The sequence below is a fragment of the Metopolophium dirhodum genome, chromosome 5 (genome assembly GCF_019925205.1).
Source record: "Metopolophium dirhodum isolate CAU chromosome 5, ASM1992520v1, whole genome shotgun sequence".
NCBI lineage: Eukaryota > Metazoa > Arthropoda > Insecta > Hemiptera > Aphididae > Metopolophium > Metopolophium dirhodum.
In genome coordinates, this window is record NC_083564.1 from 7,013,656 (window position 1) to 7,157,834 (window position 144,179).

The 144,179-nt window shown below is 32.3% G+C and overlaps 4 protein-coding genes across 4 annotated transcripts in view; 3 read left to right on the plus strand and 1 right to left on the minus strand.

The window, feature by feature from the left end:
- The first annotated feature begins 7,539 nt into the window (after positions 1 to 7,539).
- On the plus strand, positions 7,540 to 72,066 carry LOC132945934 (sushi, von Willebrand factor type A, EGF and pentraxin domain-containing protein 1). The gene is made up of 20 exons (XM_061015770.1): positions 7,540 to 7,996; positions 59,659 to 59,758; positions 60,362 to 60,420; positions 63,630 to 63,839; positions 66,808 to 66,903; positions 66,999 to 67,121; positions 67,271 to 67,561; positions 67,672 to 67,821; positions 67,932 to 68,111; positions 68,222 to 68,407; positions 68,725 to 68,846; positions 68,934 to 69,174; positions 69,267 to 69,440; positions 69,760 to 69,939; positions 70,048 to 70,284; positions 70,358 to 70,537; positions 70,622 to 70,795; positions 70,864 to 71,043; positions 71,113 to 71,221; positions 71,290 to 72,066. Exons 1-20 carry the CDS (start codon positions 7,897 to 7,899, stop codon positions 71,528 to 71,530), a joined length of 3,333 nt encoding a protein of 1,110 aa, XP_060871753.1. The 5' UTR covers positions 7,540 to 7,896; the 3' UTR covers positions 71,531 to 72,066.
- LOC132945936 (mitochondrial import receptor subunit TOM20 homolog) lies at positions 64,262 to 75,975 on the minus strand. The gene is made up of 2 exons (XM_061015773.1): positions 75,646 to 75,975; positions 64,262 to 65,754 (listed from the first exon to the last, which is right to left on the minus strand). The coding sequence occupies exons 1-2, from the start codon at positions 75,652 to 75,654 to the stop codon at positions 65,245 to 65,247; spliced, it is 519 nt and encodes a 172-aa protein (XP_060871756.1). The 5' UTR covers positions 75,655 to 75,975; the 3' UTR covers positions 64,262 to 65,244.
- Positions 75,976 to 76,086: 111 nt separating this feature from the next.
- On the plus strand, positions 76,087 to 79,548 carry LOC132945935 (myosin regulatory light chain sqh). The gene is made up of 4 exons (XM_061015772.1): positions 76,087 to 76,383; positions 77,872 to 78,070; positions 78,144 to 78,373; positions 79,208 to 79,548. Exons 1-4 carry the CDS (start codon positions 76,102 to 76,104, stop codon positions 79,310 to 79,312), a joined length of 816 nt encoding a protein of 271 aa, XP_060871755.1. The 5' UTR covers positions 76,087 to 76,101; the 3' UTR covers positions 79,313 to 79,548.
- A 47,245-nt stretch (positions 79,549 to 126,793) lies between these two features.
- The window catches only part of LOC132944425 (titin), a 17,762-nt gene continuing 376 nt past the window's right edge, over positions 126,794 to 144,179 (plus strand). The window contains exons 1-2 of the mRNA XM_061013745.1: positions 126,794 to 127,028; positions 138,919 to 144,179. The exon at positions 138,919 to 144,179 is cut by the window's right edge and continues 376 nt beyond it. Coding sequence (XP_060869728.1) covers positions 138,932 to 143,704 — 4,773 coding nt within the window. The 5' untranslated portion in view covers positions 126,794 to 127,028; positions 138,919 to 138,931 and the 3' untranslated portion in view covers positions 143,705 to 144,179. The remainder of the gene's footprint in view (positions 127,029 to 138,918) is intronic.

Consider the following 144,179-nt stretch of genomic DNA (forward strand, 5'->3'; position numbering starts at 1 on the left):
CAATATTCAAAACAGCTTTGTATATTTTACGGTTATCGTGATTTCCAAATAGTTGTATTTTTTTTTTTTAACTTTTTTATGCATATAAGAATATTTGGGTACCTACTGAAGCCTGAAATATAGGGCGTAAATAGGGTATAAATATACTCTATTCACAATAAGAAACTCAAACGGCGGCCAACTTGTGCGCAGGGGCGGGGCAATACTACACGGCAGGTATATAGATTGATGAATCTGTGGGGGTAACAAACGGGTGTTACCTGACTGCCACCGACGAAAACTGGCCGCCACCGTTTGCATTTCTTATTGTGAGTATAGTATATAGCTGATACAGTTATTTTTCGTAATTTAACGGAAAATAATGAGTATTTGTTAATTTATTCATTACGTATATTTTATTGTGTTATGGTGTTATAGTGTGTATTATTATTATTAGTGTCCTATAGGTACTTTTCCTATCCGAGGTCTTAAACATATGTAATCATTATTATTAAACATTATAATTAATTACTAATTAGTATGTTTAACTACCTATTATTATAAAACACACTTATTATAAAGTTAGAACTATTGAAAAGATTAAAATAATATTTAACACAGTCCCCAATGAAATCCTTAGATAAGTTTATGTTAGGTACTATACTTAGTACCGTTATTATAATTTATATCAGACATTTTTAAATATACCTAGCCACCTATAGGTCTAGGGGGCTGGTAGCTATATAAACTGTAGATAACTGTATCAATTTCTTCATAGATACCTACATATTGTCATATTGAGCAATATATGCACGGTCAAAAAACGTATGTATTTATTTTTCATAATCATTTGCAATTCTCTTCATAAATATTTTTAAAATTTACAGTTTCATTATAGAAGTTACGTCATTAATAAATTATATCCGCGATAAATTATCTATCAAGTCATTGGATCAGATTCTAATCGGGCCATATAAGTGAGTTTAAAATGTTAAGACTATTTTAGTACAAAGAATCGTGAAAGCATGCATGCGAATCAAAATATATTTATTACTTTTATTTACAATATGTATATGTAACGCAATTACGGCAGTAAATAATATTTGTCGAATAAAGTAAAGCACGTATTACGATTTTGCGTGTCATTCTTATTACGATTTATCCTCTAGGTTTATATATTATATTATATTTGTACTATTATATTATTGCTATTTTCCTTTTCGATATAAGTATATAACTATATGCAGTCAAAACGAAATATTCTAATATACTGTCACTGCAGTAACCATGGTCGATGGTTAATGGTTATGTACAATCGAATAAATCGCACTAAGATTTGATTTTTTGATAATATTTTAATATGATTGACACATTTATTTTGATGACGCATTAAATATGTCCAAGTACCTCAGAGTTCAAGGAAAATAATGTAAAGCGTGCCTATAAGCACCATTTAAATTTTTTCAACGGGGGAGCGAAGCGAACCTCGAAATTTGGATTTTTATTAAATAATAACATTACCAATTCGTAGAAAGTAGTTATATATACAAAGTATATAAAGTATTCAATTGGTTGGTAGCGCCGTATGCCTAACAATAAATATTTCATTCTCATAACAAATATACATTTTCAAAACAAACTCTTTAATCTATGGCTCTCGAGATTTTTAACTTTACATCGAGAAATGAAAATGAATCGTTTTCGCGAGAACTCATATAGAAACCAACGTATAACAACTTTAGGATATAACAAAATTGGAATTTGGACGTACTACGTAACTACTTACCTATGGAAAATAAATTATCGCATAAATACCCGACAACAGCGCTTCTCAACCTGTGGTGCGCGAACCACTAGTGGTTGATACGTGGAAAGCTCATAGGTGGTACGCGCAGAAAATCTCGTATGGCCTACAACCCAACATAGTATGGCCAAGGGTAGAGAAGAGAGGTGATAAGCCATTATACAACGAGCAATGGTGTAAATACTTGGGAGGGGGTGTCCAACCCCTCGGTTCCCTTTTCACTATATAAAAACGAGAAAATGTTTTTTATAACATACATATATATTATATTATATATGTATTAATATAACCCCCCCCCCCCTTACCCCAGGAAATGTCTGTGTTTCACTAAATTTGGAATAGGTACACAATAATTTATAAATGGGCTTAAAAATGACAAATTCTAAGTATAGAAGTTACTTCAGAGTATCAGACTATTTGTAGTGAAATCGACTATGGAAATATAAAATAACACGTTGAGGTTATTGAAAGTACGCTTTTATTCGATTCAGTTCATTAAATTAAATAAGTGCGTTTATAAAAACTATTCAAGTTTTTTTACGTTTTTATTTAATAATTGGAAACCTATTTCAAAAGAATTTAGGTTGTGCGTGTAAATAATGACTTGTGTTTTATATAACATTGGAGCATAGTTTAGTTGATAAAATCATTATAAAATACCTATATATGGCTATATAGCTGTATATGCATATATTATTTATATAATATTGTAGATCAATTACTAAAATGTCTGTAATAATTATTGTACATACTACATACTACCATATTAATTGTAATCTTGGAAGTATACAGGGTGTATCTTAATAAATAATATGTCATTGTACGCGGGTTTTTTTAACGATTATGGATCGATGAAATAGAATTTCGTTAAAACGAAAAAAGACGTGTTTCTTTATTTTTAACTGTCGATTTTTTTATCAAAATTTCAAAATTTCGAAACACGTAGGTGTACCAATAGCAAAATCAACTTTATTTTTGCAAATGGTAACTACTATATTTTTTAATGAATTCCGATAAAGTTTTTTTTTCTGAAAGTTTTTATGGTCAAATTATCAATTTTGGTTCGCTAGTTTATTAACTATAGTCCTCTAAAGTTTAGTAAAATATGCATTAATACTTTTAATTGAAATAATTGGTATAGGTTTAATTTATAAAAGCTAAATAATTTTTTCTTAAAACTAACTTTTATAACTTGAAATTTGAACCATAAGTTTCCTATATTGGTAGGTATCGCATGCAAGTAGTTTAATTGGTAATCTAATGAGTAATGACACTCTCTCTCTCAAAAAAAAAAAAAACATAAACAAAATTGTTGGCAAACATAGTTCATTATTTTAATTTTAACATACAATCATCAAAATCAGTATTATTATTTTAATTTGTTTTTATAGGTATTCGTGATTAATTATTTCACAGTTACTTTTCTTACAATATCATAAATTTGGATTCTTTATTAGGTGGCTAAAGTAGTAATGGTAAATTGGTAAATGGTATTCGATTGTTGACATTAATGTCTTAGGTATGGGTTAAAAAAAATTGTGTAATGAAAAAAGTGCAATGTTTTGTGGTGCTCTTCTCATAGTGGGACAAACTTGAAATTTGAACCATATAGATTCCCTATATTGGTAGATATCACATACAAACTGCAAAGTATAAATTTAGGAGTTGAAATTCATAAACCTTCATATTTTTTAGTTTTGTACATTTACATTATATTTTGTAGGTACTTTTCCTATCATAAATTCCTATCATACTTTTCTTACAATAGCATTAATTTGGATTCTTTATTAGGTGGCTTAGGATACCTACCTAATGGTATTTGATTCTTGTTATCTATATAATAAAATTGGAAATCTGTAATTAACTCAGATTAAAAGTATGCCTAAGTTAGGTATAAACCTATATTGAGATTGACTATTTACCTAAATATCTTGCAAATAGTTTATTTTAAATCACGATTATTAAATAATTCTTTAAGAATTTCAACTGCTAAATTCATACTTTGCATGCGATACCTACCAATATAGGAAACTTATGGTTCAAATTTCAAGTTATAAAAGTTAGTTTTAAGAAAAAATTATTTAGCTCTTGTAAATTAAACCTATATCAATTATTTCAATTAAAAGTATTAATTCATATTTTACTAAACTTTAGAGGACCATAGTTAATAAACTAGTGAACCAAAATTGATGATTTGACAGTCAACATTTTCAGAAAAAAAAGCTTTACCGGAATCCATTAAAAATTATAGCAATTAGTCCAATGTTGCCAGGTTGGCGATCTGTCACCGATTGGGCTACTTTATCAATAGAATCCAGGTGATTTGGGCGATAGCATAGATATGGATCATTATTAAAACTTAAAACTGTACATTGTACAAGTGATATTTAACTATAATAATGTTATACCATTACTATAATTTATTTGTACTTATTATGTATTGCATTAACTTAAGAAACAGATTATTATATTTTTTCATTAAAAAAAATTAAAAATCTTTTATACTTATGGTTTTTGGTTTCGATTCTATTTGTATTTCAATAGAATCTTTTGTTATTTTCGGTTTGGCTCCAGTGTTAAATCCTTGATTTAAATACCTATTCATATCATTTTTGAATGTTTCATTAGTATTTTAAAGAAAGTTTACTGAGCTATTTAAACACAAAATGTAATAATTAATTTAATTGAGTAGCCAATGTTACGTTGAATGTTGTGTATCTGCAAAATAGTGTTTACTGTGTGGACTTTACTACTTTAGACAGAATTCTATTTTCGAAGACATGGCAACATTAATTTTTATGACAGCGGTTTGTGGCGTTTGGGCTACTTTTTAAACCACTAGATGGCGGCGATTTGGGCGATTTAGATATACGATATTTGCAATATTAAGTAATGAAAACTTGGCAACACCGGTTACCATTTGAAAAAATAAAGTTGATTTTTCTGTTGGTACACCTGCGTGTTTCAAAATTTTAAAATTGTTATAAAAAAATTGCCTGTTAAAAATAAAGAAACACGTCTTTATTCGTTTTAACGAAATTCTATGTCATCGATCCATAATCGTTAAGAAACCCCGCGTACAATGACATAAGATACACCATGTATAATCAACCATGTATAGTGTATAGTCAAGGGAAATGAAATACGTTTTAAGTTCTAATTTATTTTCTATTCCAACACATTTATTTTTATTTGAAAATCATTATTCTTAAGCTTGAATAATATATATATCGTATATGAGTGCATTATCGGTAATTATTAATTATTACTAATTAGCCATTACAAAATCTGTATATTGTATAGGTACCTACATTTAAAATTGTACACATTATAATATGCAGGTCTATTGTACATGGATAGTAGGCAGTATAGACGTTAGACGTATAGTATTAACTTAATGTTTTCACTAGTCTTAACATTCTTCAACATTTCAAGAACTGCGCTATATATCATAGTATATATCATAGTATATAGTACATATCTATACATTTATTATTGGTAATAGTAAATTATTTGATGGGTATAGGGTCATAGAGGTGCCATCTCATGTCCCATTATATTTTTAGAAAGAATAGGTAAAAATTATTTATTATATTTTGTCTCACAAAAATGTACTCCTAAGTCCTAGTTACACCATTGCATACTAAAATACTGCACAGTGTACACTGCAATACAATAATTCTTAAAACATCTTATAGGTACTTAATGTTTTTAAAATCAACATTTTAATAACTTTTATAGGTACCTAATATAAAATATTTAAAGCCTTTAGAATTTTGGTTATTAGAATATATTAATATTTATCAGTTTAGCATTACAGGTACTCGTTGATCAACCATCACTGACTTCACATACGTGTAATTAATAACTATCATATTTATATCCATTCTATTTTAGTTTACAAATCACTGAAATCAGTAATCACATATATTCGTATTTGCAAGTGGAATAGTGCTTACCTTATTATATTAGGTACGTATATTACTATGCAGTCATATAATACTAATGTAGGTTCCTAGTTCCTACTACGAGTACTACTATATACTAATGTCGGAATCGATGGGTTGTGTTTAAAATTAATTGTACTGTGTGACTTATCGATGGGCCCCGACCCCCGTCCCTCTCAGAGTCTCAGTCATTAGGTTATATACGCATCCGATTGTAGATCAGTCAAATCTGACCGTCCGTGAGTGTGCACCAATGTTGGAATGTGACTAGGTCATGTTTAATTCCTATGAGCAAAGCGTCGGGTTTTGTCTATTGTAACAGAAAGACCTGAGACCTGACATGTAAAATAACTTTTTTCTAATCAATATATGTACCTAGTACTAGTATATAACAATCAACACTGTAACGTTCGTTTGTAAGCTTGTAAAATCGGGGTAAAACCTTGGCAATAAAAATATAGCTGTGGTATTTACAATACAGTTTTTATTATGAGTTATAACGCGTGTCACACGCTACATCTAACTTCTGACTCGTCGAGGATACTATAATATATTATAGTGTAATATATATTTAATATTATTATATGCGACGAGCACGAACACCGGAAAGCATGTCCCACACCAGCGGAAAATCTTAAGTTATATCATACACTATACGCATTCCAGTGATGATTGCGACAAAACTATATTATATTTAACTATTAGCGCAAGGTTGGACCACAGTCATGCATGGCGTGTACGCAGTAGTCGTAAATCGTAGTAATTGTAAGGGCTCTATACGTTTTCGTGCAAACACCGGACATTCGTTACCTAATCATTGATCTAATGCGAATCAGGCTGCAGACCGGCAGAGATAGTATAATCGCCGACCGTGAATTAATTGAATTAAGTATCAAGCTACACACTATTACAAACACCGAGTTGTCCGAACGGTGTATCTATAAAAATAAAGCGTTTTTACAACCTAGCTACTATAGCTACAGTAGTACGGATATAATATTGTAATCATATAATAGCTGATGAATGTTCTTTTACAAGAACACGTTAGGTATATTATTATTTTAATACTGATTTTTTTTTTTTGCGTGTATATACACATTTTTGAGATTAAATCTTACTTGACAGTTCGCAGTTATTGCATGGTTCATTTAAATGAAATAGGTTAAGTAACTTAAGTATACCTATTATTTTAAACGGCGGAAATTTGTCCAAAATATGAATATAAACATTTACATTTTACTCTACAAATAAATAATATTTTCTGCAAGTAAGTACATATTAGGCTAGAAAATATACCTAAATGATATGCTCAATTTTCAAACACTCCAATTTATTACGAGTCAACTAACTTAAAATTCAACGTGTGTGACGATTTTCTCTATAAATCACGATGGCATTTTTTTGTTTGCAATATCTATAACTCAGTTTGGGTACACAGTCTATATTTTTAGATGCACCTCTCCCCGTTCGAAACTCATAATATAGTATATACTTTGCCAGCACGAGTATCATACGACAATCCGCGAAGTTCTTTCACGCGGTTCCGTTTTCGACGAATCAATCGGATAATATAATAATTATATCAAAGAATATCGTTGCGATAAATAAATTTGTCCTATGTAAATTTGGTAATTTTTTTCCAATCGTTATGGGACGAAACCCTACGGCTAGCGTGTACGGCGGTCGTCGTCGTCGTCCGCGCGGGCCTCCGTCGAAGACCGGTCACGAGCCAGAGGTGGCGGTGGCGGAGGCGGTGGTGGCTGCGTGGAGGCCGGGCCGACCGCGCCGCGACGACGACCACGGTTCTGTCCGTCGTCAGTTGTGGTTTGCACGCCGTCGCGCGCAGTGAACGTGGTCGAATCGGTCGTGAAACGAACGCCATGCGATCGTGTACGTGTGACCGCGTAAGCGTTCGATAATAATAATAATATTATCGCGTCCCAAACAACGTATCCGAAAATAATAAATATTATCTCAGTCACAGATCGCGTGATATAATTATTCCGCGTCGTATCGGTAATATTTAAAGTAAACAACGCGCTCGTCGTTCGGCTCGCGTACACCCGTTTCGATAATAATAATAAACAAGTACTCTTTGCCGGACGCTGCGGTGCCGGCAGCAGCGGCGGGCGACGGATAACCCGCGAAAGTGCGACGAAATCGAAAATGTCCCGCGAGCCGGACAGGCGGCGAAGTCCCGGGCTAGCGGTGTCCGCGGTCTTGGCGGCCGTCGTTTTGGCGCTCGCCGCGGACGGTCAAAACGCAGGTACGTCTCGTCGGTCCTGGTCCGCATCTATAATCATATTATTATAGGATGTCGTGAGCTGGCTCGGCGCTTTTTTTCTCACCACTATTAAACCACTAACACTGCAGCAGATTAAACGCACACGACCGTGTGCATCCGCGAGAGTATCACCGCGATAATCATATCATAATATGCATTCAAATCGGTACAACCGTGCCGATAGCCGGCCGAGGTCGGGTCCCCCCAATACTTATAAGAATTACGTGAAAATATTTATCACACAATTATATTATAATGCCCGCATAATTATAACCTAGGTGTGTGCGAGTTGTATATTATTAGTTATTAATATAATAATGATTATAGTGAATGTTCTGAGTAAACATAATGACTATAATATTGTAACCAAATGGATATTATAATTTTTAATTAAAATAATAAAGCAAACCTAAACGGATATTTTATTAAAAAAATGGTTGTTGCTTGTAAAATAGTTATAACATACATTTCATATTTTATTCACGATTTTGCCCGGCTTTTAACTGGGAATAGTTCCAAAAATTACTTATTTAAATTTTAAAGCTGTTTCGTCCACGTCCGATTTCTATACAAATCACAAAGGATTATATTTTATTATAACTAGGTATGTATTGGTATTTAGAACACTTCTAATTCCAATCCCAGATCTATATCTGAAAATGTGAACATAATATAAATATTAAGAAAAAAAACGTTATTATCATAATTTGAACAACCATTAACTAAAATAAAATAAAATGCACACAAAATTGGTGTTATTATTTGGTAAATAGGTACCATTTATATGATAAACTAATTTTTCTGTCAATGTAATGAAAGATTTTAAAATAAAATACGATATTATATGTTTAAGCAGAATTGTGCTATAAACAGGGCTTAAAATCCATCCGATTTCAGGGGACACACTTATTAATTTAATTGTTACCTTTGGGTTTTGACAGATTTGTATAGAAAAAAAACCCGTGGGGGTTGTAACACCCAAAATCCCCCCCTCTTTTATATACCACTTTTCTTACACATTAATATTTGACACACATTTGTCATTCAGTGGACACATTTTGATTTTCAAAGGACACAGTAATTTTAGCCCCTGGCTATAAATATTGTAATAGAGTATTGTAGACTGTAGTACAACTATAAGACAATATTTTATATTTAGTAATATATTATAGTGTTATTAATAATATTGCACGTCATCTATCAGCATGATCAGATTGAATCATTTTGCAAAATGCATTCTTTCAGTACGATTATGCTGACCTTGGATACATATTCTGATATACATAATAATCTTGCCCACATGATTTGATATATTATAAGTTATTATAGATTTAACTGATTTAAGCATAGCATAATATTAAATGGTATACTGCTGATACAGTATACAATATAAACTAATGGCAGGATGGTAGGTATATACTGATATGTTGTACTAAATATTTATCATAATATTTAAAAAGTGTGTATTGATTAAAACAAAAATACTATTAATTCTTACATGGGTAGTAGGAACTAGGAACGCAAAAATTTGTAAAATGTTATACATATTTTCGTTAATATTAGTACAGCAAAAAAAATCTAAAATATGGCCAAATGTATGTTATAAATCTTGTCAAGCCTCACTAGCTGTTTACTGCTGTTGACATCAATGTTAATCCATTCGTGATCGAGCATTGGATATTCGAAAAATTTTTAATAATTTTTAGTAGGCTAACATCTGCATCAATTGTTTTCATTAAATCATGGTTTGCACAGGAAACTGATTTCCTGAATTGTTTACGATCCGTATTATTTAGGTACAATTTCTCGAAATTCAAATCGTTCCTACTATCGTAGTCCGTATAGGTTATATTTCATGGACCCAAAACAATAGGTATTATACCACATCCTTTTTTTTACATTTAAAAATTGGTTCCACTTGTTGCGTCAAGCTATATAGATTTTAATCTGTCGAGCACGCAGTAATGGTTTAAATACCAAATGTGTATGGGAGTATACGTTAATTAGTGTTATTGACGGGTTAAATTAATCATTTTTTTTATAAGAGATAATGAATAAAAGAAAATAAAGTTTTCGATTTTTAAATTGTTTACGTATATATGTTTATTTAATCATAGGTATACCTAATGTTATGAATGGTAGAAGTACCGGAAACGTAGATTTATTTACTTAGTATTTATGGACTATATTACAGCAGTAGGGCTTCTTTATAGTTAGTACTTAGTTACCTACTTCAAAGTTTATTAAATGTATTTTATCAGACAAAATTAAAAAAATAATATAATAAGAATAAGAAATTAAAATTAAATTTTTTTATTATTAGACGAAATGGTCAATACGTGTGATAGTTTTGTAAATGAAAAAAATATATGCAATGATGTACAATCTATATGTATAATATTTTTACAACTTAGTATATATACGAGTATTATTTTTATATATATTATATTATGAATAGAGATATACTTAGAGCTATGATATATTACATACTATAATTGCATGAAAATATGTAATATTGTTGTTGTGTCGAAAAATAACAATCCAGTACTTAACTATCTATATATATAAAATAAATCTATAACTTATTTATTTACGATTATATGAATATAATATACTATACTATATAGGTACTGCTTTCAGGATATTTGTTTTTTGTATTAAAATAATACTGTACTTCGTAGTTTTAATTTTAAATTTCCCATGTTATTATGTTATTATATAATATATTATAGTATACTATCTGCTATATTATATTATAAACGGTTTAATATCTTTATTTTATTAGCTTTTCAATTTATCTACATAGTTCAACTCATACTTTATATAGGTACCGTGTGAAGTTGTTTTATGTTTTTTCGCGTAAATAAAAACAATGGAATAAACCGTTTAACGACAAAACTGGTAAAAACCACTATAATATCGTATATGTTGTCCATTACAGCTAAGCGAAACTTTCACATTCGCCGAACCGTTATAATAGTTTTGTCGGATTGAAATTCGTTCGTTTTGGAATATAATTAAATGTATAATACAATAATATGTAAATATAATCGTAATTGGGAAATAATAATATATTACGATAAATAAGTTTGTCTATTTAAAATTTTGAATAATGTGTAGTATACCTACAAATAACAATTGATTCTGTGCTATGCTCTTCAGTACTATTTATAGATAGTGCGTTAAAGTCTTTGGAAAATTAATACGATTATTAATTGTCATCTTTTTGTGGTTTTGTCTGTTCATTTCACTGTACAAGTCACAGCATTTTACATTTGTCAAATTGATTAGCAAATTCAAACTGTGTACCATGGTAAGTATAATGATTTATGATTTTCTATTACTTCAAACAAAATCATCTTGCTAACATAAATAGGTATATAACACGAGAGTAATCAACCACAAAGAAAATCTCATTTTTGCTGCAGTCCAAAGGAAAAGTATTATTGTACAATTGTTGAATGCGACGTATAGACGAAAGTAAATTTTAATCCAATAGTCAATAGACACACGTATGAGTGTGTGCTATTCAACGAGGATTTCAAATTGTGTCCTGCGTGCGTCATTATTTGTATATAAGGTCAAGAAACCGTCCAATCTTCTGCAAATACACAAAATCATTTTTGACAGCTAATTTCGAACTCGGCTCGTTAGACAAGTTTTAAACTATAATATTGTAAAAATATAAGTACTCGCTGCACATGGTGGCCAATGCCCTACACGTGTTCTTGTTGGATCGCGAGAAAGAGCAAAACGAAAGTGCGCTAGAATCGATTTTGCTCTTTATTAATCTATAATAATTACACATCATATTATTTCTATAAAATACAAATCGTAAATGTTTAATATTTTTGGGTACTTATGTACGTTATCGTATTTGTTATATTATTTTTCCTCGTCGAGATTCGATAGATTGTTCGGCGTTTGTGCTCGTCATTATTTATAATTCCACCTGCAGACAATAAATTAACAATGCATCAGAAAAATAGTGCACGCGGATGTCAAGGAAAATTACACAATCGGAGAAATTTTGCAGTGGTAAATCGTGGTTATCGATTTAGTTTTGTATATATAAATATAATATACAATAGTGGTCGGTTTTGGAAGTGAATCTAACAAAAAAATAAATATATATAAATATTGTCTTTATACAGACTTTTCTAACAAAGTTTTTTTTTCTAAGACGTCTGTCTATATTATAATCAACAAACAAGAATGTATTTTTTTTAAAAGACAAAATAATGACGCCGTCAGACTATAAATACATATCTATAATATTATTATAAAATATATATTGTTAAAATAAATAATAATACAATAATACAACAATGTTAGTACATTAATATGTTGAATGTGTATGCTATATATAATACACTAAAGTACAAAACCTTTCAAAACTCTACATTATATTTAAATATACCTACCTTTATTATATTTATGTATATTTTTAATTTATTATTTGCATATTATTGTTCGTTATAGTACAATACACAAATTCATATAATTATGTATGCTCATTTCTCACACAATCAATTCGTTATTTTTGTTGATGATTAAAAATCAAACATTTAAATTTTTTACGCTATAATAAAATTAATGTAAAATATTACCACGTTCTTGCCAACTAGTATTTCTTAATCATGAAGAAAAAAGTCAGAACTTAAAAATGTAATAAAATGCTTTCGGCGAAACGACGCGACGAGTCGCACGCTTATAGGTTCTTATTTAACTTATTATATAATATATAATTTACGATCGTTTCAAAAAATGGACATTTTTATTACATTCAATAAATTATAATAATATCCAAGTATAATACAACTTGCAGCACAGACTATTGTACTCATATAGAATTATGGAATTATTTCGAAAATTAACCAAATTATTGTAATTTATTTATTATAATGCATACGCCACGCATGTAATATACATAACATATTGATTCGAGTTAACGTTATATTAATAAATATTTCGCAAAATTAAAGCCTGTGGACAAGAAGTGACAAGTGTCTCCCTGGATAATTAACAATGGGCTGCACTATACGACACGGAGAAAACAATGCATATGTTGTCAAATGTTTGACCGATAAAAAAGGAGACCGTATCGAGGACAATATATTATAGCTGGTATCTAGGTACAGTAGGTACCACGTATGTAGGTAGGCCTTCAATTATCCTTAGATAATGATAATAGTATGTACTTATATATGTATATATAATAAATAATATAATAGCACAGATTTACATGCACCGGGTCGTTGTCGTGTGTTTTCTTGGCCTATATATTATCTACTATAATACCGGCGTTAATATCGTGATTAAACATTTAAAAGAAGTGTTGGGAATCGATCCCTGATAGACGTGAAAATAAACTATAACATCATCGTTTTAATCACGTCCCGTATGCCTTTTCGGTAATTCAAATATTATACAGATAGGTACGTACTCCTTAATGTACTCTGTGTTTTTTTTTCTAATCGAAGAGAGAAAATAATTGCAGTTCATCATCACTCATCACTCATCAGCGTGAACTGCTTAGATTGGTCAATATATGATAATGACATGCCATAATTTCAAGTTATTATATTATAGGTACTCTCGTGAACCAACGTTCGTACAATATATTAATATTTTCCTCATTATTATATCATTATAATTTGATGCGTTTTAAGATAATTTTACTATAATAATTGGTTTTGCTATAAAGTTGTGTAATTCAAATTTAATAACAATTGTTATAATTATAAACAACTAATAAATACATATTATAATAGTAATATAATAATACAAAATCATAGACTCAAAACTGTAGAAGTGCTTATACCTATACTGTGAATGTACCATGTACATATACTGTATACAGTGCAGTACCTATATATATAATGATACCGGTAATATATTATAATTTATAATATATAGTGTATTATCTTATACAATATAAGACATGAAGAGAAAGAAAAAATATCGCAAACAAAGTAACGTTTATGAAATTCAATGCGATAATGAATTAGTAGATACATTTGAGACTGAAAGCTAAATGAGCGTATTAACATATTATATATACATACAGTGGGTGAAAACCGAAAGAAACTCGTGTAAAGCGAAGTCAAATAAGAGAAAAGCTGTCGCGTCACCGGCAGTTATTATATTAGCAAATGTACTATGTACCTACGAATGTAAAAGAAACATTTGGCTATTTATAGAGAATATATTAAAAACATGGAAGTGTTATTGTACCTAATACCTATACTCGTAAAATTCGAAAATATAATCGGGTAGGCATACAAAATCAAAAACAAACGACGCGCGACGTCGCTTGTTAGAAGTATGATAGTGTGTTTGCGATGGATTCTATAAAGTAAAGACCGTATACTTGTATACGTACATGTTATACAATAGGTATTTAGTAAAAAGTCCATAGTTAGACGGCAATTAAGGAGATCTATAATACATTGACAAAACTGTTTCACTACTACTACAAAAAAAGTGAAAGATATAATAATAATATTGAAATACTATATATTATACGTTTCAATAGAATCGTACGCTATACGATTTTTTTTATAATTTTTGTCATTCAAGCTACTGGAAATGTTTATTTTGTACCGTCATATAATAGATAATGAACAATATGCTATTATGTATTATGTTCATTAATATTGTACAAATAGAATGTTTTATATTAGTGGCATACGTTAAAACAATAAAATAATCGTCGTCTTGATCGTAATTATACATTTATTTTTACGTTTTTAAAATGATTAGAAATTAGAACGCGCGGACGTTTTTTGTGATTTTTTTCGAACAAACATATAATAACATAGATACACAATCGGAATATAAGAAAACGTTCAGAGAAAGAACAAAACTGTTACGTTTAGGAACGAAAACATTTGCAGATTTCGACAGTCATTGACTACAAAATAGTAATAATTGACGTAAATCACGTCTTTCATAGTGAAGCACGGAAATGCTGAATCGATTGTTTAAAAATCGCTCGTACTTTTTCTTATATTCGCGCGTCTATTATCATTTAAATGTGCGGCGTCGTTGTGGCTGTGAGATGTATACAAACGCATTATTACGTATAATATAGTATACACATAATATCACAATAATGAAGTGTATGCAATACAATATTATAGTAACGACAGACAGTTTAGAGAAGAGTAAAAAAACGAGTATCGAGCATCGTAGGACTTTGGCGCAGACTGTTGGAAAAATAAACAAACACGACGTGCATTTTGCGTGCGCAATATACGAGAAGTTCACACGATCCTCGTGGCGTCGGTTTTCATTTTTTTCGTGACATATTTGCACTGCGATAAATATACATAGGTAATAATATGCAACGATAATGCACCTAATGCATATTATAGAGATCCATTAGCCGCAAGCAACGCGTGGTGTATTACCGGTTACCACTATAATATTACCTGTCCTATATGTATTAAGCCCGCGTATAGGAAAACGAAAAAGTTATGACCAGCAATGATAATGGCAGCATCGGGAACGGTGACTGCCTCTATATTAAGACGTATCTATATTATGTATCTACCTACATAATATATTATAATTGTTCGACGATGACGAGTAGTATCGAAGAAGAAGCTTTTCAGCCGCGGTAATTGTGACGTGGTGCTCACGAAAGGACTACATTCCGCGTCGCACTCGAATCCGTAGTATGTATAATAATATGATAATGTTGAAAGCAATTATTTTTTTCCCCTACATCATAGACGTTCGGCGCGGACCTTAAACACGCACACTCAGCACATAACCATCGGCCAGCAGCGACGATGATGGGAATTGTTTCAAGTGTATAATATTATAATATTTATGTTCGTGTGCGCATTCTCTCCGCGTATTACGCATTGTCACGTGTTGTGAGAAACAAAATTCATCTACCGGTGAAAAAAAAACAAGCCAAAAACAAATCGACGAAAACAGACCGCGTCGGCGAACGTTTCCTTCGCGCGTTTGTCCTCTGCGCGTAATTAAAACCACTTACGTGTTATCATCATGTATTCCTATCCTCGTATATACAGGGCGAAACTATCATCGTGACTGTGGCGAACACCACTTATTATGTTGTAAATCTATAACGGCAGTATTGTGCATGTTTGATTTTATAGAAGAATATTTTGTTGAATATACATTTCCGATATGTTTAAACGCCGAATTTTAAAATTCTGCAATAGATATGTCAAAAACAAATATTGAACTATTTTTGAATATGGAACAAAGAGTTTCGTTTTGATTTATGTCTTATGATCGTTTAAAGTTTGATATATTTTTCCAAATAAATGGTGTTCGCCGCACTGCCATTAGAATCACTCTGTATACTATACTAAGTACGCAGGTCTACACGGGTATATATATTTTATTATAAAATGGGCATAGACGCACTTATACAGTTATACAACACACACACACTTCAAGTGTTAAGTTTCGCATTCACGTGCTACACGGTGAAACACTTGGGCGGTTTTTATTTCTTTTCTAAAAAATCATGCTTGGCAGTATAGATATTACTGTATATTATGTCCCGAGAAAGTTTTCGCCATTTGACGGAGACGCGTTTATACACTATAGTGCATACGTACATACTTAGGATACATTATTGCTGGTTTATAATTAATATGATCCCAACTCGTGGCATACATAGGTAGGTAATAGGTATATCAATGTGCTTGCGCGGGGATATAGGTAGTTAGGTATATAGGTACTTGCAGCTGTGTGTCGTCGTTGAAGATCTTATCGATTATGTTCTAGGAAACGCGGTCCATCGTCTAGGAAGACTTTCTTTTCGCTTCATCGGTTGAACATATTTCACACGAAAATAATATATTTGCATGACTTGACTATATTTATCAAAACAGGGGTTTTTTTTTATTTTAATAGAACGTCTATGAACCGAAATATTATGTACATATTAATAAAGTACCTATTCAATTTTTTTACGTTTGTTGAAAAAAAAATCACCGTTTTACAAAGTATATGATAGGCACAACATTCTATGCTAAAAAAATGATGTACATTTTTTTAACTGTCGATATAATACATGAATTTGTATTTTGTAGTACATCATAGCTGCAGGTAGCATGGTGCACTGTATACCATTAGGTACTTCGTGTACGGAGTGATAAATAAAAAAAAAAAAACATACATACACACTTACACATAACACTTTATACATAATTTAATGAATGGACTGACTGCCATTTCAAGGAGCTGTATGCGAGTATACAGGTACCTGCAGGTACCTTTTTACTTTAGTGGTTATAGGTGTATAAAAACATGACCTTATAATGTGTTGGTTTAAAATATAATATACCATATCATGAATATTATGTTCGTCTGCACGTTCACACCAGATATGAAAAAAAAGTAGAAATGTATTAACTTTCACGTATAAATAGTCAATAGTATTATTATTTGTGGTATGAATACAAATGCTCCGTCGATATAATATTGTATGAGTATACAACGTATAGTGAAAAGTCGTGCGGTTATAATGATTAATTTACATTTTTTCTTCTTCTCAATCGAGTTAGTATTATATACCCTGGGTCGCATTTCTATATTAGCACTATATTATTATAGGATGTTTGACCTACCTAATACATCGATTTAAGGACACTAAATTATGCATAATGATGCGCTCTTAGAGTTGATAAAAAAAAATGATGCAGCACTATTAAACATAATTGAATATCAGATATTAATAATATGTATAATATGTTTGTATGTATATGAAATGAAATCGTATATTGGATTTAACTGATTATTTTTTATTATATCTACTATTAACTCACGTCTGGCGTATGAATTTCTATAGTATGTGATTATTCGGGTTTATCATGTTAAATGTATTGAAACTCTTTATAGCGCGTGCTAAAAAATCGCCTAGATTATACGTCATTTATGCGCTATCACTACCAATTTATTCACACAAAATTTGACATATCCTGCAGGTTAGTCATGAAGTGCTCTTTTGGCTTTTTTCATGTCTACCATACTAAAAATATATATTTGGCTCTACGAGCAAAGTGAAGTATGTACAACAGTGGGTCGGACTGCAGCTGCACCTTTTCCAGAGACAGTGCACCTAATCATATTATATATATCAGTCGAACTTCAACGAGTGTGAACGATATTGTTTGACGAGTTAATGTTTTAGGTGAAACCTGCAGAGGGTTAAGTCTCAACAATAGTGAAAGCCCGTAGTTTTTCTCGGCTTCGGTAACCATTTGATGGGTTTTCGGTTTCGTTGTACTTGTAGGTATACCTATGTATATAAATAAATTCAAAGAAAATATCTGTTGTAATTAAAATATATGCATAAAAATACACACTTTAATAGAAGTATAAACATGCAAATAAAAATAATTTAAAATATGTAACATTTATTTTATTTTGTGGAAACTTCGTCCGAAATTATTTAAATATCAAACATATACTGTATTGTTTTATACTATACTTTTGTTATAGTGATAACTGATGAATATGCCATTAAATTTGCTCATGTACAATAACAATTAAAGTCTATTGCATCAAGCGATACACGATACCTGAACGAGACAGAGAAAACATATAACTGTTAGTAACTGTACAAGAATGAAACAAATATAAAATCATTAAGTGACTACCTATGTATATTGTATAAACTTAATTTGTTTATTATTATCATTTTTTTTTTCATAAATATTTTACAATTTATACTCAATGATAATATTTATGTATATACATGAATATGACTAATGACTATATATACCAGTATGATTCCAATGAGTATAATGACTATTGCAAGATCGAATTGAACATTTTTACTCTTTAGTGTGTATAATACAAATATTACAATCATGAACTAGCTGCAAATAATAATTATGATTTCGAGTAAAAGATGGGAATATGTACGAATGTAAAATGATTAACGTGATGAGAATAAAATAGATGTCTGTAGGCTGAGGTCATTGTCGTAAAACAAAAATCAAATTTGCTATATTGAAATTAATATTAGCTCATCCCGTTACGTACGTATTAGTAGACGAGATTAAAAACAAAAGTAATTATCGTTCAAGTACGAAATACGTACGTCATATGGGCGAGCCGAAGAGCTCTTTGCAAGACGTACAACGATAAAGCACGTGTATGGCAATATGTATTATAACAGGGATCGGCAACTGGCGGACCGCGGTCCGGATCCGGACCGCGGAAGGCAAGACTATGGACCCTGTCAAAACATTGTACTTCATTATGTTATTTTCTGTAATAGTATTATTCTTATATCTGCTATTTTTAATATATAAAGATTTGAAAAAGATTTTTTTCACTGGACCTCATTGATTTATTATTTTAATCTTTAGGACTCCAATAGAAATTACTTGCCGACCCCTGTATTATAACTATTATAATAATATTATTATGTCTTACGAAAGCCCGCGCAAGAAAATGAGAAAAAATTACACGAAATTGGCCGACGTCGAAATGGAATCCGTGTGACTATAAGTATTTCTTCTGCTCGGCTTCTGCGCAGCCGTGTCGTCTAAAATTGATCTCGTCATTCGTGGCCATTCGTCTGGTCATTCGTGGAGAAGGTCTTATAATATGGCTCTTATGGCTCTCTTATGGCTCTTATGCCGTAATATAATGTCACATCCTTTTCCCGTGTCATCGTGATTAACATTATTATTGGTCGTTTAGTAAAAAAAAAATGTGAAGTACTTCGAAAACTACACGTCGTATCACAATACAGACATATATAGATGATAGTAAAAATCTGTTTTGATTTAAAGCAAATACCAATATATATATGACGTATATTCTGAACGACAATACCGTGATGCGTAAAATAAATGATTGAGGTAAACTCTGATTAGTGACAACGCTTTTGAATTTACAAAGCACCAATTCGCAATAAATTGTAGTGCTGTAACATTCCAGAAAAATACTTGTTGCAGGTTTTCCAGTAAATTTTTAACGTGGAACCACTATTATATAAGACGCAATGCACTAAGGAATAAATGTCACGCTGGGTACCTACTGAAAAACGTGAAACTCTGCACAGCACAGCACACCGCCAGTTATTATTATATTTTATGAGTTTATGACAAAATAGGTTTGCTTTTTATTTTCTTCATACTTAATTCAAAATGTATAATCATCCTTGACATTTTCACCAATTATTTACGACATGATATAGTATATTATTATAATATACCTATATGTACGACGCGCCTACTGCAGCGGACGTGTTATGATTTTCGTCTATACGAAGGTACTATATACAATATGTATATGTTTACCATATCCATAAGAATTTCGAAAAATTGCGATTTTTGTGAAGATAATTGTCTTTATATAATTATTTCGGAGACCTGAACATATTTCATATGCGTTATCCTAATTGTATAATACTATGATGTCGTTATTATTAAAATGTATGATATTAAGTAGGAACTGTATGGTAGTGGTCCTTAACAGGTGTGGGGTCGCGTATTGCCGTGATGTGTGTCGCCGAAAAAATTGTTTAATTATATTGTACATGTTCAAAATATAAATACATGATGACATTATTATGGCGTTACTAAAACACTACTGCTTAAAGCACTACTGTAGCGAATACAATATTATATTAAAATTAACAATACACTTTTTTACGGGTTCACTGTAATTAATTGGATTACCCTAGCATTAGCGCTAAATGTGATGTCGACGATATTCGACTACGAATCGTATCTCGCATTTAGATGGAAAAAACGATATTCCAACACGTTTTCACCATACGACGTGATGTAGTCCATGTGCGAGGGACCGATTTTTAAGTCGTCCACGATCGACTGTCTTGCCCCGCCGATGATTTAAAATCGATTCATGATGATGATAATATTATTATAATCGTGCATACACCTATATTATAAAGGTATATCGATAGGAAAAAAATACTAACCGTTTCGGTAGGTATACAATGCGGCCCGTTTTATAGCTATTGTCTTACACCGCGAATTCGATATCATAACATTGTTATATACTTTCACCACTGAATTATTCATCAAGGATGTCGCCGGCTATTTCGGTGTAGTAATTTTGCGTGCGTACAACGCAAGTCCGTTATTAATAATATAATAGGTATGTACAAGATGGTTTGAAGTTATTTTATTATCGAACCTAATTAATTTGTCGATGCACGCGCGTTCTTTTTTTTTTTTTTTTTTTTTTTTTTTTTTTTTTTTATTGAGTAACCCGCGGCAACATAGGCCATTGGGTGTGGGGAGGGTACTGTAGGTTTTATATTGGGTAGGTTTGGTAGGTTTTATATTGGGTAGGTTGGTACACGTGTGTGTTGTGTTTGGCAGAATTTCTAATGGGGCACCCGTAGGTTTCTGCCGTGCCCCGGGGTGGGGGGATGGCGGCACTTGTTCTCCGGACACCGTGACTTGCACGGAGAAAAATGCCGCCCAGTGGTCGAGTATCGAACTCGGACCGGCTGTGCCGAATCCGTCGCGTTATACCGCTCGGCCACCTCGTCCCCCGCACGCGCGTTCTATATTATAGCTGTAGGTTCGGTCAGCCATGTATATATTATATATTATCACATGCACACCATGGGTATAATATTATGTATTTAAATATTTTTACGATCGAGTCTTTGCGTCAATATATTCACGTCATATATGCTCCCGAATAATAGATGTATATTATTATATAAGTATTAAATATAATATAGTTGTTTTATCATATGCAACAAATGACATGATATGTTTGTACGTGGAAACTTCCTCCTATAGGATAACGTAGAACAAACTTGGCGAGTCATAGAATACATTCGTGGTCGTATTTGGTAGTGGGCCACTATTATTATTATATTTATATTGTATACATTAAGATTATATATTATTATTATTATTATGAGTAGTATTACTCATGTATAAAACCGTGTAAATAGTCCAATCAGTTAAAATTTAAATTTTATACCTACCAATAGTATTTTCCGTTCCTCTTTCTTTCTGCATGCATGCACTATTGTATAAAGTTTATTATATTTAAATATTTTATGAAAATATTATTATAATTCGATCTATTAACGAATGTTGCAGTGACGATGTAAAAGGATAATGTTCATTATTTAATTTTACGCTTTTTAACCATTATTGATTTACAATTTTGAGTTAATAATTTAAAGACTCTTGGTGTAGACTATATAAAATATAGATATTTAAAATAATATAGTGTGATGTGTTTTATATGTACTTATCATGTGCTTAATTTGAATAGTATATACTTATAACTTATGTTTTTTTTGTGTATAGTTTTCAATATTCTTGTGAAAATACTCATATAATTGTGTCTATGTAAATATATTTCGAAACCGTGAATAATGAATACAATCGATATACACATATACAGCTATGATTAATATAATATATATATACAGTTTAAAATTTTCCGTAAAATTGTATAAGTACTACATTCAATTGTAAATGCAAATATTTAAAACCGTAAATCCGGATTGAAGTGCCATGATATTTTTACGGGGCTGAAATGGTTTCATGATTATTCACATTACAATAGTGTAGAAACTCTCATAATAATATAGCGATGATGGTCTATGTTCCTTGTTCTGTCGGCCCGGTCTGCAGTGAAACACGTATTCGTCGTTATAAGATTTTTAAGATATTACTCCACTATTATAATATAGGTATACTTGTGGTAGAACCTCAAACTGTCAAAAGGTTGTTTAAAAACCAAAAAATACGTGTCTTACTCGTATGTTCATATACGTTGAACACTCAAAGTTCAAAACGATTTATATGACCTTGTTTTTACGATATAAGGATAGATATACGACGACACGCGGCAGCCGTGATAATAAAACTGCTCGTTCTAAAACGATCATGAAAATATGAAATAATATAGCACACGCATTGTAGTCATTATTGTATGTATGAACAGTTATAAATTTGTTGTACAATGTTTAAAGTAGGTATACTGTATACCTATACAACAAAGCAAAAACCCTATAAAGGTTTCAATATTCGAGGTCTCTCGCCTCTTAAGCCGGGTTTTCATTGGTTCGACTGCTCACGAGCTGTTTGTAAAACTGCAGACAAATATTGTACTAAACACAACCCAAGCCAAAATACGATTTGTACAACAACACAACAAACTTAGAACTGTAGTTTATATGTCAAGCCGAATTTCAATTTTTGAAAAAAAAATGTATTGTTTCATTTATTATGTTTATTGTTATTGCTCTATCTCATTACCTTATACTTATGCTATTTTATTCTAACTTTATAATCTTGTTTACGAAATAACTATCTGTAAAGTTGGATATGTGTAAGATCCACTTAGGTCCAATAACATCTTTGTAAATTTTATTGGGCTCTAGGCCCGTAAATAAATTAAATAAATAAGATGACGTGACTGTGGGTTACGCGTATATAGATCGAATGGGCCATAATCGGTTTTTGTTCCTCGAAATATTATAAGCATATAATATATTATAGGTACCTATAGCATGTAGCCACGTAGGTCGAATTCGTTGTTAAATGTTTTTCAGTGTTGGTTTGGGGAGGAGAGGGGCTTGATTATCTCGTGTATTTAAAATGTTAATGCTGTGTAAATTTGTTTTTTTAATTTGTTGGAGTACACTGCTGTACATAACTAACTTATAAATTATGGAAATTAATTTCGAACGTAATAAACCTACATAAAAGTTTGTCACGATTTGTGATACAATATAGGTAGCTGTATAAGACGTGTACGATATTATCTATGACGAATTCGGTTATTATTTTCACGAGCTCATGATTTGTATGTTTAAGTTTACAAATCTCGTTGCGGTTCATAAATTTGGACCTTGCAAAGATAATAAGTAAAACTATAAAAATCCATAGGATTTTTAAATTGACGTTTTTCTGATGTATAATGTTTGATAATTAACAAGTATAATAACTAAATAAATAAATAAAATATATAATTCGTGAATCAGTCAATACTGTGAGTGTTATCTAATATGTAACAGTAGCTGGTACCATGTTGCGTCTACATTTTGGACAAAGAAATGGTTCGTATGGTGTCCTCAACTCGTTTGCGCACATTTTCCTTCTCACTATAAGCTTAGGTTAGGACTATCTGGCTGACCGTTTCGAACGGGTGTGATTAAAAATGAGCGTGTGCGAGACGTGTAGTATCTGCATGTGGTACTCACTACTGCCACCTACTGGCGCAATGTTATAATAACTGCACGGTATCATATTATGACACTATGGATTACAGACCTCGATAATTAATATGGGTACGACGATTATTCGAATGAAAAATATTTTATAACGCGTGAATATAGAAACCCTATGTATTATTATGTTTGTATAAGAAACTCGGTGGTAGGTACTGCTGCAGTTTATAACACCGCGAGGTGATTATTTTTTTCTAGGACAAATTAATTTTAGGCACTATCAGCACTACATGGTTTCGTATTTCGCGTGAACGTCTGCCGCGTGTAACAATCGTATGCATAGTATATATTATACCTATCTATATAAATTTATACACAAAATACGCGATGTCCAGTCTTCGGTGTGCGTTTGTCCGTTGTTTGATCTCGTTCCAACTTGCGCGACACACATAACGGCGGTATAGTGGTTAGGTCATGCTGCCAGTAAGTAGGTAGGTATAATACTTGAATAATATGTGTGTGCGTGCGCGTACCTTACCGGAATACAAAACACGTTTCTGTCATGTCCGCTCGTATAGCCTATATTATTATCTGCACGTGCAGGAGAGGCGCATAATGAACCCGATAGGTATATACTACATACACGGCTAGTATTGTACAGGGTGTCTCAACAAGCATTTTGTCTCAACGCTCGTTTTTTTTTTTTTTTTTTTGAGATTCGACGATTCCAGTTGTGGTCCGATTGAAACCCTAATACCAATTATTTTACTTATTTGGTCGTTCTATTAAAAATCAGAGAAGATGAACCGAGCGGTCGCCTTCGGCCCGAAAATTGTGCGCACGGAAACGGGTGCAGGACGCTGATTAACTTTCTAGTTCCTTGGTGCATTTGACGCGTGTGGGTAGCCGGCCAATATGTAGACGATTATTATACGCCGCGGTCGGATTTCGGATGCGTGTTTGTCGATCCAAAATTTAATTGCGTTCGCAGTCTTGACGTGTAAAGACGAAAAACAAAAAAAAACACTAACCATAGTAACCACTCGACGTCGCTTTCTACATCGCATGTATAGTTGAGAGAGACGGTGACGGATGCCGCGCACGTAAGTTATTTCGCGGTTTTAATATTATTGGGTGCTATATCGCGTTATTCGTTTCCAGCAGCTGCAAGACGCGTGTGTGGCTGTGGCTGCGGCTGACTGTATATTGTTGCTCCACGAAATGAATTCAATTGCGGTCGCTCTACTACAATAATATAATATAAAAATAAAATAATATTAATATTGTATACCTTACACAAAGAGTGCTGTGTATAGTTTTGTATACATTTACTGTATATACCTCTCCCGTTTGTACGAGTCACTGGAGGAATTCAAGGTTGCGGGATCGGAGCGTCTATAGATAGTAAGATAAATACTGTCGTAATAATTATTAAAACCCGTGATTTAACCATATTAACCGACGTGTCCTGAATTACTATATATATAATATATATATGTCATCTGACAGTATATGGAGATCGACAAACCGCGGTTAAGTGATTTGTGACGGCGTGTAGGTACTGACGAGGATTTTGCGTATTTGCGTGCTCGTTTAGGCTATAATATAGGTATAGAACCGCTCATCGCACTTTTAGTGGTTAGGTTCAGTGAGTAGGCACTCGCGGGTGGTCAGCAGTTTTCGCAATAAGTTTCTCGATTTGATCGGTTTGGCTACTACCAGAGATAAGTTGGAGATTCTGAAGATAGATTTATTGAGTTCGTAAAACTTATAGATGTAGGTGGTACTCGATGACAACGATAATCAAAACGTTTTTATCACAATCCTTAATACGTTATACTGTTATAAGTTAGAATATGCAGATCGGCCGTGATACGTCGGTGACAAAGTGAATACGACTGTAGAATGACTGAAAAACGGAAACAGGAAATCGTCCTTTTTCCTGTCCCATATTTAGAATAATAATATAACGATAGCGCGCATAAGTGAGAGACTGCAGAGAGCAGCGCGGCGTGCGCAGAATGGCTATAAAAAATAAGATATTAGCAGACTTGAGACTATTACGATCTTCAGTGCGTACGTGCTCAATTATATAAGTCACGCATATATGGGTCATATGGGCAATTATTTTTCTTATCATGTGTATATTACAGTTGATAATAGTTTTTATAGTGCAGCAGTATAACATAGTGCATTGTTTTACTATTTGTCTTGTACCTATAAATTATAATATTTTTTTTAAAAAAGTACTAAATATTAGTAATTTTGATAGTAATATCATATATATATAACGGATAAATACCTTTTTTCGGGATGATATTTTATTGATGCCATTGATTATAATATACAGACTGCACGATATATCATTATTATATTTCCTCATCAACTCGTTCGTAATATTGCTTATTTAAAAGCTTCATAACAATTCAATCAGTTCAGCGGAAAATGCTGTGGTAGGTATTTAGGTATTAGGTAGGTACCTATATTGAAATAAATTATTGTTTTCGACATAAACGGAGTATCAGCTCGTCGTTTTCTTCTTGTGCATTTCGCAAGAGTCAGATTAAATACAAGTATACGGACAGGTATTATTTAATATTAAATATATATATATATATATACCATCTATATTTTTTCAATCGGAGTTATGGAATTTAAATATCCGTTGTACGTACCACGACCGACGTTTTGTAAACCGAAATATAATTGCATATTTACAGCGGTGCATAATAATTGTACGTTTTTGTACATTATACGAACAAAATATATTACAGCGACGTTCGTTTTCTATATTCGTGTTTATATTATGAGTATTAACTCATAAGTGAAAGGGTCGATTATACAAACGAGTTCCTTTGCTATAAAAGCGCATATTATGGCACATTATTACTATCTGCTTGACCAGAATCTAATACAGTTACCAAAATAATAAATATTATGTCCTCCGACGAGGACCATTCTGCCGAAAGAAGACTCGCGTGTAGTGATCCATATGATTATCGGGTTTGAATAAATAACATACATAATAATTAATAATATAAAGGTATAATTTTATAATATAAATCACGGTCATAATATATAAACCTATATAATATTATGACTGTACAGTGAAATTATCATCATAAAATAATATACAGGACGGTGAATGTAACATTCGGAGTAGAACCTAAACCGATTTATTATGTACGTACGACAGGCGTCTATAATATATTTTCTTATTTTCTTATTTTGGCATTAGGTTAATTGAAATATGTTCGTATTAATATATTTAAAATAGTTATAAAAAATCGTTTTTGTTAACAATTAATCGAAATGAAAATTATAAAAAATATTTTAACTGGGACAAACTCGGTGAGATAAACCCCCGCGTAGTGGTACACCGTATATTATACAGAATGATTGGCATTTTGTGTTAAATTAATCACCCTGTTCTTAATAACAGTATGTCCATAACAGTCAACAATAATAATATATTAATCTTGTTACGATATTAGTTATCCAGAGAAGTGTTGAATTAGGTATCAACATTTTAACATGAAGATTTTCAAAAAAACTTTCGACTAAACAATTTGCAGTAAAAAAGAGGGTCCTCCATATATGAAAATCAGAAGTTTGTATCGGCACAGAACACTCCTTAAGCAGTAAAAAAAAAATGTCAAGAAATAAAAAATGTGGTCTTTAAGAGTTGAAAATGGTGGTCTTTAAGTACCTCCAAATTTAAAAATACCAAAAATCAGAATTTGAATAAATTATTCGTTATAATAAATGAAAAAATGGAGGTGAGCGTGCTTGGTGAATCACTCTGTATATTATTTATATATTATTTGTATCGAGAAACCATCGAGCACATAATTTCCTTTTATTCGGCGTGTCGTTCGGCTGATCGTCCCACGCGGTTTGGGTCATAAACAGACTATCGTAGGTATATAGGTATGGTATATTTGTGTGTCATTGACCACGAATAAAGCGAAATGTAATTACACTTATATTCGACACACGCAATCGGTTGTACACTTATTTCATACGTGTAGAACTGTAGAAGACTTGTAGGTACTATATGGAGGTGTGTCGTACGAGCATTATGTAAAGAATGCATTTCACTACAGCTACGTCAGCTGGTATTATATGTATTTAGAATGAATTTTTTTCAAACAAAACACTCGTTATAAGTCGTTAATTTCTTGTATTTTTTTTTTTTTTTTAATCGAGGTTTTGAAGTGTTGACATTTTTGTAAATACTTTCTATTTTTTATAACATTAATTCTCATCTCAACAACTCAACTTTGAATCCTTAGGTATAACTAATAAAACACTATTACATCAAAACGTATATAGGTACCTATAGGTTAAAAAATATAAAATGTTCATATTGACATGTGTTGCTTCAAAACAAGAAATTACAACCAGGATGGGTCATCAAAAAAAAATTTTAAATATCTAAAAAATCACAATGATAAAAATAGTATTACAAATTATTGCCACAAGTATTGAAGTATATTATATACTAATAATACTATAAACATTATGTGTATAACTTTTTTTCAACACAACAGTCAACAACAATCGAACAATTTTCTGAGATGTCGACATATTTCAAGTGTTTGGTATTAAAGTTGTATCACCCTGTACGCGCGACATCGCATGATGATTCGTCAGAACTCTTTCGGAATATATGGACGTCATATAATGTGGTAACGCTAATGTTCTATGGCTAAACATTTTCGACGATAAAACGAATTCTAATATATTATATTATTTTTATTTTAGCGATAAAGTGAATTTTATAGAAACGTATTTTTTATATGGGCAGTAAATTCCGTTTCATTTAAGCGAAAAATAAAAAATAATAAGTGCAGTGTGTTATGTATAGTCCTTTATTTCGCCATCATAGCGTTCATAGCGTAACTTTATAATATATTTATAACTGTATATTTGTTGAACTTTTTTCCGCACGTATATAAATTCCAAAACACCTACTCCGTATTTGAAAACCCACTTACTATACATTATAATATATTTTTTTTCTTACGTATTTGGCGTTACTGATCTTATGTTAATTCGTGAACGCTGATAGAATCGCAGACACAAACTGTACACGAATGTGCACAATGAACTTGAAATCATAAAAATTTTTCCCCGCAAACGTTTGAGAATATATTTTAAAGCATAACCATAAAATTGAATATCTTCGATCTCGGAATATTTAAAACTAAAATATTATATTATCGACGCTTAATTATAATTATAATTATAATGTTCACTAGATAGGTACATATCATGCAATGTACCTACGATATAATTTTTATAAAAATATAAAACATACAGTTGTACATATAAAAAAATAATTACAAATTTTTTTTGTTAAGACTGTAACTCTACACTGCGTTATTGCACGCTAATAAATAATAATGTATATAATATATTACTTACATAATTAAAACTAAATACTTGTAAAAAAAAGTTTCGAGTATACTAACTCGAGTGTATTATTATGAGCGGTATAATAGTTTACTTCAAACAGTACCTATAATATAATACCTATATATTATATTATAGTGGCTATAATATGTAAGGTCGTAGTTGTGTTAGATTTATATATTTCCTATATACGTTGATGAAAACATCTAGGTAGTTGAACATATATTATGAAAAAAAAAATTGAACGTCGTGACTCGTGATATACGAGATTAATGATGTCATCGACGATTATATTGCTGAGGATGAGGATATGTTTTTCGTAGTGGATTTCATTGAATGTACTCGTATATACATGACATGGGCGTATATGAATTTTAAAGGTCGAAGACCTTTATAAGAACAATAATAGTTGGACAATTTTAAATGTTAATTATGGTTAAACCGTAATCGTACATTTTTAGTTATTTATTATTTTTGTAGGTAACTATAATGTCCATTGATGTATGTTTAAACAATATAATAACATCTACATCTGAGTAAAAAAGACTTGAAATACATTTCAAGATATCCGTTTTTGTACAATATATACGTAGAGCATAACAATATGCGGTCGACAACAAATTTTAGTTTTTAAATTGGAATTTTAACAATATCGTATTATAATTCTACAAGTTGCAAGTTAAATACCTACGAGAACTTTGGCTTGGACGCGAGGCTCTGGCCACTTTTCTGTGCTTAAACTTCAGAGATTTTTCTTAAAAATACCATGAAAATTTAGAACATGTTATCCGTATTAATGAAAAATTAATTAATTAATTTTTCACCGATAAGTTATTACTCTAATTAATCTCCTCGTTGTGTAATCGAAATCTTACGGAGTCTAAGTATTACTTGTCGAACCACCGAAGCGAAACGTTTTCTTTTGTCTTTTGTACGCATATCCATATATATGTAGGTACCTACGTGATTCGGATAAAATTCCTTTCCCCTCGTATATTACGTTATAATAATAATATATGTATGCTATAAAATATATAGTACCTATAGTTCTGGTAGTAACCAGTAGATAATATGTATAATGTGTTATATATTATATTATCGTATCGTATAGCCTTATAGACAGGTACCCTACGGATATTATATTTTAAACTTTTTGTAATATAATAGTATTATATACGACTATAAAGTATACGATTTACAATTGTGATTATTATATTAACACAAACAATGGAGGATTTATTTTCTTCCACTCCGCCGCATTTAGAATTGTGACCATCAAATAAATAGAATATGTATTTTTGAATAAATTATTGGTTGGCTTGCCGGGAACGATATAACGGAAATAAAAAATCGAGTAGACTTGTCTTTGGTTCCAAAAACGTAACACAATCAAACATTCCTGATTTCGTAGCCTATTCTATTCAAACAATACGCCAGGCCAGTATTTTAAATTTTTCTTTGCCAAAATCAAAATTTGTTAAATTATTGGTTGGAAACTCTGAACTCGGAGAACCCGGACTCTGTTTGCTCGTATTACGGCCATGCTGCAGCTCTATTATTACCGTAACCTAACCACACCACTTACCTGACCTTCAACCTCTCGGTAAACGGTTTACATGTATTATATTACTATTATATTACTATTATATGTGAACATTGTTATACTCTGAAACCCATTGTGTCTCAAACAGGAGTCGGATGTTTGAGCGTGTTTACTGTTCAGATAAAATCGTAATTCATAGATCATGTGTGCGCGATATCAATGGCCAATTTGAGCGTGCCATAACAGGTAGATGTCTTAAAGGTATATAAGTTCCACAGACCTAATGAGCTCGATAAAAAAAATTAAATTTCCAGTACGTTTGCGGTTTATAGTTTATCATAGTGTAGTTCGTTAGTAACAGCGGGGAAAAGCGTTCAATTTATGACGGATAAAAGTATATATCACACAATTAGGTCTATCAAATAAATAAATAATACCTTTTATTGAAAAATTAAAGAAATAACAATTTTGTTTATAATTTACACACACAATGATTGAAGCGACTTATATTTTTATTTTTTCCTTTGAAAAACGATCCTCGTCTTATACGCGAATCACTAAACAATTAAAATCCTCACTCAAATGCAATTCCTATGACCTATTGCAATTCTAAGGTGCCCACTATACCCGGGCTCAAATGGGTTAAACAAGAGAGCTCAAACGGCCTTTAATCCATGTGGTAATTTTAGGATGTTAAAAGGCACCCATGCGACGCTCTATTACACAATACGTATAGCCGTATAGGTACTAGCCCATGCAAGTTGAATATTCTTTTATTTAAAATTTCAAGAAATTCATAAATTTTTATAAAGTCGTATAACGGCGTATTATAGGTATAACACCTGTTACATTTCGTCGGTATTAGACCATACTATAATATTAAAATATCTAATACGTTGTTCCTATATTATATTATATGCATGTCATTTCGCCACGATTTCCTGCGCAGACGTCGTCGTCGGCGGCTGGCCAGCTGTCGATAAAATGTTAGTTATTGGTTCAAACGTATAATATTATAAAAAGTGTGTAATATAATATAACATAATATTATTATTATATTATATGTACCGCGTGCACGCTGCGGTGCGTTAACAATAATATAATATGAATTCGATATATTTTTTTTTCCACCGAGTTTAGTCGGCGCGCGTGCGTATTATATATTATAATACGAACGGTGAAACGATGTTATAATAATGATAATAATAACACTATATAATGTTGTTGTACTATATACATACACGTTACAGTCTGCGAAAATTCGCGGTCGGGCGATTGCGGGTGGAGTCTTGTGTACGGACACGAACCGGCTGTTACACGATTTATCGTATCATATTATATAGGTACGGATGAAAATAATATGATATTATATCCACTGCAGTCATGAACCACCATTATTATTTTCATAATGTGTATACAATGTTGTACGTAATACGCGCGTACAATTCGAACATAATATAATAGACACGTTTGATACATTATGAATATAATGTATGCGTATAGAGTTGTATTCTTTTTCTTAATCGTAGGTAGGTACTATCGTTGATTAAAAAAAAAATTAAAATCAATGGTACTACGGTCGTTCAGACGAGAAAAAAAAATTAACGAATGACATATCATAGGTAATATAATAGTATGACTTATCCGGATTGTCATCGCGCTTATATAAAATCATTAAAATATCCAAACAAAACTATGATAGAGCAGTCGATAACTTACTGCTGTCCGCTGTACCTACCCTTGTAGTAAAGATAGAAGCGTGTCAACGTCGGATCAGTTCTTCAGACATACGTCACACATTGTTCGACTCAAAGTCAAATTCTGCTACTATACCTATAACCTGCTAACCGGTCACCCCACTCGCTGCGGGCGGAACACACTATCGTATATAAAGTATCCACAGTTTACGAATCCACACGGGAAATAAAGATCTCTCCGAGCTTCAGTCATGTTTAGCCGCATTTTGGGTGCGCCATCTTAATAAATAATAACTATTTTTTAATTTGTTATTCAACCCCTCTCCCTTCCAGAGTTTATAAAAATCGACACCGGATCATGACATCAGTCACGTTGATAATAATAAACGCCACGCTGTATTATGAAATGGCCATGCCTATAGTGCAAACTCCTTCCCCCTTCCCCGGGTGCTGCGACGGTCACTCGAGTTGGACAAAAAGATAAATCACCATCGCGCGCGTTAATGTCTCCACTCGAGTCTTTTGCTGCAAGTCCGCAACAATCGAAGGTCTCTTGCATAAATACCATGTACAGCCGTGCCGCGTAATTCGTAATCGTCTCTCCTTGGATCCTATATTGTTCTATACACATTTTGAATGTATATACAAAGACAATAAACCGTACAATTATTATTATTTTTGTATCCGGAAAGACGGACGAAACGAAACACACTATCGCGTCACGAACTTCCGGAAATATTTATAAGGCGTGGGTGGATGAGGTACACTCGATATCATCATATTTATTTAATATATAGCTGGTATAGGAACCCGTAGGGTCGTTTCGATTTAGCGAATCCTTGACGGCGACTGGCGAAAGATCTGTGACTTGCTGATTTATACATGCACGACTTATCTAAATGAATAACAATAGTAATAATATAGGTATATATACTAATAATAGTAAGAAAACAACAATAATAAATACCTAATAACAGTGTTACGTTTTGCGTACTTGATGATATTTTTATTCAACGCAAGCCATTATTATTTATCTGTTCATATTTCACTATTTCGAGAAAAAAAAATGATTGGAGGCAATATTTGTGACATTACTATATTATTATACACATTTTTAAATTTTATTAATAGAAGTATTAATCAAGTATTGCGCTAAAAATTTCGTGTGGGACCGATATTGTCGTTCAATTTTTCTTAAAGCATATTTATTATACGCTCAGTGTTCAAAGAAAATTTAAAAAAACCGAATTGACATGATGAAATCGTGGCGTTACGACTATTATGACAATATGACATGTATATCCGTCTGTAGTATGTAAAAAAACACACAGCAATTGACACATACATTTAAACAATGACGATGAGAATTTTTGAAAAATCACGCGTCCCGTATAATAGTGTGTTTGTAAGTAAGACAGTGTTTCCCAAAGGGCTGCAGTGTCGTGAAATTTTAAAAGTTTGCCGTGATATCTGCGCGTATTCACGTCGTGTGCAGTGTTTTCCGTTCCAAAAGTGCAGTATTGTTGACGAATAGACAAATGTTCCAAAGTGTGCCGTGACTTATGAGAAGTTATAACAACCAAAAATAATGTGCCGCGACGGAAAAAGTTTGTGAACCACTGATGGATGTAAGCTATTACATTAGCTATTTTGTTTCGCATGTTATTGTAGGTTATTTAGGCTGGTATAATAAAGTCGTATATTATAAAGTCTACTAAAGTCGTGCTACGAACGCTTGTCACGGAAATCCTCGTTATGTTACAGCAGTTGGTCGGGGTGGTTCTATTTTTTCTGTTAAACACACAATATTCATATAGTACGCACGCCATTACTCATAGGACTCTGGTATACATACTATTATAATAATGAGTATGATCACGGTGTTTACGATAAAGTCGTAGGTATACGCAAATATCGCCGGAGGACTCGGCTAGAAATATTTAATGCCATTACGTTTCGCTGGCACATTATTTTGACGTTTTCGTATTTAATAATATAACATGCTGTTGTACGCACAATACAACGAACCTACCTGGGTAATATACTAGCATACACCACGGTATAGTGTTATTATTATTTATTATAATTTATAACAATATTATGGTCGTTGCGCGGGTAACACGCGCGATGGCCGGCGATGGCGACGACGCGATAACAATATTATGAAAGTCCACGAGGCGGCGCTCATATTATAATAAGAACTATATGCTGTTCGGGTGATGCGAATAATATTATAAAACTTGTGTGAGCGAGTGTATACAGAGTGATCGATATCGAATGGTCGGCCGTACGTGTAAAAGTACATGACATATTATAGGTAGCTGTTTTTTCGCTGCTGTCGTTTGCCGTATTCCAAGACGAATAATTGCCACTCCTCCACACTGAATCATAATAATAATACGTGCGAGTTAGCCGCAGTGTATATGGGAACTTTTACACGCCTTACACAATCAATATTACACGTCGTGTTATAATAATATCTAAACTATATAACTAAACGATTACGATGCGATATCTTACGTAAAATATATTTATTATTATTATTATTATTCGTTTGATATTCTCATTAGGTTATTAGGAGGTATATTCACTATAATATAATAATAATATGCAAAATTTAAAATATATTGCTTCAGCTAGGTATATATCTGTATATTTTTTTTTTATTTAAAAGAAAAAGCTTCAACTTCAAGGGTTACATGGGTAACAGCCTACAGTTAAACCACAAAGATAAAAACCGGTTAAAAAAAACAAGACTGAAATATTTACAATTGCTTACAATTTTTTTGTTAAATTTATGGTGTGGAAAATTGTTTAGATTGTTTCGGTGTTTTCTTTGTCGCAAGCTAGTCGGAGAAATGTTGGGTTGTTAAACATTTTCCGTGCTTCATTGTATTTTGGACATCTAGTAACGATGTGGTCGATCGAGAGGTTTTCCTTGAATGCGTCACATACTGGGATAGGTTCTTTGGAGATGAGGAAGGAGTTGGGAAGATGTGGCCTATTCTGACTCGAGTTATAATCACTTCATCTCTTCTTTGTAGGTTTATAGGGGGAATACCCATTTTTTGATGGAAGGCTTAATATTTCTTAATTTATTTGTAAGAGGAACATCGCTCCAGTTTTTCTGTCATGTTTCCAGGATTTTAAGGTTAATGGTGACTATATATAGTGCCTTTGGGGAAGTAGTTAGATTTAGTCTTAGGGTATTGTGAGGAAGTATAGCTTATATGTCCATATTAAAATATAGTAATTAGTGTTATATATTATATGAGTGTATAAAGTATATTACGACATATTTTGAAATGCAACAAGTGTTCAACATATTTTTACGATGAATTAAAAAAGAAAACATGCCATTGCCCATTAGATGAAAAAAAATTAATCTCAGTGATACACGCGATTGAAAACGACGTGAACGGAAAGCTTTGGTGGATTTAAGGAGGGGGGGAATAAAAATCGCGAGATCTCGAGTATCATCACAAACTGTCGCTGACCAATGACGAAACAATCACTCTGTATTATTTATCATGCACGCGCGAGTGTGAGCGTATATTATACACACAAAATATAATAATAATATAATGTGTGTGTGTGTGTGTGTGTGTGTGTGTGTGTGTGTGTGTACGAGCTATATAGACGCACAGGTGAATGGTGAAAACACAACGCAGTCCGCTGCCGTCCATGACGAGTCGTTCGCCTTGGGAGTTAAATCGACTTAAACGCAACCGGCCCGCACGTTCTTCGTATATTCGTACACCTCTTGTGGTACATATTATTATTATTAAATATTATTGTTGTATAGATTTTTTTTTTTTTTACCATTTATTATTGTTATTACATATGTAAAACGTCGTCGTTTATTGCTTTATATAATATTATATAAACGCTGCAGTTGCGCTCGGTGTTTGGCGCCCGTCTTTTTTTTTCATTTTCATTCTTCGACTTTCCCGGAGAGACGGCCCGAAGGGTCAACGATAAATGTATTTATAAATAATTATAATAATATATACTCGAATTAGAGCTATTATAGTTATTTATATTACACGGTGCGTTATAAGTTATAACATGTACATTTGATATCCCTCATCGTTATTAGAGGTACAATGATTATGATATATTACCTACAGTCCTTGAGAGTCTCACGAAATTAAAAATTTCAACACGAACGTGTAATATAATATACATAAATAAATTAATAGAACCAAGAAAGGTTCATTTTTTACCGTAAATTATATTGTAATAGCGAGCTAAAATCATTGAAAGCACGCCGTTTGGGCGTAAATGACGAATATTATTATTAATAAATTGTTCGTTTATTTTGCAGTGGTCAGTGTATTCCTCTGAAAAAATATATGTATATATCATCTATGGGGGCTATATAGGACTAGAAAATTATAAGGACATTTAAAATTATAATTTCGGATAAAGTGTAAAAAATGAAAGTAAACACCATGAGGGGGCTACAAGAGTTTCTGTGGGGGCTGTAGCCCCCATAACAACCATGCATACCACGCACATGTATATACACTAGCTGCAGTTTAACCCGACTTGGCCCGAGAAAAAATAAACAAAACTGTTGAGTTAAATGTTATTATAGAAATATTTTACTTAGCCTAGTTTTTGATTAAAATAATGTTTATGTGTTGCAAGTTGCAAGTTGCAACTACAGACACTTAGTAGCAAATCTGTACACTGAATTATTTTTTGACATTTATAATTTTTATATATATATATATATTATACACTATTGTGCCTTTAACTAATAAAACAAAAATAAAATACGTCGCTAATTACGTTATCATAAAAAGCCTATTATATGCTGATACATTATTCTTACCTTTAAATTTGATAATAAATCAATTCATTAAAATATTAAACCAACAGATGAAAAGGGACTCTTATGAACGAAAAATTTGCCGCGTTATGCTCAGTATTCCTTTTAATTTATCTTACACATTTTAAAGCTTGATTATTAAAATCACAGTCCACAATTTAAACGTGTTCATATTAATCAATTACTTATAACTTATAAGTAATACTAATTCTAATTACAAATTAGAATATTATTATAAACTCGATTTTATTGCTAGCACACCGTAAACCAGTTACCAGTACCTTATAAGTTATAAGTGATAACTAAATTTAGTTACGCTCGCTATTAAGTCATCCAATCAATGGAATAAAAACATATTTACGTGTTAAAAATAATGATACACCAATTTTTCGTTGATTTAAAAACTCGACTAGAACAGTCATTAGAAATGACAGTGATAAATTATTATAATAATTATTTTATATTACTAATATGGCGAAGGAACAGAGTAACTTTCGTTAGTCTCTTATTATAGTCTTATTCTCTTATACATAATATTATATTCACTTGAATATTTTCTATTTGAAATATTCGCTAAAAAGATAAAAAAAAAATTATGGAACTCAAACATTCAATTATTTGTTTGAAAACATAATACATATAGTATATAAATGTATATTCTCTAGGCCCTATGGTGCACAATTATTAACGATTTGTATAAATAGTCGATGCAGCTTTACATACTATATATAAGTATAGTTGGTGTATATTGCCGAAGGGAGTGAATAAAAATTCTCACAGACAAAAATCACCGCAGGCATTACTATAATGTAACTAGTTCTGATCGATTTTTTTTTTATACTTTTATCCGAAATTAATATTACTATCCAAACGAAAACTGTTAATGCGTATAATACCATAATATAGTTTATATTATATTATAGTATACACTGGGTATATAAATAAAGGCGTAAATTGTAGGAGGATGAGGAGGAGCTTAAGGGGGCTTAGCCCTTAGCCCCAATATTTTCTAACTTCACCTCGTAAATATAATAAATTATGTTAATACGCGTTATTTGATATTTTCAGCCCCCAGATTTTTAATCGTGTTTACGCCAATGTATACATACTACAAATATTATGTAGGTACTTATTAAAATGTACAATTATAGTGATTACCTATAGTAGTAAATATATATCAAAAATGTCGAAAACTTTAGAACTTTTCATTTACATTATCGTTTATATAACGATTTTTATAATTATTAATTATATTACAATATTTAATGTTTCAAATTATTGTCCATGATTATATACCATATTGAGATAAACTCTTTCTCTTAATTTTTATAAATATATTATGTTAATAAAGTATACGTACCGATATGCAATTTTTTTTTATTAATAACTTTCGTTTTTAATTCGTTAATAAGGTTGGGAGCACGCAATCAAATCAGACTTTAATAGTTTGATCGTAAAGACGCAGTGCACTGCTTTAAAAAGAAGACATTAAAATATTTGTGACTTTGGTTGGGCATTTGAGGTCGTTATATATCGATAGCATAGGTGCCCACCAGCAGCCATGTCATAACGTGATAAACGAGTCTATATAGTTTTAGTAATAATAATATTTTTATTATTAATATATTGTTAAACGTTGTTCAATTCGAAAACCGCTTAGGTATGTATAAAATATACGTGCAGGCATTGGAAATAAATATTTGTCGGCTGTAAATAATTTTTAAAGTGGTGTGAAAACTCGTTTTGCGCTACTCGCGCGTGTGGCATTTATTTACCGCATTTGCTCTGTAATTAGTCTGTGCATTATGCGAGTACAAGAAATTAGCATAAGGTATAGGATTTTGAAATTTTACAACTGCACTATGCAAGGACGCAACGATATTATTTATAGCCAGCATGTACAATTTAATCTAATATCGCAATATTGGTACAACTACATTTTCTTGGCCCAGAAAATCGCACACTATTGGATTTATTTATTTTTAAAAAGTACGTCTGGCAGACAAGTATAGTTACAACTACGAATATCATTGACAGATTTTATTTTTATTTTGTGTTTATTCTCAAGTAAGAAATATTAATAAAAACAAAAATGGAAAAAATTCAATATAGTTGGTACACGTATAGTGTTAACTGTTAAGAATAAGAGAAAGATGGTTTTGATTTGCCAATACGCATTATTTGTATTCCTTGTAAGGTGGCGATCAGCAGCATAGTTTGTACTTTGTAGAGCACATCCGAACAAAAATAATAACGAAAAAGGAGGTATAGCCACTTTAAAATGAATGCAACGAAGGAAACGTGGAGTGTATTTTAACTGCAAGGAAAATCTACTAAGAAAACCTAAATTTGCTCGAACTCTTCGGTATAGCGAGCGAGGACAATAATTTCAGAGACGCAAGAACGTGGATAGGAGTGATCATGTGGCATGTGATCTATTTTATATAATATATAGGTACACTCAGTAAATGATAAGAATTTACGTTGTACACGGTCTAAAACATAACTACCTATATAGTTAATGGTATGTGGGTATGTGGATGCACCCACAGTGCAGATTCATATATTCCAAAACAAAACGTTCTAGGGCACAGACGCACAGTAAAAAAGAGACTTAATCGGTGCTATATTAGTTTATACTGGACACAGGCACGCCTAAAAAAATAACGAATTTTTATTGCCCTACACAACAAGGTGCTCCTGTATTATGTGAATGGAATGTTAATTTTTTACAAAAAAAACTGTGCTTATAGGTCACTGATCGCGTTTCCTGCGCTTTTAAACTTAGATGCACTGCAGATGATATGATACCTGATAAATAATATATAATATTATATCATTATTATGTGTTTATATCGTACATGTATTTGAGTTTATACTAAATTATACTTAATAGGTGTCTTTACACTCCACCGTGTCGTGCTTGATTTTGTTGTGTTGTTTATTTGATCACGTTATCTTGGTAGGCATATTTAAAACCAGGCCAGAGGTTAGCCATGAAGTCAAACCTTTGATATTTTCAACATTTTATCAGTAAGTATAATGACAATTGGCAACCGTTTGAACGCGACCGTATCGAGACTGGACGTCGACGAGATAAATATTTTTAAAATCAACACTGTAACTGCATCGTGCAGGTATCGTCCTCCTAAAAAAGATAGAGCAACACCATTTGGTGACACAATATTAATTATATCATGTCTCGTACGAATCACAATAAAACACGGGCGCAATAAAACCTGTGGTATCTATACAATTATAGTAAGCTTACCTACCTGAAGCTACATAATACTTATATAGGGGGACGGAGTGGCCGACCCGAGTTCGATACCCCGGCCGCGGGCGGCATTTTTCTTCGGGCAAGTCACGGCGTCCGGAGAACAAGTGCCGCCATCCCCCGCCCGGGGCATGGCAGAAACCTATACTGGTGCCCCATTAGAAATTCTGCCGAAAACAACCCACACACGTGTACCATCCTTCCCAACCTAAGAACCCTACAGTTCCCACCCCACACCCAATGGCCTAAGTTTCCGCGGGTTATCTAATAATAAAAAAAAAAAAATACCTACATAATAATATTTGAATATTTCGCGTTTCCACCGACGCGGTCCGCAGACGAGATCGTGTCTTATCGCGCGTCTCCCGCCGCGTTGCGCAACGATATATTATTATAATAATATTATACAGATAGGTCGTAAAACAACTACAACTGCAGCTGCAGCGCTCGGTTAGCTTCAATTTGTGTTTCACTTTCATTCGGATTCGCAAGCGCTACATAATACTTTGCTGTTATTGTTGTTATATATATATATGTCACACTGCCACCTACCTGTATAGCAGTGTAAAAACGTAAAGTACTCGTATCGCAACTACTGTACTAAATCATTATCGTATCGTAGGCGTATATCTACGGTCATCGGTCGGTAAGTATATATTATACATTCGTGAATCGTGATATTTTCAGCGTACATAATAATCTATATTTATATATAATATATATATATATATATATATATCTATACTGATGAAACCGGGCGCTAGGTTTTACTTTTCTGTAAACGGCAGTACCTACCCATATTATAATAGTCTTTAAAATTACATTCTCCGCAGAGTAGACAGTGTTCTGATAGACATTTCGTAATTGTTATTGTATTTATTTTAAATTTTTTATCGGTAGGTTGCATACATCAGCGGGCACGCCTAAATATCGAACATCGAACTTATAAATTACTGTTATTATTGAGAGGCCGCTTTTGATATAATGGAAATTATTATTATAACGGCATTCTTATAATATGATCAAACTTAAATTTGAAAACCACGAGCTTCCTCGCTCCGCTCAGAATCTAAAATTGTAATATTATATATTTATATACTAATTAAAAACAACTTACAAGTGGTCGCACGCCAATTAATCTAGTGTAGATACCTGCAGTATTATACTGGTTATTGCATAATTATGAAATTATACGAAAAAACAGTTTCACGCTGAAATAAAAACGAAACCGTGTAGATACGCGAAAAAATAGATTTTAGCACAAAAATGCTCGCAGGTACTTGTGATATCGTAAAAACGGCGAAGACGGCGTTGCACAATAAAATTCTCTTCTTGTTATTAGAAAAATGAAACACTTTTCGAGATTATGAATGTAAGCCGTGTCAAAAGAATTACACCGTACCTGCGCGTGTGCACCTAATATATATTATTATAATTTACTTCCGCACGATTTATCCGATAGCCGATAGGTAATATTAGATTAATTATTAAATTTCTGGGTAGGAACATTTGTATATAAGTAGGTTTTAGCGCGTGTACGACGCATAATTTACAATCCGAATTCGCCGCCACAATTAAATAGATTTATTTGTAATATATTTTTTATGACGGTCTGATTAGCGATTATTATGTCATATTATGTATAGATTTAGAAAAATAATAACAATTATCGTTGCTATCCGTGCGTTAAGTCGTTATAAAAGTATCGTGCGTTAGAATAATGGATACCTAATAATTTAGTCGCCAGTTTTGTGTATAAAATTATAAACCGTGTATAATATATTATATAAGTAAATAAATAAGTGGCCTGAGGTACACATCTTATATTATAATAAATTTATATTTACCCAACTGTGTATGGTATTATATAGGTTAACGGTTTGCATTATCTAATAGCCTGCAACTTTAACTAAATAGTATCTAGGAAAATACTGTAATGAATTGCCATATAGTAGTACAGTACATATTATACAACCGTCTATAGTATCGAGGAGTTGCAATGGCGTTATTGTTGACGTTTGGTTTATTCCCGATTATATTGGCAGTGATTTTTTGTTACATATTTTGATAAGCGCTACTATCGTCAATCGCGGATCCCTCGACAGTCAACACGACCAACCGATCACCAATAAACAACAATAATAATATATGTATTGCTTCTAAAATGGCTCTTCCAGCCTGCAGTCGATCGGACGATCTCACATATCCGATTGCACGAGAAATGTACCGAAGCGTAGATAGGACGTCCGATGTATACCTATACCCACCTACTGACCTACCTGTTGATGTAGTTGGTATAAAAAATGTGCCAGAGCTTCCCGAAATTTTTTTAGTTGCGCACCTCGTGTTATTTTATACCGTGGATGAGTCGCGCGTACCATACGCCTACCTAATGTAAACGACAAAACTGTTCAAAATAATAAATCGGTAAAATATTGTGACATATGATCTTCAATGAATCTGTATTTTAAATTAATTCCTGTTCTTCCGGGTACCACAGTATGACTATAGGTAGTATGAGAACCTCAAAACTCTGATACCATTGATTTCGGATAGCTAGGTGGTGGGGGGGAGGGGCAAACGCCCTGGGTGGTGCTTATTTCTATACATACATTATAATGTGGACGTGTATAACTGCGTTTATTACAATATTATAATTATTAGTTTATGAAATATATTAATATAATAGAATATAATTTTAATTATTATTAATTTAAATTAATAATTATTATTTTATCATCATGATGATCCGAGGTTATTTTCCAATCATACGAAATTATAATATAATTATTATACTATTAAAATATGTTTTACCTACTTAATTATTATTTATTTCAATGTTTTATTAGTATTCATATGCGGCATTGATGCTATTACAGTGTAGCTATTGTAGGTCTATAGGCAATAACTTGTTTTTCCTTTTTCGTTAGAAGACGTTAAATTTTTATTTTTTAATGTTTAACATTCACAAAAATTGACGTATTGAATGAGAGGTGGCGACAAAAAACCACACTGAGGCGTGAAAATGTTTCATTATTCGACTCTGATATAATAGAGATACGAAGCTCATACATTTCGCGTGAACCTGCATTTTCCACGTTTGTATTTTTTATAAGCGCATATATACATCTAAAATATAATATATAACAACTCTTTCGCGTAATTTACCACTTTCAACATATAGATACTTGCACTGTACCCACGTTAAATTATAGCTGCGATAGTCAAGTCGATAGTTATATTGTAATATTTATCGGTTTTGTTTATCGCACACGTCTTATATTATACTCGTAAAATATCGTGTATTATTGACTTATTGTATTATATAATTGCTGTATACGAAACCACACCGTGGCGCACATGTCGCGGATCATTATATACGAATATAAGAATAATATTATGTTACATTGCAAATATGGATAATAATGGGGGGGGGGGGAGGTTTTTTTTTTAAATTTATGCGTAGCTGCCTACACTATCTTTTTATCAGTCAAAACCATAGGTTTATGTCGATTCGCCTGTATAGACGCGTAATATATTTGAAGTATTTTACGCTTGTTTGTTTGTGCTGATTCAAGTTGCTTTGTTGTTGTGTTTATTAATTATTTCTTATTCTGAGCATGATGCGCGTTGATATAATTATATATAGGTATTTACTACTTACGATAGAAGTGCTGCAGGAGAAATTGTGTGCACAATATACGATACCTACCACTACGTCATAAGCCATTATCATAATTAAATATTCCGTTTAATCGTTTTAATTTTTCGTTAAAAAAATCCAAAAACTATACATACCTACAATATTGTTTTTTTTTTTTTTATCGAAAACATATTATTATTATGTAAAAAAAGCATATAATTATCTATACTGTTTAAATGGGTGTCTGGTGAAAAGCCGATAATAGGGTAAGGACAACGGGCGGAAATTTATTATTATACTGTATAGGTAACGATCATCGAATTACGCATGCAAACCGGACGGGCAACGAAAAGAGAAAACCGAACCACCATCGCGATATCGTTTAATTTATAATTTTTTTTTCATACACACACCACGACGTGTCTATATAGGTACACCAGGTTGCAAGACACCGAGTCGACTTTATCAGCTGGCTTTTATATAGTCGTGTGCATGTTATGATGGCGTTCGAGTAATATTTGCAGCTATTTTAATTGTGCGGGGAGTGAAAATAACAGACTATATACGCGCCATTATTGTGCATATAATAATAAAGATATTACCACGTATATAATATATCATAAATATAGCCACTTTAAGTTTTTCTTACCCAGCTGCAGGTGTATTGTATAGTACATGCCACACTATAGGTAAGTCTACTTTCACGTTTGTCGGTAATTTAATTATTATTGTTTAGTTTATTAGGTACCGCCTATATATCATATATAGTATAGGTATTTAGTTATAGTTGATATTATTATGTATATGAACAAATATCAAAATTTTAACGGTTTTATACTTTTATCGAACACCCGCTTGTGGTAACTGCTGCCTACTATATAGGTATAAAAATTAAAAAGTATAGATATATCGCTTAATCGCATATTATATAGTTGTCACACTGCAGTCTTTATGGAATTCTGAAAAACACATTTTTATACACCGCAATTTTAAGTATTTATAAGTCTATAACACTATATTTTTATATGAAAACATTAAAATTGTATTAGGTATCTATACTATAATACTAGTATACTACGCTATATATTAATATTATTAATTACAGTGGTTTTTAGTTTGATACTTATATAGCAATTTTTTCTTTAATGTCATATAATTGGAAGCAGAAAGTTCCTAAATGATTGTACTTTTTATTACTATTATAATAAGTATTTTAGGTTTAGTGTGAAATTATACCCATTCGTCTGTATAGAATATAGATGCATATGTGTCCTGAATATTGATAGGCCATTTTTGCAAAAACATTTAGTGAACGCGGTCTAATATAATATAATTCCGAGATTGATGTTATATTATAGGTACATTATCTAATAATATTATTGTTGTTTGTGAGGTGTACGTGAGACTTATAGTCTACATACACATTACGACAGAAAGAGATAGTAAAAAAACATGCTATATGCGCTCATAAGAAAGATCTTGAGAAATACTACCCTATAAAGAAACGTCCAAAAGAAAAAAAAATCATAATAAATGAAATAAAGATCTAAATATATGTATATACGCGTGTGTTGTATGCGAAAAACTACCAATATCTCTGCCTATATATAATAAGAACCAAAAACTGGAATGGTTCGAGTTTGTACATGTGGAGAGCCGAGTATGATATATTCAAAGGGGTGGTATAACTGGGTGAATAAATAAAAAAAGATCCCAGTTGGGTTATAGACCGTGGACAAGGCGAGAAGATGTAGTATAGATAAAGATAACAGCATGATAGCTGATATAGTATAGAAACGCAACGGTTGAACTAGCATTGGACATGGGAACGTTGGAGAGGATGGCTTGTGGTACCTCAGGTCCTGTACAAGGACCGTTATACCGAGAAGAAAAAAGAAAATGATTTTAACGTTAGGTATTGAGTTTGCAGTTTGGATATATTATAGTGTTAATATACTTACGACTAATGATTTATTTTTGCAATCGTTAAAACAATATTATGGTACCTATATAATACCTATAACGTCGTGACATATAATTAAACGCGTATGTATATAGCGAGGCAATTGACGATTTGTCTCTAAGTCAATAATGTGCAATGTAATATATTATAATATACTGTTGCATATATTATTATTATATACGTTGTTAACATTGTTCTCAGTCGGCCACCGTGAGAATACGCCACGGTTTGATGAACGAAAAACTTTGCATGTACTATTGTACCAGCTGCGTCGCGTATAATGTAATTTTTTTTTTACTATCGAAGAATGTGTATATGGTACAGTGAAATAGTAACTACAATATGAGCAGTATACAAAAACGCGTCCTTGTATATATAAATTAATAAAATATATAATTAATATACAATTAGCGGTTTGCCGGTTTTACAAAATATATTGCAGTATACCGCGCGGCCATAAATAAAAATAACAATAAATCTCGTATAACCTTACATTGTTCGACGGCGCTGAAGCAGTGGCGACAGTGGCATAATGTGATGTATATAGTAGCTGCAGACATATATCTATATAATATATTAGGCGCGTAGGTACCTACCTACCTACCTACCCGTAAGTGATTTAATTTTCTCTTAGATGTGTGCTGCTAACGAGCATATAGTGCAATATAACGACCCGCTACATAGTATATAATATATTTTGCGTCTACGTTGATTCGTTTTTAAAATTGGAGTTGTTTAATTTCTGAAAATTATTAACGATTTCAGTGTCACGCGTATATATTATGGTGACATCTTGCACTTTTTTTTTTCGTTAAAATAAAATACGGCGTACGGTAATAATAGTGTATAGGGAAAATGAATGAAAAAATGAAGTGCGGCTGCTTAGTGAAATAACCGGTTGGGTTGTTGGGTTTCGAATAATAATAAGAAAAAAACAGCACGTAGGAAGTGCGGTTACGCACCGCCAATCCTGCTGTAGGTTATAGGTATATTATAGTATATATATATATAATATGTACACTACGTCACTGCAGCAGGACACAGTTTATATACCTATACATGCAGGTTACAGCGATGATGCCATTTTATAAAATACAAACATATTTTACAGGCAAAAACAACAAACTTGGAAATGAAAATATTTAATCATCTTGAAGCTATGAAAATTAATAATAAAAATGATCGTATAATTATGTTGTAACCTTATGTAACCTACACCCGCGCTGCAGTAAGAGTACTATATATTGTATTCGACATTATCGGTGTATTCAGAGGTAGGTAGGTACTAGGTATTATAGGTAGGTACTATATTATGAGGTTTTAAACCAGTCATTTTTTTTTTAGAGAATACCTACCTACGTAAATTTAACAAATTTTTAAACATGCCTATAATTAAATGCATTTTCAATTGGTGGTCGCATAGGTTTATACTTAACCTATAAGTATATCATCGTCGGATTGTTATCAATATATAACCATATGGCATATACTATATTTACATATAGTTATTAGTTATGAATTATATGAATAAGAAATGAATAATGATAACTCAATTCGACAATTGTATAATTGTTCGGAAAAACCTATAATATTATACGCCTATACGAATTCGTGGTTATAACAATATCGATTTGACGATATAATGATCACAAAATCGCGACGCATAATCATTACACTATACAAAATAATAGTAATAACTAATCACAGTCTGGTTAGTAAATATAGAATATAATATGATCTAGTATTGAACGATATAACAGTAATAAACCATGTATGTACGATATCAACAACAACAAATAATAAATAAATAATGATAATAATGTCACTAGATATAACCGCGGTTTTATAATATGGTAATCACATAACTGTTTATGTTCCATTGAAGATTTACAATACCACAACTAGTGTATTGTACTGAATGGTTCACTATATATATATATATAGGTAAGCCAAGTATTATAACGATCTTTGTATTTTAATAGGATTATTAGGATTTGATATTGAAAATTTGTCGTGCGAAAAACTAGTTTCCGGGCGTTAAAGTCTTTTTGATCGGCGAATCACGACACAGCTGCGTGTCGCTGCGGTTTAATATGGCGGTACCTATAACATGTGTAATACAATACGCATATAATATAATATATATATTATGATCATTAAATGTAGGTAAGTTATTTTTCTATCTAAATGATTACTTAACAGTTAATTCACGCATAAACGTATATTATATAGTTATAATATTAGTGTAAATTATTTCAAAATCGTTAATATATAATATAGGTACTGCACTGCAGGGTGTATCTGGAAAATTTGACAATTTTATATAACGTTTTAAATGAGAGTATATATCATTAAATCTTCCAGATACTCCTCTATAATATTTTATTATATTATACATTAAACCGTTATAATTCACTGGAATTTATTAGACCTTCGAACCGATTGTTTACATTGTATATCGTGCGTATATATAATATATATTGTATAAATAGTTGGTGAATTTAAAAATCATTTTATTTAAAACTGTAGTAGGTTCCTATAATAATATAATATGGCAACGAGGTCACGGTCGTCTGTCCAAGGCGTCGCGCCGATCCTGTTTAACAATATTTGCTTTCTCGGTTTTTTCTTCTACTCTCGGCGAAGTCCTCTATTGTCCGGTTTGTCGCGTTTTCGTAGATGGCAGTAATATATGACGCTTAACGACCTATAACATTTGGCTGCGGACAGACAAAACCAAATAATGCAGCCATATTGAACAATATATAACAAGTATATATGGACCGATTTTAAGTGCGAACGTCGAATATTATGACCGCACGTTTACGGCGATGATAATAACAATATACACTATACAGGTATAATACATGCGGCAGTATCTGCAGCCGTCGTCGTGAGCTTATGTGTGCCTATATACATAAAAAGGATTTAGAACGGTTTAGAGAGGTAGAACGGTTTTTTTGGGGGAAGGCGGGGGGACAGAGCCCGCGCGTCCTTGCACTAACCGTTGTGTTCGAATGAGGGGTATAATAAAATAAGAATTATCATTGAGTATATTATAAACGATGTCGTGATGCATAACAACATTGAAACGAAAACAATATATTATGACATTAAAAAGTATAAGGGGAAGAAATGGACACGTTTATCAGACATTTTAGTTGGAGTTACCGATATGATAATATAATATATTACAATAGGTAGGTACTTCATAGTATGTGTGGTGTAGTTTTTAAAGGGAGTGTTCGGTGGGTGAAATAGGTATATTATGTATGTGAACGAAAAATTAGAGAGATGCTCCACACAGAGTGAAATGTATAAAATGTGTGTGTGTATTATATTATGTATGGTGGCCCGACACGTCAAACTTTCCAAGCACATAATATTATATTGTTATATGTTATATATTTTTAATGTTTATAGGTCGTAGACTATATAATAAGGTCGTTGAAACTTATAACGAACACTGAAATCATCCGTTTTAATTATTACAAGAAAAAAAAAACACCGTTTGATGTTCAATGCCGCATATTTTATTACATATATGGTTGTTATTACTTGTTGTCTTGTTCACAATACGGCAGATTGTGGATTTTTGGAACAGGCGCGCATAAAAAATAATGTGCCTACCTGTTGTATATTGGAACCAGAACACATACATTCATAGGAATATAATATATACGTGTAGTGAGAGAACAATAGAAATAATGTATTACATATTTTTGTGTATATAAGGTAACAACTAACAATCTGTGGCAGTTCGCATGAAGCATTGTTGTGAAACACGCGCCGTCTCTATATATACATATCGTAGCAGTATCAAACGCGTACCTATGTTTGTTTAATTGCACAAATACGACGATATAATGTTTGAGGAATTGTATAATTTATACATCCATCTGATGAAAAACTTGAGTACTTAAAGAAATTATGTCCGACTACATTTTGTATACATAGGCAATATAGGTTAGGATAACACTTGGACGGTAGAAATCGTGTGACGAAATATTAACTTAATTAATGTGCAATTTGAATAACCAGCCAAGCAGCGGATTATTTTGGCATAAATTAATAATTATAACTAGGGCCCGGATTTCAATGCAAAGTGAATTTTTTGTTTTTTTTGGTGATCATAGACAATGCTTTCCGAGTACATATAATTTGTTTCATGAAACAGATACTTCAACGGAGAAACGTGTATTTCTTGTAATATTTGGATGTTTTATAATTTTTTGAGCATTTTTCAGCAGTTTTCGGTCATTTTGTTAGTTTGCATATTTGTATATCTTACGACTTCAGTAGCGGATTTGGTTCATCTTCTATATGGGGGGGAGAGGGAAATATCATTTTAATCCAGCTACAGGCCTATACAGAGGGAAAAACATATATCCCATAGTAAAATTGGTAGGCCGTGATTATAATTTATAAACACTTTGAACTACTAATCAAATTTTCATCAAATTTCAGTTTTTTTTTTATAAATGCTTGATAAATTATTTAAAATGTATTATTTATTTAAAATCATTGCATTAAAAAAATTATTTTACATGTACATTTTTAAGGGTGTTATTGCGCTAAGATACATATATTATGGACATTTTTAGACATTTGTTAGAGCATTTTTCGACGGTTTTTAGAGCATTTAAATCCGGGACCTAATTATCACAAACTTTGAGAAAAAATTTACCTACAATGTCATCAGAAAATATACGGTCTCTAAATAAAATTCCGAAATAAAACCCATCAATCGGAAAATGTTTTATTGCTTTTATTTCGGCATTGTTTTCTTAAATATAAAACAATAACACACCCAAGTGATTACGAACACAGATACTAAACAATTTAACGCATCGTGGTCGTAACTGTCAATTTATTTGGATAAAATCGGAGTTAAAAGAATTTAATAAACGATAAGTACGATAGTGGTATTTCTGGTATAGAAATTTGTTGTTTAAGAACATAATCGTTACAAAATCCTGTCTGTAATATACCTTATGATTGTGGCTGTAGGTATAAAATATTTTATTTTTAATAATTTATCACGTGAATATAATAATAATATAAATTTGTTTATTTAATTAAAAAAATTGATTTTTCTCGTAAACTATTCAAAATGTGTAAATCAAATTAAAAATATGCAACAAAAAACCATTATAATATCGATAAAATATGTTTTATATGTTATATTATACATTTATTGAAAAACGCACAAATATAAAAAAAATATGTATGCATATGCTAGAAAATGGTATTGATAAATAGGCACATAATATATATAGGTAACAATCGAAGGTTTATCATCGCCCGACGAATGCGAAGAAACTAAGAAAGTGATAAATGTTTTCGTTCACACTACACAAAACCCGCTCGACGGCATTTCGATAGAAAATTGTGTTTGGGTATTACGAAATGTATCAAGTCCGATATCTCCGGCGTAGTCGCCATGACGTGCAGTCGACGATGTGGTGGTGACTTCCGTCTACGTTTCTCGTTCGGCGGCGCGCCTGCACCGAGTCGGAACTCGCGGATAGACTTAAGGGAAAGCGATCCTAGCAATAGGAACATAATATAATAATAATAATATAATATTGCAAAGCCACCTTTGCCGCGGGTGTTTGGATATAATAACATTGTAATAGTATAGGTACGCGGGGTGTCTCGGACAAACTTTGAGACTATAATATGCGGTAGGGGTTTTACTGGTTTGTATATTAGCGATATGCAACATTTTACGCTGTCGGAATGTACAATTAAAATGTCATGCCGGTATTAGGTATTGGGTACTCATTAAATATTATTATAAATGGTTTTTTACTTTTTTTTCAAAGTTCGAGAATCTACGTTTGTATTATTATCGGGGAAGCAGATTAACAAAACGCGCTCTGGTGGAAACAATTTGTACCTATCGATTCGAGATGTATACATACATAGTTTTATATACCTATCGGTTATTACCTACTTATTTTACTTTTTTTAATAAGTTAATTTTTGTATCGAAACTTTGTACGCTGCGGGTAAAGCCAACCGTGTACGTTATGGTAAATAGTCGATTTCTACTAATACTATCAAATACGTTCAAATACACTTCACTTTAAGCAAAACGTACACGAAATGTTGTGAAAATACATTCAATCCGATAATAGTATATCACGATGCTGACGTCGACAGCTTTTGCAGTGTAGTTAATCCGTCTTTCCTAAGCGGCAACATTTTACGTGGTGAATGTCTGAGTATAATAATTACTATATACATAATAGGTACTATTACTACTGCACAGGTACTATAAATTGTTTTTTATTTCGTCACTTTAACGGATAGATACAGAGCGTCAGAGAGTGTATACTTGGACATCACACGTTATATTACTTATCGTGAAATAAAATCGTAGTACTAATATAATACTTGTTTGTAATCTTACATATCCGAAAATATCCGATTTCGTTATAACCGCAATACGGAGATCAGTGCAGCGGAACTTTCGAGAAAGAATTCTACATTTCTACATGCGTCCGTCTTTATACGTATAGGTATAATGTATACCGGCATATATCGACATCGTAAATACCTATATATATATATATATATGCTTAATCAATCGATTTGCTTGATTAGTATCTGTACATATTAATATATTATTATAGACTATAGTTGAATATCAATCTCAAATCCATACAACTATATAATAATCCATACATTTTCTATTGACAATTTTAAACGATTATTTTCGTATCAATTCAATCGTATTACACAATATATAGGGTAGGTATTGACTTGTTTTAGGTGTAACGTAACAGCATGTTCGAATTATTGAACACGGTTCTATGGATGTATTTATCATCGCTGTAGGCGATCGTTCAGGGATATTATAGGATTATATTAAATACTTTTGTGCGTGACGCGAAATAACAAAACGCATCGGACGGTATATTGCACGCATGGAAATTATAATAAGTGCTTATACGCGTATTATAACGGTCGCGATAACTACAATATAGGGTATGTTATAATATATCATATTGTATTTCACAACAAGTGGTTAATATTTTCGAGTTGTCGTCCGTTGTATTATGTATTGAGTATATACGCCATGTTTATTGTTCAGATGCGGATAGGGAACAATAATATACCTCTTATAAACTTATTATGTATGTGTTCGTATTATTTTCCCAGGTGGTCCGTTTTTAACCGGCCACAGTGATCGTCATTTGCCTCAGTATAAATTATTGTGGTTTTAAATAAAAACAAACTGTTTTCGTTATATTTTAGTCACATAATATAAATGTGCCTTTATTCGAATAGAATTAGTATTTATGTAAAATGGTATAAAATTATAATCACTCAACTTTAATGCTTTAAATTCAAAAAAATACTTTTATAAAAATGTTTATAATTTATTAAAAATTGTCTTTTCTTTTTTATTGAACAAAATTTTGTATATCTACAGGTTGTACAATGGGTACATTTGATTAGAATTTATTGAAAGGATGTGGAAGTCGCCCGTTGACGGCACCCCGTGAAAAAGTTTTTAGGGAGAGAGTAGGTATCCCTATACCAGTTCATTTTAAGGGGCATGGGTGGATTACGCGGCGTGTCTATACATAATATTTTATTATCATATATTATATTTCTGTAGACTATAATAGTACATACCAGCTATTACCTTATATATATTATATAGTGATTAAATAACTATAAAACTTGTCGCGACGTTGATGACCGTTCCGAATGATTCATATTATTGTTATTATTATATTATTATTATGCACTATAGAGTATATAGAGGTTAGCACCCGTTTCACGCGCACTCTTTTGACAAGGGCATTCAGCAGATGGACGTCAGTAACCTACCACGTTAACTACTCGAGTGTGGACGATAACCGTAGCATTTACCTATAGCTATATATATATAATATGACGATAATTTGTATTAAAAATTAAACATTTTGTTACTATTACTTAAATTATGTATACAGCGGATTCTGCTTAATGTGGGCATCGGTTAATATTGGTATCCGCGTAGTATGGGAGAAATGATCTGGTCCCAATATTGCAATGTATACTTATTAACTGCAGTCTGCAAGGTTATTTCGGTTTATATGGCCAAACGCTTAATGTGGACAATTTAATTTCCCAACGTGTCCACAAAATTTAAGCGGAATACCCTGCAATTTAGGTATGTAAAATTTGTTTGATATTGTGTACGTATATATATCTTGAAAATTGGATTTACTTCCGAAAATAAATTATTATCATTACAATACGCGTGTTAAGTATTATATTATGACGTTATTCGTGCACGACTATTATATAGGTGATCCACGCGAATACAGGCAATAGTGATTCGAATATCCGAACACTATAATATTATAGTCGTGAGCTGGGCGTATACTGACTTGGTCGAAATAACATCAATCGAGTTCATAAAATACACAGTAAATAGTAAATACGCATAATATCGGCTAATCACACACCTATAGGCTATAATACATGGTATAATGTGTCTCCACGTTTCAGCGTTTTTCTTCTAGTGAAATGTACAACAAAACATACGGAATATCATATTAAAATGCTTCGTGCCAAACGGGTACACAATCACATTTAAATATGTACTATTATCTATAATATAATATATTTATATGCCTTGGCGTGGCGCGTTGGCTGCTAGTAAGTAACGGCCACAGCTACTATCTCCCGGATGGGTGACCACCCGGGTTCATAGTAGTTAAAAACCTTGCCACACATACACGTGTTTGCTACCTACCGTAACAACCGTTAAAACAATCGTAAAATCAATCTACCGTATGGCCATAGTCGCCAAGCTTCAGTTCAATAAAAAAAAAAATAAAAATATATTTATTTAAATAATAACTACGTCGAGACTTTGGCCAGTAACTTCGGCGCGCACTTGTGCAAATACTTTAAACGGTTATACGTATATTATATATATGCGGCCGAATACATAGATACGACTATAATATAATAGGGGTACACCTTTAAAATCATAATATATTTATTATTAAATTACAGATTTAATAATTATAATATCCGTAGGTATGTAGGTACATCGTATAATACGTATTTCTTACGCCCGCGCGTCGACAACCATAAAATATAAATATTTACCATACATCGTACAATATGATATTATACGCGTAGGTATAGATCGTATAATATACTATATATCGACGGACACGGCCGCGGCGGGATTAATATATTAATACAATAATAATAAAAAGTCGAGCGTCGGTTACATATTATTATACGCGTTTTATCCGTTTAAATCCGATTAAAAACAACGACTAGAATTTTCACTTTTCGTAGGTAGGTAGGTAGATAAACTCGTATATTATTATTATTATTGCTAGGTATATACACATAAGACATAAGTATATATAGAAACCGGCCATTATACGCAACGCTTCAGCGATGACGGACATATACCTGTTATAATTTATAATGTCTCGATTTAACAATACAATACATTATTATCGTATTGTATCGGACGTTTTTGTACAAAAGAGATTGATAACAATAATATACCTAATATTAATTGTTCTTCGCGATTAAGATGCGTTTACCCGCTTTTTAAAAGCAATATATTATACAGTTTGCTTTCCATAATTTGAATCAAAATATATTTGTAAAATATGATGACGTACCTACTCACTACCTTCATGGATTCATACAAATAATTGACAATTTAACGAGTAATATATCACTTATCAAATAAAAATAATATTTAAATGTATGTATAGTTATGCTCACAAATAAAAAACTAGTGCCTAGATATAGATAATTATAGATTTGATATTTATTCGTGGACATTTTTATGAAAATATTTTGCTTAATTTGTAGATTTTGAAATTAACAATATATTTATATATGTATACTAAATATATATTTTGTGGTTGTTAAATCAGAAAGCACCAAAAATTTTGCTATAGGAAAAAAAGTTTTTTTTTGTCAAAAAACTTGAAACTTGACCGAAATTAGGTAGGCAGGTACTACATTTTTTGAGAGTATGTTAACCGTCAAAATAATCCACCGGTAACCATAACAACTAATTTCACTATAATTCACCGGGGATTGTACGATTGATGAAATTTACGCGCCGCATTAAGATAAACAAAAAAATCCTATACCTACGCAGTCTAGGACCTATAAAAGTCCTAATCCTATAAATATACCTATAAAATCATCTTAAGAATCAAATTGTTTTAAATTGTCCGATTTCAATAACCGATCCCGGCATGCCGCGGCAGTAATTTCGACGATCACATCTATTTTTATGATCATAATATAATTCATAACTATTACAATGGAGAAAATAATTGCAGATAACGACGACACTAATGTTAAAATTCGTTCATGCGACAGTAAAATCGCTACCGAAAAATAATTAAATAGGTACCTATTATAAATAATTATAATACCTATGTAGGTATACTGTATATAGGTACACTAACGACTACGATTATGTTATAATTATTATTATTTTATGATGCTCTAAAGTATTATGTGTATAGAGGTACAATGGCAGACTCCGAGACAGTGTATAATATTATAATTATAAAGACGTGACAATGTGCGTACAACATCATCTACCTGTATAATATAATAATGTGAAGTATACCTACCTAGAGTGCAGCGTGCGGTTAATTGTCGTATATATTATACAAAACGTGCTTCAGATTTAAACGCTTGCGCTGTCGTGGGTTCCGTCCCGTTTAAAAAAATTAAATCGTTTCATTCAAAATTATTAGACGCAACAATATAGTCTATTATCATGCAATATAATATCATGTCGTCTTGTTTATATGCGACGTACAATAGGCGAATATTATAATAATGGTTACCCGGCGACCTCCGCGCACAGCTGAGTTCGCGTGTAAAGAAAATCTAAGTGATCTGACATACTGTATTTAAATGTAAGGTTGTCATCGAATCCTTTGGGATAGACAACCACCTACGACCTACCCTTACAAAAATGGTTAGATACTATATGTTCATTAATCTCCCGCCGACTTATGTGCGTATACCGTATATATGCGCTTTTAACACAACCTCGTCAATAATAAACACAATATTACCTAACTATTTATCATTAAACTGCCATGTACAAATTCCGTCTAATCTAGACGTTGCCTAGAATTATGCGGGGAAATGCCAAAATATGCCATCTGAAAAAAATTTGCTTTTCAAAATATTGCCCAAAGGCCAAAAGAAAATTAAAAATTCCCCGCTACACATAATATTATCATCCAATCCAAGTTCAACTGTCGCATCGACCTGACATGTGTTTATTGTACGGCGTGTAGTCTAGGTATGTGTGTACAGGGTTGGATACTGGATGAGCCTACGGGGACTTGGGGTTTTTCCATATGGCCTTAACTATTGGCGGCCCCAAGGCCCAGGAAGGAACTATTATAGATACCTACGTTTTTTTTTTTTAATGAATTTTATTAAATATATTTCAAGTATATAGGTACACACTAAGTATAAAAAAAATTGCCAACACTGGTTATCTCATAGTTGATAATTTCTTTTTTAAATTTTATTTATGTTTATTGGTTTAAGTTTTCAAACCGAGATAATTAGTTTTTCTATTACTAATTTTTGTAGTGTATATACCTACACACCGGCCACCTAGTAATACGTATCTATAGCATTTGAGCGATTGTGTAATGTTGGCAAAATGTTAATAATGGCATTTTAAACATTTTCCTCGAAGCAAAAAAAGTACCTATATGGTTATATACTTATATCCACCCTTGTTAAAATGTTTATGAGAATAATATGTTCTTAATAGTAACACATGCGCAGTTATGAGTTGACACCAATAGATATTAGTAATATTATATTAAGTACAGTCATAAATATAGTAAAGTATAGTTATTACTTGAAATGCGAGTGTTTCAGCGAAGAGAAAAGATCCGTTCGTTTGGCGTACATTTACATGGTTATATATATACTGTCACGATCGTAATGTATTATTTAGAGATATATAGGTTCGCGAATAGGTAGGTCGTACATATACTGGTGTATGTGCACGACATAACATACAAGCACACTATAACGAGAAACAAAATTCACCGTTAAAATCGTGCGGCGATATTGAATTTGTTCAAGACGTATACTCACACGCTATCGTCGCTACCTATCGTATATCGGATCATTGCGAAATTCGATCACCTATATTATAATAATATTATATGTAGGTGTTACGAATATTATTTTGCCACGTCGGTTTTAATAAAATATCGTATAGTGTTATGCTCTTGCGAGGTTTCAACGGTCTTTCACATATAGATATAATAATATTTACGTTTTTGTAAATAATATAATGTAAGGTAGGTACCCTCGACAATATATCAAAACTATATCGTGATAATATAATATGTACCTGCATCGATCGGGAATCTGGGTTGCAACGCGATATATTAATATGTTTATACCTAAAAATGTAATATATGAAAACCGTATAGGTAGATATGTACTCGTGTATATTATGAGATTAAAAAAAAACTATAACAATTTCACACGTGCAGCAGCGGTGTACATATATTATAATAATACAATACGATATAATATGTTTAGCGCGTGCATAATACCGATGTACACGTATATATTATATATATGTATATACGTAGGTAGGTATATATAAAATGCACATTTAGATATATTACAATAGTATACACATTCGCTCGTCGATCAGCGCGGCATTTCTATATACGTATATGCATATAATATATAGGTATAGTGTTCTATCGCGGCGAGAATTTTTTTTCTCGTACACAAAATTTAAAAAAAAACACACGCGGGATTAAAACACACGTACCTACCTACTTATATTAGGTATACGTGTGTAATAATTACTGCGACGGTCATCGGCACGAGAAAGTAGATTAAAGTAGATTATAAGACGTGTACCAAATATCTGCTGCAGTTATATATAGGTATACTCATTATTCATTTTATATAAAGTGTATCATGTCATTATTACCTGTGTGTACATAACAATATGGAAATTAATAGTTTTTATTTTCTAATTTTCTATTTTTTTTTTTCGTTTGTTTTGTTCAGAAAACGTTTGCGGTCATCCTCCAGTGCCTGTCAACGCCAAACTCGTCCGGGATGGGGCTAAGGCCACGTTCGTTTGCGATGACGGTTACAGACTCTTCGGGTAAACATTATACTACTGACACATATTTTTTTACCATTGTCAAACGCGACACGCATATGTTGTAGCTACTAACCTATACATTCTCGAGGTGTTTTTTTTAAAAACGAAAAAGATTGTGTTTTTATTTATACAGTTTTCAATTATGTTTAAATATGACAACTTACCACCTTATAGACACTATATCATTTTTAGTTATTTATTTCATTAACTGTTTTAAATTTCATACTCGGGCACTCAGCAGAGAAAATTTTTAAATATATAATAACAGCGCAGACAAAGATGCAAATAAGCGGCAGTTTTTATTTTTAATAAAAACTATGCACATTGTGTGAGTTAAAAATGCGGACTGTCTTTTATTGTTGTTTAAGTCCAAAACAGTTAAATAAAAAACACATTTCATATAAATTAAATAGATATCTAAATACTTTTTTTTTTCAACAATCGACTGGCACTAAATTATATAGTGTTGTGCACTTGAGCTTTATTAAATGATATAAGATAGGCCTAAGATATAATCCCTAAACTTTAGAGCCTAGAGTTATTGCTCACCATAAACAAACGTAGAAATGAATTTCGATGTTTTAATTGTCTATCGTCCCACAGGTCTGAATCGATAACTTGTTCCTCAAACGGCGCCTGGACCGGAGACCTGCCGTTTTGTGGTAAGTCATGTTTGAATATATTTACAAATAATAATAATAGTAAGTACCCTGATATTTGGATATGCATTAGAAGTCACTGTCATCGTTAAAATTTAAAATTCACCTGAATATATAAAATATAAAAGGATACCTATAAGGCTATAACTAGGATATATATTTCAATGTAGTAATGTAAAGCCATAATAATATATATGATGAGCCAAAAACTCACAACTTTTTTCGGTTTTTTCCTGTATATAATATATAAAAGTCATAAACGCCATACGTGCCTATATAGGAGGGGAATCATTTGGGGTTGACAGGGTGCACCTACTTTGGCACAACTATTTTTTTTTGTCTCATTGACCAACCACAAAAATTACAAATGCGCTGTTGGCCAATGTATTAAAATTATGAGACCCATAATGCGTACCTATATATACCACATGTACCTATGGAAGTAATGTAATATTTATTATTTATAAATGTATGTTATTGGTAGGTATATACATTATAACAAAAGCTATTTCCAACTTTCAACTTTCTAATTTTTGTAATTCATTAAAACATTAAATATGTATAAGGCGTATAACCATTAACCATTTACTGACTCACTGTCATAGTGTCATATATACAGACATATACATATACATAAAAATATACATGTAGGTACTTTAATATGGTCACATTTATACAATGATGAAGCCAAAGTGGTCTGCTAAAATGTTGGCACCCCTATAAAAAAAACTTTTATAGCGCCACTAATAGCTACTGTTATACCTATTCTAATATCAAACTGTTTCCCTATTGTCTACCTAGTTGTACTTATAGATACATGGGTCACCACTCACCGGTGTATTTATATACATACGTTTCTTTATAATATTTCTATGGTACTACCTGTACTATACGTCTATACCCGTCGATCATATATACATATTATACTTCAAAAGTTTAACGACGATTCCCGATTGCTTGTGCCTTGTGTACTGTGGTGTATTTTTTTTCCGCACGCATGTTAAACGCGAACGCACGTCTTTATGTAGGTAGATACCTAACCATCTATATACTATTTTAATACCCTACATACTATACCGGCTAACTCGACGTTTCTGTGTGTCGTATTAATTAATGTTATTTGTTTTCTTCTTCGTGTTGCGTATCGCCCACGAGTACAAAAACGAACCGGGAAATGTATTTTTCTCCTAAAAAAAAGTTGTATTATTATATAACCGCAGTGTACCTATAATACAGTATAATTTTATTATTATTATATATATCACACATTCACACTCGTATAGGAACGCGTGTTTTTTCGATTACGAAACTACTCTATATTATGTTCGTACTTCGTACGCAATATCAACATATTACTATTATTCATTATTATTATGCAGTACCTAGATGCAACATCACAGACGCTCATCTCATGCCAATTATCCGTTTGAAAACATTTTTTTTTAATGTGAACGTTTATTAACGTACCTATATATTTAACAAGATTTTTTCACATTTAAGTATTTGGGTTCCTCGTTTCTGCGTTTCGTGACGATTGAATTCCAATAATATGTACAATAATTTCATGCTTGTATAGGTATTATCCATGCATAATTATGTTATCATATGCATAGGAAATTGTACTTACCCTACCCTAACCTAACCTAACCTATATACCAGCATTTTTTGTCACTCATTTGCATATTTAGCTGCAACCTAATTGGTTCCCAAATACCTGAACATTATTGACATTGGTCCCAGATAAAGACGCTCTAATTGAAACATTATATTCAATTACGAAGTACAGAAAAATTTCTGGACTATAAGACTAAAAGTAAAAACAGAAAAGGAAAAATGTTAATAAAATTAAATTAATAGATTGGAAATAATAAGAGTAATATTTGTTAGGTACTATACTTGCGTCTTGCATAATATTGTAGTCCTATAAATACGTATAAAATGGAAAATGCTCTTGACATAAATCGGATATATCTTCCGTAACAACCCGGGAACCAATTCAGATACACCGGTATATTTTCTAGTCAATTCTCTTGTCAGGCAGGTTTCTTTTCACACTTGGTGTAGGTATTCTATATTTCTACCACTTAAAAATCAAGTTATCGTAATAAACAGTTTTGACAATTTTTACAATAATTTCTGCTTCTAATGGATTATCGAGACGTCATTATTTATAATACATTCTAGAAAATCATTTTTATGATTTAGTTGAATTATATATGGGACATCAATTATAGCCAATAGGTATAGTATATAATTCAATTTCAACCTAGTTTGGTGGCTTATAAACTAAGACGTTTCTTAATTCCAAATTGAAGTGCCTTAATAAAGAAAGCACTCTAAATTTTAATCCTTATAAAAAGTATTTTTCGTTCTTACTTTTCTCATCGTGATTACCGACTTATCGAGTTTCAGCACAATAGACAATATATATATATGTACCTACTACCTACCTAAATAACAACCAACAAGATTGTCCAAACCACATCATAGCTACATATTTTTTTACAAGAAATACCTACCTACCTACCTACTGTTTGATATTATATTAGTTAACTTCTTCTATAGAGTGGATTAAGAAAAGATTTAATTTATAACAACAATTACGTCTCGTGAGAAGTATAAGTTATTACGTTTTAATTATAAAGCCAGCAGTAAACAATAGTTATAAATTATAATTGTTTACATAACCGCGGTTCAATAATATCGAATATAGTACTACAGATACATATTTAACTAGGTCGATGTTTTGCTTTTTGTATTTCGTAATCGTTTGCAGAACTGTAGGAGGCGACGTGAGTTCTAGCAAACAATTGAATTTTTTGACTATCATCTATGTATAGATAGTATTCAAAGTTTTTCCTACCCTTAAACTTTACCGAAACTAGTAGGTAATTTGATTTTTTAAATATTTAAATAAATTAAAAAGTAGCTGGTATCTCAAAATTATTAAGAAACACGAAAACAACGAAAGTTAAAATATTGTTTACCAATAAATAGCAATATATTTTAGATTTTAACGATTGTGGTGGATCTTTAATGCTGTATAGGTACCTACAATAACAATTCTCCTAAACCGCATCAAACAACAAAATAATAAATAATTGCAGGAAAAAATCGTTGACACGTCTTTAGATCACTCGTGGCCCGTCTTATATGTTATTATGATTATTATTAATGTAAAATATATAACACGACCGTTTTCGGATCCACAGGTACCAACGTGGCTGTGCACAAGCCGACCAACCAGTCGACAACGGCCAGAGGTGGAAGTCCGGGAAACGCCAACGACGGCGACCCAACGACAGTGCACGACGGCCGGAGGTGTACGGAAACGCTCAAAGAACCATCGCCCTGGTGGTCGGTCGACTTGCTACAACCGTACCCGGTCCGGGCAGTGTCCATCACGACCAGAGGATGTTGTGGTGAGTATACCTATATAGTAATATAATCACTACCCAAACACGCATGAGACGAAGTCAAACAAATGTTATTAATAAACATTAATTGTTTATCCAAACAGATCGTCGCTCGCATTGTCACCGTATCTGATCCGACCATAGTTATTATATAAAAAGAATCTTCAATCTTCTAATGCTCATATTGTAAACAACTAAAAATTAGAATATACAACGATGCGACCAGATAATATTATATTAGGTGATATATTCGCGGTACTTACTATAATAGTTACCAGTAATACTAGTATAGTAGTATCGATACCGGTAGTAAAAAAGTTCCGGACTTCGGTATCATCTACATTTGAAATATACAGTTAGACCTACGAATAAATTATATTTTAAATATTTTTCGTCAGACACGAGTACCTAACAAAAAAACAACAATATGGTTTCATGTAAATTTTTATTTAAATTACAAAAAAATGGCGTATAATATTATTATTGCTTTTAATATTTCTCGATTAAAATATAAACAACGGCCCGTGGACGAGCGAATCTAATAAAAAAATAACCGTCCGAATTCATTTCACATCTATACTACCCCGTGTGCACACGCGCGTACGGGCTATAACTATAATATATAATATATATTTTATTAAACATTTTTTTACCTATATAAACGGCAAACGTATTATTTTCTAGGTTAGCCGCGTATTCGTAATAAAAATAATAATAATAATAATAACATTATAACAGTGTAATAACGACAATATGACGCAGTTTTTCGTGAATATTTTTATTTGATAATATAATGTTTGCAACGGGACATCGCCTATACATAATGATAATAATTTGCAGTGACAGTAAACGATAGCGTTCGACTTTATACAATATTATTTTAATTTGTACGATATGAAAAATAAAAACACGATTACGCGAAAACCGTCACCCTATAAAATAGTGCTAGAACCCCGACACCGACCCCGAACACAGTGTGCACGGTGTATATACCTGTCGGCGGTGAAACTACTGGCGACCAACGACCGATTATTGTTGTAGGGCTAAAAATTACTTATATAATAATTATTATTACTATTATTATTTATCATGTATTATAATACCGCTGCACAGTCGTCGTCATATATAAATAAAATCTCTTTTCTACAGCGACAGTCTATATTTTTTTTTATCTAAGAAATTTATTATTGGAAATCAAAAATATAATAATCAAATTACAATATTACATAAAAACGCGCAGGGTGGAGTTGTGATGGTGTAGGGAGGCAGTGTATGGCTCCCCCCCGGTGGGGCGGCGTCTCTATACGATATCGTACACTGCACACGCGCATTACAACATAATAACATTATAATAATATTATCATCGTAACGACGAAACGACTTATTAATAATCGACAAAAAAAAAGAAACACTACTCGACGTCGGACACGTCCAGCTCGCTGATGACCGGACCGCCGAACGACGACGGTGGCTGTTGCGGCTGCTGCGGCGGCGGCTGGCGGCGCATCAGGTTCTTGCCCAGTTCCGGCAGCTTCTTGATGAGCATATCGAACACGGGGTCGGGCAGCGTGCGCTGCAAAACGTTGAGCAGCTCAGTGGGCTGGCCGCACACCACAACCGCGTTGGCAAGGTGCTCGACGCCCCGGGCCGCGTCGCCTTGTTCCAAGTACGACTCTCCCATCTGAACCTCCTGCAGGAAGAACCGCTGCACAGCCTGCTGGTCAGTGAAGTCCGGGAACGCCGACTTGGCGGCCCGCGCCGCCAGCTCGTGTTCCTTGGCCATCAGCCGCTTCTTGCGCAAGTTCGACTTGAAGTGCGGGTCGCTGCGACGCTTCCGGTCGAAGTAAATGCAGTAGCCGACGAAGCACAGGCCCGCGATGCCGGCCGCGGCCGCGCTGATGGCGGTCTTCGAGACCTCGGTCTGTAAACAGTAAAAAATAATAGTAAAATATATCAGCAAAATAATAATTATTGTTGGTTCAAATGCAAAAACCGGACAACACGACAAACGAAATCCGTCGGCAGATTTCGATATAAATACGCTTAGAAAACCCAAGGACCCCGAGCCCGAGTTTTGACGCGTACCTATATAACCTAATTGCGGTTTAGAACCGAAACGTATTTGTTGATACGATCTTTTGACCGCGCGTCGGAAGGTTGCAGCAGACAGCAGTGAACTTACGTGGTGTGTGTGTATTATAGTTATAGTTTTTATACGAATGCGACGTGTGACGTTATCAAAAGAATACTACAATAACAATAAAAAAAATGAATCTGTGTAGGAGACTGTGCATAATATCATATACTTATTATGGGACGTACAAATGGTACCTCATATTCGTATACAGAAACTAGTTTCGAGTAACGATGGTAATGAACCTGACGCCGTCGCGCTACTGCTGTATCGCCCACGACTTTTTTTTACACTACAACTCGTACGGTTAAACGTTATTGTTCGTATACTAGCAATCAGAATATTATAACTAGCGAAGGACATATTTGCCCTTCACCAGACTGCAGTGCAGTAGAGGAACATGACTATGTGGATCATTTGCACGCCACACCCAATTTAATTATTATATTTTTTTTATGTACAACACCATAATATAATAATTATAATGGGGAAAAAATACACACGGTCAAATCCACTGTACCCAACTACATACATTGAACCTTGATACAATAATTCTCGGAAATATATATATAGTTTCCTTCAAACTAACCGTTGAGTACTCGTGTTTATTTTCTTGCAGAGCTCAATATGCACAATAATTATAATTTATTTCAACCCTCTCCCCCAACCAGCCCACATACCCAATGACCTTTCTACTAAACGCGGACAATCGACCGCGATTCACAAATTTAATATAATATCACGTATTTATTATTTGTTAGTGGTTATATCTACTGATAAATTATAATTAATAAAATGTACTTAAAAAATTGACTAACGAAATATATATTGTGCATACAGGTCATCAACCTTTGCAGGACATAGAGATCAGGGTCGGGAATAGCAGTGCGGAATTGCAGAGAAACCCACTGTGTTCTTGGTTTCCAGGAACAATCGGTAAGTTTTTCTTAGATCTAATATAGAGGGTAACTCACATACAATAAATCAAAAAACTCTCACTGGTCGGTCTGATTATACGACTTTTTTTTTAGAGGAAGGCACGACGAAAATCCTCAGCTGCGCGCGACAGATAGTTGGACAGCACGTGTTCCTACAACTGGTGGGCGTCGAGGGATCGCTGTCCCTGTGTGAAGTTGAAGTCTATTCCACTGAAGGTTAGTTTATGCCCTTTATGGGTACCTACATTTATTGCGGAGTAAATAAAAAAATTAACTTTTGACCGTAACCTGACGTCATAATGTTATATCAGATTTTTTTATGTATAACACTATATATTTTATTGTCGTGTTGAAACTGTTTATAGAATTTTCCATCGATCGCTGCGCGCCGGGCAGTTCATCCGCACAAACGGACGTGGCCGTTTTCGACAATAAGTGTTACGAGTTCAACGTGAACCGGGGCGCGTCTTTTGCTGAAGCCCGGCAAAAATGTCAAGCAACCGGCGGCGACATCGTGTATGGTTTCCGCGGGTCATCGTCCACGTTTCTGGCCGCAGAGCTCGAGCGGCGGAAATCCAGACTCAAAACCCAGTTGATATGGATCGGTGCACAAAAAGAACCTGGTCTTACGTCCAGGACGTGGAAATGGGTCAACGGTAAGGACATTATCATGTTAAAAATTACACGAATATTATTATGATCAGGACGGGGAACGAGACGTATATATACATAATAATATTATACCATTTCGATTTATCTGCCGCAGGTGACGTGATAACGAAACCTACGTGGGGAAAAGATCAACCGAATAACTACAACGGTGAACAGAATTGCGTGGTGCTCGACGGAGGCCGCGAATGGCTGTGGAACGACGTGGGATGCAATTTAGACTATTTACATTGGATTTGTCAATACAGTGAGTGTGTCGATACAACGCGTAACTTAACCCAACCCGTAGAGAGAGGTTCCCCACACTGACAATAACAATTTAAAAAATTTAATTTTCACACATTTTTTTATGCGCAGCACCGACCACCTGTGGGAGTCCCGACGTCAAGGTGAACAGTACGATCGCGAGCCCGTATACGTTTAAGGTGTCATCGGTGATTGAGTACGTCTGTCCGGAAGGGCACTCCACACAGGGTTCAGCCAAGAGGACGTGCGGCTCTAACGGGTTTTGGACCGGAACGGCGCCGACGTGCAAATGTAAGTATGACGGTAACCCACAGCCCGAAAAAATCCAAAACATCTGATAGATCATTGCATATCACGATTTACTAACGGTATACCTATATAATATATATATACATATACAGATGTCGATTGTGGGCCGTTGAACAGTATAGAAAACGGCACCATCACGTTGGAAGACAACGGCACGACGACGTTCAAATCAACCGCCAAATATACTTGCAACCAGAATTACAGTCTGTCAAATGGCGACGCCAAGAGGACGTGTACCGAAGACGGAAAATGGAGTGGACGCACACCACAATGTCTATGTACGTACATATAATAATACAGAGTGGGCGACGCCGCAAGGCTGGACATAAACGTGTTATAATAGGGCTAGGTTAAATTTAAATTATTTACTTAACTCTGTATTTTATTTTTTATCAAGTAACAACATTTTTTCCAACCGAGTTAATTATTAAGAAATATTGTATGTTATAATATAATGTATGAATAATAAATATATATATAGTTGAGACTATACAGTATACAGGCTTTTAAAAGATGATTAGGTTAGGCATAATATTGGGATATCTATATAAATGAACACAATTTAAGTTAATTATATTTCAATTTTTGACTGCAGTCGACTGGTGCGGAGACCCGCCCGAAGTTCAAGGAGCGTCCGTCACCGCTACAGGTCGCAAAGCTGGATCCGTTGCTGTCTATTCGTGTCATCAGGGATTTGTGGCCGTCGGCGGGCAACAGGTCAGTGTTACGTCCGCCGTGCTATATGCTATTCTGTTTTTACTGGGATTTTATGGTTTATTTATTATTATTTATTAATCTATGAAGGAGTTGAAATGCGGACTCGGAGGTGAATGGTCCGGCAAACCATTGGTGTGTCGGTTCGTGGACTGTGGACCACCGCAAATCATCGAAAACGGACTGGCTTCGCTAGTAAACGGCTCCACAACGCACGGTAGCATCGTCGAGTACACGTGTGAACAAGATTACTGGCTACAGCCCCACACCAGCCGCCGACAGATCTGTACCAAAGAAGCGAAATGGTCCGCTGACCCACCCTCGTGCCAACGTCAGTATAAAGATTACATAATAATAATTGAGTCGTTTTTGTTAAAAAAAATACTAATCAAAAAATGTTTTGCGGTCTTCTCGGGCCGATAGTTATCACGTGTCAAGAGCCCGAGGTGCCTACCGGAGGTTACGTAGTCGGCTACGACTTCAATATCCACTCGAGCATCGAATACCACTGCGACCCCGGTCACAAATTGATCGGCACGACCACGTTACAGTGCAACAACAACGGCGAATGGAGTACGACACCGCCGGAATGTCAATGTGAGTTTAAATAAACAATAATTCGAATATAACGTGTGCGTCATACACACAAAATGTCATACTTATTGACAACAGCGATTAATTTTGCCAATGATCACGGTAGTGTGCAGGTCAAGGTTTCAGTGGTTTGACACTATTAGCCGATTGGTTACCAATAAATAGTGGATTTTATTCGAGATTTTATTAGCTGGTGATCACATTTAGCGAAATTCGCTGTATTATATTATATATGTACACATATTATCCGTGACACGCATTTCAGCCTTATACTCATAGATATGTTATAAATTATAATAAAATGTACCTATGTTTGACGCAGATATTGACTGTGGTAAACTCACGCCGCCAGTTTACGGTACGTTGCACTATTCCAACGACTCCACACACCTCGACAGTGAGGTTAAATATAGTTGCAGTAACAACTACAGATTGACCGGAACAGCGATACGACGTTGTCTTGAAAATCAAGCGTGGAGTGGGACCGCACCGAAATGCGAAGGTAACAGACACATTATAATTATTATTTTGTTGAAATAATTGAGAGGGGACAGTAACTACGGAAATCGATACGAGGTGTTTGAAATTTATTTTTGGTTTTTTTTTTAAGAAATAAGATGTCCGGAACCAATTTTACCAGAACACAGTGTATTATCGGTGACGGGTAACGATCGTTTATACGGACGAACTTTGATAAGGACTTCGTCTGATGCTGTTTCAACGTCTACATACAAGATTGGCGCTCTAGTAAAATATCGCTGCGAACGAGGATACAAAGTCGTCGGCGAACCGATAAGCAATTGCGACGACACCGGTTCGTGGACAGGCGTAATACCACAATGCGTTTGTAAGTCTTAATTAATATTATCAGTAATAATAATAAGTATTCACTCGGTATATATTTTAAATTCAATTTTTAGATGTCGACTGTGGAACTCCCGAGAGTATCGACAACGGAAAATTCAATTTAGTATCCAACGTTACGTATTACGGTTCGGCGGTGTTGTACGAGTGCGACGATCACTTCCAACTCGACGGACACGGCAGAAGATTGTGTCTTGAAAACGGCACGTGGAGTTCGGAAACGCCAAAATGTCAAGGTAAGATATAAATTATAATAATAAAATATATAATCAAATCCAAAACACAAAATTAAAACTTATGTATTTCGACGGCATCTGAAGAAATAAATTGTGACGAGCTCAAGAGCGAAAACAGTCTCTCGGTGAGGGTGGCATCGAGAACAGTCGGAGGGATAGCGGAATACACGTGTCCGCGAGGATATTTCACGATCGACAACACTACGAGGCAATGTTTGCCAAAAGGATCGTGGAGCGGGAGATCACCGACGTGTCAAAGTAAATAATAGTAATAATAACAACAACAAGTTATTCCCTAATAATTACGATATTTTTTTTAACTTTAGTGGTCGATTGTAAGCATCCAGGTCCGATCGAAAACGGTAGAGTCATAATAATGAACGATACCACGACATATAACAGCGCGGCAGAATACCACTGTGTACCTCATTTCCAAAGAATAGGTCCTTACATGAGAAAATGTTTGGACGACGCTCAGTGGTCAGGAGAACAACCATATTGCCAGTGTAAGTTAACACTAACCGTATGCCATAGTAAAAATAATAATAATAATAATAAAATTATTTTTTTTGTAGCCATAAGTGCAGTAATAAGTGACACCAGAACCTTAGGTCTAGCTGTTACTGTTGGAGGCGGCATTGTTTTATTCCTAGTCATACTTCTTGCCTTAATTTATTTAAGACTGTAAGTATTTTAAAAATTAACATATAAAAAAAAATATCACCCAAAATCAATATATTGTGTTTTATTAGAAAACGGCCAACTCCTGTAAAAAATACAGAAAATGTAGAAGGAGCAGTACGCAAAGAAGAACAGAATACAGCAGTCATGTCATACGCTTCATTAAGTGACGTACAGAATCATATCTATGATTCGGTAACAGACTACACATATGATGAACCAAACAGCTACTATGAGCCATCACCAGTCTCTAAAGCAAAATCAGACCACTCTGGAGCCACTGTAACAATTAACGGCGTAGCTATTCGATAATGTTCCAAATTAATGGTTTAAGATAATTTTAATATTTTTTATTATTGTAAATATAAATTCATATTTAATGTACAAAGTTAGAAATATTATTTAAGCGGCAAAGTAACACATTTTAAAGAATGGAGAATAAAAGAACTCGGGTCGTTTGTGTACCTATGTAAAAGTTTAAGTTGATTAAATATTACTATATGAATAAACTTAAATTATATTGTTTATAAAAATATGTAATTATTATTTAATTTGTAAAAAAAAGTGAGCTGTGAGTTATGTTAAATAAGTCATAATTAATATAAGTGTTTGAAGTATTTTTTGTAGTCTTGTGATCAATTATTGGTTGGTTCAAATTTCAATTTTAACTACTTGTATTTGTATATCACAATAATTATGGTTAATGGAATAAAATAAAACTTAATTATTTTGTCAGAAATGCATAATAATGAATGATATGTATCTTTAATATAATCTATATAATTTGTATTACCTACCTACCAAGTTGAACATTTTAATGTACAATAAATAAAATGAAAGGAAATAATTAGTTGTCCTTAGTTGAATTAAGTTATAAAAATTCAAAGAATGTAAAAATAATCAAAATGACATTTAATGTTTTTACTATTCTAAATACTAAGATAATACCTGCTTAATTACATAATATTAATTCCATGAATTTAATGAGATGTTAAGTGCATTATTAAATATTTAAATCTGTTAATTACAAGGATAAAAATAGAACATATATAGTATTTACTAAATACTCAATATAGAATGGCACCCAAAATAGAGAACTGGTATAGGAAAGTTTAAAAAGGAGGAGGACCATAGCATAGTTTATTTTATAGTGTAAACCATAACTTACTAATCTACAACATATTTTGGAATCAAGAAGAGAAACTATTAGCATAGCTCATGTTATGAATATAAAAAAAGAGGTAAGAGTTCAAGAACTAAAAAGAATAGTTGCTACTTGCTGAATATAACGTACAAAGTAATGAAAGGCAGGGTCAACTTTCTATTTAACAGACTTTATCAGGGTAGAATTGAATCATTATTATTGTTTACTGGTTAAAGGAAATTAGTTAATTGATTTCAAATTAAAAACGAATCAATAAAAGTAATCACTAACTATCTTGATATCTTCTTATCTACATCACATTAAAAACCATATATAGGTATAACCAGGTATAACATATTATACATTTATAATAAGCTTGTGTAATAGTGTTGAATAAATAAGACAAAATAATAACATACAGGGTTATTATTTTTAGTTAAGATAATTTATTTTGTATAATGTACCTCTAATGGTTGGTAAAAAAAAACACATTTTGATCAAAATATTATTCTGCTTCAGGTAACAAGTATAAAAATGTTGGCTATCATTAAAAAATTAAGAGATGATAACTGAGTGGTTTGAATCAATCAACTTAGGGGTGATAAAAATAAAAACAATTAAAAATATTAAAATTGCATGTACCTGCCTAAATTAGATTTTCAAAAAAAAATAGGTACTTTTTGAATTATTGAGTGTTCAGTGTTGAAATAATCATCATGTATATTGTATAGGTAAGGTAAAACCTCGGGTAAAACTTAAATTATTTATTAATTCACTGCCCTAATATCAAATATATTTTTTTAATAAAATTATGGTTTAACATATCCAAATTTTTCATACAAATGTTTATTTTTTAAATTATTCTGAGAAAATAAGAAATGTCGATTGGGAGTCCATATTTAGAGAATTTAGTTGGTGACTATTATAATAGTGTTATATTAGGCTCAAGGACTCTCAATAGTTTATTTCCTTTATTGTTTATACAGACCACTCTATAAAGTATAAAAAAATTAATAAGCCTGTTAAAATCCCATATGTTTTTGTTTTATATAGGGTATAGCTATCCCTGATTTGTATATTAAACAAATCAAAATTATAGTAATTTAGAATGTATTTAATCAGAAATATTAGTAAAGTAACAAGTTACAGCTAGTTTTGGTGTTTATATTTTAAACGTAGAGCAGGTTACTTATCTATTTTAATTACGGTAGCAGGAAATCTAAAGATTTATCAATTAAAAGTTGTCCGTTGTAATGTAAACCTATTAGTATCATTATATAGGTTAAATAAACAAGTATAAGGTACTCATAACATACAATTTGTTGAGAACCCACTACATGACACTAGTACACTACATTCACTTTTTGTTCCGCATATAGTGAAGTGAATTTGTAATGTATACTCTCGAGCTCATACATCTTATATATGTAATATATCCATACTAAGCAAATATAATACCCATTACTCATTAATATTTAATAGCAATAATAAATTATCTCGTAAATTCTAGAACAGAAATATATATTTTATACTCTATAGAATATGTATATAAAATATTCTAGTACCTACATAGGTAAATAAGGATTTATTAATTTATAGAAATAAATATTATAAATATTATTTGAGATGCCATTTCATACTTTGATTAATACCTATAGGCTATAATATATTTATATTATCAGATGTATCATTTCAGCTTTTGGTAATGAGGGGATTTAAGAAGGGCATAAAACCGATTTGACAATTTGAAAAAAAAATCAAGATTGTATTATCCTAGTACCTAGCTATAAGTATAATTTTCTGAAGTACAAAATAGGTGTAACTGTGTGAGACGATACTATGATTCACTAGACTACTAGAATGATTTGTCTATATTGGGGTAGCGGGGTCTACACCAGATGGCAACTACCAGAAATGTAAATTCACCACATTTTCATCTATTTTTAGAGTTTTAACATTTTAAGCGATAAAAAATCTAGCCAGTGCATCCCAAAATATAAATATACCTAAATTATTTAAAACTATACTATATATATAACTATCAAAAAATAAAGTTTCATGTTAACCAATTTTGACATAGGTAATTATAGGGGTAATTATTATTGAATAAGGAATTACGGACTTTCTATGCATTTTTTTGGGTGAGGCATAAATGGGGGCATAAAACGCCCAAGTATTACATCAGGCACCTTCAGTTAAAAAATTTGACATCATGAATTTTGTTCTTGACAAGACAGGTATTCTATGGGAATACAAGATACATATAGATAGCAGAATAATATCACAAGGCCTACAAGTGTGTAAATATGTAATAAACACGATTATAAAGAACGATCTTTATAACTGTGGTAATAAATACTCAGAGAAATACTTTTTAGGTACCTAAGATAGGTGTATGATAAACAATGTTTCACTCTAATAACTATTGACTTATAGAAATTTATTAGGTTTTTCAAAAAGGAAGTAACAATGAACATCATAGTTTTTTATTTGATGTGAAGCAAGTAGTCTCGAAAATAGTATAGTATTTTACTACAATTTTCAAAAAAATACACCTCGATGTTTTTTTTTTTTTATGTAAGATGATTATTTCAACTATTTGTTTTATCGCTCAAAATCACTATGAAAGAATAGGTTTAATGTTTAATTTAAAATTTAGGTAGTGTACCTAGGTGCGTAAATTTCATAAAACTGTAAATGTATAGCCCCCAAACGTTTTAATCCAAAATCCGTTCATACTCGAAAATAATATTATTATATCGGCGGGTCGAACCGTAGCAAAATACACAAAACATCGGGGGACCTATATACAGGTCAAGAATAACAATACTAAATATTCCCGGACAGCGGGAGTCTCATCCGTACAGCAGCCGTTTTCGACGACTGGGAGGGTCAAGGTCAATGTTACACTACGAGCACTACGTTATTTGGACCCCAACGACGGCAAAAAATCAATAGCGCAGGGCTCCAGAAACAACGGTCTCGGTGCGCGAGACGGGGAGGGGAAGGGAAGGACGGCGGTTCGCGGCACGAGTGGACCCGGCGGCGTTTGAGCCGAACGCGGTATCCAGCGTCTTAACATGACCATATAAAGTATCATTCGGAACCCGAGTCGAACTTTCACGAAGCCGTTGCCATATAAGGCAAAATACGTGTTTAATAGCGCTTCGTGCCGGCGTCGGACGAGGTTTTTTTCTACGATTTTATCCACGCGAGTTTGTTTCTCCGCCCGCCCACGCGGCGTTTAATAATCGTTTAACAATTTCGGCGGGTATTCACTTACCGTGATCATGGCGAAAGTCCGCGAGTGGCCGTCGACGTCCAAATCCAAACACGCGCCAAACTATCGTCTGTGGGCAGTTCTCGGGGTGGTGTGTCGTTCGCTCGTCGGTGCACCGCTGCTGGCATATGAGAGACAAGACGAAATCGCCCAAGAAACCGATCAATTCATTGCACGTGTGGTGCCGGGTCTGGACGACGAATCAAAGTCGGGAAACAAAATCTAAATTGTTAGATACTATGGGACAGAGGTTTATCGAACAATATACCGGAGTCCAGACGGGCAGAGAATATCGGCAAAACACACGGAAAAGGGGGAAAAAAAAAATAATGAATTCAGTGTGTCCACATTAGGAGTGAAACCGACCGGTGGTATAGTCGGCCCTGGTCGGCCTCGATCGGTTTCCTCCGCGCGCGATAACGCCTCGTCCGCAGCGTCCTCTTATCGCATCGTCACCGAATGCGTTTAAAAAACAATAATACCACCAACAGCTACTCGGCGAGAAATCGACCACCGCCCGCCCGCCAGCCCGTCCGTTACCGTGACTCACGCTGCCGTCGCTTCGTCCATTCCATAGAAAAAAGATTAAATTCGCTCGTACCACGGCCATCGCTCGACGGACTCATTCGCATTCCGTACGTCAAACGCTCGCTACTACACTACGACGTGGCCCCCGCCGACCAAACGCCCAGCGAAAAACCATTTTTTCCTGCAATCCGTTTCTTTTTAGACTTCAAAATTGTGAGTATGCTGCGCGAAAACACATCTAGCCCATGTGATGACTACCCACGTCGCGATAATATTGACGTTTTGTTATTTTTTTTTATCGTTTGGCCTACATTAATGTTTTAATCATTTGACGATTGTGTCGTTTCGAACGGTTTCTCTTCGGCGAGTTTGTCCTAAGTCGGTTCTGAGACGACATGTCGTCGTGGTCTCGTATGTGACAAACAAAAAAACGTCCTTGAAATTTCCGTATACGGTTTACCTATTTTTCTGAATCTTAATTATAGAGAAAATAATTACAAAATATTTTTAAGATGATAATATTTAAAAGTCAACAGGTAATAATGTTGACATTTAAATTATTTTTAATCATTTTTTAACTACATTCCATTTAACCGATTGTTAATAAGTTAAAAAATATTTTTTTTTCGATAACAGTGTTAATGTTATATAAATGTCTAAGAAATTTCAAATGAAACAACAATTAATAATATTTACACATTTTACCTATAAATTATAAACAATATTTTTTCATATTGTGAATAGACAACAAAAAATTTTTGAGCATTGCACTGTTACCTATATTATTCCTGATATTATTCTTTGTTTAATAATTATTTTATATTATCTAAAAATGGTAGAAAAAAGACATAGTAACGAGAGAAAAACATTTTTTAGACATTCTCTTGAGTCTCTATAATATAGTATTGAATGTTATTTAACCCTACTTTTACTTTTAAATGATTAAAAATGTTCTATATTTTAAGGAATATTTTCTTTTAGTAAACCTATCATAAAAGTATGTAGAAATTAGCATACTTAAATGCAATTTCATCATTAAGTTTTCTAATCAGGTAAAAAGAAATTGGGTCTTCTATATTACTGACATCAGATCATATACAGTTGAGAGTCATATCCAATTATAGTTTTATCACCTAATTAGAAGATACTAAGGTTAGATTATGTAAATATTTAAAATTCTCGAATCAACAAACAAATTTCCCAAATCCTGGTTTTTTAGACACTGATGCGTGCGTGCGTTCTAGGATTAAGTTTTATATTAATATTATTATGTACATTAAAGAGGTCAAAATTGTTGCAATTTAGTGATGACCATAAACGGCATAAGCAAAAGTTGTATTGTTGAAATAAGAAGTATACATTTATTACATATTTTTCTTATAATCTTACATAATACCTAACTATAAAATACCTTTAAGAATGTCAATGAATCATTCATATTTTTGTCAGAAATACCTATCTATGACTCATTTGATTAGTTAGTCAATATTTTTTAAAACAATTATAGGAATAGTGCAATTTTAATATTATAAGCATATTAAATAAGTGAATAATTTAGAATACAAAGCCTTTTACATTTTAATATTGTCTGAAATAAAACAATTATTTATTTATACTGGAACAAGTGATGAATTCAGTAACTTTAATTAGCATAATTTGCATGATTTTTTTTTAATTTAAAGTTGTATTATTTTATTTTAGAGCGAATCAAGCATGTCACGGAAAACGGCAGTGAGGAGGGCAACCACAAAGAAACGAGCGCAGCGCGCTACGTCAAATGTGTTTGCCATGTTTGGGCAAGCACAAATACAAGAATTTAAGGAAGCATTTAATTTGATAGATCAAAATCGGGACGGATTTATTGATAAAGAAGATTTGCATGATATGCTAGCTTCTTTAGGTACATTTATTATTCATATTATAAATATTAAACAAAATTAAATATATTTTATGAATATCAAATAATTTTTTAGGCAAAGATCCAACTGATGATTATTTGGAAGGTATGATGAATGATGCGCCTGGCCCAATTAATTTCACAATGTTTTTGACATTATTTGGAGAAAGACTTCAAGGTACAGATCCTGAAGATGTAATAAAAAACGCCTTTGGTTGTTTTGACGAAAACAATGAAGGCGTAATCAATGAAGAACGTCTGAGAGAGCTTTTAGTTACTATGGGAGATAGGTTCACAGATGAAGACGTATGTATTTTTAATTACAGCTTAAAACAAAATTATTAATGTACTATTATACATTTAAACATTTATAAAATACAATTAAAAAGCTACTCCTGATTTTTTAACTTCAAAAACAAAATCTAATAATTAAGATGAATTTACTAGTGATGTAGGTATAGCATTATTGCTTGATGTAGTCTTAATCTTTTTTCTCTTGTCCATCTTTATCCCCATTAAGTTTTGTTATTTATTTTCAATGCATATAGCTTTCTACATCATAGTAACATAATGCAGGCAAATGCATGCGATTTCTATTTGGACCATGCTGTTCCACTGCAGTACAGTGCCTGTATGCAGCAAAGTACAAGCTGTCTTGTTTTTCCCTGCATACAAATCAGCTGGGACATGTCGTTAATTATTTAGCTTTGTTGATCGTATGAATCTGTAAATTGTTATTAATTATTTAGAAATTTAGATGAATGTCTAAAACTGCAAAGTAATTTGAACGGTTTAAAACCAAAAGTCCAGAAAGTTACTCTTGTAATATATAACATAATATTGGTAGTGTATTTAATCAGGATCCGATTTGTGTTAGTTTTTTACTATAATTTATTAGATTTTAATATTACACTCAATTGTTGTTTACTATTTATCAATAATCCTAAATAAATTTTCAATAGAAACAAGTTCTTTATCTCATTTTGGAATTAAAAATTATAATGTAGACATAATACATCAATATATATATGCTTTAAAATTACTTGTAAGGTATATAGTAGGCTAGTGCACTTAATCTATGATTGTCAGTGAAGAGGTTCAATTGATTTTGAAATATGATTAATAGATTTAATTTTTCAGGTCGATGAAATGTATCGTGAAGCTCCTATTGCCAAAGGTATGTTCAACTATATAGAATTCACACGTATTTTGAAGCACGGTGCAAAAGAGAAGGATGAAGTTTAATTTTATTTTTAGATAAAGTAATATACTTTATTTATAAAATGTACTCAAATAACATTAAAATAATATATTTATATTTATCAAAAATTGTATTATTAAATAATAATTCAAACTAAATAATGGGTGAAATAATTATTTATTAAGTTTATTTATGTAACCTTTTAAGTTTTATATTTTATTAATTATTCATAAACATTCATAAATAATGCATTTATATTATACAATTTTTTTTTTCGTTACACGTTCTTACGATTTTTTTTAATATTATCTTTTTTATGGTTATTTAGAAATATGTTTTTTATACTTACATTTTTACCTAACCTGTCCATGGTAAATTATCCTTATATTTAGATATAAATTAAAAATTCACTAACTACAACATACCTCTATCATATCTTGATATTTATTTTATGCTTAATGTTCAGTGTTTTGCGTAAAATATTTTAACGCAAGTCCGTAAGTGAATTAAAACAATAATTGTATAGATTATTTAATTCTTTAATTTTAAATAATTTAACAATGACTAAGCTGTGAGCGTATTGTGTATTACTTGCTAACTGAAATATTCAAACTTCACATTTAAATACTACAATACATAATAATACACTTGCGTTTGTCTTAAGTCTTAACCCTTACACACAATGGTGAAAATCAGGAGCAGATATGAGTACAAATCCCCATGGCTCTTTTAATACATGTGTAGTATACACATGCATTATGATTATTATATAGTAATATGTAAGCTAAAATTCTTGTCATCCGTCCCCTACAAAAAATACTAAATACGCTACTGTCATCAATATTAAAAGTTGAAATAGGATTTTTATATTCTATTACAAAATCACAATTATATCTAAAGCATTGAAAAAACAAAAAAAATTCTTAAAAATGAAAATAATATATTGTACATAGAATTTACCTGATAATCACAATATGTAAAAGACTATCTTAGAATATGTTAGATTTAGTAGGTTATAAATTACAATACACATGATTTTTAATTAATATATTTAACAAAAATTATTCACTTGTATTTTAGAGTATACGGGGTGATTTTCTAAACATGCTCAGCCCAATTTCCCCCTTAGGCCTTAATAATGCATTTATTAAAAATCTGAATTTTTAAGTATATCTAAAGGCCATATTTTTAAATTCCTGATATTGTACACTTAAGGAGTGTTCTGTGGCTTTACAAACATCTATTTTTCAAATGAAAACCCCTCATTTTACTGCAGATTATTTAGTGGTTCATTTTCTTGAAAATGTTGGTGTATCTCAATCAAAATAAATTCTACTAAGTACATAGTTTCTAAAATTATTTAATGAATACATTTTTTTTAAACATTTTTATGTAAGTACTGAATTCAAAACTCAAACAAGTAAAGTTTCTCAGTTATTAAAATGTTTGTAGTATGGATAATAATCCCTAAATAAGGTTTTGCAATAATATAAACTATATAATATTAGATGTAGGTATTCATAAATTCATTATACTTGGATCAATTTTACAAATTATTTATATTGATAAATCAATAGTAATTACTAAAAAGTTCAAATCATCTAAGCCCCCAAATCTACTTGACCCATTACCATAGACATAAACCTTAATATTATTATCCTTAATACACAAAATTATATAACAAAAAATACTCCTTCAAGTTGTGATTTAGATAATTAAAAAAGTGGGGGGGGGGGGTCCTATTTGAAAAGCAGAAGTTTGAATTACCACAGGATCATCCTTAAGTAGTAAAAAAATCAAATATTCAAAAATATGGTCTCCGTGTCTATTTAAAAATTCCAAAAATCAGACATTAAATATAATATACATATTTTAAGCATAAAAATAGGGTGAGCACGCTTAAAAAATTACCCTGTACCTATTTACTAGATAACAAAAAAATATGGGCAAGTAGGTGGTACTCTTCAAGTGGGTAGGTACTGTAATACATGTGTTAAATTGTAATTAATTATTAAATGATAAACCATTGTTTAAGAAAAAAGGTTCTGAACGAAGACGGTCAGCATATATCACTAAGTATATTTTACGATATTATTGATATTATAAAGTTCTATAATACAGTAGGTATACAGTAATATACAGGTACAGAAGGTTGAATTTATTTATTCCTAAAACATTGCATTTGAAAATGTCATCATGTGTTTAAAATAGATTAACATACTTTGAATGTTTCAAGTACCCACGAATAATATATTTTAAATTATGTAGGTACCTATAACAAAATAACTAATACTGTTGTTCTTGGTTTTAATATGTAATTTCGTCCAAATTTTAACTTAAGATGTTTGTAAAAAATAACTGATTTATATATTAGGTACCTATTTAGATTTTTGGGTTACAGTAGGTATAAACTATTTATGAGAGTTCTTGTTTTAAATTTTCATTCCTTAGATATAAAAAATTTAACTTTTTATAATTTTTCACTACAAAATAATTTGAAAATATTCGAGATTATGATAAAATGCTGTCAACAATTAAACTTTAAAGTTTTAATACTTATAAAAAAAATCGTGCCCATGGATCTTTTATACTTTTCAAATGCTATTATAGCTACTTATGAGGAGCCTTATTGTATTAAATTTTCAGACTTAATGACCCAATTAATACAAATTTATTGATATTTATAGAAAAAAAACTAAAAAAATTGAATCTTAAAAATGCCCGTAATTGACTTAAAACGAGTCAAAAATCAAAATATTTAGGAAATGTTATCAAGTATAGAAAATGATAAAATAAACATTTGGTGTAAATTTCAAGTATCTACCGTTATTCGTTTTTAAAATTACAACAAAATAAGAATATCGTTCCTATTGAGAAATCGAGTGAATATCTAATATTTTATTATTTTGTTAAACATGTGAACTTCAAACGCCCATAAAAATGTATTTTGATTCTAGTTCTAGTAGACATTTTTTTTTTGTTAATTGTAAACAAATATGTATAGAAATCATATGAGGAATCTTGTATTAAATTTTTAAATCTTATACATATAATACTAGTTGAACCCGTGCACTTCGTTGCCCATTAAATGTACCAGCTCTTTATGACTCAAACTTTTTGTTCAATTCGTTGTTTGATGTTCAAAATTTCTCTTAACTTTTCCGTAGCTCGAAATAAAAATTCTGATTCGCAGCAGTATATTATCAGGTAGGCCATGGCTAAATATATAGGTATGATCGCAACTTTGTGATACGCAGGTGTCATGGCCGCCACTGGCAGTGAATATTATCACTTCGATTTATTTGCCAACAAACCCATACAAATTATTAATTTCTTGGCTAAATAAATCCAAAAATCACTGCCAGCTGAGATTCCTATCCATGCTAAAACATGCAATAATTGTACGTGCGCAGCCCATAACGAAAATACGTCTCAATGCGATCATACCTATATATTGTAACCAATAGCAAGCAATATACAATACACTATTATTATTTTAATCTGCAATGAAATTTTTTTTTATTTAGCTTATTTTTTTCTGGACAGATGGTGCCACTATTGTATTTTTTGACATCCAAATTTTCTACTTTTCCGGTGGATTTTCCGCATTCATTCGTAAGAACTTTGTCCTGACAATTACGAACACAACAAAAAAAGAATCAGCCAATTCGGCCCAGCCGTTCTTGATTGATGAGGTAACGTACATTTTTCACGCTCCATTTTTATTTAAATAGATAAATGAAACATTTTGATATATTTCTAACTCTTTCTAATTTTTGTGACTTTGACGAATTTTGTCAAAATTCTAACTTCAGACGCTCATAAAACATTGCTGTGGATTTACAATCCACTAATTTTTTTGATTTCACTAACAACAACTTATGACTTATGAGAAACATGTATTACATTTGTCAATTTTGAGTTTTTTGACCGAACAAAAAAAATGTTAATGACAAATTAAAAAAAAAAATAGTAAAAATTTAAATTTTTATATGCCTATAAATAGCTGAACATGAGTTGAAATATTTTGAGAATTTTATGGTGTATAGAAAATCCGTATATAAACATTCAGTGAAAATTTCATGTAGGTATCTACAGTAATTTTTATAGTTAGTTATACCAAAAACCAAAACAATCGATTATACCGAAAAACTTATTTTTATTTTTTCCTGCGCTTTTAAAAACAACTGAGAATTTTAAATTTTTACTTCCCAAACGCATTAATTAGATTCACTTTCCAATCAGAAAATATATTGAACTACTGAAGTTGAAAATCTAAGGCTTCTAAGCATTATTTCGACTACGTCTTATTCTTATACACCATTTTAAAATCAATACAGTCATCGCTCCATTTAGAATCTAAAATAATTTTACTTGTATGGAAAAAAATTATTATTCTTGACCAGTGAGTATTTTTAACGAAAGCATAAATATTTGTTAGGTTTTTTTATTTACCTATACTAGGTATACTATTTATAGACATGGCACGTTGAAAAATAAAAAGAACAAAAAATGTTGAAGTGCGTGCATTAAGTAATTTTAAGAAAATTATATTTTAATGTTTGATGACATTTTTGTCTACTTCTCTAGATAATTAATAGTTTTATGATGCATTGATTTATCACTGGAAGACGAACTTTGTGTCCAAAAATCCCTGTAGGTTACCTAGCTGCAGTATAATCGTATTTTCTATACCGACCCTTTTTAAGGAATTAAATATAGGCAATTTTCTAAACATTTAGAACGTGCGTTCAATCCTTTAGCGGTAGATAGCGCTACTATTATCGTTCTCGACGGGTGATTGACTGAATAATAAATTTATCTTCCGGACAGGTTAGCTTATAGTTGTTGTACTGTTGTAGCATAGATTCATTGAATATACCGTCTATTCTATATCAATGGTTGTAGTATCTTTGTCTGTAGTTATAGTTAGAGATTACTGTCTAGATGTCGGCCCTTGATTGCCGGCTGTGTTGGGAAAAAACTCGCTTATAACATTATACGGATTTTATCTATAATTTAAAATGTATTAACTTCAATAAAATATAATATACTTTCATGAAATAATAAATAAAATAATGTCTAGGGGCCTATGTAATATAATATAGTTCAAAATGTATAACTAAATCAATTGAATGGAAAAAAAATATTGTGGACGGTAATTACATTTGAGTATTATTATAGTTAATTATTATTTATTTTTCGGTATAGCTAATTATTAGGGCTGAGGACTTCTGGTACTATTAGAAACCTGAAAATAATATGTATGCACTTCTCCAATAAAAATCAACAAACATACACTTAAAATATTATGCTCTAAAAGTTATAAAAGCTATAAAAGTTTATTATATGACTTTTGATACTTAAATTATACAATTAATATGAAAACATCAAATATAAAATGATAGTTTAATTATTTAGGTACTTTATAAAAACTTGAAAAATTTCTAATTAGCCAAATAACACGTATCGGCTAGATAATGGACTGATACGCTGCGATTAATGTAGTACCTACTATATTATATTTTTAAATATTTAATTTTCCAAATGTATACATAATATTATGCTCATAATTTGTCAAAGACCGACATTTTAGACCTAACATTTTTCAAAATATTTTCTTATTTGTCCAAACTGATCGTAAACTGGCAAACTAGGTCTTAATTTTTTCTAATATGCTCAAATATGCATTTATATGCAATAACGACAAAATATACAAAGTAAAATTTTCAGTGTAACTTAACTGTAGGTATTATGAAACATAATTTATACATCACTCACATTATTCTGCGACCTTTCCAGACAAATATTAATAAACTATAAGTCCTCAGCACTACTAATTATCTATAATATTCATAATTTTTCCTTTTTTTTCTTCTCTGTTTTAATTTTAATTAAAATTTCAATCATAATTATTTCAAAGTTAAACGTTTTAATTATTTCAATATTATTGTTTTCGAGCCTTCAATATCTATTTAAATGGTAGCTTGAGAAAAAAAATCCCGTTTATTAGGTATAATGTAATATAATATATTATTAATTGTTAGGTATATAATAATATGTGATTAAAGAAGTTAACTAGATACTCTCACGCATTCACGCGTATACCTTTTTATTCGATGGTTTCGTTTAAAATACACAGTCTTAGATTTATGTTTTAATTATTATTACTCTATAGATATAATAGAAACTATTAAATCTACAGCGCTGTTATTATAACTATTATATAATAATAATAATTATTAGCATAATAACGTTGTAGCTACGACCTACCGTGTACCTATTAGGGCTATAGCCATTGAAATTGTTTTTATAATATTACGTGAGATGCAACTAAACAGAGTGACTCACCAAAAATGCCCACCCCCTTTTTTACATCGATAATGCAGTTATTCGAAAATGGTTTTCGGAATTTAAATACCCTTAAAGACCATATTTAAAATTCTTAAGGGTTTTTGTTTTACTTAAGGGGTATGAAACATGCCTTACAGGAAAAGCTCTCACGCTTTGTAGAGTGATCTGATTTTGATAATTGTATTTTTTGAAAGAGAAACCCGTCTTACTGGACTTGGATTTTCAAAATTATATTTCTAAGCCATATACTATGATTTTGAATATGACCAATTTTCACAAGCTTTTGTTGTTTTTATTATGTTTGTTTTAAGCAACGAAATTAAAAATCAAAGTTCAATAAGCTCTGTAGAAAATGATCCCTTTTCTAACGCAAAAAAAATTAATCAAATCAGACCATTCTACAATACGTAAGAGTTTTTCCTGTAAAGTATGTTTTGAATATAAATCAAGCTTTTTATTTTTGGTTGGCGGTACCGTTGACATGACGACGTGTGCTCATGCATTGCATGCGTAGATAGCCTGGTACCCGCATACAATCACACTCACACTAATCACTATTGACGACTAACACAAATGACAAATGCCATGGACGGTGGCAACTAAATAGCATATTTCCTAAACATTGTCTTTTATTAAGAACATGCGAGATTGTACTTAAAGATTTCCTGCGGAGATACAAACTAGTGTTTTTTGAACGAGAACCCCCTTTTCTATACTAAATTATTTAGCATTTTAGCGGATAACTTTTCTGAAAAAGTTGACGTATCAAAATCAATATTTAAAATAATAGTTTTTTGAGTTATTTAACTTTGTGTATTAAGGATAATAGGGTATGTTCATGATAATGGATTTGAAAGATATTAGATCTAGGACCATTGGAAAATGGTAGTATTAATATTAATCTGTCGACAATTATAATATTTGTAAAAATGGTACAAGACACGAGTATAATAAATATTAGATGTCTAGATCCATTATTAAATTTATTTTACATTTCTGTAAAACCATTTTTAAGGAATTTTATCCTTTGTATATTAACATTTTAATAATTGAGAAACTTTACTTGTTTGAGTTTTGAATTAGGTACCTGCATCAAAATGTTCAAAAAAAATTATCTACTAAATAATTTACATTTACATTAAAAAAGGAGGGAAGGTTAATTTGAAAAAAAAACAGAAGTTTGCAACACTGCGGGATACACCTAAGGTAGAACAGAAAATTTGATAATTTATTATATGGTTCCTAAATTGGTACATTACGAATTTCCAAAAATCAGAAATTTATCAAATTTGTTTTAAAGGGAAAATAGGCGTGAACAATGAATACATGCTTGGTGAATCGCTCTGTATATATAAACAGGTTGTTACTATTGTGTAAGAAATTTTCTAATTTTCTTTTATCAAAAATTGTTTGGTTATTTTAAGGAAATTACAGTGATATTTCAAATTTTGAAAGTAAATTCGGAGGCATTGTCCAGCGGCGGATTTTTAACTTTTCAGGGTGGCTAGCCAGACTTACAAGTTAGTGGTTACGGTTGTTATAAATACGTATCATACATTTTTAGCTTTGTTTTAATTTAGTATGTACTTTATGTATAGTATCTTCACTCCACAGATATATAAACAAATAAATGAGTATATTTTATGGTCGAGCTCGATCTTAATACAATAATGTTATATTATTATTATGTTATAATATTATGTTCTTAATTTCCCAAAACACGTAAACATAGCTTAGTATAGGTATAGTTTGATGTATTTTAGTGAAGCCAAAACTTGACATTTAAGGTAGGATTTAAGATTTGTCTTCATATACAACAAAATAAAAAATATTCCCTTTAGGGTTTATCACGTGCTGCGCATAATACATAAACTATTTTGTAATTAAGTATAAAAATATTATTGATTGTATTAGATTATTTTTTTTGTAACCTGAAATATATTTGAATTTAAAAATAGTATTACATATATACCTACATAGTATATATTATATTTTAATGACATCCCTTTTAAAAAAAATACTTGAGTGTAGGTACATGTACGATGATTTCATGTATGTATAGTAATGTACTAATGTGTCATACTGGACCTATGAACCTATAGATGTACCTATTGGACAGTGCAGTACACATAATTATTTTTGTAGCTATCAATAACATATTATTATTATTTCTACAAAAAAACTGTCTTATGGTTATTTTGAAAACTAATTTTCGTAAACTGATTAATTTGAGTTGTGTAAAATTAATCCACATAATAGTTTATTATTAGCATGATGGGTTTCAATTTTGTCGATGACAATTAATATAAATATTTCATTATTTAAAATTAGAGGTGTGTCAAACTCAAAAATATGGTCTCGAACCGAACTTTTTAGTGTGAATACGAACTTGAACCCAGTATTTTATTCAACATCGAACCACACCGGTACCTATAATTCATTACCAAACTGAACCCAAAATAAACTTTTTAATTAAATGGCAAATGAAACCTTTATATACTTTATAGTCGTTGGTAAATATCTAGATTAGTAGATAATAATTATTCATCTTTTATCTTATATAGATAATTTTAAGCTCGATTATATTTATCTTCATCTTGATCAAATTCTAGTCATCTATGTGGTACCTATCTATATAATTTATTTTAATGGACAAAAAGAATGTTGAAAATTAATAATATTATTCATATTTTTTATTTAGTACCTATAGTATCGTATAGTATAATATATTTATATAGTATAATATAGAATATAGCATATATTCAATAGATAAAATAAATACAACAATAAACATCGGGAACATTTTTAGCTCGAAATGTTTGATATGTTAGAATTTTTTGCTGTTCATACATTTTTTGAGTTCGAATTATTTTAATTTTCGAACTATTTTGATTTTCGAACTTCTATTTGTTCGAGTTCAGTTCGGTTTTTTTAAAACTTGATTCGACTTTCGAACTCGAACCGAACACTAAAGTTTGGTTTGAATTTTAGAACTCCGAACAGTTCGACCCACCTCAATTTAAAATGTAGCCTTGTAGATACCTACGTTTTTTAAATAATTATTTATCATTATAAAGACAATACAAATTATTGGAAAAATAATTATTACTCAACGTCTTCAACTATAATTACCTACCTACACTTGTTGACTTGCTATATAATACCTTTTATAGTTTATACTTTACACTTTAAATACGTGTATATTATATTATATAGATTCCTGCAGTACGTATGTCGACGATATTTGCTTTTTCATTTGACAAATTAGCAAGATTGGGTAATCAAATTAATAATAGTTAGTGTTTATTCAACAGCTACTTTCAGAATGTGTATTTAACCGATTTAAATAATCGATTCTCATAGTGTATAAGCCGTGTGAAAAATGTCACGGTCACTCAAATTCGTATTCCTAAAGCCCAACGTTAGATTCCTTGTGGAATTTGCATAAATATAATTAAAGTCATTATTATTATTTTATTGTTGTACATTATATGTACATTATATATAATTAAAGACGTTAATGTTTCGTAATATTTATGTTTACATTAAATAATATAATATTTGATTGTATACACTGCAGATTTAAAAACGATTATTATTATTCATATAGGAGTGTAAGGAGTCACATCCACGGGGAATTTAATTGCATTTTTTTGTGGAATATAAAAACCGAAAAATAATTGTAAAACTCATATAATGCTTGGGAAGTCATGGGATTAAATTCGAAAAAATGAAGTAGGTACTTATATATTATACTGCCGAATAGATTAATGCGTTAATGCGTTATAATTAAACACGCATTTATGACAATCGAAGTAATATAATATAAGTGTAGTGCAAACGCTGTTTAGTGTGTACTACTGTACTGTGTAGGTACCTCTATATTATTATGTGTCATAAATTAATATACATATTTTTTACAACTAGAGCGGTGTATGATGAATGATTTCGCTAAAGTTAATTTCTCTCGAAGTTTAATTGCTGTGCAGTAGCTGGTACTTGTGTTACTTAGGGAAGAGTAAGTAAGTGCAGTGATTTCCGCCGTTGCCTTGTGCAGCATTAGGTCGGTGCCGAGTTCAAACTCAGCAACGGTGCTTGTATTGCTTGACAACTTTACTATCTGCCTTATTGCACTCGACAACACTGCAGTGGTTCTCCATAAAATAACAACTCGGAGAAATTCAATAATATTAATGCGTATAATACTAACGATTGCACCGAGTCACTTAACGAATCGGTACTTAACTGTTTTATATATTTACTCATCGTCATAACTCGTAATGCGTATAATATTATATATAGGCGATGAAACCAGAAACTGATTTTAACTACCCAGACACACATGATAGTATATAATACATTATTTGTAATGTGTTATGTACATACGAGTGTGTATATTATTAACCTACCACCTACATATCAATGATAGGGTTATAATATTTATTATTTTGTATCAATCGATACTTGTTAATAATAATACAAAAATTAATTTATCCAATTTAGCGCAGTTATTATACCACTCCTATCATATACAGTTAATAACAATAATCTATCGTGTCATCAAAATTATGATAATTTTTTTTCACTATTCGATCTTACGTAAGTTTAATTCTCACATCCGCGTTCACGCATTAAGAAATATAAGCGGTAATTTGTGTTGCGATTTCGCGTTTTGCATTTTCAAGACGTGTAGAATTGATCATCTTAATATACTGTATCAATCGTGTCTACTGTATACACGACGCTAATTATTATTAGTATAGGTAGGTAGGGATACATATTATTATAGTTAATACACGTGGTGGGCTATATGCAGCAATTACCAATAATAATTGTGCTTAAAAATTTGTAATTTGTTATTTCTACACCAAAACTGGTGTTCTGTAATGAGCAAAGTGAATTATAAAACATAATGAAACATTAATTTTAATTTGTAGTTTCTACATATACCGCTCGACGCAAGCTATACAGGAACCGGCAGTGGGAAACAATTTCGTTTTGGACAGGTTTCCATAACATAGGCAACCAACCTATCTCTGCATCATGATTAATAATAATAATAATACACAATAAGCAATAAAAGACAATTACATATTATAGCCCTCGTCGTCATGTTATACAGTCGTGATGGCTGCCGTCTGCCAGCTGTTGAACCGAATCTGTACCTAAGTGTTTAGCCGTTTTTACTCCAATATACAAACATTAATTTTATTTAAAGAAATCCCATGATGTCCCCTCTGCAGGATGTACTGTAACATAGAAATTATAATTATATTGTACAAGTTAACTCGAATTTAGCTCAAGTTAACTCGCACACACGATAAATATTATTATTATTATATATGAAACAGGTATCAGGTAATCGAAATATATGTATAATATACAGACATATAGTCAAATAGGAAATTACACGAAAATTTCACTTTGTCTTTACCCGTTACTCGACACAATACACGCACTCTCACACACATGACATATGTATACATATTTTATAGGTGGTACATATCGCGTTTGGGCGTAAACTCGTAATACAATACTTAATACTTTAACTTAATATTACATAATATAGGTACCTACTATATGGTAAATGGTATAATATTATAACTCACTGCAGATGTCATATAATAAAAAATCATTGTCATAAATTTCGGTGCACACACCTGGATAGACATTAGATATACCTAACGTATAGCCCGATCAAGTTTGCCTTTTTTATATTATCCATGTCCCAGGTCCTAAACGATACGCCTGGTATTACTGCAGGTACATAATATATGGGTAGCAACTAGAAGTTACCGCGGTATACCTGAGTATAATATATACCTCTTACGCCTATATACCTATATAATATAATAAATCTCAGAAATCAGTCGAAAGCCAAGGAAGACCATATAGATTTTCTCTTTCCGTACCTAAACCATCATAATATAATATTATAACATGTATTATAATATAATAGTATATTATCTTCTATATACCTATCACCGCACTCGCGATGACAACAACGACAATGACATAATGACGAGTTAGACCACCTCAACAACAATAAATAACAACACAGCGCATAGGTATATGCAATATACGAATGTCGAAAGTAGGTACAAGGTGATTTCTTTGACGCATTTCTAAGGCGCATTCGTTTCCTCGATCAATTCTTCTTCTTTTTATCTAAAGAATTATCACACATGGGGAAAAACTGGTTATACTAAAAAGTTGGATAATTTTTAGCTGGCGTAACGATTTATTTAGTCGTGTCAAACAACGAGTTTGGTTGAGAGTACTAACATGAGTTAGTTAAAAAATTATAGTTGCAAAAACTTATTTTATAGTGATTTCAACCATATATAAAATAGTATCTCAATTTTAACCATACAAAATAGTTGATGTACAAATATTGAATATATTATAGTTACACCTGACTATAATCAATGTTGAAATAATTTAAACTATTATAATATAGTATAATGTCAACGATCGATTTAGTACAATTATTAGTATAGTACTAAAACTACTATTAAAATGGTCGTATCTAGGGGAGTAATACATTAATTTTTGAATCTGGAACTAAGCTGGGAAATCGCCTCCCCCGTTCAAGACAAAACATAATCTAAAACGTTAAACAAATTAATAATTCATAAAAATAGTTTAAGAAGTCTTGAGTTAGTTGACTCAGTATCTATATAGCCTTGGCACACCGTTGATGATTAATATAATAACATTTTACACTTGGGTATATATTATGGGTAACAGACAGACATGACAAAAAAAAAATGATGCTACTTAAAAGTATCACAAAAATTGTGAAAATTATATGGTTAATAAATAATTTAAGAAATATGCTCTTGTAAAGAAATTCCTAAAAATAATATTTTGAAAAAAATTATTAAGTTCTAAATGAATTTACTCAAAAAAAATATTGATATTTAAAAAAATTATAAAAAATAAACTACTTACTTGACTTAGATAAATGTTTTCACCATTAAAATTGTTTTTATAATCAGATTTACAAATTGGCTATTTTGAATTTTTTTGCTATTTTGAGCAGGTATTAACAAAATAAAATACATATAAAATACATTTTTTTTATATTATACGTGTAACGCAAGTGACTATAAATTATAAATAAAATTTAAAATTTAAAATATTGATTAGAACAAAAGTTATTTTATCTGACAGGTATTTCTGTTACACCCTATAATCTATATACTCACAATAATTGTTTTTTAAGGTTCTTATTATGGAGAATGAAAATATAATAAAAAAACCCGTTCAGTTGATATTAATCGGTTTTTATTGACATTTATTTATAACGAAACTGCAATTGAAATTAAAAAAACCATATACAAGTATAATGATTAATATTACAAGGTTAATATAATGACAAGAAACACAGATTTGGGAAAGCACTCGGAATTTCCACCGACAAATGTTCGACTATAGTTCGAGATATTATATACTTTATGATCTTTATAGTATACAACAACTAGGTAATAAAATGGATTTAGGAGACTTGAAAGTTGTAAGTTCTAATAAAGTGGTAAGTATAAGGTATATATATCAGTGGGCTGGTAAAAATACGTCAAACGCATGTTTCCTCGGCGTTGGTGTTTGAGGTGCTGCAGAAGTGGAGGAGGTCCTCCATAATATAATATCATGTACTGGAATAATAGATGACTTTCACTGCAGAAATAAGACGGACGTGTGCGATGCAGTCTTCTTAACGTAGGTACCTATATATAATAATATAATATATCGTGTGTGCGGCGGGTTTTCACTCCGACGACGACCGACGATTAAAATAATTTTATTATTATATTTACGTTTTCCATTTCGATGTGTTCAACGAGCGGTAATCGACTTGTATCGCGCTCGACACAACAATGGGGACCTGCCCGCGAGACAATGACAATACGCGTACATATGCTAGGTACATATAATGGGCGTGTATGACGTGTGGGACCGTCTTCCCGAGTCGCATAACATACCGTATATTATGTACTATACTTGTGTACAAGAATATGAAATATTTATGTACTTATCTATATATTAGGTAGGTACTTATATTTAATACATCGGTGTCACGCGGGAAAACATGTTGGGCCTTGCGGGATTTGGTATTAGGTTACAGAAAAAAACATCACGACTTTAGTATCGTTATTAACTTTTAAATATTTTGGACAAACCCGAAATCTCGTCCCGCGTTGATCACTGGCAAACTGCAGGTGGTTTCGTATTTTGGCGGGTGCAAGTTTTCAACAATATGCGATGGATTGACTGGTGTCGGGCTTTTGTTGCAGAAGACGTGTTTTATGTATTATGCAGAGTAGGCGAGGTAAACGCATCATATACATTATACCTATCGTCTAAACTAAATTATTTTCCTGGGACCTGGACTGAGGTCGTTCGACATATAGGACGGTTTTATTGAAAATTATGAGTAAAAGAAAATATAATTTAGCTATAGTAGGGCACAAGTGCTGTGATTTGTGAAATTGTGATGATGTTGTTTTATAAGATATACATTATACACGAAAGGCGAGATAACGATGAAACGCTCGAACCTGACCGCGAGTGCAAAACGCGTTTCTACCTATAGGTATATAAGTATATTAAACTATTAAATATACACATTTTTTATTCGATTCATTTTGGATCAGTTAGAGGGACAATTTAACGTTATGGACTATTCATTATACATTATACGTTATATTTTAATCAATGCGGTTAGGCTATTTTCGTTTTTTACTTTTATTTAGATGATTTGAGATTGAACCGTGATATATTTTATTATTTCCAATTGTATAAAAAATACCAATAATAATAGTCATATAAAATACGTTTCAAATGTTTTAATGCATTTTTTTTCGGTAATTTTAAGTTTTTTTACGACATCTGAATTCTATATTGTAACTATATACCTAATAATAATAACAACAATACATAAATCCCCTTCGTTCAAGACGTAGGTACCTACATTAATGTTCGCGGAAGGTTTGAGAGAGATTTTTATGACGTATTCATACGATTATTTTTAAGATAGCTTATACCTACTTGCTTAATGCATAAATATACTAAAAATATGCATATGTAAGTACATAAAATAGATCCGATTAAAAATTTAAATTAAAAACGTATGGCCAAAATATAACACCCTGTGCTTTTAATTTAGACTCGATCCGATGATGCGGAGGGACGTCATGACGATATTTATAAAAAAATGTTTTTTACCAATTAATGTTATTATATTATAATGTTGTTTTTATCGTCACTGTGGGGAGGACGTGGATCAGTGGCGTCATTTCAGTTTTCAATAGAGGGGGGCAAAGGTTTAGACCGGCCCGAAGGGGTAAAAAAAACCGCAAAAATATTAGTAGTTTATTAAGATATCTTCTTTTTTTTATTTTTGAAAATCTATTAACTGCATTATCTATAAATCAATTTTACCTGATTCATTATAAGTATATAAGTATATATATATTATCTTATATAAGTATATGATATATTTACAAATTAATATTATCTTAAATTATAGTATATTTTTTTTTTATAGCTTGATTACCGGCTCAAGTTTTGTCTGTTTATTAACATGTTAGAAATTATTTTCGATACTTTTCGAGCAGTTTGCGGTAATTTTATATTTTTAGTCGCACCACCTAACACCACCCATCTATTTTTTTTAGATCATATTTTGCCCAAATTAAAAGATTAATGTAAACATGCGTCACGAAAAAAATTAATTTTAATTTAGGTACTCAACTAAATTAACACAATACGCAGAATAGTTGAATCATACACGACTGTCGCAAGTTATGAAGTCCGTGATCAATGATAAAAGCATCAATCGGTTGTTGTTTTTAGAATTTGTAATTATTTTAGATTTTAGAAATTAAACTATACGAGATTATGATACTAATTGTTCATTTTCCTTCACAAAACACACTCACACAAACAAACATACATAAATACATACCCATACATACAATGTGTACGTCCCCGCATACGTCTAAATATATTCCAACTATCAATTAGTAAAAATGTATCATTGTGACAATAATTTCTTAGTACATACTATAATATTTTCTGAAAATATTATAAAATACCCATACAGCAAATGTTTGACTAAAAATATTATTATAACATTATTATAGGCACGTTTTTACGCTAATAAAATATAATAATGGTAAAACGGCAACAACTGGACACCGGCCCATAGGGCTGCTTTTAAAATCAGACAGGGGCAAATGCCCACCTTGCCCCCCCTCAAATGACGCCACTGACGTGGATATCACATAATCCCACGGCCACTCTTCCGGTTATCCCTCGAAATGATCGCTGACCGTGCGTGTATAATATATATTGAATATTATAATATATCATGCGATCGCCGATCGCGATTCGTGGTGGCGACACCCAAACAATAAAATAATAAATAACTTTACATTGTTTTTCGTACACAGAGACGCATGTCGAATCGAGACCACCGGCGACCGAAAGTCAAAAATCTTACGATAAAATATTATTGTTTTGTTTTCATTCGTCGCCGCGGAAGACTCTATACACGCGCACTATTGTTAATCAGTGTCAATCCGCACTGCCGGAAGCGGTTATGTTATGCAAATATTATGTTATTATTATATACTATTATATGCTTGCGGTATGTCCGTTCGACCGCAAACGGAATATGTATACGAACAATAATAATATTACAATATTACGACGCGTTCACACACTTTTATTGTTTTTATTATTTTATCCGATTTCGCGAACTGGACACGCAGCGTCGGGGTATAATATATTATTATTATGTACAGACTAGGTAGGCACCCAAAGTATCAAGTGGCGTAGGAAAAAAAAATCTCTCGAAATTACACGAAACTACTCATTACTTTATAATATCTCGCAGTACGACGATGTTACGTCAACGGCGCATTTGTACCTCATTAATAATCGTTTTCGATACGACAGTGATGTGTTCATAATAATATTATGATAATGAAACAATTTACCTGAAGAATTTACTGTATAAGCTAGGTATACAATGGTATAGATGGACCGAAAATTCACAAGGTTTGCGCGTTAGCTATGATAATTATAGTTAACACAATAACACGTAATCTAAAAAGTTTGTTATTAATTAAGTAACATAGGTAATAATATAACGTGTGATATTTATGCGATAAAAATCCCATCTGTGTATAACATAAGGGCCTCGACTTTTGTCTGATTTCAGCCTCGCCAAACGAAAATCCGATTTCCAAAATGTATAATATATTCCATTCCCGTGTTTACACTGGTTTAATATCAAATACTGCAGAAGGTAGCGATGAAATTAATATTATAAGTAGGGCTCGTAAGTTCAAGGCCGTAAAAAGATGCCTTAATAAGCATGCACTTATGCATTGAAATATGCCTTAAAAAATTCAGAAAAATGCATTTTATATACGCTGAAAATCTAAAACTATGCACTAAAAATATGCAGATTAAAAAAAAAAGAAATCATAAGACATTTTTGGCATAACAAGAAAATATATCCATTCATAAATTTAAAAGTTATGTTTTATTTGTTTAAATGTAATTCCGAAAAATAGATTTAACAAATATCAATTAATAAATAATAATAAAATAAAGTAAATATCCAGCCAGTCATTAATTTTAAAACGAAAATTCGAAAATTTTAAAACAATTTCCACAATATATTTTATACAGTGCAAAAATATAAATTGTTACATTTTTCATGAAATTTTGGTCAAAAATACGCTAAATAGGCAAAAAACCTCTAAATATGCAAATAAAACTTCACATACTTAACCATGGTACGTTGAAATGGATTTCTATGTCATCCAGCATCAAATACGACTTAGCAAGATTGATATTCAAATGCACGAACTTACGAGCCCTGATTATAACCAATTTTTTATCGGAGTAAGAGTATATATATAGGTAATAATTGATTTCACATACGAAATTACAATTGCGTGGTTGACGATTTTTTCTCCGACATACGCATACCTATGCAACTGCGACCGAACTCTCTAAACGGATTTCATGCGTCAGCCGTGTCTATTACGAATATTCCATGTGTTGTGTAACGCGGATTTAAATTTTAAACGCACAAACGATTTACATTTACAAATCTGCAGACAAATATTATGATCCACGCACGCAAATAATATACAGTAATTTACTTTTTTTTCCATATAGGTAGACATTTATTATATTATTCTTATGTATTATTATATTTATCTATTTATTTATTATTTTTCCATACATAGGTACCTATTTTAATCGATGATCTTCTGTTGTAGCACTATGCGTTGTATAGACAACCCACAAACTAAATCGTGTTTCGCCGTTAATTAATTTAATCTATACACATGCTATTGCTTAGTTTACAATCGTCTTGGACCTTGCCGCTGTATAGTTAAGTATTCGTTGCAGTTATAGTTACGGCGATATCGAGTGATGCATTTCGTGCAAATGCTCGTGCACCATAGTAATAATAATAATAATAGCCAACAGGTATATACGTTTCAATATACCTACTTACCTACTATAATATTTATTGGACGGATCTGTATACGATACATAATATTACAATATTTTCGGGACGCTGAGCGTATACGAAAAACATTTTTTTTTAATTTAAGCCTTAAAACGGTCAGAAATGACGTGGTGATTTTCAAACCTTGGTTAATTGTAATTCTAATTTTGTGGGATTACACGTGAGAAATTGAATCACGCATTACGATATTCTATATAGCCGGTCTATGACCGAGGCAAAAATCCTAATATTACCGCGAATCCTTGACACAAAACAATATAATATCCTGCGTCGTATACGTGTAATAATATACAGTGACTGTATTGTGTTGGTGCATATACCCAACGAAATGCCATTGATGGCCGGTCATCACGTCCTACAACTGTCCTAGTCCGTCGACTCCATCGTAACCAGAGCCAAAATATTAATAACTCGATTATAATAAATTTCCTTCGATTATTTATTTAATTGTTATTTGTGATTGGTCCGTCAGTCAATGTTGTTACCAATACTTGTGAATTTCGCAAGCATTTAAGTGATAATATTGTAATTAAATATACCCAACTATAATATATTATATTAATATTGTATACAACAATAAATTATAATTATTGCCGTGCGTGTATATATAACGTCCTTATATAACGATAGGACGCAACATCAAGGTCTGTCGTTTATATTATAATTTATAATATATTAATTAGGGCTATGATTTCTATGTATTAGCATAGATTTTTCGTTTAATCCAAATAGGTACATATTGGCTATTATTTATGTCCGCGTTTTGGCTCATGCTGAATTGAATGGAACAGTTTTTATTTTGCATGTTTTTGCATATTTTAATTAAAACATTATATATTTTTGCATACCTATACTTGGAGTTTTTGAATATTTATTTAAAAAACTAATGTAAAAAATCGTACTTATCAAACGAAAATCTAAAATTATTAGATCTTTCTTTATATGCCGTAAATATACTAGGTATTTAATATTTATAAACTGGTCGGTTATATCGGATAAGAGATAAGATTTTATCTTAATATGCTTGTGGAGTTGTAGATGCGGTTTGCCGTGTGAATACATTTTAAATTTTGTGCGCAATATTTAGTATGACATTCATAATTTATATAAAAAATTTCAAAGAATGCCCTAAGTTCAAAGTAAAGGTGTTAAATATGACAATTTATTGAAGAATTTACAAACGAAACTTTTAAAACTGATGATAAAATTTTTAATTATATCTACCTCCTATTTGCGATCAATTTTTATATAGAAACTATTTAATGTTTGATGGAATGTAAAAAATTGTATTAATATTTTTTTGCACATTTTACAATTTTTTATTTCATAATAACCGTGTAGCTTTACATGTTATCATATACATATATTATATTTCCTCCAGTCCGTCAATAATCTAAATATAACATGCGCGTCAAACACGACAGGTACCTAGCGAATATCTGAACTTATGAAACTAAAGCGCATTTAATTTAATTTAAGGAAACAATATTATTGAGCGAATAGCATGTCGTCCTATATATACAGATATACTAATAGACTATATGTATATAATATATATATTATATGTATACTATACTAATACTATATATTATTACATAAAGGTACGCAATAATTGAGACTTAATTTTTTTGTTATGGTGAAAGTGCTATATTTAATAATAATAAACCTATTGGTTCAGAAGGGTTCTATTCATCCCTAAATCATAATACAAAGTTAACTTTTCAAAATTCTAAAATACCAATAAATTGGTAAACAAATGGTTGGTTGAAATACATTTAATTTATCATACGGTAGATCTATTAAATACATTTTATTATTTTCAACATTTAAAGTTTTTACAATTTATACAAAACATAATTTCAGATTGCTATATTTTTAGAAAATCAATTTATAACATTATCTACAGATGAATAGCCAATAACTATTAGTTGATAAATCAATTATTTTTAAATACTTATTGATAAATATTAAATACATACCTATCAACACAAAACATTTTTGTAAAATGAAATAATTTTTGAGCACAAAATTTGTGCTAAATAAAAATTATTGTTTCCAAGAGGAATGTCGTGCTGTCATTGAGATGGTATTTTTTAGGTTAAGTGATTTAGATACTTAATAGGTATGTGCAGTTATCAAGCAATGCAGTAAAACAAATGTTTTGATGTATACGCTTTGAAGTCTGCCGCTGTTTTTTAGCTGTAAATTATTTTTAGCGATACATCTTTTTAGAAAATCAAAAATGTTACCTATGACAGACAGTATATTATATTGTACGCATGTACACCTTAGAAACATTATTTTTTAATTAATCTATTTTTTAATAAGAAATTTATTGAAGAAAAAATACGCTTTCCAATCGCAGGTGCATAATATAATGTATAATAATATCTAATGTGAACTATAGTCTCTAATGAATTTTAAATTTTATCCACATCCACTGCAGATGCAGAAAACGATCTGTGCGGCGTTTGGCGCCGCCGCAGTCACACCATATAACAGAAAGTTTAAACGATACCTAGGTTATATTTATCATAATTATGATTAATAACGATACAAATTATTGTTGTTTGTATGCCGCGATACGGTATAGGTACCTAATTGTGAAATAATAAAGATGGAATATTATACTATACTCGCATAGCGCAGTACAATGTACGACTTGTTTCTGTCGCGGTACGCGAATGTTCCGATCTCGGATAATTGGGGAAAGGCTCACGGGTGTATATACAATCATAATATTATATATTTTTATGTATGTGAATCAGTGTGTGTGTGCGCGTATTGTGTGCGCGTATGTAGATAATAATAATATAATAATACAAGAGCACAGTATGTATTTATTCTGCGCATGTTTGTTCTGGAAAAGTCCGTACCTATACTGCTGATAGTATTATATTTTATAATACGATTTTTTTTCTCGTAAGTATAGCGCCACTGTACCGGAACGGTTTAATGTCTCGGTCGGCAGGTGCAGCTGCAGTAACAATAAATATATTTTGTATACAGATAAACGTAGTATTATAAAAACAACCATCATGATAATATACGGTCTGTGTGTATAATATGTGCGGTGTTTATCTGGCGTGGAAGTTAAACACGAAATGGACGAAATCTTTAGAGCCAGTGCCCAGTGCCACAATACGATTGCGAGTGCAGTAAGGGCAGTGTCCCGTTAAAGATTGGCTACCGCAACCTCCGACCCTTAACTCCGGAAACCCACCAACCACGATCCCATTTGGATACTTATTAGCTTATATAATTTTGACATAAATGGAAATTAAATTTGAGTATTACTTAATATATATTATTTGATATGTGCCTACTGCCTAGAAGTTTTTAACAATCAATGACAGTACGCCTGTGACCAGCCATTACGTGATTTTTCGTTATAAATATGTATATGGACCAGAAAGAAATATTGATCGTATGATAATTAATAATGCACGCTTAAACTTTTAATACGTTCTATATTAACTAATATGATTTATGTTATTCGGGCATTATAGGTACAGATTTTTAATGTACCTACAGTCGTAGATATTATAATGGAGAGCTACAGCTCAGTTTTAACATAAGTCATATAATGCGTAAGTAAATAGTTTTTGTGTATAATATTTTATATTAATGCGAATTTTAAACTGCGTTCTACAGTACTATCAGAAATGTATCACGTATTATATACGTTCGGTTTAGGCAGCTACATCAATTAATCGTGTCTTGTGCGTGGTGTGGACTATAATAACTGATCGTCGTCTATACAATTGAATTTTTTTGACCGGCGACCGACACCAATATTGCATTAAAAAATGTCTACGTACAGCCTTGAGCCTTCGTATGGGTGACATATCCTGGATGCAGGTGAGTAATACTTATTAGTTTGGGCAATCGTAATTTATTTTCCCTATAAACAAACTTTAAAACTACTGATTTTCAAATTGGATATAATAAATATTAAATGCTAAAACAAACATACATTGAATACATTTTTGTATTATTGGAATTATAGTGTCAGTAAGTTATTACATAATATACCATATTATTAAAATAACATTTTTCGATGTTTTACTTTTTTTACACTCATTATTCTATTGTTAAAAATAATATTTAAAAAAATCTTAAAATGATACCAAACCGCATATAGGTTAGACTATTTGTATAGGAATTTAAACTATTTTAAAGTTTAAGGTTTGGATAGTTGTATACCTACCTAATGAATTACAGTGACACCCTCCGAAAGTTTGTATCATTTTCCGATGTTTAAAAAATACGTTTGACGTGAAATAGCACATGCTTTCCATTAGGAACATTCTTCTTCCATAAACTTGTCTAGAAAGATTTTTGAAATCTTATTTACGATTCTTTACTACCTATATGTACAAACTGTGATAACTGAAGAAATTAAAATAAATGCATAAAAAAATATTTTAATAATAAATCAATATTTTAGTTTCCGGTTTGAACCGGTTATTTTAGCGCGGTTGTTTTAGTGTTATGGAAAAGAGGATTTTTTTTTGTTGCTTTTTAGCCAATTGTGATGATAGAACTTTCACTCATGGACAATATTGTTTATAACTTGAAAACATTCATCGATTCAAAATAAATCTACATATAATTATAAAAATATCACTAATGATTCAAGCTACATTTAAAAATATTTATAATATTTTTTATTTGAGATAAAGTATATAGTAGTATGTATCCTACGTTATAGATTAATATAAAGCTTAAAAATATTTATAATAAAAATTGAATTATAATTAGTTTTGAATTAACAGAAGAGATGAAAGTTTTTTTTTACCAACGTCTGCCAGTGTTTAACGTATTTTAAATCAACCCAATCGGGCTAAATCTTATTATCCACATCTACCTTAAATACATTCTAATACATTAAATTCTATATATGTGCAGTTGACTCGTAACTATTGGTTTTTTCGCTGTTGTATACCAATACCAATACGATGATTTACAATATTGACATGTTAATTCGATAATAGGTGATTCCGTGGTAACGCGAACAGAACATATTTTTACTTCACTATAAGTATATAATAACACAGGGGCGTATACAAGGGAGGATGATGGGATCAGATCCACCTATAGGCCTTTTTTTTAAATTGTATAAAATAGTGTTCTTAGTTCTAGCGCGTCACAAGGAAACATTAAAAAAAAAATTAAATAAATTGTGAACTATAATTATTTAACTCTGGGGTGTCAACTTTCAACTTTTTAAAAGGCATGCTAACAACTATAAGTAGGTAGGCCAAAAAAAGTTCAGCAGACCAATGTAATATATTGTAATATAATAATTATTAAAAAAAAATTCTTCTTTATATTTTCCCTGTAATAATTTAATATATTATAAATATAGTGATGGTATATCATACATGTGGTGATAACTAGGACCACAACAGCAAAGGGTAATCTCCGTGTCGGAGGCCTTATTTTCGAGCAGGTAGGAGATTTCAAGTACCTGGGAGTAAACATAAACGAAAAAAACAACATGCATAACGAAATTAGAATGAGAATAAATGCAGCAAACAGATGTTATTCCACAATGAAAGGAATGTTCCCTCCTCCAAATTACTGTCCAGACGTACAAAAGAGCGCCTATACTGTAAGTACATGCGTCCCATAGTGACGTACGCATGCGAGACATGGTCTAGCACCCAGGGGAATAAAAAAGAACTGCAGAGCTTCGAGAGGAAAATATTAAGGAAAATATATGGACCAGTATACAATAATGACTTAGAAAGATTCGAAAGAAGAACTAATGAAAACCTGCGGCAGCTCTACAACAAGCCGAGTCTACGACCAGAAAGAGGTTGGAATGGGCAGGTCATGTCTGGCGAGCCCGCGAAGGCACGCTAATTAAAAAAGTCACGGAAAGCAAGATAACGGGAAAAAGACCAAGAGGCGGACCTCGGCAAAGATAGAATAGAAAAAGACCTAAAAGAAGTCAATCCATTGCTAGATATGAAAGCGGTATTGGATAGAGAGAGGTAGAAAGGCATTTTAGAAGCGACAATGGTCCTGAATGGACCGCTGTAAGCCCGAGAAGAAGAAGATTATGAATATAGTGAATAAGTATACAATATTATGTTATACGCGTATGTGCGCAGTATTATAATATTGGATGGCCGGTTGCAGGATGCACGGGTGACGTGTCGACGTAAGTATACTGCAATTATTGTACTACTGCATACCTATACACACAATGCTGGTGATCGTAAATACCTATATATGCGTATACAATATATTGCAAGTACGAACAAGGGCATCGCAAAAATTTCGTAACATCCGCGAGCCCCGCGTGCAGGTTACGTGAGTTCGATAGAAGTGCGAATAATATGGCACATATATAATAATGTGTAATAATAATATGTGCTGCCCTGCTATATATATATATATTATATTATATACATTTATAAATAGATTAATAGATACCTTGAATAAATTGCCACTTACTGTACGGATATCGATAATCTAGAAACCCTGCACCACAACATTTACACACGGTTCTGTATATTTTGAGGAGAGGGGGCGTGCAATCCCTCCCGGCAGCACTTGTTGGGGCCGACAGTGATTTGAATGCTTATAATTAAAAAAAAATGGACTAAGGGTATAATTATATGTTAACATATAGGTAAGTATTTTTAGTACCTAACCCATCTATATTATACAGCGTATAGTAAATGGTTTCTTTGAACATTTTGATGTATACCTAACATCAAACCTATATCAACCTATTGAAATCTAAACATTTGAAAATTGAGACTTTTGGTAAATCAAAAACTCCAAAAATCTGAAGGGTGAATATGATTAAAATTCATCCAGTGTACTATAAAATGTTCCATTTATCTATTATTTTATATCATTGAAATGTATAACACTATACTGCAGTTATTTATATATACAGGGGTAATATAGCTGCGATGTAAGTTTTAATGTACACTGAAAATACTGTTGGGCTGAGGTGGCTGCAGAATGGCCGATGTGTACAAGGACATACACGATAAAACATATTTTAATACAAGGGGATGAGGATGTTGTTAGACGTGTCAAAAACTCGTCCACAAGCTGTATATGGATATATAATCGCCTTAATCGGTACTCGGAAGGTATAGAAACATTATAGGACGTAAATTATAAATTATAACCATAGATATGACATATATATTATGGCAATATGGGTGGGACTTACCATGTATTCAAGTGTGATCGAAGAGCACACTAGTTACCAAAGTGATTACATGTAGTAAAGGCGTGGTATTAGGTATAACAAACCGTGATAAATTAAACCACAATACGGACATTTATATACCATTTTAGTTTCTACTTTTTAATAATAACTTTAAAACACTGACTAAATAATAGTAGGAAATTACAATAATCTATAATAATAGAAAAACAATAGTATATAATATTATCTATGGTTATATCGGATATCCGATGAACAATTTGCGGCGGATGTATTGTATGTTTCGGCGATTTTTGACAATTTCATTCGAACGATGGGTATCGTTGGTTACAAGTTACCAACGATCGAATAAATAAATTTCATCAAAACTGTACGTTCATTAATGTTTCGTTTATCAAGTGAATGAAATATCATTAAAAATCGTTTCGGTTTTCATCGTAAAATGCGCGCCAAATGTACTTAAACCGCATACGGTTTGTCATAATATTCTGTAACATCAATGAACGGACATTAGATTTACCTACAGCCGATCGCGACTACGTGGCCATACTTTATATATTTATACACAATATATAGATATGACTCACATACGTGTAGCGTTATATATATATATATATATATATGTATTGGAAATAATCGGTCGGCGGATTTCGTGTCGGCGAGGACCTGTTGCTGTTGCCGCGCCGCTGCAGCAGTAGACCGAGTGGTCGGCCGGCGCCACGGGCTAAGAATAAGGAGTGAAAACGATACAACAACCTGTGAGCTAGGACCGCTTTCCTATGGCCCCGCGGGGATAAATAAGCCGCATTCACTCTCCGTAAATATATATACATTATATTATATATCGCCACTGACTACAACTGCACCGCCACTATACTTCCACCGCCACCGTCGTATAGACTCGTAGTCCGTCCGGCCGGACCACTTTCTCGAACCCGCCCTTCAAACGAAAATGAAATAATAATAATAATAATAAACAACATTAACGTGTCGTCTGCGCGCATACGAATCGGTTTCACTTTTATATCGCATACCACACCGAACTTTTGTGTACGCACGATGATCACCACGCATAGGTACCTACCGCGGGCGACCATAATATTATTATACAATATACATGTGCGCAGTGATATATTTTCTTAAAAACACGGCCAAAATGCATTGAAATTTGATAAATACATTTAAAATTACATTTGTCGATGGTTTATTAATTTCATTATTTTTGTCACCGCAGCCCACAGCGAAGGCACTATTATATTAATCTATTATATGACAAACCAGTAGATGCGTTGGTAAAACTCCAACACGGATGTTTTGTTACCTGTGTAGTATATATAATATATTATACATTTAGATAGGAAAATCGTTTTTGTTCAATTATTAATTAATATTACATACAACTATTGCATACCCTTGCAGTGGTTATTAATGCATTATTTTTTGATAATTAAAAATTAATAATTAAAGAAAATTAAAATATAGGCATTTACAAAAGTTCGTGTTGTTAAGTTTTATTGCCACATCAGTTATTTACGTCTTACTTTAAGCCTAATTATCGTTGAAAATATGCATGTTGAACGAAAACAATATTTGTCATTTTTCAAGGTCATTGATCTGTTTATTGTTATAAGTTATTACTTATTAGGTAAATATTAGATGACAAATACAAATATGGCACGTTAGCAGGGAAACAATGCTTAGTCAAACCATAGCAAGACGACAACGAAAATGTAGTTTAATTATTTCTCTAAAACGAAAGCTTAATGATCTATCTGAAAATAAACTATATAAAGGGATAATAAAGATATGTCATTTTTACCGAAATAAACTTTAAGAAATTTTTAATTTAAGTCTCTCCTCAAACTACAGTATATAATATGACACTGATGATTTGTACAAATTATTCGTAGGTGTAGTTTTTATGACCAAAAAGAATAATAGCGCACGAATTGATGAATATGAAAATGTTGTTTTTCCTCTCCTGTTGTCTATATAATATCATATATTCATATTATAGAGCCTTTTAAATAAAACTGCTACGATATTATGCAATAATAGTATAATGTTATTATTTACGGCACAACGACTTCACGATGCTGTACTTTGCAGATGATAAGAACATAGTATAATAGGTACATGTTTTATATTACGTATGTATCGAGTAACTTTTCATCGAGACTATATCGGCGAATATCGCAGCTTCCCGCCGTCAATCAATTATTCAACGATTATCGGATTATTATTATGTTTAAAAATCTCTAAACACGCGTTTATATACGGGGTAACAGATATCGAAACATTGTTCTTAGAAACGTGTATCGCTTCGTTATAGAAAGTAGAAAACTAGAAACATTGAAAAATTACAGTTGCAAGAAATGAGATTTTTTGTTGAAAAAAGCATAATATAACCTTTATTGTGTTAAAAGTATACGTCATGAGCAGTAGTTTTACTATTGTAATTATAGTATTACAACATAATAATATACAGTACGCCCTTCGTAAGTGTAATTTAAAATGTGCAGTGAACAAGTTTCTATTTTCTTTTACGAAATTCACTGAGAAAATCGGTGTAGCCGCTTAAACGGATCATCCCGTACAACTGTACAAGGTGCCTACCTACATATTAATATATTATAATATTATATATTATGTTTAATACGATAGGTAATAACAATATAGGTATCATATTATTTTGATTATATAAGGCAGAAGGAGCGCCGAAAAATCAAAATCAAAATAAATCATAAGAATAATAATGTACAATCTTTCGGGTTCATCCCATTGTTTGCGTACCTTTATGTTTTGGTATTCGGACGTCATCGTCATCGGTCACGTTTATTATTATGCGCTATATGTCGACCCAGCGACAGTCAGAACGAGGATTTATCGTATATTATATGCGCATATTATGTATTGTTATAAAGTACATAATATTATCGTAAGCACGCATCGAGTGTCTCGTCGCGAGTTCGTCCCCGCCAGAGAATACTACGTAGGTAAGTATAAACTCATATATTTTTCCGAGTAAGTTTTTGAATTTATCTTATTTTTGGAGTACCGTGGACCGTCACGTATTTTAGATTCTGAGTGAAACGATGAATGTATTGATTTTACAATGATGTGTGTTTTTTTTTTTATTTTTTTTTTTTTTTATTTTTTTTTTTATTTTTTTTTTTATTTTTTTATTTTTGTGTCTGTGTACACGATAAGTAGTCGAAATAATGCTTCGATTTTCGACTTCAGTATCTTGTTCGATGGGAAAGTGAATATCGTTGGTGCATTGGGGAGGTTTCAATTTTAATTTCCCAGTAGTTTTCAAAAGCGATGTGAAAAACAAAAGAAAAATTAAGGAAAAACGGGAATTTTTACGCAAAATCGATTTTTAACAAAATCGATTTTGGTTATTGGTGTAACTCTAAAACAAATGACCGTAGATGCATGAAATTTTCACTGGTTGTTTATATTTGCATTTTCTATACACAATACAATTTTGAAAATAATTTGACTTTTTTTGAACTGTTTACGGACATTGTCAGTTTTCAGTTTTTTTAAATTTTTTTTCTATAAATATCAATAAAATTTTATCTGTTGGGTAAAAAAGCTTGAAAATTTAATAGAAGGCTCCTAGGTTATTGTTTCAAAGGCAGATGAAAAAAATTAAAAATCCTTAGTCACAGTTTTTTTTTATACACGTTTAAAGTTCAAATCTTGAAAAAATACGGAAAAATCACGAAAATTTGCAAATTATTTTGAGTTAGAAATTCATAAAAAATTTTCTTTTTAAATCTAAGAATTTAAAATCTAATACAAGATTCCTCATAAGTTTGTCTAACTTTATCAAAAAAAAAATTTCTACAAGAAAGTCAAATTAAATTTTTATGAGCGTTTTAAATTCATATTTTTACAACATTAGATATTCACTCGATTTCTCATGTACCGATTTCCTTATTTTCTTGTAATTCAAAAACGAATAACTGTAGATACATGAAAATTTCACTGAATGTTTATATTAGCATTTCCTATACACCATACAATTTTGAAAATATTTTGACACTTTTTGAGCTGTTTACGGGCATTTTCAGTTTTCAATTTTTTTAGTTTTTTTTTCTATAAATATCAATAAAGTTTTATCTGTTGGGCCAAAAAGTGTAAAAATTTAATACAAGACTCCTGATATATTTTTACAATAGCAGTTGAAAAATATTGAAAATACATAGGCACAGTTTTTTTTTATAAGCATTTAAAGATCAAATTTGGACAGAATTTATCAAAATCTCGAAAATTATCAACCATTGTAATTAATAAATTATAAAATGTTCAGTTTTTATAGCTAAGGATTGAAAATTTAAAACAAGATTCCATGTAAATATTCGGTTACCAAAAAATCTAAAAAATACACAAGCACAGTTTATTTGTATAGTCATTTTAAGTTCTAATTTGGACGAAATTACATAAAAACCTAGAATAACTATTTTAGTTATTTTGTTGTGATTGTATAATATTATTCTTGGGCACTTGAAACTTCTAATTTGTAATATTTTCATCGATATATTATGATGATAGTATCACGGTTTGTTGTTGATGTATAACGCGTTATATGTACCTAATGGATATTGTGATATGATTAATTTGGAATTTATTATAGGTCAATTTTTTTTTTAATACCATAGATAAGTGTATAATATGTCTTATACCTAGACTGACATATCGTCTCCACTCAGAATCGTTTTTCTTATACAATGATATATCATTGAATTCAAATTTAATACCATCCATTATACAGTGACCCACTTGTAACCTACAGTACAGCAGAGCGACATCCACTTGCCCACCTTTTTTAAATTTCTTTTTCGGCGCATACGGGCTGGCTGGTTCACCATAAATCCGCGTAGGCGATATATTAGAAAATACAAAGGACTATCAATATTCTCATAGCAAAAATCGATAATCATTAATAGAAACATATAATTATGTAAAATATTATGCATAAATATTATTATATTCTATTATTTCCTACAGGATATTGTCGGTAAAATAATTTCCCTAATATTGAGATACATATTAATATTATGTTTTGTATATTGACTGGGTAGCGATTTTCGTATATGAAATTAAATATAATTCGTATTTACCATTATTGTTATACTATCGAATATAATATAGGTAGTTATTACGCATTACCATTTTTTACGAGGACCGAGTACAGACATACACGCTAACACACACACAAGTTCGTTTGTTTGTTTCGACCAAACAATCGTCATTATTCACAAACCGTTTATATAATATAGACATATTGTGTTTTTATTTATACCGATACACACAATGCGTTAGGTATTAATTATCATGTTACGTTATACATTGTTCGTTACACCCGACGTCACGCGTATATTCATAAACGGAATAGGTGTGATTGTTTTACTCTATTGAGACAACATTTGTATTGATCGTCCGGATCTTTTGATAGTGTCTTTCGCGTTTGATCATTATTTGAATTGCACGCAACGAAAAAAAATTATTGGTCAACAGTCGTGCAGTGTCCATGACGCAGGTACGAAACCTTAAACTTGTAAAAGTGCGCAATAATAAACATTATTATAATATATTCAATTTCATAGATACCTCTATATGTGTTATACTTACATCACAATATTAAAGTTATGTGCAATTATATTATATCGACGGAATTCGCGACGTGATTAAATACAAGTGTCACGAAAAAAACGGCAAACGTGGTTATTATTGATTTGAAGGGGCAGACTTTGCACAATTCGATTTTTTAAATCGGACAAAAGAAATAAATGATACACTATTGGTACTATAATATAATATTATATAGGTAGGTACTTTATATGTACGTGCGCAACTGTTTCTTAATCTACGGTTAAAATCCAAAAAGGAAATACCGTGAAGCCAATGTACATAGTGCTGGCAAACTGGCACTCCATTGTGTTTGGCTTTGGAGTAAGTAAATAGGTATAGGCATGCGGTACGATGCTATTACGCCAGTGAAGTATATTTATACGGAGGGAAAATTAAATACTTTGGATGTTGGATATGCATCTATGTTCTATATATGTTATGCTATGAACAAGTGTAGGTTTTAACAATAATAATATTGTTATGCGATATCCAACCATACATTTTTTACTTTTGTGAACAATACCAACAGCAATGGGGGAGAAACCCTTTTAACCAGTATATACTCTTTAGCATTTTTTCACTGGTTAAAAGGGTTTCTCCCCCATTGCTGTGGGTATTTTTCACAAAAGTAAAAAAATTATGGTTGGATATCGCATAATAATATTATTATTGTTCAAATCTACACTTGTTCATAGCATAACATATAATAATTCTAACGTGATCGAGTTTTACTTGAAATTTTTTTTCGAAAATAGGTAGCTTCTACTTTGAATAAATTCTTGATACGCCAAAGCACGCAAACGACGTGTTGCATATATACCTATATATATTCATATACATAAAAAAATGTGTTGTACAAAGCGTCATTCCCTTTACGTGGAGTAGGTATTCCAACTGTTTATTGCTGTAACGAAAAGTAAATAACACATTAAAAGGCACATTAATAATACTTTTATAACAGGTATAACCTAAATATTGGTAATAGGTATACGCTCTAATCAAATTGTAGTAAATTTTTTTTTTCGTCTCGTCAAAATTATGACGTACCTACTGGCTACTACGCATTTTATGAAAGAAATTCTTTTCCGATCTATACATTTTTATCCAAAATTGGGTCGTGACCCGCGTAACAGGTAGAATACCTATATTGCTTTATATTATATAGCACCTATAACTACTTGTGTACGGCGCGGTCTCGCCAGCTGTCATCGTGAAAAACGACGCGAAAATGAAATTTTTTCGAGGTAACGGCGAGTTGTAGACAAAAAAAAAATAAAAGACTGAAATCATCAACTCGAACGTTTCATCATTACGAGCAGCCATCTATGTACAATGTATGTATTTGTATATTGTGTTGTTAAGTATATTATCGTTATTGTCGTCGTCGACTGCATTGCGCGCGCGTTTAAGACGACGACAAAACTGAAGCGGACGGGCAGTGACGGGGAACTAAATACAGGGTTATTATCACAAGTCGTTATATTATTATGGAATGACAACAACAGAATTCGTTTTCTGTGCAGTTAGCTAACCCGCTCGGTCGCGGTTTACGACCGCCGTCGTTTTGTCATTCGCGCGCGCCCGTTCGTATAGGTATACCAGATACCTACTATTATATACTCGAACTCATTAATGAATTGTAAACGGGTAATTTGCGCGGGCAACTTACTATACGGTCTGGTGTACATATATATATATATATACGTGTATAGGTATATAACGCGAGTGCATAATGTTGTACGTGGTAGTTCAGGTACCGTACAAATTAAATAACTCCACTGAGCGCGGGCCAACTGCTGCAGCGTATTCCCGCTTCTTATATACAAGTAGACCGCGCCATTCGCCGGCGAGTTCTATATAATATTATTCAAAACACATAAAATATATATATGTATGTATGACTAGCAAAATATAGGAGGTACATAGGCTATAGGTACAGGGTGTTTCTCCACGATTAATTTTTTTCTAATTTCGAGTGCCACGACAGTCGCATAATATTATTATAATAATAATATGTAGGTACCTAATAGGCACCTAATATATAGGTAGTTGAGATTTATCTTGATGGTCTTCAGCTTCGACTAAAAATAGGTTGACATTTACGTTTCTTATAATGTCCGCGGTCGAGTTCAACGATTTATGAGTAAATAGCTGGAAATATTTTAAATGCCAAATGACTAGCCACTAGGTATACACGTTATTATGATATTTGCATTGATCAAATAGGTAGTTAAAGTGATACATTATTGTATTCAAATACAATAGTTTTTAAGTAGATCTAGTATAGCTTGTATAATATGGTATAGGTATACTGCTGCAGTTGCTGAAGACGACAATAGTTATATTTTAATCAAAACGAGAATGGTATGATTAATAATGACTCATTAATGACTAATGACGACATGACATATAAATTGCATACCACGCACTTTTCAAATATTATACAAATGTTCACTTCATCAGCTATCTCCAATTTTTAATACATTGCTTTATAAGAATAGATAGCTGACAGCTGTACATGCTTACTGCTTACATTAACATTTGCTCTAGTATATTGTGAAAGGTTCTATACTCAAAATTTAAAGTCATTAAAACTGCACGTTTGAGAAGTTCTCTTTCGTAAGAAATTTATGTATATAATGTGTAATGCTTATTGGTATTGAAAATTACTTGGTACACAAAGAACTTGATTTAATATGGTACTAATACTACTAATATAATATATAATATACTAAATACTTGAACAAAAATATGTTAAGTCAAATTAAATTTGTAAATAACTTAGGGTCTTAACAAAACATATTTTATTATTAAAGACTCGATATATAATTTTATCCTTATATTTTTTAATGTTATATTAATATGATGGATATATTAAGGTAATTTTCCCGGGTGAAAAAAATTAATACATGCATCTTTATATTGATATTCTGTCCCAATCATAGACTTCTCAGTTATTTCTATAACGTTTAATGCTTACATGATTCCAAAGGCGGGCAAGTTAATGAAAATAATTAATTGTGGCAAGTTCAGTAATTAAATTCCCTTCAGTTAAAAGTTAAAGATTAACAAAAAAATTTAACTAGACAAGCTTAAAGTTAAGACATAAAATAAAATGAATTTAACTCAGTTAAAAAAAGGTCTTTTAAGTTACAATATTTTTAAGTAATAAAATGCCCTAGTATTTTGATTTACACAAACATTCACCGAGACGTTTAACACTGTCTAAAATATTAGATTATTTTAATAAACAATTAGAAAATAAATGACTAAAATCGAAAAAGAGTTAACGAATCAGTATTCAGTCTATCTGCCATCTGGACCGCATGACACGAAAAAAGAATTAACTCAACTACAAGGCAATGATGATGAACTATAAAAAGTTGAGTAACTACAAAAATAAACATTTCAACCGTAAAAGTTAATAAGTTAAAAACAAATTTAATTAAACTTTTTAGCAAGTTGTTAATGCCCATTTTCGCATGATTTCAACACCCCGTGCTCTTTTTATTCCAATCCGTGACTAGTCGAGGTGCAGCCTGCAGGTATGCCTACGCAAGACGAACGCGACAAACACCCTGTACGTGTATAATGTATACAGGTAGGTACAATATGACGCGTGCTACTCGAGGCTTGACTTGTTAATTCGACGCGCTCGCCCGTTTTATGATAAAAAAAAATAACAAAAATCTGATAGTGTTATGATCGCCGCAGTCAAACTCACGGTTTCTAAGTGTTTGTGTACGTTATCGAGATACGAATGCGGTGGATACATCGTGCATGTTATACCTGGCTGTATAATTAAGGCGATATTTTAGAGTAAATTAGAATGTATACTGTGGGTGGTAATGTGGTATAGGTATATGCAATATCATTTTATAGAATTTAGAAAAAAACCATAACGTTATGGATAATAAATTTTGTACCACTTTTAACGACGATACCGTCATGTTCCCGTTGTTAATATTTTCTATGTGATATTTGACTAGACACGAAATAAGTGGAATTATTGTGGCATTAACGATCAATGTAGGGATATATTATATTATTATGTATACATAATATAGAATTTATAGGACTGCACTGCAGTTGTACAATATCTCTATAGTCTATACTACATAGCACATTATAATTAATATTCATCGTGGGCGTTCAGAATGTGACGTGATTTTCAAAAATCGATTTTATTTTATTAAAATATTGGCTTAGAAATTAATTTAAATATCGCTGTCCAATATTCCGAGATTAAAAAAAATATATCAGTGATACGACGGAGACTACATAATATTATAGGTAGGTATTAGGTATCTATACTGGCTACTTTTATTGTTATTTTAAAATACATAAATACATATAGTTATTATGTCGAGATTAATTATAGAAATTGAAGTTTTAAAGAATTTTATAAGTATTATTATAGTAGCTAAGTAGGAGTTACGTGTGTTTTTTGTAAAGTTACAAAAGATTATTAAATTATAAACATACGCAAATTTATTTGTTCAAATATTATAGTCACTAAAATTATGAATTTTATTGTTTTGGGAAAACAACATTTTTTTTTCAATAACATGACAACATCTGTCACCTTATTGTCGAACTTCATGGTTACTATCATTGTTGATTTGAAGTAAACTAAAAAACTAATTTGTTTGTTTTTTGCATATCTATACTCCGATGTAATAATCCAATGACATAATGTTTTATTAAATTAATGACGATTTTATTCGTAATAAATCAACTGTATACTATAGAATAGATACTTACAAATTAATTTGTTTACTGTCTCAAGAAATTTTGAAGGGGGAGGGGGCGATCGCGCTGTCTGTTTATGCGTATAATATGATCACGCATCTCCGCCTGCCAGTTTTATAATAATTTATAAATTATGGAATCGCACACGCGGTGGACTTGACCCGGCTGTATAATCGGAGCGGCGCAAGGTCAACAATGGATAATTGTATAATATTTATTATCGACTCGCGTGCCCCCCCCCCCCCCCCCCCCGGGTAGAGTATATCGCGAATTGAAATAAGTACTACATAATATTAAAATGCGCGCCAATCGTAACCCAATTTTATCGTGGCGATCGACGCCGTTTATGCACGTGATGAGACACTCAATTAATGTTAATGTTTATAATTTGACGTTGACCACGAAAACATTTATCCGTGTGCGGTCACGTTCTCAATCGTCTATAATATTATAATATATTACGTGTGCGTATGTACTATAGCAAAGATAAATTATTGCTATGTCGTAGTAGTAATAATCTTACCTAGATATATGTATATAATATGGTTGTGTCGTGTAGGAGTCGCTTATTGGTTGTAAACTATTGTAACTTGAAGTCCGTTATAGATTTTCTGGCGAGGTTGTGGTAGGAGGGTCATGGTCAAAAGTCTCTACGAATATTTTTTGAATTACAAGAAAATAACTAAAAACGTAGTTTTTTGTTTGAATACCCAATTTTGTAAAGATTTGAAGTTGAAAAATCTATGAAAAAAATTTTACATGTGTTTTTTAGGTTGCCGTAACTCCTGTGAGATCAACTTTCAAGGAACCTTGTATTGAACGTGCAAGCTCTTTGGCTGAGTGACTTATCGTATCGTAACCGACTCCGGTCTTCAACTATTTTCCGTCCTAGGATCTGCGCCCATCGCGATCACCGGATCACCATTCGTCGCTAAAATTATAGCTAATAAGTATGATGATTATATTATGACGAATTTCAAACGAAAATCGCATATTTTTCAACCATGAAATAAATTTAAAAATGAACACGTCTGGTGCATTGGGATTTAGGACACGAGACGTATAGACAAATGATGATCCATCGTCGCTCTTGGAATGTACATAGGTAGGTACCTATCTGTTATATATGCACATATTATATATGTATACGAGACGTATACTTGCACGATCACACGCGTAATGGCTAAATGGCGTACTTACTACTTATGTATACAATATAATATACGATACACCGTCGAGTGATATAATAACAAACAACGATAATAATTTATACGAACCACGTGACAAATGGGTTAATCCTTGTGTGTATATTATATTATTATACATTAGACATTATACTCGCGTCGAAGACAACGACCGACATCGATTTATAACACAAGTGCGCGCAATGATCCACGTTAGTGCCTACACAATAATAACAATATATTATACAAAAACGCAATGCTGTAGCAATGATGTTGTAAAAACGCACATGCATGCATCGATGTCCATATATATAATAATATTATTTGTAGAATATAATAGGACTTAAAATACCACCTAACATATTATTATACTTTCGATTACTGAAAACCCACACGTGCTTTAATATAATATATATACATACCTATAGGTACAGGCATCTGGTGAATTTGACGGTTTAAAACAACAAAATTGTCAAATCTTTGAACTTTTAGATCACGTGTTGAAACGACCCTGTGTATAATATTTCTCCAACACGTTCGCAGGTGGTCCGTACGACCGTAAACATATTATGCGTATATTATGCCTACGTAAATAAATTGAGCATGTGTAAGTACACAACTGCAGTACTTATCATCGGCTATCGCATGCATGTATAGGTACATACATGTAATATCATTTGCATTGATAAAATATTATAATAATTGTGTATTGACGTTATACCGCAGCGCAGTTTATTCGTTATAAATTATAATACAATTATTTTACCGGTAAATTGGTAATGTCCGACGTTTAGCTGATGTTAATTATAATTTAAATGAAAATAACAGTTCCGTTTAGATATTTTCCCCATATAATATATTGACAAGTGATAACATTTCGGACTTCAGCCGACGCAGCCACCAATAGTATATTAACATTTATTATTCATATTATGTGCACAAATAATACAATAAATTACGTCTTAATTTTATTTGGTTTTTAAAGGTGTACACATTGACATAAAACTATATCAATAGAAAGAAAAAATTATTTTTTATTATCATCTTATGTAGAATAATATAAAATTTGATACCTTTGGCTTGCATATAAACCTGCAGATACAAACTATATAGCTTGTTATGCGTACCTATAACTTACAATAATTATATCGCATTATCGCAGACGACAGCTATGAATAAATCGCAGATATAAATAATAATGAACTAGATTGTTAACTCAGGATAATAGGTGAAGTAAAAATCGCTGTTAGACTAATCACTCTGTATTCATCTGTATAGACGGGTAGATACATCTATTATCCAGAGCGAAATGATTGATACCTCTTTAAAAAGCTATCAACTTTTTCGATTTCGGTTGAATTATCGTTTGTGGGTTCATCATTATGATACTGCGGGTGCAGCGAGAACATAATAATATAATATTGTATTAAAAGGTAGGTACATAATATTATAGTTATATACTTGTATAGGTATTTATACCGTGGTTATAATAATCATAACGACCGAGATCGTGTAGTACACGTCGCGCAGGTTTTTGTTCTATTGTCCGTTAATGATCACAACAAGGGTGTAATAGCTAGTTCCGAAAGTGAATTCTTGCATGTATTTAATATGTTGAGCACATAAATCATAATATAAACTAATTATGTTATGTAACGTTATCATGACGACGTGTTTATTCATTATTTATTTATTTACTTATGACTGGAGTATAATTTAATAGATTGTTGTCATATTATATTGGCGTACGATATGTTCGACGAATATTGGAAAGTAAGACTTCGGGGGCTTCACCCTCCAAAATAACTCCAGAATTGTTTCACATTTCCATAACTTATTTATTTTTGTATAAACGGATTAAACTCAATTCAAAATAATTTGTTAAAACTAATGCAGACAAATAGAAAATTACAGCAAAAATAGATACGTATACTGCAGTTATAATAATAAGACAAAGTAAGATGAGTCCTCATTGGCCAACAATTTAAGATAGCTCAAGTACAAATCATATATTTTTAATGTTGACAAACATTGATATTCTATTGCATTGTTCTGAAAATGTATGAAATGATTTATTAATTTTTTTTAAAATTGTATTCCAATTGGATAACATCTTGGTCTATTTTTTTAAATTCGTATCATTAGACGACCGGTCTCATTGGTCTTAGGTGATTCCAACATCTTAATTCGAAAAAAAGTAAAATCTCCCAAAAATGTGAAAAATGTTATATAAGTATCATCCGTACACGGACAGAAAATAAACCGTAATATTTTATGATGATAAGCTGAATTGAAAGACCAGTACAATATTGCAATGTGAGTATAATATAATATAGTATAACTGCGGGTCAGGAATTGGGATATTATACAGAAGTGTTGAGCTCCGATCGGCTCGATACAATACCTGCAGATCGTATGTAGTTATATTATGTTATTTTTTTAATTCGAAAGCCATGAATTAATCGTCGCGTTGGTGAGACGATTCCGAGTCAAGAGATAGCTTACAAAAAAAAAAAATTATCGCCGGATACTTTTGTGAAAACTAAATATGTATTTATAATGTGTATAACATTAATTATATTATGCTTATAAATATTATTTCGATATTGTGACGTCGAATGAAAATAACCAATTAAGAGTTAAGACTTATTAGTTACAAACTTATAACTTATAACAGTATTAAATAATAAATAATTCAATTTTTCTTACGGAATTCCTACACACAGCAGAATAATAAACACAAATCGTTAAATAATATTGAAATGTTTTTTTTTTTTTCACTAATATTTATAATTTGCTTCCAAAACGCATTAAACGAGAAGACCATACATTATTATTATAAACCCACTGCGATGTTTTCTATTTGTAAATGTCAAATAGTAGTTTGTTTATCTGCAAGAAGTCGAGATGGAAAGTATGTTCACGAACTGAGGTGGTTACGAGGAAAGTGTGTGTACCGTTAGAAATTTGAATGTACCTACACGTTAATTAATTGATCAATACGCGTTAAATAACAAATTCACGTTTATTATACAGTCTAAAATAAAATAATTAGAATGTGAAAACCGTTTTTGTCAGTTAGTATTAAGACATGATCTAATTATCGATAGTATAATATCATCGCATACCTACGGTTGTTGTTCGGACAGTTATATCAAAATTCTTTGATATATAATATAATATTACATATTTGTGGCTACGATAGGTTAGGTTAGGTTAGGTTAAATATTAATACAGATAATATGAGATTTATCCATTTAACGTATGCGCTGTAGCAGGTACCTATAATACCAATGTAAAAAATCTATATTGGTACAACTTCAGATTAGAGTACCATCACAAACATTATTTAATTGCTATGTCTTATACCGTTTCTAAAAGATATCCAAACACGAGCAAAATATACATCGTGATTTATCGATATAATTCTATATCGTTTTTTTTCATTGCAATTTTTTAGAAACACGCGTTCATAGTTATATATTTTTTGCCATTGTCTTTCGAGACAATCCCAAGTAAGTAACGTAATTTACGACCTTTGAATCAAAGGCGCTTTCAGCTTTGACACAATAACTTCACGATCGTTCACTGTAGTCAATAACTACACCGCATGTGCCATGTACGATGCGGGAACAATAATTATTATTATATTCCTGGAAACACCATACTAGCTATACGAGAAATCGAGACGCCGCCGAAACTACTTTTCGCGTCCTATATATTATATATTGAATATAATCCAACGTCGCCTTAAAAGTATCCAACTATGTGTACCGTCTACAGCCCGTCAAACTTACGACTGTGCTTAAAAGAAACTATAGATCGCTTATAAATAAATTGTTACATTATGTTAAAAATCGGTATATCAGGTACTCCACGGTCTATTTATCTCTTTTAAGGCTTCTCGGTGTACGGTGTTGTTTACTAAAAATATGACCATTACGACCTAAGGCTTAACTGTGCGTATAATAATTCAATACATTAAATTATTTTATTTATAACGATGTCGACTGCGCAATGAGGATCTTTGATTAAATCTCTTGGTTATTTTATATGTGTTACATTTTAAATAAAAATGACGATGATGTATAATGTTGTTAAATTATTACTAATTTCTCTAGAACATAATAATATATATAAAATATAATATGAATGTAAAAGTTGTCCCAAGATTTATCGAGAATGTTGATTTTGAACCACTTTCGTACAGAATTTTATGATTTTTTTCTGCTTATTGGACTTAAATAATTATTAATATACCAATGGATATTATGCCTAAATAAAGCCTATATATTTATAGCTGAATTTGGTAATACATTTTTTCTCAATAATGTCAGAAAACAAGTTTTAGTGTACATGTTACGTGCATAATAATATAATAGAATAATATAGAACTGTGAAAAATCCTAAATCTACGCAATTCCTAATATATCGTAAGGCACTTACGTACATTTTACAAGTACAATAATGTGAATCATATTGTTTTAAATTATGAATACGTCATAATCAATCGTTAAACAATAGTTTAGGTCTTATAATTTATTCTTCAGTAAATATAAACCAAAAATTAAATTTAGAACCATGATATCGGTTGAATGTGAAATACAATGATTCATAATAATTTATTGCAGCTTTCAAATTTTAAAATATTAACACGGTTTTAACGTACCAGTCCAACGACAGTTTGGCCTTCTGAAACGATGACTTTAATAATACTAGTTAGGTTAGGACGTCATACCCCCACTTAAAAGTATATCCGGCTCTCGGTGAACGATAATTTATATAAATATGAATTTATTATCATAAAAAATAAGTAAAATCATTGATCTGCCTTTTCTTCGATACATATATCCCTCCTCGTTCTGAATACGTCATAATAATTCATAACGAAACAGATCGCGATGACGTAGTCACATAATATTAATTTTGATTGTCCTTAACATTATTATTATAATATGATCGTTCTGTCCTTTTATTTACAGGTATAAGTAACATTTTAGTTTATTTTAGGTACTTCATAAGTAATTGTAACTATACTGAAACGTTTATTTATGATACCTACACGAAGTGACTATATAATGTTAGTTTTTTAATACGTTTTGAGTTAAATATTTTAAAATATTTATCGGACGAATAAATGTTGGGTTAAATTACGTTCAGTTAATTTAACCTTTTTTTTTTATATATATAAAATATATAATATATATATACCACAATGATTTGTATATAATCACATTTTAGTCTATTAAATATAATGCCCTATACAAGTTTTCCCGGTTGGTCTCAACGAGGGTTAAACCTGTTTTCTCCCCTAATATGATATACACTCAGTAGTCAGTGGACGGCGGGTGATGCGCGTATACATATACCAAATATTATTTTAAAGATCCAACAGCATATTTAAATGTGTTATAACGCCCGCCGTATATCGATTACAATATTTTTTACCGTGTTGAGAATAATTGTCCAAGATGTCGGTTTTTCGTTACTCAACGTAACGGATCTCGATTTCTCTTCTTCTGGAATTAATAACAGTTGTAATAATTACTCGTATGTGGTATGCATATTATATAGTTAAATAGATGCACGGGTTTGGTCAAAACTATACGGGAAAAAAATGTACACAATTTATTGAAACCATCAGCCAAGAACTAATAAAACGTAGGTTACTCGGGTATTATATTTTATTATGTGCATAATGCATATTATGTTACCTAATTAGATATCAAAGAGAAAAACGTTTAAATATCCGTAACTCATAATGTATAATGATATATACATATATAAATGCCACATTAATGTGTTATTGATGCAATATACATGAGACGTATACACTCGTATTGTACTTGAATAGATGCATAGTTACACCCGATTATATTATAATAATTGGTAATTTTAATAATATTATTTATTATGCATCATCGATTTATTATTTTTATACCAGCTATATAATAGTTATTAGTTAATATCACATTATATCACATCGCTTCAGATGCAACGTGGTATGGTGTGAGTACCTACCTATACCCACCTATTAGATACTACTACTACCACAAAAAAAAAATCGATTTCCTAAAATTATTAGTTCTCTGCATAATATGCATCAGGTTACAAGGTCAGATTGTTACTAACACATTGGATAACCGATAGACTATTATTATTGTATTACGTGTTGTATATTTATAGAGTACTTACAAACCTTTCATCTCGTAATATTTTAATTTCGTATACGTGTATTATAATAATAAGTAATTACATGCGACGTGCCCAGTAATGGTTCATCATACCATCTTTGGTTTCTATATAAAATCATAATAGTGTGTTGATGCCTGTTGGCTTTGATCATAAAATTGTTGGTTTTTGGTCAGAATGTAATGGGTGCTGCGTGTATAGAAACAAACCACATACGAAAAGTACATATATAGTGATGTAGAATGCTATTTGTCTTGTATAGTTATGGACAACACTTATTATTTTATCAGTGGGGACAAAACACGAGTTTTAACCTCCCCGTGCCCACTCGTAATGAAAATGATTTAAAACATACCTAATCTTGGAGAGGTATATTTTTTTTACTATAGGTGATAGTTGCTTAGATGATTCATTGGCCGTAAAAAATCATCTGCCCACTCTCCACACTCACCCCCCATGGCTACTTTATATTTACACCTCTGAAAGTCTGAGAACCATCGGAAAACTGTTTAGAACAATAAACTGTTGTGCTCGCTACGCAACTTTTAAGCATACTTACGGCTTTACGGTCAATGGTACATATACTTGAATAATGTTTTTACTTCAAAAGAGTTGGTCGTTTTTCAATATGTGACATGTGTTGTTTCATTGATTAATAACAATATTATATCGTACCATTACCTTTTTTAGGGAAGTTCATGTGTCAGGTAAAACCAAAAAAACCCAAAGAACGTATAACAGGTGTCGGACACTCGTCACGTGTAAATCTATTGCGATTTGAACATCGGAAGCAATTACAAAAAAAAAAATGTCTACAAAAACGGTTATCGGAGCTTATTTCAGCTACCCGTAAAAAGTGTCGGAGGGGAAAAAACCGTCGTCGGTAAGACACTAAGAGTTAAGACATCGTAACATTATAATACAAACAATATTATATAGGTACCTATACGGTTCCTAATCAGTTCGCTCATATAAAAAACAATGAATTACGTTATGTATAATACCTCTATAATGTATTCGGCGTATATATTATTTCATGTTACGCGAATTTACCAAAAAAATCAAAACAAAATTGACTGGTGCAAAAAAAGTGAAATTTCAATAAAAATGTGATTAAAATAATATATCGATGATATTGTTAACAAGAAAAACGATAGTGATTTTATATTATATAGGCGTAACCGACTAATCCGCCGATCACAATACGCGACGCATAGATCATAAGGTCCTATAGATCGACGTGTAGGACCTATAGATCCGTCCTATAATACAATAATAACAATATAATGCACCTATGTCCTATGCCCACGATAATTATTATACGACCCACGCGAGTATCGCGTATTTTCGGAGGCGGGACAATCGCGGACGTTGCGCCCGTCGTGACATTATAATGACAATAATATTATAATGTAATATCGTTGTTATCGTCGTCTTCGTCATAGTATATAGGTACAGCCCAATCAAGTGTACCCACTTGATGCGTATTGATTTTTTTTCATAACAATATCGTTATATATTTTTGATGGACGCGCTATAATATAATGATATTATAACATAATAACGACGTTATCGTCACGCCACATGATTGCGTGTGCGGCATAACTTTGACGTGAGTATATGCGAGTAGAAGAGGGAAGGGGAAGGGGGGGGGGGCTCGAGAGACGGAGAACGAAAAGAATTCAAATCGTCGTCACCCGAGAGCTTGCCAAAAACGTTCTCGTGAATGACAATGCGTATTTGCCGTACGACAATAATAAATCGTAATAAATATTTTAATATGGTAAAGGCAATATGCGCTGTGACGTTATTACATAATTACGAGAGGACGCCTGCACGGGCCTTATTCTAGCGGACAGAGTGGAACCCAAATCGGGCAGACATAAATAGGTACCAAAAGCGTAATACTGACGCGTATGAGCTCGCGGTTTTGATTAAAAATACCGTACTATAATTTTATTTTATCTGTACATTATTATGACATTTTTGAGTTTCCAGGAAATTCGTTTGTGTTGTATAACATCGTCGAAGCGGCCCCCGGGTTGTCTAACAGGTAACATACAAATAATTGGTTCCTGGATTGTCAACGTTCTACAAGCACCGTACGGATGGTTCCGATGAGCTTTCACATAATGCTAATACAACTTACTGTGTTAAATCAACTTTTCAAATTATTACGATGTAATATTCAACCAACAAAAATGTCCTTCCCATTTGGCCCAGACCTAGGACTGTCTTCATTTAGAATACCTAGCGTCCTAGCCTCCTACGTATGATTAAAAGTGTTGCTATAGTCAGTCTATAATCTATATACATAAATTATATACGCTATATAATATAAATTTATTTATTTGTCAATGCTAATAATAATGGAATAATAATAATATATATATATATCAATAATATGGTGGGCTGGTTGATTAGTGATAAAAATAAACAACAATACAAATTAATGAGGTAAACATGCATTTACAACACATATTTTTGATGAATTCGAAGCTCAAAATTTGGCAGTCATTCAATTTTTCAATATTTTCACCAATAAACTTTTCCTTTTCAGCGATCTATTATATATAGTAATATTCTATTTACTCACTTTGTAGAGATCGTAAAATACCATACAAATATAAGAATACCGTATTAGTACATAATTTATAGTTAATATGGGAACGAATTCCAACAGTTGTATGATGATAAGTAATTTTTATCGAGAACCGATTCGTATAATTTATGTTACCAGGGAACCAATTCCGTGCTACCTGTCAAAACATAAAAAATTGTAGACAGATTTTACATTAATTAATACCTACACAAAATACATAGTTCATTATATTTTTTTTTTTTTGTAGATTTAAACTCAAAGAGTGAACTGCCATATAAATCCAAATGTTCAGGAAAAGATAATTCTAAATCTAAATACGTACCTAAGTACATTTCATATAATATTATAATATTGTTTATAAAAAATATAATACCTAAGGCACTTAAAATAATATGGACACGGTTTAAAGTTACATTTATAGTTTATAAATATACCTGTACATGCCTAAATATATACATATTATATTGATAAATGTATAATATATGGTGTTTATTTTAAAATAATTTATTCGGTGCACATTTTAACTTCTTAATGCATCATATGATGCGTATCGATGTCTGATATTTATAGCATATTGAAACAATTTTAACTCTCAAGGCGTATAATATAACTACATGACTGCACAGACTACATCATCGTAAATCTGGGCTTGAACTGCTATAGGTATACAACAGCAACAACAACAACAATAACAAGAATATTTAAATCGTCTCGGCCGAGAATTCCGACGGCGGCGGCGTTGTCGAGTAAAAAAAAAAAAAGTATTAAAAATAGTCTTTTATGAAAAAACTAAAGGGCTGTTTTTTTCCCATACCTTAGTAGGTGGAAAACGTGTTGTTTACTGCCTCCGCCGCCGCGACCTTGGAGCCGCCAATGCCAACGACACGCGCGCGCACACCCGCCGCAGCCGCCGCCGCCGCGTCTCTTCACTTTTCCTTTCGGCGGCCGAACACCGTGCGGACCTCTCACCACCCCACCGGTGGCCGTTCTTCCCGCCTGATCTACCGACGGACGACGCGACCACCGACGCCACTGCTTCCAAGTACTTCCAAAACGCGTTCTCCGGTGTCCCGCGACGGTCATTCCGCGCGCAATCGTCTCAATACGCTCGCGTACTTCCGCCGCTCGAGTTGTTCGTCGTCGGTCACCCGTCGGATATACATAATAATATTATAATTATACGACGACGTAAAACTATCGTTTTTTTACGCGCACCCGTGTAGACACATACGCCCGACGACCATCGATACGTCCTCCCCGAGTGTATTCCGTGAGTATTTGTTCTTTGGATTATTTATTTTATATTATTTAAAATTATTGTATTCATATCTGCCTATAATTAACGTAATCGAAACGTATCGCTGCATTATCGGCGTACGCTTACAATGTGTGCGATTTGACATACAGCATTAATATTGCAGGTATCGACAACCGATTATAATATTACATTACACGATTAAAATCAAAAATACCTGTATAGATGACAAAATTTACGCCTACACGTTTGTACGAATAATATATGCGGGCGTTGATCTTAAATAATAATACTGTCATTTAACTAATTTTACCAAAACATTTTTGCATAGTTAAAAACATTTTTTTTTTTCAACATTTCAACAAAACTAAATGAAAACTAATTTCATTTAAACCTTAAATACAGTTATTTATTAACAAATTAATTATAGGTTCTATATTTTATGTATCAAAACCTGAAAAATATTCTGCTCCGAAATATTAGGAGACTGAATAAAAATAAATAATTGCCGAACTTAAAAAAATATTGATGCAAAGTAAAATACTATTTAAAATACACGTACAAATTTTGTATGGTAAAATAATTACCTTGCTCTACGTATATACTTTTCTTATACATTATTATTTGAAGTGGGTGCATAATATTATCTCTAAATATGAATTCGTAGTCACTGGAAAACTTTATCTCTAGAAGTTCAAACGTTACAGTAAAATATAGCCTCGGGAAATGCACTGTTCTTTTCGTTCTATTTGAGTTAGGAGGGGGACGGGGCAAATCCCAAATCATCCCAACTACAGAATACGTTTATCGATTTTCAATGTTCATACGAACGTGTTTTAAGTTGGTCACTCGTACAAGAAACGACATTTTTGTTATTTTCTCGTTGTTCGTTTGTACCTATTTACGTGGGTATACATACACTATATAGCTGTTGCAGTAGGTATATGATATATATAAATATAATATATGTATAGTAGAAACGCTTACAGACCGGATTAAATATTAATCTATATAATACGCTATGTCGCTACTATAATACTTACATCCAACCACCTGTTAACAATTGTAGTGCAGATCCCCCGACGACTTCTTTTCTCTGCTGCTGCAACCAAGATTCAGTTATTATAAAGCGAGAAAAAAAAGGTATAAGCGTATAGTCATGTATATTCACTATATTATAATCGATATATTATATACTTCTACGTAGGTACCTATATTTCATGCTTCAACAATATGTTATAACCCTCAAAATCAAATATATATATTATATGGAGAGAGAACAGGTATAATATATTATATTACAATTTACAACACAAGGGATGTTCAGGACGAACAAAATAATATACCATACATTCACACTTAAATTGTATTTTCTGCACGTTCTGTGTGTCATATTATACAGTATACACTATACAGCCCATATTCTTCGCCATTCAAAATGTTTCACGAATGAAATATTATATCGATTATATTATAAAGCAAAATAATACCTATATATTATTTCATACTTACTGGATGAGCAGGGATTTAGATTTTTTTCGAAATGTATTTTCATTGTGCCTGTATTTCGGGGAGTTCAAAATATTTGAAAATGTTTTTGTTATTGTATTAGGTACCTATATTTATTACATTTTATTCAAAATATACCTAAATATAAGACTCTAGGGACCTCTAAACTTGTATAAAATCACTAGCATAAAATAAAATATTGTTAGGATTTGTAAATATCCCTAATATATACATTACTATATTTTTCTATTCCTACGGTTTTACAAAGTTCAATGTTTAGATATGCAGCAATTTATTTAGATGGATTTTTAATAAGGTTTCTTTTATTGTGCAATGTGCTTTGCATCTTTCATAATTTCAAATAATTTATGAGCACTTAACGTTCGATTTCGTTTAACCTCACATTTTCTGTTACATGAAGTGACAGTTGAGTTTTATTATATTTAATTTCTTAAAATACGACCCAGTGGTTTGTCACTATTATTTTTAACACATTTATACCTTGACCCGAGTGCAGCCTTTAATCCTAAAAAACGTGCGAATTATTTTTTCATTGTAGTTTTGTTTAATACTTATGTAGAAGCTTATAGTTTATAATATAAGCATTAGAAAAATTCACATGACCTTTAATGCTGAACGCATTAACAAATATAACATAATGTCTCTATACTCTCTATAGGTACCTATGCGAAAACTACTAGCAATGAACTAATTCGAAAACAACTGCAGCTGAATAATTTTTAAGAACAAGGCGGGCGTTAAAATCTTTCGACGAGATCGAATAACACATATTATAACAATAAATTATTATTATTACTCTCCACAATGTTTAAAAATAATATAGGTACCTACTGGCTACTGCCTATACTATGTACGGTCTACAACTCGCAGTATTCAAAGAATGTGATTACGTATAGTTATCGTCTTCGACGCTAAAAACTATGGTTATGATACAACAATAATCAGTGGACATATTATATATGACGAATGTATATAATTAACGTGTGAAATAATAAGAATGTTCACGATTATGCGATATACCACGTCGTCGTTATGGTCATTGTTGCAATGCGTGTGTTCTCTTATTCCTTTTCCGTTTTTGACGTTTTGGTCACACAGCGGGACAGGATTACATTTTTTTTTTCCTTTACATAACCATATGTACCTACGTAAAAGCATTGTGTTTTGATAACGCGTAGGTATAGATACACGTAGTTTTTGTAACGAAATCATAAGCTGTAGATATACCTCTATATATATGTATTATTACTATTATTTATGTATATATATATACGCAGCACTCTGGACGGGATAGTACCGAGACGAATGACGTTTAAAAGGAAACAAAAATTCGCGATGTCTTCGAGTGTTGCGCAAGTCGTGTACGATCACTCGGTCGGCAGATGATGTATATTTTCTTTATCGTTTCATCATCGGTGAGCCTATCGACGGATATGAAATCATAATTCCAATTTTTTATTAACGCTTTGATGCGTATTTTAATCGAAAATTTTCATTTGTCAATAACATTATTGCTTTCACGTAGTTCTTAAGTTCCGGCGCCATCGTGTTATATTATATAGGTCCCATTGATCATTATTATTTTTATTATTATTTCCAAGAGAGTTTTTTTTTGTATATCGATCGAGTCTTGCGCGCCTGTCGAATAAAATAGCTTTAAATCGTTTTCGATTAATTTTGTCGTCTCAAATATTCCAATTATTATATTTTATATACATTTACACAACAAAATATTAAATAACCAGCATTATATTAGCATATTATAAATACGTTCATATATAATGGAGTTATACCTGCCTATTTTGGAATTTTAATTGATTACAATATACATTGTGTCGAAAATGTACTTATGAATTGTCAAATTGCAATAATATTGTGAGACATAACTGTCTATAGCTGGCTATAGTATTAATATATATTTTTTTGTTGCATTTTACTCGATTTCGACACGTGCCGTCTAGACTCCAGATCTATGCTTGACCTCTACTAGGTACTAGTAAAAAAAAAAATCATTTATAGCAACGTGATTTTTATAATGCTATAACACACGTGCGTATATCAATGTTATGTTCGTGTGTTCGTTTATTTATGATTTCTTTTAAACTAATAAATATTCCGACGTTTGTAAACATATCTAATGAAAATATTTGCATTTGATCACCTGCAGTGATGCATACTTGTGAAAATTAATGAATTACTCCAATATATTATATAGTTGTGCAATAGGTTACCTACCGACCTACCTACATATTAATTATTGCATAGCCCATAAATACAAATATCGATTTACTACTTAGGCATACACTTATATTTAATCAAACTAATTTACAAAACGTGTACATACACACGCATGATATATTATAATAATGAAACATTAGTCTTACTCGATACCTTGCAAAAAGTCAAGTATGAAACGTGTACTGAAATTTCTAAAATTGCATACGAACAAAATCGACTGTAAAGTGTAAAATATATCTTAAGGTCATATAATAATATATCATATTATGCATTATATACTATAATTTACTATGTTTATGAACCTTAATTAAATTAAATCAGCTATTCTATACCCCTGTATACTCTAAATTAATTTGTTCCATTAGATTTATTTCACACGTGTTTTGTCATGGCGATTCGACGAAATACAATTAGTAGATTATTGTATTTTAATGTGTAGGTACTTGCAGAGCCGCGAACTCGCGCATGATACATTTTTTCCCCTGAGAATTCGTTGTGGATCATTAATTCATTTCGATTTTTGCACACCGACCGACTGCACATTGTGCTGCATTCATATCAATGAAAATATAATTTATAAATAAAAAAAACCAAATAATAGTCTTTGTCAGTATACCAGCACGCGTCACTAATCGTCGCGGATTTCGGGCGCCAGGGTTCGGATACGATATTATAATATGTTATCATAATCTGATAGATTTTTAGACTTATGGACGGAATCGCATGTATATAGCCGTGTTTTTATTATTCAATATTTATTTTTCGATAGTTGTAAATTCAATTCGATCGAAAATTGCTCGGTTCAAGCACGCAAGTACAACATCGTCTTCGGTTTATGATTTATACCTAAACTTTTGCTCAATCGTACAGCTTGTCGATTTTTAACGTGATGATGTCGTCACTGCGTCATCTCATAAAATATTATGAGTATAGTGGTGTTCTTGTATAAATTATATATTAATTATTAATGAATACACTAAAAAGTCGAAAAAGCAATTTTTACGGTCGTTTTACAATGTGCAAGTATAGTTACAAAAAAAAACTTTTTTTTTTTGTATATATATGTACGCTTCAACAAGCTCCGTACCGAAATAGCGGCAAGAGCAGTATTGATTCCATTATAGATCACACCCATTTAGTCGATATTGAATGAGATTCGATGGCCGTCGAAACAAACTTGAATTGAAAATTAATAATTTAGTAGTTTTGTCACGTACCGCGGCCGAAGAATAGCTAATCGTCTCCGCCCTTCGTCTTCGTGACGCTAATTCCTGATGCGCGATCATGTAGTTTGATATAATATAATAATATTAAAATATTAAAATAATTTCAACTACTGCGGGACGGATGGAGATAGAAAAACAATCACACACATTCCGTAACATATTTAATAAAATTACCATCGAGTTATTCATTATCGTTCGCATCAGACGAAGGTAAAATGCTGTTGCAGGTTCAACGCACTCAGCTTTCACTATATCATATAGGTAGATAGATGGTACATCGAAGGCATCATAAATACATAATATTATACCATACATAAGTACTTATATATATACTGCGTTATCAACCCTCTGCAACTTGTTGAGCTTGACCGTTATAGTATAATATACCATTGCACCAAACGTTCGTTGGCCGCGATAGTAATATTGTACATATATGTTGTATAAAACATAATCGATAATCGATAAAACGATGATGGGTAGGTCGAATTAGGATGTGTGAAAAATTAAATTGTGAAGATAATATTATAGCTATACGCCATAATATGCTGGCTGTATATATAGGTACCTCAAACCGTGGCAATAATACCAAACACCTATTTGAAAACATATATACATATATTACCGTCGTTTGTCAACGTGAAAATGGAAAACTTTCGCTTCGACTCGAAGGTCGGTGAGATTTCTAGAGGACGGCCAGTCATCGCGTCTGGATAGATATAGCTGCTGCTACTGCTGCTGCAGCAGTGGCAATAATAATGAAAGCGGGTGTGCGCGAGCGCGCGTCTATTCTATTTGGACGGAAATGATTATTATTTTTTTTTTCGTATACCTATATATAAGCACAGAAATATTTTTATGACGTCTACGAGATATGTCAAAAATTATAAACGTGATAAACGAGGATTTGCTGGGAAAAATAAAAGTAATATTTCTATTCATCGGTTTTGTAATGATCATAATATATATAGACGAGAAATTTCTTTGGGGAAAAAAATAAAAAAATAATATATTGTAGGTACTCGTATCCATCTAGAATACATCATCTGTCGTCGGAACATAATATCGAGAATGCATTGCACTATATCATATTGTTTTGAAATAAGAATTAAAATTCGAAATTGTCCAATAATGCTCTTATTTTATACACCATCAACGAAATAATTGCTTTGCTATATAATAGCTCTGCAGTGTATACAATACTGTACGAATATACTAATTATGGATAGGATCTTTATACACACCAAAACGATCTTAGCTGTGATCAGCAATTATAGTGACCTACTGTAAATTTGTTCCATAAATACGTTAAAAAATGTCTGCATACGTAAAAAAATGCGTGCGGCTAAAACGAATAACGTGTTAAGTTTTCGTAAAATGTTCAAACGAAGTGACTCATGATTTACTGGAAATATTATTATTGCTAATATATTGTAGCTATTATAACTTAAGAGTGCAACAATCACGCGGTCGTGTATTGCATAGCGATTAATTGGTCAGAACGTATATAAATAATTAATTGGTTCGAGTCAACACATCGAGTTAGTACAAAACTACAAAGTATATTGGTCCCGGAAATAGTTTTAAAGAAAAAAATTCTGTTCCTGAACAAATACGTGGATTGATGTATACGGCCTGTGTATACGTTCATTATTGTCGGCAATTGAGTTTTCGTTAAGTCATTTGAGCGGAGGCGAAAACACAACACTACTCCGTACCCGCGACGGAGAACCCGCGGGCCGAACCTATTATTTTATTTTCCATATAATTTCTCGTGAATAGTATGTTATATAATATTATTATTCATATTATGTGTCACTATATATTATTATTACGAGTGTGATTCGTCACTCGATGGGCGCACAAGGACGCCGCCGTTCGAATGAGAGTATAATATTATTATTCTTTTGGGATAAATTAGTTTCCCCGTGTATAGACGCGTGCATGATATAATCATATTATTATAATATATAATATAGTCATCGCGTGTCCAGTTATGCATTTAGAGTAATTTTCTCAAGTCTGAAATATATTCAGAGCTTGCAGGTAACGCCAAGCGGTCTAATTTCTGTTTTTAATATTCAAAGAAATGTGCAGTGGGTATAATATAGCTATATAATAGTACTATGTAGTGTGTGCATTTCGACCATATTTTGTTGTTTGGTAAGTAGGTATACCTTGTATACTATTGTCATTTTTTTTTTTTACCGTCTAGTGAAAACCGAAACGAATAAGATCAACAATTTTTAAACGTTTTTTAAATATTGAAAAAAACATATTTATAACGTTATATTGTGAGCACAAACATTGCATTGTACCTATTGTAGGTAGGTACCTATAGGTATATACGCGCCTAACCAATAGATACGATATGCGAACGCACTTATTGTATTGTGTTCAAGTTTTATTTTTGAATATCAGAGTGCATTATAATATCACACAACATTACAACAATCGTAAGACGATACGTTTGTTATTCTTAATGTTTATAGTTTTCGCGCATATTTGGTTTCGATTTCTTTTGCAGTGGTTAACGATCCGTGTAGATGCAAACTTTCATGCGACGAATAAAATATAATTTAGAAGTACATTTTTTTCCATTGAATGCGAAACTGACGGCTAAGTCAGAAAGTTTAGAACACGTGTAATTCGAAGACCGAAACACTTCCTATTTTACATTATATACCTACCTACGACGGATACACGGACTTTCCACGCCTTTACATCGCGTCCGCGTTCCAACGATAACAAACCGTTCTTTTTGGAGTGCTCGAAAGATTTCACTGTTACGTTTCGTTAAATATGTAATTTAATCACCGAGTACAAATATTTACACTATAATCTGTATAATCTGCGCACGTAATAATATTATATTACTTTATCGTTCAGACATTCCAAACCAAATTATAATTTATTGTGATAATGTATGGGCAGGCATATTATAATACTATCGATTTCATTACAACGTAAATTCTTTCACGATTCACAAGCGTTTAAGGTCTCGTAATAATTATTCGTCAACGCGATTGTTTCGAAATCATTTGAGGCATAATATTATCAATTACGATAATTGATAATTATCAAAAGTTAACGCGCCGACGACGTTTAAACAACAAGCACATTCCTATATTATACTTAACGTTCACTCATAATGGACACACGAATTATTATTACCTATAGGTAACCTTACTATACCCTGTTCTCGACCTGCCGATTTTCTCCCGTAATTACATTAAATTATATTTCATAAAAACAAACTGCCGAAAAACAATCGTTTCCACAGTGAAATTATACAAATGATGATAATGATTTAATGACTAATATTTATTAATCTAATAATTATTTATCGTCATAAATAATTGTCGTCCATTATCGATGTCGCTGCGGAACTATATACTTTAGATGAGTTGCGTGCGCGTCAATAAGCCACGCGCGAGAGCGATCGGATTTCCAAAAAAGAAATCATTATTCGATAGAGCCGTTTTACTGCAGCTGTTTCGGTCTCACCCAGTGCAGATCAAAATCCGGGAACTATCGATTGCGTAATATTCCTACGGCTCTACCTACAGGTGTTTGGCCCGATCACATTACTACCCATACTATTATTATTATTATTATTATTCGAATTCCGTTCTACGGACCGCTTTCGTTTTCGTTCGCATTCTCCTCCGCGCGCCATCGATGCGAATATCGTCGTCGTTTGACCGGTCGGTCGGTCGGTCGGTCGTAAACGGATAGAATTTTTTTTTTCGCCCGCCAAACTCAATGTACTACCCACGATAGCTGGTGGTAGGACAGGAAGCAGCCTCGGCCGGTCACGTATCGCGTGCCGCAGTGCGTTCTGCTGTATACGACCGTACACAGATGTATATGCGTATATTATTGTCGTACGGCATAATAATAATATATTATTTTAATTGAAATAATATCGTCTCGTCCCTCGTCGCCGGCGCACACCGCGACAAGTTCGCTTTCTACATAATATGCCGCCTGTAAGGTATAATAATAATAATATATGCTGATTTCGCCGGGCAAGCGCGCGCGGTCAAGTGCGTGTGCGGCAGTCGCCGGGAGAGGAAAACTGCAGGTGGTATACGGTTTGTTGACTTTGAAAACGTAAAAACTGCGTTTAATAACAATTATTGTTAAAGATGATGTATAATTGCCTGACTGCATGTTATTACTATCGTCTTTGCGACTCGAGCGCACATGTAGAGCGGCGCGATGCGTGTTTTTGCCCGCGAAGACTATGATAATAATAATAATATGGTAATGGTTTCGTTTTTATTTCTCTTTTCCGTTCCGAGATCTTGGAGTTTCCAAACATAACGAGTATGTTCGTATCAATTATAAAATAAACGCCCGTTAAATGTAAAACGTTTGAATAAAATCATTCAGAGAAGAGAAAAATTATGAAACGAGAAACGTTTCGATATATTATTATTATTATATTTTAATATAGTGGGTAGGTATAGGTATGAAGGTATTTTTTTTAGTGTTAGTTGAGTTTTTATGTTCACTTGGTCTTTGAAAATATGCAATATACCTAATTGTTATTGACATTTTATAGCTCATTATGTACCTATAATATACATTATACATTCAATATTCAATTATAACAATAAACGTTCGTCCACCGTATTTCGTTTGTATAATGCAGTCGAACGTGGTTAACTCGAAGTTGAAGAGACTGGCCAGAGAGTCGCAGTTATCGAGTAATCCGAGGATAATACAAATTATTAAAGGAAATTCTATAGGGACCGGGGAAAAAGTTCTAGGTATCGACGATTTCGAGTTAAAGAAGTTCGAGTTAATCACGTTTAACTTTATAATAATATATTATAAAATATTATTACTATACTATCGTATAATAGATTTATTTTTTTTACCGGATGACTGCCACTGTCGTAGTTAATATATTTACACCCGGGAGTTATTGAAGTCGTCCATTAAGCTACGTAATTACTGACTATAATGATTAATACTAAAACCGTCGGTCGACACAAACAAGACGATTATAAAGAAGCGGTTGAACGGAAAAATATTAATCGAGATTTCCAAACTGCACTTAGTGTCTAAGTATAAGTACCAGTGTGGACGCAAACGGTTGCGTGTTATTGTTCTTCGTCCATATACGCCTTACGGCCGGCATGTGCTGTCGCAGTTTTCCTCCATAAATGCGTGGTAATCTCTGGTTAACAATTATATAACTTAAAGTGAAAAAAAAAACAAATAACGAGAAAAACATGTGCGCAGAGGTCAGTCGTAATCACTTGTACATAGTATAGGTAGCTGTGTGTTAAAATAATGTGTTGGCGAAATTCAATGTCAAAATCTCGTCTTTCCGATATTTTCTATACCGGGACGGGAGTACGTATAAACGATGAGCGAATAATGATCAAAACTACATTAGTGTTATAAATTTATAATATTATACTTATTACTTATATTATAGTCAACAGTATTCATCGCGAGTCAAACGACGTGTTTAACTTACTGTTGTATATAAAAAAAATTTTCAAAATCGTTGATAATAATGTAATGTAAGTAGGTATACTTACCAATACCACGTATAATATTTCTTGATGATGGGAACGGACTATATACTATTATAGTGATTACTCGGGTGTACGGCTATAGATTCTGGATAGTAACTATTGTGCACGGTTAGGTACTTCGTACTTATATGTATAGTTTATGCGTCTATGCACGTGTTGTAGATAAGTTAGTTTTATAATATAATAACTAATTTGTAATAATCGACCGGTTGACACGTATTATTTTGTAATCTTAACAAATTTGAAATGTCACACAAACATAATATTATGCCTTTTGTACAGTTGAATGTTTTTTTAGATAATTAAAAATGAATAATTGTTTATATTATAATATACGACCTGAGTAAAATAATAACTTTAAGATTTTTATCGCATTTCCTCGATCGTTTGCTGCATGACAATCATATATATATATTGCAGTTATATCCGTTTTTTTTTGTTGCTATGCAGCCATAATAAGTACATCCTCCGTGAAATTAATTATTACACTATATACTTATATAGCAGGCACGCTATATTTTACTGTACGCATGATTGAACGTATAGATTTATGTTATAAAATGAGATTGTTTTTTTTTTCACTTTTCCCCGAACGAAAAAATTAATCAATTTTTCAATATTATGTCATAAATAAAAAACAATATCGGTGTAAACAGAGACACAGCGTGCTGATTTTTTTTTTGTTACGAAGTTTTGAACGTTGAATAATATATACCTATCTTGAACGTAGCTTATAACGTAAACATCAAACGTAGGTACATTGTAACATGTCATTGATTCGAGGAATGTGTGTTGAAAATGACTTTGATGGTGTCCTTCTAGAACTCTGAGTAAAAATGCTTATATTATATTCGAAGTTTCGGACAATTTACTCATAATTGAATTTGAATGTGACCTGATATACATATTAGTGCAATCCAAATAGTTCCGGTGCGACAATTATCATATTATAAAATGTCTGCACGATCGGTTTCAGGTGATATACCGGTATTAATACTATATTAGTTACTCAATAACCGTGGCGTAATAGATAACTAAGTGATCAACAAAAAATATATCTGCATAAGATAATGCCATAATAATCCATTAAATATTTTTTTATCAATTCTATATTATTTAAATTATATTGCTTAATTTTTTTTTTTAAATAAATAAGTTAAATATTTTGAATAAAATGTATGCATAATTTATAGAGGTATTTTGCGATTTGTCGATATTATTTATTTATTTATTTAAACATAATATTTTCATGTAGTTTTATAATGTTCACCGTTAAGTTCAATATTTGTAATGAATTAGTATGACGATTTTAAATATTCTTGAAACCAAATATACTAATGAAATCTGTTTTCACAGGTCCCAATCGACCATGGAAGGGTGGAGATTGGTCGTGTTTCTTTGCACGGCCTTGTTGAGTGAACCAGTACGGCCACAAGACACATGGAGCCGGCCCGAGACTGCAGCAAAACGTGTGGACGACTGGGTACCTATAACGGCGTCATGTCCGTCGTGTCAAAAGAATCTAGAATCCAGTGGTGAAGCAGGCGGCGTTGACGAAGTCGGACGTCTGTTAAATCCCCCAGCCGTTCCGTCCAGTCGCGCATTTAATTTCAATGCCAAACAAAACACTTTTAACCGGGCTCCGGCCGGCGAACCGTATGAAGTCACCACACCGGCGGCATCGTCGGCTCAGTTCTTCAGCCAACCACAAGTGTCAAAAATACCGCAACCTGTGCACTTCCCGGTACCGTTTTTCAACCAACAGAATCCGTTCCAGGGTAGATTTCAGGGACTACCTAATTTCCAGCCACAGTTCACGTTCTTACCCCAACCACAAATCCAGCCTATGCCGAAGGAAAACAAAGTGACGTTTCCCGAATCGCCATTCATCCAGCAACAAAACAAAGGGTCAGTGCAACTTGTGTACGTTCCCATTGAAGCACTACAGAGGCAAAAGCCCAGGTCGCAAGCCGATAGGCCAATACCGCAACAGTCGCAGATCGACGCGAAGGCGCAATCGCCGTTCGAGACCGGAAAACTAAAGTTCCAAAGACCACCGCAACCGTTTGAAGGTCATTTCCCAATTGCTCAACAATTTGAACAAGATCCCAACCGTTTTGCACAACCACCACCACCGTCATTTGAACAGAACACTGGCCGTTTTCCACCACCATCACAGTCATTTGAACAAGGAAAACCCAGTTTCCAAAATCAACTGAAGGAACAACGCCCGGAGTTTTTGCCTCAAAATGAACAACCAGTCGGTCCACAATCATATCAATTTGTTGAGGACGCAAGAAACCCACCTTCAAACTTTTTCCAATTTCACGATAATAGATTCCAAAAGCCGTCTTTCGAAGATAAACCAAAAGAAACAAAACCACAAGCACAACAAACTTTCACACCCAATCTTGACGAAACTAGACAAGAATCTGCACAAAACTTCGTTTCAAACTTTGACGGAAATCATCCAAGACAAGGACCACCACCACAGCCACAAAATTTCCAACCAAATTTCCAAGAAACGAGACCAAGACAAGAACCACGACCGCAAAGCGCCCAACCTAATTTCCAAGAAACGAGACCAAAACAAGAGCTACCACCGCCAAAGTTTGTACCCAAATTTGAGGAACCAAAATTAGAACCTCAACAACAGTTCGTTCCCAATTTTCAAGAAACAACAAGACCTAGACAAGAACCACTACTCCCGCCGCAATTCATTCCCAAATTTGAGGAACCAAAACTAGAACCACAACAACAGTTCGTACCTAATTTCCAAGAAACCAGGCCGAGACAAGAATCGTCACCACCACCGCAGTTCGTACCTAAGTTTGAAGAACCTAAGTTACAACCTCAACAACAGCAGTTCATTCCCAATTTCCAAGAAACTAGGCCAAGACAAGAAACACCACTACCACCTCAGTTTGTGCCCAAGTTTGAAGAACCAAAATTAGAACCTCAACAACAGTTCATTCCAAATTTCCAAGAAAATAGGCCAAGACAAGAACTACCACCACCACCACAATTCGTTTCCAAGTTTGAAGAACCAAAATTAGAATCACAACCGCAATTTGTTCAAAATTTCCAAGGAATTCCACAACAAGAAACAGCACAACAAACATTCACTCCCAATTTTGAGTCATTAAGGCCAAAACCAGAAGTTCAACAAAACATTGTCCCTAATTTCCAAGAAACAAGACCTAAACAAGAACCACAAGCACCATTTGTGCCGAAATTTGAAGAAGTAAAACAAAAACCAAAGCCAAAAGTGCAATCAACGCAACCTTCGACATTAGCACCTCAGCAGTCATTTGATTCGCCAAGTCTGACAGAAAAAGCAGTACAAACACCATCAACGCAGTATCCACCTCCGCATCAACCTCCACTTTCTGTTTACATGGAAAAACGTCTGGATAACAGAATAAACGAAGTGCTGACCATACTAAAGGAAGCAAAAACTATACCCGTGTTAGATACAATTGGTAATCGTTCGCCCAAAGTGTTTGTCGGACCAACTGATCTTGATGCACCCAGAGGTTACGTTAAATTTGAATTGCCTTATTTATCGTCACTCGATATTACCAAAATTGATTCAATGGCGGATCGTTTACCATTTTTCGTCGCTCCACTTAATTTCAAACCTCCTCCTGGTTACGCAAAAATCCCATTCCCACCGCCTCATATAGGATCTGTTGTTGTGTCTTCCAAGTCTCCAGTTGTTTCCTCCACTACCGAATTCAATCCATTCAAACTCACGTCTCAATTGCCGACTGAGGTCAACTCTTTACAACCATCTGTGTCGAGTACCACGCAACGAGTAACCGAAAGAGCTCAACCAATCACAGATGTCACACCCACTACACCAAAACGAAATCGTCAAAGAAAACCATTGCATAGGGGTTCATTGACTAGTTTCAGCTCGACTACTCCCTTGAATGATATCACAGAACGACAAAATGATCAATTTACAACACCAGCAGAACTACAACGTTTGCCAGAAATTTCGACATCGGCGAATGATCAACAACAATTTTTGGAGAGTACACCAACGTCTATACGACAGAAATTTTCACGAAAACCAGTGGAACAACAACAAACTATTTTTGAAACCACGCAAGCATCTGCTGAAAAACAGCAACAGCAGTTTGATAATACACAGAAACAACAGTTTGACAACTCACAGCCACAACAGTTTGATAACACACCGAAACAACAATTTGACAACACACCGCGACAACCATTTGAAAGCACACAGCAACAGCAGTTTGACAACACACAACAACAGCAGTTTGACAGCACACTACAGCAACAGCAGTTTGACAACATACAGCAACAGCAGTTTTTCGCAGATCAACAAGTTCCGCAAAACCAGCAAAACTATTTAGACACTCTGCCTCAGCTCGAACAACAACAATTTTTCAATAATCAACAACCAAGCCAACAGCCGTTCTTTGAAAATCAACAACAACTTTTAGACAATCCTTCTCAGACCATTCAAGAGCAAATTTCAAATAATCCTCAATCGTTAACTGATCTAAACAATCCGGAGAGAAATCAGCAACAGTTTATTTCTAGCTCAACTGAAAAACAGATATTTAAAAACTTCCAACAAATACAACCACTTTCCCAGTACCAGGCAGGAAATAACTTTTTAAACCAACAACAGTCGTCCACGGAACAATTTCAACCTGCTTCTAATCCTCCACAAACCGTATCCGAAGAACCTCTGACGGTAGCAACGTTATCTCCCACAGACACGCCCAAACTTAGACAACGCCTGTCGTATTACGATAAATTATTGTTGACGTCCACCCAAGTGCCAGTAGAAATACCGAGTACTCAAAACGTCATCGAATCCAGTGAAAAACCCAAGGAACGATCGAAGTTGAGGCCAAGGCAGAGATTAACTACGACCAGAAGACCTACGACTGAGTCTCCGAGCACTTCGGAAGAAGTGTCCGAACAGATAACAGAAACATCAACGCAAAGGTATAATCCTTTGAAGAGACGTCGTCCGATAACAACGACGACAACTACTGAAACGGCCGAAACTACGAGAAATCCTCTGAGGTCCAGAACGACACAAGCTAGTAGATCAGAGTTCGTGCGTTCGAGATCCAGGAGACCGACCACGACAACGACTACGACGACCACGTCGACCACAGAAGCCGCGCCAGTGCAACAACAGTTCCAAGAAGAGGTACAGCAAACCGGTCAACAAGAAGAACAGAAGAAAATCGAAGAGGCTGCGTCATTCTGGAACGAACCAGTAACCGTACAGCAGAGTCATGGTTACGAGTTGGACACAAGGTACACGCAACCACCTTCTGGGCCGGACACCAAATTCAGTAGCGGAGAACCACCAGCGGACGAGGACTTTTCGAAGGAAAAACACCACCACGGCAGCAGTAACGATAAGAAAGCTCATGACCCGAACGCTGAGAAGAAGACGCCAGGCCGGCGAGGCCATTGGGTCAGAGTACGAGTGAAGAAGCCGCAAGATAACCTGGACACAGCTGAGTCACAAAACTCTTTGGGCCCGCTTTCAGCGAACGCCATTCATGAGTTAGTGACAAAACCGACCACCGAATTCGGAGTCTCGTCGTCTGCCGCTACGGAAGAACCAACCACAACCACCACCACCACCACGATAGCACCGACAACCATAGCTGCATTCGTGACCACTGTCAGCAACCAGAAGCAGCAGTCGGTAACTACCGTTTCTGATAACGCAGAAGTTGCGGCAGTGACGTCGACGGAAGAAGAACGTCCGGCTGAAACCACCCAGATTCCAGAAGTACCTCTACCCGCGGTCAAATACCCAGATGATGAACAAGACGAGGCGTTCCAGCGGAACTTGGCCGATATGCTGGCTAAATTCATCAGTGGTGGTGGTGATGAACCTCGGGCTGAAGCCGTAACGCCGTCCACGGCAGCCGAAGAATCGACGGTGGACTTAGTTGCGGAGACAGATCCGACCGACGCTACCGTCGTCACTGCAGCCGCAGTCACGGAACTTCCCGTCGCGCCGGTCACGTCCACCACGACTAAGGTATCTATGGAGACTGAAATATGCTATAAGGGCAGGTGCGTGAAGAGCAAAAAGAACAAACAGATCACCGACCTGGTGTCCGAGCCATGAATAATATAAAGTATATAATAGATATTAAATAAATATAATATGTACACGCGTATCATAAGGTTATAATAAGAGATGTCGTGAGACGACGATGCTTGTTTATGACAGGCGTCGGTAATTATCGAGTATAGTAAGTACAGTGTACAGAAGAACAAAATAAAATAATACATATTGCTCGTACATTCGCCTCAGAGTCCACATAAAACCAAAGATACAAACGGGATACAAATCTGTGCCAACGTCTAGAAAAAAAATATTTTGTACATATTATTTTTACGTATAAATATGATTATATTTTAGTCACATTTAAATAATTTATTAGTTGCGTGTATGCGTTGAACAAACATTTATTTATAATATATAGGTACCTATAGAATGTATCTACTTTTTATCTGTTTTTACATATGAAATTCATTTCATACAACCTTCAACATATTTTATTTAATATATGTATTTTGTATTTGTATATAAAAATGTT

Excerpts from the sequence above, each read along its gene's own strand:
- LOC132945935 (XM_061015772.1), top strand. The coding sequence starts at position 76,102 with ATGCGTTTAAAAAACAATAATACCACCAACAGCTACTCGGCGAGAAAT. Across the intron at positions 76,384-77,871 it reads TCTTTTTAGACTTCAAAATT|AGCGAATCAAGCATGTCACG; the intron begins GTGAGTATGCTG and ends ATTTTATTTTAG. Across the intron at positions 78,374-79,207 it reads ATAGGTTCACAGATGAAGAC|GTCGATGAAATGTATCGTGA; the intron begins GTATGTATTTTT and ends TTAATTTTTCAG.
- LOC132945934 (XM_061015770.1), top strand. The coding sequence starts at position 7,897 with ATGTCCCGCGAGCCGGACAGGCGGCGAAGTCCCGGGCTAGCGGTGTCC. Across the intron at positions 7,997-59,658 it reads CGCGGACGGTCAAAACGCAG|AAAACGTTTGCGGTCATCCT; the intron begins GTACGTCTCGTC and ends TGTTTTGTTCAG. Across the intron at positions 59,759-60,361 it reads GACGGTTACAGACTCTTCGG|GTCTGAATCGATAACTTGTT; the intron begins GTAAACATTATA and ends ATCGTCCCACAG.